The sequence below is a fragment of the Culex pipiens genome, chromosome 3 (genome assembly GCF_016801865.2).
Source record: "Culex pipiens pallens isolate TS chromosome 3, TS_CPP_V2, whole genome shotgun sequence".
Classification (NCBI taxonomy): domain Eukaryota; kingdom Metazoa; phylum Arthropoda; class Insecta; order Diptera; family Culicidae; genus Culex; species Culex pipiens.
Window position 1 is genome coordinate 109809461 of NC_068939.1, and position 144179 is coordinate 109953639.

Sequence of the window (144179 nt, forward strand, 5' to 3'; positions counted from 1 at the left end):
TTTCAAAACAAATTAGAATTCAAATCGTCTTCAGTTATTTCCTACACAAGTGAAAATAAACATATTTTTTTTAAGTAACACTCAATCTCCCTCAACACATTTGAAACAGTGATGTTCATTAGTTCACCAGCTATGTTCTTCATCCGCTCTACCACTTCACCTTTTGAATAATTTTGAAAACAGTTAGTATACTTCACTGAACCTCAAACCATTCGTATGACCAATATGCAATATTAATAAATACATTCTTACGATTTCTCTACACTTCAAGCTATCAAAACATTAAATCACGTTCTATCCCGATTTTTTTAGTCAATGCTCCAATTTCTTCATGAGAATAATTCTGAGAATTTTGAACCCAATATAAGATGTCACACAAGACACACAGATTTATCTGTTTAAGCTGCAATGGATTTAAGTCATCATATTACATATATAACATACCAATGGAATGTGCTAAACATCCTACTTTATTTGAATTGCTTTAAAATAAAATATCTATTTTTTTATCGATCCCGGAGTTAATTCAAAAATTTTACAAAAAAATAAATAAATCATTAATTTATTATCAACACAACAAACCCTGAAAACCATTTTTAAAATTTTACTAGCGCTTTTACCAAAAATTGCTACTAGACTTAGACTGTTCTTTTATTCTTTATCATTTCATAACTACATTGAATTCAACAACTCATATTTTATGTATATTTCATTTGGGCCATGTTTTCATCTTTTCTCTGTTTTGAAATTCTGGTCAATCACTTTGATATGAAATCTCAACATTTATTATCTGAATAAATTTCAAAATCGTACATATTCATACAGTTTGATTATTTTCAGTTCAAATAACTAGCTAGATCACTTTTGTTATCACTCATAAACTTACGACCATTAGATTGAAAATTTAGTCGATAACTCATTCCGTACCGAAGAAGAGAACTTTACTGTTCCGAGCTAAGCAGCGATTATTGTGAAGGCAGACAAAAATCAAAATACGAGCGCAACCTGTCAAAGCCTGTTGCGCCACGGGCTGATGTACACGCTTACGACAAACTACACAATTTTTGTATGGCGCAACAGATTTTTTGCGGAACAGAAGAGATGCGCACTTCGGTTTGGTGGTGCGCGAATAATACTTTGGTTATATCATTTTCGCTAAAATGCAATATCGAAAAAGATTTCATAATCATCATAACATCAGGAGTGATTAGCCTTTTAACAATTATTTTATAAAACTGAGATGATAACTAACTTTTGAACGGTTATTGAAGTTCACCAATCCTTCAATTTTTAACTGTCATAATTCTACGTTTCTCAAAACATAATTCAGTGTACTAATACACTATGCTTTCACATATCACAGAAAAAAAATACAAAACCAACAAGTAACACAAACCACTTGAATAATTAAATATTGAAAACATCATTCATTCAAAGTTCTCTTTTTTTACGCCGAACATTTATTTTTAATCGACTCGTTCAGACAAACATTTAACAACTTCAATTGAAAAATTACAATCCATCGCGTGATCCATCGTTACCTACCATTTTAGCAATTCTGAATCTGGAAAACATTTTGATACTTTGATTCCTAGCTATATCTAATTGTAATAAAACATTTAGATCAGTGACTTAGACTAGGCACAAAACATCAGGAATGTAAAAAAACTCACTAAATCATCTGCATTACAACCTTCGGTGGTCTCTGCTACAAACCTTTAACTCAAATCTGCTATGCACTTCGAACCCATCAACCTGTGGATCACCTTCGGTCTACCTTTGGACTGTTCGTCCAACACTAGCCAACCTCTCATCTCTTTCCTTTTCTTTCATCTGGCTTGCTTTCATGTGTTGCGCCACAATGATAAGAAGAAAAACCTTACTATTGTTTTAAACACCAAACAAAACAAAAGGCACTTTGAAAACTTGAAACAATTATGTTTTGAATGGTTCACAAATATTTCCTGGTGGGAAATTTAACCATAACGATCTTTGTCAAAATGTTTTACATATCCAAACATGAAAGAGTAGAATCATTTTCATCATAGCCTTTTCAAATTCAAACTCCTTTAACCAAATATCATCTAATCAATATTGCAGTAAAGTGATTTAAACTGCAGCATGCGTTTTGTTCTTGTCATATTTCCAACCACATTCGACCACTAGTCTCAAATGTTTAGTCTTCAAGTCTTTGCACATTAAAATTTGATCGTCGTTTGGCTCTCAAACCAAAGCAAACCTTTTCTGCCAAATATATGAAACACTGTCAATGAATTTGACTCGGAAATCTTTCAGTTACATTTTGTCCTCAAACTCCTTCCGTTGCCTCGATTTTACACCTATCGAGAAATCACTTTTACTTTTGAATACTTCAGATTTGACTAGGAAACATCTTTTAAATACAACAACGTACTGGGAATCAATTCGTACAAATTCAATTCCTTTGACTCTTGTCAAACATTTAGCTCTTTTAAATAAATTAAGGTGCCTCTTAACTCGGACAATCAAAAGACATATGACATCTCTGCAAAAGTTGTATTACTGTAGAGCCTTCTAGTTTCTCCACGATATCAAAATTTAGCCCCCAAGCCAAATCACTGATATTTAGATCTCCCAGGATCTAGCAAATCTTTATAGATTGAAACCGCTAGCCAACATTGAGTAATTTAAGAGTCACATCATTGAACTCCAGAGCCCTCTAGCTCATGCAAACTTTCAATCGTTTGGCCCTAGCCAAATCACTCAAATCCAGAGGCCCCTAGCTCTTGCAAACTTATGATCATTTGCCCCCCTAGCACATCATTCTACTCCAGAGTCCCCTAGCTCTAGCAAACTTATGATCATTTGCCCCCCTAGCACATCATTCTACTCCAGAGTCCCCTAGCTCTAGCAAATTCTATATAATTTGGCCCCTAACCAAATCACTCAAATCCAGAGCCCCTTAGCTCTTGCAAACTTTTGATCATTTGGCCCCTCTAGCCATATCATTTGACTCCAGAGCCCCCTATCTCTTGCAAACTTTAAATCATTTGGTCCCCTAGCCAAATCATTCAACTCCAGAGCCCCCTAGCTCTTGCAAACTTTAAATCATTTGGTCCCCTAGCCAAATCATTCAACTCCAGAGCCCCCTAGCTCTTGCAAACTTTAAATCATTTGGCCCCCTAGCCAAATCATTCAACTCCAGAGCCCCCTAGCTCTTGCAAACATTTGATCATTTGGCCCCCTAGCCAAATCATTCAACTCCAGAGCCCCCTAGCTCTTGCAAACTTTAAATCATTTGGCCCCCTAGCCAAATCATTCAACTCCAGAGCCCCCTAGCTCTTGCAAACATTAAATCATTTGGCCCCCTAGCCAAATCATTCAACTCCAGAGCCCCCTAGCTCTTGCAAATTTTGAATCATTTGGCCCCCAAGCCAAAATCATTCAACTCTAGAGCCCCCTAGCTCTTGCAAACATTTGATCATTTGGCTCCCTAGCCAAATTCAATTTTGAGCCCCCTAGCTTTTGCTAAGTTTTTTTTTATCATTTGGCCCCCTAGCCAAATTCATCTCCAGAGCCCGACCAAAATATTCGATCCATGACCCTTCCAGCTCAGCACATCTTCTACTGCAGTAAGGCCCTCTAGCCAAACTGTCAAGAATCAAATCATAAACAACGACAAGCCCTCCGGGAAAACAATCAACCATTTTACTTTGACTTTCGCTTTCGCTTCCACTTTCAATAATTTCTACTATTTTCTTCTCATAAACAATCTTGCGAGAAACCACACTCGCTTCACCACTTCAATACCAGAATCAAATTATCAATTATACAATTACCACACAATCGCTCGTTTATAATTTGACGACACCCGGAACCTGGTCCATTGTCCTCTTCTTTTCCCTCTGATAAAAAAACGGTCCATCCCATCCTCGTCGCCAGATGTAGAGTCGCAACCGGGACTCCTTGAGACACGACGTTCCGGACGCAGCACCATCGCTGCCGATCATTAACCTCCCAACCACCCACTGACCTCATGTCCGCTTCCGTCGTGTCCTGCTCCGGATTCCGCCAACCGGTTCCTGCACAATTGGGTCCTAAAATGAAGCTTAGATTGCTGATATTATTCTTTACAACGATAAAGCTTATTTTTCTGAGTAAAATAACCCTTTGTACGACCACAAAGAGTTTAAAATGAATTTTAAAATCAATTTTGAAAAATTAACCTCGCGGTCCTTCTTGACAGAAAAGGTCCTACTTGACAGCTCGTTCCAAGGGGACCATAGTTGATCCATCGAAAAAATGTTGTCTTGTCAATAACTTTTTTTGCATAAAAATAAAAAAAAAGTGATCAGAAATGGTTTTTAATCGTGTTTTTTACCGTTGTACATAAAAATTTACATAGGGTTTTAGTACCCAATTCAATCACACTCACACTTCCGCGCCAATCGTTCACTCTCCACTGTTCACAGCGTAAACATAAACACGCGCCTCTTTTCATGCGCTGTCAAAAACCAAGTACACGCTTGAGTAAGGGATAGTCTGTTTCGGGTTATTATTACCCGGTCAATATATTTATATTGTTTACATTATTTTGAAGGACGAAAACCCTACACAATGAACAGCACCACGAAAACGTAGTGGCGTAAAATACATGTTAAAGCACTTTTTTATACAAATGTTTCAACAAAAAGAAGAAGAAAGAGAGATATTTTGCGTTATGACAAGTTCTTATACGGGGACATCTCTAAAAAATTACCTGCAAAAGTACACTGTTTTAAATAAATACAATTTATTTGATCTAAAAATTATATAAATAAAAATATACAATGCTTTTTTCATCAAAATAAACTATAGAAATTATACGTTAAAGTTAGTATACAGTTGTAAAATGTTACAAAACGTTTCATAAAATATTGACCTATTTAAATAATGTTATTAACAAGTTTCTGTGCAACGCTTTTTGGCAGTATTATACTTAAAACTGAATTTTCGGAAAACAATTTTGCTACAATTCTTTTAGCCGTATAATAGAGTGTTACATGAAGTAAAGATTCGAGAGCCGATGCTAGCAGAATCCAGGATTCGTGTGCTCGATGACGCATCGTTTGCAGTACTTTTTGACCGCCCGGTAGCCCTCAATCGAGATTTGGCAGTCCTGGATGTTGAGCTGCTGCAGCCCCCGGCAGTAGTACGCGATGGTCTGGATGCCGCGGTCCGTAATCATATCACAATTTCGCAAGCTAAGCTTCTTCAGATTGGGACAGCTTTCGGCGAGCGCGCGCAGGCCGGCATCGCTGACGTCACACTTGCCGATGTCGAGGGCCCGCAACCGGGGACAGGACCGGGCGAGCACGTTGATCGAATCGTCGCTGACCGCCTCGCATCCTCGGGCGTTCAGATAGCGCATTTTGTAGCAGCGCCGTGCGATTACCTTGAGGCCGGCGTCCGATACCTGGTCACACTTGGCCACCGAGAGATAGCGCAGCGTTGCACCCAGCTTGGCCAGCTCGTACAGGCCAAAGTCCGTGATGCTGGTGCAGTCCGATACGCTCAGCTCGCGTAAAGCTATGCAAAAGTTTGGGATAAACTTGAGGCCAGCATCTGGAAAAAGGAGAGTTTGAAATGTACTATGGTCAACTGGTTGAGATGGCGAGTTGGCTTACCACTAATTTGAATGCATCGTCGCAGGTACAGATACACCAGCAGTGGACAATTCCTGGCGATTATCTTGAGTCCCGAGTCTGAAATCGAAGCGCAGTCCGTGAGGTCCAGATATTGCAGAAGTAACCGTCGCGGAGGTTCCAGCCCCGGATTGACGTTGATGCACGTGATTTGGGCACAACCTGAAAGTGGAAAACAACCTAAGCATTTTTTCTGCAATTGTTATTACCGATAAGTATTACCAGTTATGTCGAGATGCTGAAGATTTGTACACTTTGTAACCAAATCGAACAGGGCCTGGTTCGTGACGGTCACGCTGTTCTGCACCTGCAGATGAGTAATTTCCGGACACCGCCGCGACAGCAGCTGGAGACCTTTGTCCGTTAGCCGACAACCGTCGTTCAGCAGCACCCGCTCCACGCCAGGACATGCACCGTTTCGCGTTTGGCCGCAAAGTCGCCTCAGGATGGTTTTGATGGCTCGATCGCCGCTATTGTTTTCCCCTAAGAAAAAGAAATCAAGTAATTACAAATCAGAATCATCAAACTCTATAACTTCAACGTTACCCTTGATCTTGATGACCTTCCACAGGGTCGGACTCCAGATGACCGACTCGAAGCGTTTGCAGACGCGAGCGATATTGCACAGTTCACAGCTATCGAGCCACTCGAAGATCTTGACCATCAGCTCGTCGGACAGCCGATCAAACAGTGGTCCCGCCCGGAACATGGCACCACCGCTGCCATTGAGCAGATCACCGCCGCCGTTGAGCCCAAGTTGGCCGTTGCTGCTGCCGCCATTTAAACTGGTCGCGCCGTTGATCGTGGACGTACTGCTGCTGCTTGGAACGGCCGTGTTCCACGAGGCCGGAATGGATGACTGCTGTTGGCCCGAGGGCGATGGAGACACCAGCGTGTGGTAGCCCTGGTCCAGGCTTGGCGAGAAGCGACCGTACCGGCTGAGACCGTCGCCAAAGTGTTGCGATTTGGAGAGGTGGATCCTGAAAGGAGTAAGATGTCATATTAAATTTTTGGACTTTAGTTATCAAGTTAGTTCTCTAACTTTTGGCAAAATAGTAATTTATGCAACATATCCTGATTTTGCAGTATTTCCAACGTGGTTTATGGATGGTCACAAAAAAGTTGTTTTTTTATCATGTAGCATTAACATAAAACTTAACACAACAAAACAATTTTATACTATTTATACTTTTGGGATTTAGTACATAAAAAAGTTGCATATTGCTTTAATTTCATCGCCAAGAATAACAGAACTGAGAAGTACATTTAGCATCCATTTGAGTGCTGAAAACTTCAACATTTGAGCACTTGCATGGAAAAGTTGTAAATTCATCTTGACGATCAACAACATTCAAGCGGGGAAACAAAAGAAGAAGAAAATCTCAGTCGATATGTATACTAGGGTGTTTCATCCAAACAAAACGTTCTCAGAATAAGGCAAACCGAGGTTCCCCTTGTAGAGGATACCCATAGGGACTCTCATGCCAAATATCAGCCAATTTGGTTGAGAATTGGCCTGTCCCCAGCGGTTCAAAGTTTACATGTAAATTACTATGGGATTTTTATGCTTTTCGTTCAATCGTTCCTACAGGTCTGGGGACAACATGTATTCACTCGGAATAAAGACAGGTGTGTAGGGGATGGTCCAATGAACAAATTCCAGAAGGAATTAGGGTTGTCCATTCTGTCCCCAAGGTGCGCATTGGATCGACGTCCGGTGTCTCCAGAATCAACGATTCATCCTTCAAATGTACTCATTGTCCTTAGTATGCTATGACGGCTAGCTGAAAATTACGACGCCCCATGTCAGACGGTGAACACGTGGCAAAGCATTCACTCAAGTTTTGGCTCAGAAACATACTTTAAAGTAATAAAATTATAATTTTTGATGTTCCTGTAACAATTTGAACTATTCCAAATAACGTAACATGATGATTTTGAAATAATAATGCAATCGATGCTTCTCCACGTGTTCACCGTCTGACATGGGGCGTCGTAATTTTCAGCTAGCCGTCATAGCATACTAAGGACAATGCGTACATTTGAAGGGTGAATCGTTGATTCTGGAGATACCGGACGTCGATCCAATGCGCACCTTGGGGACAGAATGGACAACCCTAATTCCTTCTGGAATTTGTTAATTGGACTATCCCCTACACACCTGTCTTTATTCCGAGTGAATCCATGTTGTCCCCAGACCTGTAGGAACGATTGAACGAAAAGCATAAAAATCCCATAGTAATTTACATGTAAACTTTGAACCGCTGGGGACAGGCCAATTCTCAACCAAATGGGCTGATATTTGGCATGAGAGTCCCTATGGGTATCCTCTACTAGGGGAACCTCGGTTTGCCTAATTCTGAGAACTTTTTTGTTTGGATGAAACACCCTAAACGTAAAGTTCTGTCTAGGTCTGCTCTAGTCTAGTTCTGTATAATTAAGAAGTTAACTTTTCGAGTGATTTTATAGCCTATCCTCAGTAAGGCGAGACTATTTTTCAGTTAATGATCACTTACCTCCCATCGACGAAATCTGTTGCGTTCACCTTCATCTGCTGGGCGAGCCGGGTGTTTCTCCCGTGGTACGCCACCGCCGCCGGCGAGCCCCGTATCCGGTCGATGAGGTACCGATCGGACCCGCTCGTCTCCGGACTGGACGCCCGCCGCAGCAGGTTCGGCGAGCTGGAATCCAGACAGTCGTTGTGGCTGGAGGATGCCTTGGACGAGTTGTGCGAGTTCAGGGCCGCAACGCCGGCCGCCGAGTGGCAAAAGTTGTAGATCGCGTCGATGTTCTCGTTCTCCAGGTAGTACCGCTCGGTGTTGTTGCTACTGCTGGACTGATTCCGCGTTAGACTGGACGGCGTGGTGGCGTTCCGTCGGATGGCACCTTGAATGTAGAGCGAGTCCATTTTCTCTTCGAGGAAGTACCGGTCCGCCTCGGAGAGGGACGCCAGGGGTTGACCGTCAGGTTGGTAGCCCCGCTGGATGTCCATCATGACCGGTGAGAGCCGCTGGTGGTGCTGGTAGCTGTTGGTTAGGAGCGTATCGATCGGGGTGTACGTGCGGGGTCGCAGTGGCCGGTAGTCACCACGCCGGTTAACCGCGGGCGGGGGCGGTTGATGGAGATAGGATGCACTCTGGTCGATCGACGAGGATGAGCTCCTCGATAGAATAGCGCCATTTTCGATTGTTTTATCACTTTTGCACCCATTACTGCTGCCAACGGTCACGAGACTCGTTTCGGCGGTGTAAATGTCCGGGTCGATGCCGAGGATCGGTGACTTGCGGGACATTTGGTACGCCTGGGGATCAAGCGGGCTGGAACTCAGCGGATGATGGTACTGGAGGGCATCCATCGATGGCGTGTTCCTGCCGAGGGACGCTAGGGGACACTCGACTGGCGCACCCCGGCGCTGTGGGTGCGACATCTTGAGTGGAGTGGTGGATTATCTGTAAAAGTTGCGAGAGAATAATAGAACATTAGCTCAATTAGGGATCTATTGAACCATCTCGCACTCGTATCGTCCGACAACTGTTTCCCGTGGGTGTTACAAGTGTACAATAATCCTGAACGGCATGTTCCAACCATCAGGTAGCAATTATTCGATCATATACCGATTATTAATGAGCATGAAACGCGACGAAATACAGTAACCCTGCCCCCTCGGATTCCACCGATCTTGGGGCAGCACCCATTCGTCAGTCATCCAGCCATGATCTTTGCGTTGGATCTACGTTCTCGCGCAAGCACGGTCGCAAAATATCAGATTTGATAGATATTGGTCTTTTTGCATGCTGCAGAGCTCCTGATCGTGTTGTACATCATCGCGCTCTATAACGCCTAGAGTTATGGTAAATTCCAGCACTTGATAAATTATGCGTATCAAGGCTAATAAAATACATTAATCAATGCACCCGAGCAAGACTGGGACTGTCCCAGAGGGAGATTGAAATCAGCCGTGGTCTTAACCATCGGATTGCAAGAAGAAATCACCGTTTCGATACGACGATCTGGCCAGGATTAACGCGTCTAGGGTGGTAGCAAGAAGTTGCTTGCGCCAGCATGGTCACATCAATCAGATTTGGATCCGATGCAAGGGAACGAACGGTATCGCATGTTTTATCAAACCAGATTTATTCGTTTGGGCATCCAGCGTGCTTTGGCCGAGAATTTGCGCCAAGTGTTTGATTGTTTTGATTGGTTGGTCCCCTGTACACCATGTAAAGGTTGTCAAACTTTTGTGCAGCAGCAATTCGAGTTTGATGCTTTGATAGAACGATGTTAATTTTTTTTGTCAAGGAGGCTTCCGATCTCTAACAGATCTACAGTGAGGATGATTAGCTCTCACTACTCATCTGTTGGTTCATTGTATAACTTCAGCTGATCCGTCAATAACGGAGTACCCGGGCAGACGGTAATAACAAAATTAATAATATTTCAATAACAAATCCTGTTAAAATAACAAAAAGTGTTATTATTTTAACCTGAAGTTCAACTTCAAGAAGAAAAAATAATAACAGTTTCTGATAAAATAACAATATTTGGTATTGAAGTGATATTATATTGAAAATGTTTAATAACACGCCAATAAGAGGAAATGTTATACATTTCAAAAACTCTCCTAATAACAAAATTTGTTATTCGTTCGGTATACTGACTTAGAAATAAAATTACCACAAATCGCACAAATGGAAAAGTTTCTAAGTGTCCATAACACAATCTGTTATTATTTTTTCTTTTGTTAAATATGTTTAGAACTTGGGATAATTTTGTCTAATTTCGTCGGGGTCAATATTTTGGCCATGAAATGGGGTCCTTAAGCTAAAATTATTCTAAAAAGTTGAAATTTTGGAAGTTGATTTTTTAAATTATTTGATATACCCCCTAAAGGACTTTGCTAAAATTGGCTAGAACTATTGGATAATTTTGACCAATTTCGTCGGGGTCATTGTTTTGGCCATGAAATGGGATCCTTAAGCTAAAATTATTCTAAAAAGTTGAAATTTTGAAAGTTGATTTTTTTAATTATTTGATATACCCCCTAAGGGATTTTACTAAAATTGGCTAGAACTATGAAATAATTTTGACCAATTTCATCGGGGTCATTATTTCACCATGAAATGGGGTTTCAAGCTAAAATTAATCCGATAAATTAACTTTTGAGAGTTCTTTTTTTTATTTTGTTATATTCCCTAACGGAATTGATTTATTTATTGAGAATTTTTGAAGTGTGAATAACAAAAACTGTTATTATTTTCACAGAGCCAGGAAGTCGGAGCTGACGTTGAAGTTCGAGCTGGAGTGTGACCTCGGAGACTGCATCGGATTCATCTAATTTTCAGCAACTTTTACTTGGAGTCGGAATCTGTGAAGTCGGGTATTTTTGGAGAGCTAAAGTCGTCGTTGACGTCATATCCTGCATCCAGTGTCGGAGTTGTCTTCAAAGTATGGATTCAAAGTCGCTTGGAGGTACCCGACTCTGCAGCCCTGACTAGTACAGAGGAGTTATGGCAACTGCAGGTTTATTTGCAAATTACAAATAAACCAAAACAATAACTTTTTTTTGTTATGGAGACATACCAGTTCAATAACATTTTTTGTTATTATGCTGCTCCACCTCTCCGCACAAAATAACAAATCTTGTTATTCCTTCATGATTCCTTCTGTGTTATTGGTTTGTTATTGCAATAACAACATAATAACAGTTTAAGTTATTCTTCGAACAAATCTTTGTTATTGATTTTTGTTATTTTAACAACTAATCCGATCATCTCAATAACATATTTCGATCTACTCACAATATCAAAAACTGACCTTCCCAAGTTATTTCCGTCTGCTCGGGTAGCAGCTCATTGGCAGTCAACCATGCTCATGCTGAAATAAACCTCCGATCTCTAACAATTTAAAGATTTATCTACTCTATGAAAACTAACTTAATCCACCTACGTGGTTGATGCCTTCCTCACTGCTTACCAAATATGTGCCACACGAATGTTCCGGAAATGATTTTCATTTAGATTCATCTAGTTTAATGCAACATTAGTTGATTTTTAGTTGTTTTGATGCTTATTTGTAAAAATAGAGCAATTCTCGTTTTTTTTTGTATTTTTTAATCCGGCTGAAACTTTTTTGGTACCTTCGGTATCCCAAAGAAGCCATTTTGCATCATTAGTTTGTCCATATAATTTTCCATACAAATTTGGCAGCTGTCCATACAAAAATGATATATGAAAATTCAAAAATCTGTATCTTTTGAAGGAATTTTTTGATCGATTTGGTGTCTTCGGGAAAGTTGTAGGTATGGATAAGGACTACACTGAAAAAAATGTTACACGGTAAAAAATTGTGATTTTTAATTTAACTTTTGTCACTAAAACTTGATTTGCAAAAAAACACTATTTTTAATTTTTTTTTTATATGTTTTAGAAGACATAAAATGCCAACTTTTCAGAAATTTCCAGGTTGTGCAAAAAATCTTTGACCGAGTTATGAATTTTCGAATTAACACTATTTTTTTTTTAAATCGAAATATTGGTCGCAAAATTTTTTTTACTCCATTTTTCGATGTAAAATCAAATTTGCAATCAAAAAGTACTTTAGTGAAATTTTCATAAAGTGCACCGTTTTCAAGTTAAATCCATTTTTAGGTGACTTTTTTGAAAAAAGTCGCAGTTTTTCATTTTTTTAAATTACTGTTGGAAAAAAAATATTTTTGAAAAGGGCGTAATATTAAATGTTTGCCCCTTTTGAAATGTAAGTCTTGATTTAAATTTTTTGAAAATATTGTTTTCGAAAAGATCGGAAAATTTCACGAATGTTTCATGTATTAGGGCTCGTGCATAAACCACGTGGCCTTTTTTTGAGAATTTGTGACCCCCCCTCCCCCCTTATGGTTTTTCGTGGTTTCACGCCAAACCCCCCCCCCCTATATGGCCACGTGGCTTTTTCCTCCCAGGTGAAAAATAAAAAAAACAAAATTAGTTTAAATTTCAAAAATGTTAATCCACAAATGATATACCGTCAGTGGGGGGTGACTTTGGGTCAAAAAACGATATTACTGCTGTTATTTTAACACAATAAAAACCAAATTATATTCAAATAAACAATGTTGGGGAATGTTATTGAATAATTTACCAACATTTTCCCAGAATATGGCTATAATAATAAAGTATAATCACACCGTTCATAAATGTTATCCGTTTTAAAATTGACCCAATCTCACCCCTTAGAGAAGGCGACATTGGGTCAAACAGAACACATTTTAAGTGCTATAAGTGCTATAAGAAAATGTTTGTATGTGCTGTTAAACCATTAAGGTCATTTTAAATAAAAAAAAAAACACAAATTCACTTAAAAGCGTTTGAATATTTTTTACATTACAAAGTTTGCGGTAAACTTTGGTAAATTTAAATGTTTCATGTATTTTATGTGCAATTTGTGTAAACCAATCATTTTAGAATTTTAAAATTAAAAAAAAAATAATAACAGTAGATCAATACTCTACGAAATCTGTATTTTGTTTTTAAATTTAATTTTAGTAATTTTTAATCCGGCTGAAACTTTTTTGGTGCTTTCGGTATGCCCAAAGAAGCCATTTTGCATCATTTGTTTGTCCATATAATTTTTCAAACAAATTTGGCAGCTGTCCATACAAATATGATGTATGAAAATTTAAAAATCTGTATCTTTTGAAAGAATTTTTTGATAGAAGAGATCGGAAAATTTCACTAAAGTTTCACTTTTTAACATTGTAAATCGGACCATTAGTTGCTGAGATATCGACGTTAGAGTATGATGGGTTTTTTGGGTGAGACTTAGAAAACACCTGTAATCTTTTAGGTTACTAAATTAAATGTTGTTTTTTTTGTGCATGTTAGTTTTTAAAGTGTTTTTGCATTAATGTTTAATATCTGTTATTTATTATCTTATCTTCGCATGGTTTATTTATATTAATTATCATTATGTAATAATACATTAATTCAAAAACAAAGTAGTCAACTCGAAGGATGATGGCTTATAAATTTGATCAATTTTTTGAACTGGTATAACGCCACCACTTTTGGGTGTACGCTAAACCCCAACGAACATCACATCCCATCCAGCTTAAAGAGAATGCAGACGGACGATAAGGTCGCGATAATTAAACCAATACAACCACCACTGATAACCGAGGCTGGATATCGAGAGAGGGTGACTTCCCAAGAGAGACAGGTTTCGTGGATAACGATCTCCCCAACTCGGTCTCTTTCCATTTTGGGCGTTGAAGTGCGAAGATCGATCCTATAGGACGATCAGTTTGTAGATATTACAAGTGTTCGAAAACTACAGTGTAGACTTGTGAAACGATTCTAAATCGAGTTTGAACGAATCGTACGCTTCAGGTAAAGTGGGGCACGCCAAGAATTGTAATGGTCGGATGCGTAATTTGTGGAAATGACTACCGTGGAAGTCGTTCCACGTGGGTTGTGGTCACCTGAAGCTTAGTGTGCTTTCACTTACTAGTCTTTCTCTACACGATCAATTCTAGGACCTTTAAGTGTCGAATAGGTGGAATTTCGGACCGATAGCCGGAGTTTCCCGCAAGCACCGATTCCGTGGCATCGCGGTGTCACGAGGTCGCACTTCCGGGTTCCTAGCTAATCGAGGGCCCAAGCTTCTCACCGTGCGCGGTGATCAACGCTAAGGAAGCTACACTCGGATCGTTGTATCCTAACTCGCCAAGGAGTGTTCCCTTCTGCCGGAAGTACCTTGGGTACGGCCGGTTCGACAATCAGAAGAAAGCGCCCAGGGTGTGTTTGCCACATCCGAACCGCTTGCTGAAAGCCGCCATCTTGAGTACCCTATATTGGGGCATCCCGGCCTGGACGGCTCAGCCGACGCTGCTGGACAGCGGCGCGCGTTCCTGTACAAGTTAGATTACCACCCTGTAACCCACTCGGCCGCGCGGCGTCGCGGTCGTGTGTTCTCCAGCTTCACAAGACGGTGAAGAACCCCACGTGGATACTCCTCGTGTCCTGCATGCACCAGCCACCACAATCTTTCATCAACCGCGCGGACGCGGTGTTCCTGTGCCACGTGTCGTCAAGCTGCACGTGCACGAGAATCGAGATCTCGAGTCGGTGTTTACCGGGTAAGACAGTTGTGGAGACGAGTAAGTTCTGATTCCCCAGAGTTGATTTTTAAGTAGTTGTGGGTCAAATAAACCTGTGTCGATAATGATTAAATTGTGTTTACTTTCCTCACTGATCTGTGACTGACATTGCGAATGCCGACCCTTTGATTAGATTCTAGTTTGCTTATACTGAGCTAGGCCGCCGTTCTTGCCTTGTTACACACCAATTTTCCTGTTTCTAAATCTTTGCATGACAATATCTCAGCAACTAAAGGTCGTATCAACTAAGTTCAAAAAAGCAAATATAGAGATTTTTTTTTACCGAAGGCACCAAAAAAGTTTCAGCCAGATTAAAAAATACAAAAAAAAAAAACGAATGCTAAGTAAATTAATTTATTGAAATGGTATAGTAAAGCATATGTATCCAAACAGTAACTTGGTTATAAACTGAAGGCCAAAATTATAAAATTGCAATGCAAAATAAATATTCCTTAGAATTTAAGCTTCTTTGTTATATAAACAGTATTCATGATTTCATTAAAATGCGCGTTTAAATATTTTCATAAAATCAAAATTATTGAATAAAAAAGTAAAAAGTTTTGTTTCAGGATTTTTTTTTAAATATTAAGGAAAATATCTAGTTATCAAAGCTCCTAGTTCATATTTATTTTATTCATGAAAAACTAAACTAAAATAATTTCCATACGAATTCCCCCTTTTTTTCGAGCTTGAGAGTTTAGGTGTTAATTAAGCATGATTGATATCATTGATTCAGCGTGTCCAAAAAAAGTCATACAAAAGTTATGTGAAAATAATCGGAAAAATCGATTTCTTATTTTTGGCATGTTGTAGACAACGCGCTAATAAATCATTCTTTTAGTCATGGACCGCCAAATTGTTTAAATTCACAAAACTGTTACTCTTACTTTAACTTGAATTTGCTATCGAAACGTAGTTTTGATTAATTTAAAAAAAATATTGAGTTAAAATTTGGAAATGATTTACTATTTTTTTTCAACTACTTAAAGAGCTATCTGAAAGATCAAGTAATTATCTACGATTTTTGATTTTTGATCCAACTTCTGGTTGCTGAGGTATTGCCATAAAATGTTGAAAAAAAAAAGAAATATAAGTTATTTTTTCAATAAACGATATCCTTGAAATTATTGACACTGGGACGCCCAACGCATGTCCAACACGGATGCCCAAGCCTCCCTAAAAAGTTGGAACGGTAACTTCAACTCGCAGGTTTTCGGCCTTGTCTCCGCGGAATTTTGGGCGATTTTTTTTAGAAAAGCAAAAGAAAGTTGGAACGACGTTTTTGATCGCTTAAATTACAGATTTGATCAAATCGAGTTCTGCAAAGTTTTAGGATCATCTTGACATCCTTATAACTCACTCAAAAAAAGAAAAAGAAAAAAGAATTGACCCGATTGGTTGAGTTTTATCCGAGAACCGACGAGTTGAAATTAGCGTTTCATTTTTTTAAGGAGTTGCGAGTTTAAATGTTAATTTATTGAACTTTAACGGCATTGTGTTGAAATTTGTATCACAAATTGATATCGACATTTGAAAATCAAGTAACTCTTTACAACTTAAATTATTTTAATTTGTCTATATATTTGAGGTATGAAGTTGAAGATGTTGGACATTTTCTCAGCTAAAAGAAAAATAAATATTTTCAGGAAAGGGCACCTTTGGCCCTTATTTTTTAAATTCTTCAAAATAATTAAGAAACCAAAAACAATGTTTCCTTGAAGTTCGTTTTTTTTCTAAAAATCCTTACAGCAAAATGTTTGCCCATGTATCTCTTTGGCTCAAGAGATGGGCCCTATTAAAGTTAAAAAAATAAAAATGAACCTACAACTTTGCCGAAGATACACGATTACGAGTACTTACATGCACAGCAAATTTTTCCGGATAGTACTACGTGTATTTTATGGAATGTTTTGAAATATAACAATTCGAATTATGTATCCCATGGAGTAAGGAATACCTGTTAGACCAAAATATTCATCCAATTTTTTGGTGAATCTCAAATTAAGTATCGTTCGTTTTTTCGTGACTGGTTATTTTTTAATGTTAGACGTTCCACTTGCAAATGGGTTTTTGAATTTCTTTTTACTAAAACAATCTAGCATGAGAGAGGAGAGACAAGATATCTTGAGTTAGTTTTTAGTGTTAAAAGGAAATCTTTCAGAGAATCTTTTAAAGACACTACATTTACAATACATATTTAGTATTTTGCCTTGTTACGGAAATCTTATATAATTGTCATTTTTAAGCTACACGATCAACATAAAAAGAAAATTTTGTTTGCATTTTGGTACGCATTTTTTGGGAATACACTCAAACCCCGATGGTTTGACACCAACTGTTGTCAAATGAACGGGGTCACTTTTTAGTTTGACACCCCTTTTACACGGAGTTCACAAACACTACCAAATGTTTGTTTTGATAGTGTTCGTGAGCGCTGTGTAAAAAGTGACAGTTCGTCACACAGAAAAAAATAATGTAAATTTGGAAGCTGTAATTTTGGAAGGTTGAATATTACCTCTTTTATGATGTAATTTTACCTCATTTTAGACTGAAAAATTGACATTACATCAGAAAAGTGGTAAAATTACACATTTCCAGAGGTAAAATTACACCTTTTTTCTGACATAAAAGATGTACCCCTTCCCAGATGTAATATTACCACGATTTTTTTTTTCTGTGCACTTTTTAGTTTGACTTTGACCAACTAACGGGGTACAAACTAAAAAAGTGTCAAACGAAAAAGTGACCAACCACCGGGGTTTGAGTGTATTAACTTTAGATACTGTCACTTTATTTTTTAACAGCTTTGAACCGTTTGTAGGAAGGAGTTACACAAGTATTAAAAAGTGATCATTCAATAACAGGTTCAAAGTATTGATATGAATCTGCCGAAAAATAAAAATTAATATTGAATTGGAAAATAATGTGACATTGAAATATAAGTGATAATTCTAACCACAATAATTGTATGGTTTTAAAGTGTAACAAAAAATTTATGCATAAAAGTAAACATAATGAGCGTAATTTTTTGTTTTTTTTTTTAACAAAAGATTATTTTTTTGAAAGGCCACACCCCCCCCCCCCCTCCCCTCCCCATGGCCTTTCATGGTTTTTTTTTCGGTCAGATTTCGGACCCCCTCCCCCCCCCCCTAAGGAGGCCACGTGGTTTATGCACGACCCCATTAACATTGAAAATCGGACCATTAATTGCTGAGATATCGACGTTAGAAAATGGTGGGTTATTTGGGTGTGACTTAGAAAACATAATTTTTTTTTGCTTTTTAAACCTTTGCATGGCAATATCTCAGCAACTAAAGGTTGTATCTTATAACTTAATGGTGGATCCGGACATCACTTTCATCGAAAACACCAATGTATCAGTCTAAATATCGCTTAACCGCAAATTCGATTATTTTGTCAAGTTCAAGTCCCTAAAAAATAGCGTTTTAGCACGAATGATAAATTAGCAGTTTGGTTCTCGGCATCGGCAGCCAAAACCTGTCTTTAGTGAGGGGGGGGGGGGGGGGAGAACAAGGGTAGTTTGGTTTTCCAGAAATATTTATTTAAAATACAATCACATTACATTTTTAGACTTCAGATCCATTCGTCGGGTCAGTGATTTAACAAATTTCCTCAATTTGCTCTCCCGCTTCACGAAAATGTGCGCCTGTTGGTTGTGTCTGCCCGCTGATAAGATATAACTGTGAAGATCCAGGAAGTTGCGAAGGCTATTCTTGACTCCTGCAGAATCCACCCAATACACGCGATAGTTTTTACGGCACGATCGAAGAGAACGTTGCACGATTTCGTCCATCAGTACCTTGCGGGTGCTTTCGCTGAACTCGACTCTGCCGCCCTTGTGAATGATGGTCACTTTAAGAATGCTTGGGTAGGCCATTGTTGATTTACTACGCGCACTGAATACCTTGTGTTGAAACTTGTAACTATTTATATGTTTGACCGTTGATACCTACAGGCAACATATGTACCTAGTGTTATGTAGGTAGTAATCTAGTGCGAGGCAGCTTTTATGGTACCTAGACGGTAACTGGATACCTCAAATGTCATTTTTCTTTGATCAAGCTCAAATTTGAAGGAATTTTTGAAACTACCATCAAAACAAGCAATAATTTCGTGTTATTTGCATGTGGACAATCTTGTTTTAGCTTAACTGTTCCGGCAATAGGCTCCATCTATTGAACACAAAGCACCATGCGCCTACAGGAAAATGTACTGGGAACTCATTTCGATGGAGGCGCATGGTAGTTTGAGTTCAATTGGTATACCGAAATCCGATCTAACAAAAAACACATGTTATAGAATCCTGGTAATGGACATTTACCACTTTCAAATCAGCAAACAAAGTTTTTTGTATCTGTAAGTGTATTCATCTATGTTTTTTAAGTGTCTTTATAACTTTCCACTAGAAGCCAAACTTATCACCCTTCAAAGAGCGACCGTGGCCGACTAGTTACGGGTGTTCGCTTTGTAAGCCAACCAGGGATGGTATATGGAATAATCATAAAAAATTTAATTTTGCTGGTGAACTTCCTTCACCCGCGAAAGAGAGAGTAGGCAAATCACGCAATAGAAAATCGCTCCCAAAATTCTCCAAGAATATCAATATGCTGATGTTTTTGTTGTGAATTTCCTTGTCAGCACTACTTAAACATATTTATTTCACTTTGTTTACACACATTGCCCTTCTACAAAATATGACAGGTATTTTTTCGTAATTTTTCCACATTACACTTGCAAGTGTAGTTGTGTAAAAGATGTTCCGCCGAATAATCAATGTTAAATATTTATTATCGCGGACTTTCTTTAATATAAAACAATGTACACTTGTTCCGTTGTACTTCAACTCTGCTCGTCCAAGGACGAGCTCACCTTTATTAAGTATTTCCATGTCGGTAGATCAACTACCTCCCTAGTATTATAATCGACTACCTATCGCCTTAACTTCATTTTATCTCCTAGATTTAGTCATTGCGTTTACCTGTTGGCGTACATAAGTTTTATTGTCTTATATCGCCAAACAGAGATGGTAAATATGGGAAAAAGGGCGTGTTGTGGTTCAGGCCACAACATCACTATCCCCCTCGGAAAAGGTTTTTCATTATCTAAGAGATCTTTTTTATCTTATCATTTAATGTTGTCAATAGTGCTACAATACTTTGAAACCTATTTATGTGACATTTATAGGTGTGTTGTCTGAATTTGTAGAGGTTTTGTTTTATGTAGATTGTTGTCATTTGTTTCATAAGTTTTCATGATGTTTTTGATTTTTTTCTGAAATACGGTATTGTTTTGTTTGGTACATATGTTTACAAAATTTACTTAAACTAATGTTAGTTGATGGAACCGATAACCCGCGGTTTACTCGGGATTAGTAGGATACAACAGTGATAATTCTTATGGCTAAATAATAATATTTTTATGTTTACTGATTTTGAATGGATTCGTTTCATATTTTTGTTTACTGTGCTATTATTAATTTTACTTTTAATTTAATATGTTTTTTTCTAGACAGCAAAAATAATGTTTTACAATTGAAAGACGCGAAAATTATGCTAGTTACATTGATTACATTTCCTAAAATTTGAAAGATTTCAATAAAATATATTTGAAATGTGAAATGTGCAGGATGACTGTAGGCGTTGAAAATGTGTGAATACACTTTGTGATGATGGTGCTGAAGATGTCTTGATGTTGTTGTTTTGGAACCGTTTCGATTATTATCGGTTTCGTTTTCGTGAATCTTTTGATGACGACCACGATCTCGACGACGATTAGATGAAGATGAAGATGAAGATGGCAAACAAATAGAATTGTTTGATTCTGAAGATTTGAACGTGGGGGTCTCCTTCCCCCTACAAAAATAAGTTTTGTCTTATGCAGATTTTACTTATTTACTTTGTATTTATTTTACTTAACTACAAATGTATTTTATAAAATTTCAAAACTATGTTTAGTGATAATCGAGATGTTTGTTTTTGTGTTTATATGTGTGTTTTAGTGTATGTATTTATTTTATAATTATGTTGTATGTTGAATTGTTTGTATAATGCATGTATTTTTGTAAATAATTATTTTTGAATTTTTTTTTGTAATTCAGTTGGTACATCTATAATGTTTATATTTTCATGGATAATAACTGATTTTTCCCTTTTTATACATTTTTGGCAACGTTATTTTTAAGGGATCTATATATTCATAAGTATCTACGAAATTGTTTGTTGTTCCTTTTTTAATATTATTATTCAAGTCATGTTTATTGAGTATAAAATCGCAATTTGAAATCTCCTTATTTTGTTATGAACTAACTTACAGTAAAATAAGTAAAATAAGAGAAATTGCTATAAAAAATACTTCAAACTAGTTATTATACTAAATGAAGTGAAATTATGATGTTTGTGTTATGACAGCAATTAGTAGACCTATTTGAAAAGATTTCCATGTATATTGTTCGTTTGAAAACATTTTTAACTTTAAGAATATTTCTTGTGTCTGATTTGAAAGTGGAAAATATGAATAAATCTTGTGTGATTTTTTTGATTAGTACATTACATTATTTTGCAGTGTTTTTATTGGAAATTAATTCAAAATATAATGGTTGTCTTTTTATGTTTTAAAATTAATATATGAAATTGATTTTTACAAACCAAATTAAATCAATCAAACTTAAATCATATTTACAATATCGATTGATTAAATTTGAAGTGTTAAAAGGTTGATTTCGATATCTATGATTGCTCGCCTGTTTTTTCGACATACTATGATTTTAAATTAGGAAAATATTTTGCTAGTTTTCGAATTATTTGTAATATTTGTATAATATATATAATAAATTGATTTACTTTTAGCTTTTTGCATTGCATTTTTCTTTGTTCAATCTGTTATATGTTCTGAACCATTTATTTTTATTTTTTACGAATAATTTGTTTTGAAAATGATTTTGTATTCAGCAAAAATATTTGCTTTGGTTCATTGATTTTGTATTTAGCAAAAATATTTGCTTTGGTTCATTGATTTTGTATTTAGCAAAAATATTTGCTTTGGTTCATTTTTGTGTACGCTGAATGCTTTTCTTAGATTTTTGTTAGATAGAATTTTTATTATACTTTCGCTGAACTTATATTTAAATCAGATGTATTCTCCGGAAAAATATACATGATTTAAAATGCTTTGTTCTTACGATCAAGGTAGAGTAAATCTTTAACATTCATTGATAATTGATATTGGCCAGCTATCAACATAGTTGATGGTTAAGATATGTCTATCATGATTGTGTGTGTGTGTTTTTTTTTGTTTATCAGTAAGAATACTGATTACTTAGATCATCTAAGTATTCTATAAATTGTTGGTAGAAGTGATCATTTTTATTTAAGAAAATATTTTTCTCGTTTTCAATGAAATAATTTTTAAATTTGTTTTGTTGGTAATCTAGTTTTTGACATTGTTTTTTTATCTTCATTTTTCATAATTTTAATTTGCTCATTATGTTTTTCGTTAAGCTCGAAAATTTTTGAATTATTTTTGATTTCCCCATAATTTTCATATTCTGCTGTTTTTTGATTTTTATGTAGAATTGGATTTTCAGTATTGTCACAAAGGTTTTCACTGATATTTGGATTGTTGAAATTTTCAGCTTGAATATACGAGATTTCATCATTTGAATTGTTTTTCGCTAAATAATTTTTATTTTTTGGCATACTGTTTTGCCAGTAATGATTATTCTTTGTGCTATAGTTGTGGCAATTATTTGTGTTATTATAACCATTGTTGCGAGAGTTGTTATTTTGAAAATTACCATTTGTCATATTATTATTATTGTTGTTATCGTAATTGTTTATAAAATAAGGTCTTTTGTTTTTAAAAATTGGAACGAAAGTTTTACCCTTATAATTAGGGTTAATTTTTGTATCTTTATAATGAATGTTTTCCCTTTTAGGAACAAAATATTTCCAATTATTTTTACCGTGAAAGTAATTCATGTTATTTTGTTGTCGGATTCTATAAATATTTTCTTGTTTTGCATCATTATTGTTATTGTGCAATGGATTAAAATTGTTACCCTTATACCTGGGATTGAAGTTTTGGGGACCTTTTTTCCCAGAATTTAAACATGGTTGAAAATGGTTTTTGAATTTAAAATATTGAACTCCGTTGTTTTGAGCTGTAGATTGTTCTAAATTTTCTGCTCTGTCAATTAATGGTAGAAATTTACCATACATTTTTTTGTCACATAAATTTAATTTTTCCAAAGTAATTTTGATTTCGTCTAAAGTAGACGCTTGGCCTAAAATAATAATTGTGTCGATGGACAACAAGTCTTTTATTTTCCATACAGCTTTACCCATGGCATGCTGATGGAATAATTCAAATTCGGAGCCACAATTGTTTTTTATTTTTGTCAGAATATAATTAAGTCTAGCAATGAAATCAGTTAAGGTTTCATTTTGCTTGATTGATGATGCATTCATTTCGTCTAATAATTCCAACATCAATTTTAAACTTGGTTTAAATCTATCTTGCAAAAAAGATTTAAGTTGGTCCCAAGTATCAATTTTTTCGTCTTTTAATTCATATTGTACATTTTCCGAAAGTTTACAGTATTTAATCACTGTAAGGAAATGTTTCTCATTTATATTTTTTGTTTTATAGATTTCGTGAAAAAGATCCACAATTTCTATAAAGGATTTTAATTTTTGCACCGAACCGTCAAATAGTTCGATGTGTTCAAATTTCAACCAATTTTCCATGTTTGTTAAAGTATTTTTTATTATATCTTACCAATCGTGTCCGTTTTTACTGCAGGGTTCCTGGCCGTTGATCCTTATGAAAATCACTACACTTCAGCTACATTTTTGACTTCTGACACCAAATGTTAAATATTTATTATCGCGGACTTTCTTTAATATAAAACAATGTACACTTGTTCCGTTGTACTTCAACTCTGCTCGTCCAAGGACGAGCTCACCTTTATTAAGTATTTCCATGTCGGTAGATCAACTACCTCCCTAGTATTATAATTGACTACCTATCGCCTTAACTTCATTTTATCTCCTAGATTTAGTCATTGCGTTTACCTGTTGGCGTACATAAGTTTTATTGTCTTATATCGCCAAACAGAGATGGTAAATATGGGAAAAAGGGCGTGTTGTGGTTCAGGCCACAACATCAAGATGATGATTTTGTTAGACTCCTTTTACCGATCTTTCGTGTGCGAGAGAGGAGAGCCAAGCTCCCTTCGGATTTTGTTTCTCTTGATGAACATCCAAAGATTTTCTTTTGATGATAATTATTTCATCGCTGAAGCGAACGATTCCCATCAGCTCCCAATGAGAAAGTTAAGAACACAGAAATTTGAAATAATGAATATGAAAGACAAATCATGTCGCTAGAGGTGGGGTTCGATCCCCCGTCCTTTGGATTGGTAAGCAAAAATGATAACTTCTAAACCATGGTGACTTGGTGAGCTTGGACTGGAGTTAGGAATACTGTTACAGAGGGCGAGTTGTGGCGCTATGACCACGGCAAATAGTGTCCAGGGCATTCGTGGACATACAATGTCCCATCCCAAAGGTTCCCGGAGTACCAAACCTTTTTAACGTGGTGCTCCCAACGAATAAATCAAATCCCAAACTCAACCCACTTCAACGAATCATGTATCTGCGATACAACTTTACGCAGTAGGCCTGGCCGCTTTAACGTCTATGATGTATTCCGATGCGCACTACAGATGTTAATAAATGACAAAATGAGTGCTAGGCGTAATCTAACCTAAGGCACTCTCCAGGATCCCTTCAAAAGATTGGCTACGCAAGGGCTTGATTAGATGATTAGATTTTAGAAGCCTAACTGTTCACCTTTCTTTTGAATCATGGTTCAGCCTAGCCGTTCAGGAGATATGATTTTATGAAAAATTAATATAATTTTTTGGCGAAAATCGTTAAATAACGCCATTTTATTGACCATCACCACAAAAAACGGGTCTTATTATTTGAGCTAAACCGGCGAACTTTTGATCCGGATCCTGCTCGTGTGACGTGGAATCGCTGAAATCCTACTATGTTTTAAAAAATATGTTGTAAATCCACTACCGAAGATCCGTTCTCCCCAGTCATCCCCAAGCAGGCATTGCATCCCGACATTCCAGGTACTTTCTCCCTTCGCTCTAAAGATGCTCGACCATCCATCGTGAGAGCGCGGTGCAAAGCAAAACATCAGCCCCCAAAGCATTCACTCAAACACAACAACGATTCCGCCGGAGCTGTTAATGACTCGGTATGTCAGTGTGGTCATAAAACTTCTAATTAAATTCAAATTATCTCCCCGAGGGACTTTATCTGGGTTTGTTGCCAGAGACCAAGGTTGATACCGATAGCCCAGTCCAGTCTCTCTCTCTCTCTGCCAACATCCTCCGTATCATAATGCTGGTTGATGCGCGCACACACAATTTGCAGATTTGCTCGCGCCGCACACTAAAGGGGAGTAAAAGGTCGTTTAAGCCAGTTATGGCCTACCGGCGGCGCGGCGCAGATCCCGGTGTGTGAGCGCGATGTAATAAATGATTACAAATTATGTTTTGAGTGAACGTCTTGTCCTGGCTTGACGAGCGCGCGCGCGCACTAAATGGAGTTTGTACAGTTGCAGTTTTTTTTTGTGATGGGGGAATCAATTACGGATCTCCGCGCGCCAAATGGCCACAACATTTGATACGCTACGCTCGGTGAGAGATGTTCTGAATTACGGTTCCACCTCAGCTAACTACCGAAGGGCGTTCCACCACTGCCCGTGAGCGCCTTACATCCCTTTTTAATCTGATAATATGTATATAAATGGTCGGAGGATATACAAATTACAGCGCCATTTGGGTTTGCCATGTTGTGCGCCTGATCCGCGCCTGTCGACAGTGGCGACCACCAGCCCCAGATTACAGCGGGACCTTCTCACGGTAGTAAATCAAGAGCAGGCAGCATCGATCGCTCATAAGACCTAGAAGCCGAGCCGAGGCTGACGGCGGTGATGGCCATCCATCAACTACCGGCAATTGTTTCGAGTCAGATTCCAGATTTTGAATATCTGATATTAATAATAATAATAAAAAAGCGTAGTGCGACGGCAAAAAAGTAGCACCCGGAGTAGTCGGTGGTTGTTTTCGTTCCGCAGCTATACGTTTCGAAAAGGCCCTCCGGCATTTGGGGGGGAAACATTCCACAGTCCAGAAGTTGCGCTCGTTCACCGGCGGTTGGGCTGATCTCCTGGTTCGATAAATCGCATAGAGACTGATATGAGTTAGGCCCCTTTTGCGTAAATGCAGAACTCGGCGGTTAAAGTGTGGTGGCTCATTGCAGTAGATTTATGTAAAATCTATAGATAATGGGCACCAAGTCTACGATACTGTGTGTGAATTAGTTATCAAAGGCCCGCGTGGAATGTGATCGACATTAGCTTTTTCAAATAGCGCTATGTTTTACGCTAAGCCTTGTATTAATGAAAATAACTTACAATTGAAGTTCTTCAATGAAAATGTTGGGTAACGAAATGGTTATTAAAAAACTAGATTTCAACTTCAAGCAAAATCATTAATATTTTGAAGGAAAAAGTTGCAAAATCTAACTTTTTTTTAAACTCTAAACGGGAGCACATTGATACTATTTCAATTTATTTTTCGATATGGTATGGATAGACTTGTCTCAAGATTTATAACGATGACGGTTTTCTGGAATAAACTACTAAAGTCTATTGGTTTTTTTCTGATAGTTTTTTTTCTCCTTAAACTCTAGAAAATTGCAAACGAATTAAAAAAATAAATATCTATTTAGAAAAATACTGATTTGAGCCAAACTGCACCATTAACTCAAAATTTGCACAAATTCCATGTACGATAGGGTTCCCAGAAAAATGACCCCCTATGCCACTAGTGGAGAACGGATTTTGGATTATTTTGTCATCTGTGCCAATTTTGACCGACTTGAACTTGAAATTGGTGAAAAAAGTTTTTCATGCAAAAATGACTTTTTCAAGTCTTCAATAAGTTTTTAGGACCGAATTTCACAGCCTTGGGATTAAAGTGTGCAAAATTGACCATTAGTAAGTTTTTTTATATTAGTAAAGTTGCGAATATAATTACAATGCTTGTATATGTAAATAAATTGGAGATTAAGTTAACAAAGTTGTGTTGTCATTCAAAACCAATTTCGCAGTATGAATTGGAAAATAATACAGTGTTACGGAATATAACTATGAATCTGAATATTGTTGAGTTCTGTTTCGATAGCAATTAAAACTTCTAGAACATTATTCTTAGTGTAAAACTGTTCAAAAAATTCAACAATGCAGTTCGTTTTCCAATTCGAATTAGTTTTCATTGCAAATTTTATTTCAAGTTTTTGCCCCTCCTGCTTTAAAATTTGCCCAAACAATGTTTGAACAAAAAAATATTGAAATTTATTTTTTCATTGAAAAATGGATTGTAGATTTGATTGTAGACAATTTAAAATTTTGGGACTACGATCAAATTTATGCCTAAATTATAAAAATAAGAATACTTTCAAAATTAGTTCCACATTTTCTAATTCTAGACATGTGCAACAATTTACATTTTATCCATGCGGGAAAGATGAGAGGATTGGCATTTTTTTTTATAAATCGGTCCCTTGAAAATAAGACAATTTACGCGGATTTAGCGCTATGTTTCCTTTATATCTTACACTCAACCCATGTTAGTTGGCCACTTTTTCGTTTGCCCATGAATTTGCAGCATCAGCTGGTTTTGCTTACATTTTGAACCACGTGGCGCGATTATTTTGACATAAGCGATCGCGTTTAGACAGCTTTGCACTAAGAAGAATTGAAAGAAACCCGGCTTCACTTTCTTTTTAATACGGGTGACATGTTCGATCTTCCGTGTTAAACATAAACAAGTTTTTGTAATTATATTTTATATTTTTTCAACCTTCTTCCGGTTTTTGAGGAACTTTTCACTCGTGAATTCTACTAGAAGGACACATGATTTTATCACCTTGTTCCTTTTTGCCTTGGATTACATGGGGTATTATTAGATTGTACGAAGCACGTGTCGCACGTCGATACGTAAACACGGTGGTAAACATTACATGTTACAACGAGCAAGGGTGGCAAAGTCACTGTCACAAGCACTGTAAACCACCGCGTGGGGGTCGCTCTCAAGTCAACAGTATTACCATAATTGGTGCAATTCGCGAGCAAAACGGGTAAACACTGAGGCTGCACGTGCTCGTGTGCATTTTGTTACACATGGGGTTACTTTTACATGATTTTACAGCACTCAGTAACATTTTTGCATGGTAATATTTACATGCGGGAATCTCCCGATACGGGAATCGAACCGACGCCCTCTGGACTGTTGATCTCATCGCACATTCCAACGCAGAGATGTATAATATTTAAGTAATTATAATCATATAGCATGTTTTATGTTTCTCCTCCATAAGCGCGGGGCCGAGAATTTATGTAGATGGCCGGCAAGTGATACCGTGGTGGGACCAGCCAGCAGCAAGCAACAGTTGACCGCCGCTGCTGCCGTCGCGGATGCAGATGTTGATGGATTGGAGAAACGACACACACGCACACATGCAAACGACGACACATACACACATACATTACGCCGCCGCCAGGCGTTGCCTGCAACAGAACAAACTTGCGTACGAATACGTTGTTTTGTTTGGTGATCCGATCTTGATCCCTGCCCTTCCAGCCGTCGGAGTGTCCGCGCGGCGGAAGGTAACCCGAACCACTTTTCGAAACGGTTCCCCCCGAGGAGATATATGAACGAGAAGATGATGATGAAAAAGCACAAATTGGTAGCCGTGTGACAGCGGCCAAGTCGTTGCAAAACATTCCGAGTGTGTTTATCGGCACCGTCGTGCTGTCTTGTCGCATGGTTGTTTACGGTTTTGGCCCATTTGATGGCATTTGACTATTTTTGGGCGATAAAAAGCAAACCAAATGTCCATGCATTGAGTCAATGAATCGTTCAAATCAAAAAAATGTTGAAAAGTATAACTTTTCCTAACAAGTGCAGAAAATTTCAACTTTTCAGCATCTATTTCAGTGCTGAAAAGTAGAACTTTTCAGCATTTGTTTTGAAAAGGGTTAGTATTCGATTCTGTTATTTTTGGTACAGAAAAGTAGGCTGTTTCGTCGTTCAAGAATTACTGGAAAAGTAAGTAGTTTCACGACGGAATAGAGGAAAAAATCGTGACGTCAGAAATGAACTCAACTCACTCAAAGTTCATTTTGTGAGTGACTTTATCACTTTGGCCAAGTTTGACAGCTACATTGTCCTCAGTTTTCTGTGGGAGAGAAAAGGAGGCGAATACTTTATGAAAACCATACCTGTCAAAATTCCTAGCCTCAAAATGTTGTCGCGAGTTGATTTTCTCCTCTATTGCAAAAAGATATTTTTCAGCAATTGTCAAAACACCACGTGTGACAACACAGCAGAACGGTGACTTTTCCGGGGAGCATAAACATCACAAAACGGTTGATGGATGAATTAAGCTCTCTTTGCACGTCGCTCGATTTCGCAGCTTTGTGGTCCCACTTTCTGTGCGTGGAAGATGGCGATGCTGGCTGCAGCATCCCGATCCCGGGCCTCATCAACGCCACCGCACATCAACGCCGGATGGTCATAATTTCTGTCCAAGTATTTGTGATAAGAATCTGGACGTAGTTGTTTGAGAGTTTTTTTGAGTTTTTTTTTTCGTGGGTTGCGTTATGTGAACAGGGTAGAACTGCCAATGGTTATGTGGTGGTTTGTGAATTTTTAAAGATTTGATTTTGAAAATAAGGTTTGATTCTTTTTAATTAAAATTTGTAACGAAAGTTAAAGTCATGAAGTTCAATCTGAAACCAAATTTTGGAGTATTCAAGATGTTGTGGACATTCAAATTGAGTTCAAGGTACCTTAACATGGTCCCAAAACAGAGTCAGGATGACTATCGTCGTCGGTACGGACCCCTTTTTTGCCGAGGAACTCACCTCGGTCGAATCCGTCCATTTATCTCACGTTGCGTTGATCCCTCGAAGAGATTCGTGAGTTTGGGCTGGTTTGTGGCAAGTGCAGTCGTGGTGTCCTCGTTATGATGGATTGTGCGAAAAGGAAATTACCGGGTAGTACGGAACTGGCTGCTGGTACCAACGGCCACGACGGTTTATGACAGTCTGCCTAATGACTTTCCATTGGCCGCCAACGGCATCTCCGTCGCAAGTGATGCTGCGCAGAGATTAGTCCTACAACTGCAGCAAAGAGTTGAAAGAATTTAGATGGCCTGGGGGCGAGCAATTGCTCGCAAAGTTAGGAGAGCCATAAAAAATAATTGCCGTGCAAAAGTTTGTTTTTTCACCGTTTTGGTTTCGGTTAGTGTGTTTCTAGTTCAATCGAGATCTAACGATGGCGGCCAGCTCGCCTGGCACACACCGTCATATTTCTCCGTCCAGAATGCTTGCAGCCAACAAGCCGCAAACATTGAAAGGCCGCGCGGGATGGAGATGTATGTTGAACGATAAATTCATTATTCGTTTGCATTTCCGAGTATTGCACAGTGGTGATCTAGGCAGGATTTAATACAATTATAGAATCTAAGAGAAAACTGAAGTTTAAATTTTATTTTTTGAATTACAAATTTCGATTTTCACTCCACAACATTTTACATAAAAAATATAGCATCTCTTCAAAATAACAAAAACAAAGTGATCGATTCTTCGGCCCTTTTTAACAAAATGTTAAGTTTTATTCAGCGTTCTGGCTGTAGCAGCAAAATAAAAAAGAAACCCTCCAATGTTTTTACATATTTGGAAAGATTATTGAGAATATTTTTGGAAAGATAATTTAGATATTTTAGAAGTCACCAAGACAATCGCTACAGTTTTGCCAGCTTATTTTTTTTACTTTTGCTCTTCTACACATTATCACAAATTGAAATACGAATCTTATGCTTCTCGAACTGAACGAATTGGTTGAAATGTGAGTTTTTGCCAGCCATTTCTTCGCGTGACAGGACAACGAAAGGAGCAGATTTATGAAAAAACTTTTCTCCCATTCATTGGCTTGCAGACCTTATTTGGTCAATATTTTTGGTTTTTAAGTAAAGAAATAGTAGTTTATGCAACAAGTTGCAAAAAGAAGATTTTTTCAGCACGTGTCGTACATTTATCCAACGAGGTTCACCGAGTTGGATAAATACGACAAGTGCTGAAAAATCAAGGTTTGCAACGAGTTCCATACAACTTTTTTTTGCATTTCTTAAAAACACCCATTGAGTGAAATTATATGTCGAATGTTCATGTATTTTGTCAATAAATCGTTTAGATCAAAAAAATGTTGAAAAGTATTACTTTTCAAAACTAGTGCTGAAAAGTTCAACTTTTCAACATCCATTTCAGTGCTGAAAAGTAGAACTTTTCAGCATTTGTTTTGAAATGTGTTTCTATTCGATTCCGTTATTTTTAGTAGATAAAAGTAGGCTGTTTCGTCACGCAAAAATGACAGGAAAAGTAGGAAGTTTCAAGACGGAATAGCAAGAATACATTTAAAGAACAATGCAATATTCAAATCATAATAATATGAAATTTTACATTTAAAAAATCGTATTGAAAATTGAAAAAAGTGACTTTTTGTTGTAGCTTCGCTAACAGTCGGTCAAGTGAAGCGATTTGAATATGTTTATTTGAATTTATTTTCAATGCCTTGAAATTATTTATTTAAAAAAAAAATCGTTAATGTTGTAAATTGTGTAGTTGACAGTAAGTAGATCAAGTTGAATAAAAAAAAAATCGATAGTCCCCAGTTTTTGCCGGGACCCGTGGTGTAGGGGTAAGCATGGTTGCCTCTCACCCAGTCGGCCTGGATTTGATCCCAGAAGGTCCCGGTGGCACATTTTGAGACGAGATTTGTCTGATCACGCCTTCCGTCGGATAGGGAAGTAAATGTTGGCCCCGGTCTAACCTAGAGGTTAGGTCGTTAGCTCAATCCAGGTGTAGGAGTCGTCTCCCTGGGTCCTCCTGCCTCGGTGGAGTCGCTGGTAGGCAGTTGGACTCACAATCCAAAGGTCGTCAGTTCGAATCCCGGGGTGGATGGAAGCTTAGGTGTAAAAAGAGGTTTGCAATTGCCTCAGACACCTGATTTTGAGTAGGAATCTAGCAATCGAGAACGCCAAGGCAATGCTGTAGAGCGAATAACTTATTTATTATTTATTTAGTTCCCAGCATTGAACACTGTTAAACTGTGCCCATCCTGGAGCCAACTGTGCCAGCAAGTGCATATTGCACACTATGAGCGACAAAATGAGTAATCTGTGGGCAAATCTCATAATTTGCAAGCAAATACTCTGCCGGGTCCATCGTTTGCGAGACTTTGTACGATTCTGATGCTTAGAGCTTGGCCGCGGCTTTATTGGCAAAGAGTTCGTGAATCTTGCGAGTGATTTGTTGAGCTGACTTTATTTGTGCGACTATGACACTGGGTGATTTAGAGATTTCAATTATGATTGAGATTTTCAGTTTGTGTAGTTTGTGTTGGCAAAGCGCGTACTAAAATAAGGCGGTTCGCGTATCATTATGGCCAGCAATCGATCAGTCTGGGAAAGTCCTCGGCGCGCAATGCAACAATTTGCCTAACCCAGGTCGAGCGACCTCAACAGCCCCGAGATGGAACCCAGTTTCCACGGGTGACCACGGCAGGGCAAGCAATATCCATAGTTGCGTGACAAAAATGAAGTTGAAAATATGCGCATAATTATCTGCTTCTCGCGCTCCCCGGGAGAAGTTACATAAATAGGCTTAAAACCTTAAGAGCCGGTTACTTTCGCGGCTTGCCCCAGCCATTCACACCGCCGCGAGTCGAGTCGAGTCGATTGGCAGAAATGTCCACACCATTACGTGGCCGGGGACAGAATTCCGATAAGAGACACCAAACTAGGCGACAATTCTGCCGCAATCACGGGGTGAGTTTGCTCCAGGTTCTCCAGATAGACGTGAGTTTCTCTTCGATGGCTTTCTGTTGGCAAAAAGGGGTACCCCTCCCTTAAACTGTGCGTAATCACAGCTTGTGCATAGCGAGTTGAGCGTCAACGGCAGCGACGTGCTTGGTGGAGAAATGGTGCACCAGAGACAATGGGATGATTTGTTATGTTTTATTTTCTTGAGTTTCGGTAATTGTAGAATATCACACCACATGTAATCTAAGAAAAATAATGATTCGTGTAATAATTTGTCCGCTCTAGAATTTCCGTGATTTTTTTTCCCAAAACTGGGCAGCGCTTGTCCGAGAGAATAGTGGTACAATTTACTGACACAGAGAACAAAGCTCGAGATGGACGAGAGAATAATTCCCTCGAGGTTCATCTGGAAAAAAAGTTCATCCTACGGGAATCAAACCAGAGACTTTTGACAGACTAACCCAATGACTTAACTGCCTCGGCCAATACAGCTTGGTGACCAAGGAGTAATCAGAAGCCAATATCTGACACTTGTTGGAGATTTAAAGTTTTAATTTACGAATGAACACATTTGTTTTGATAAATTGGAGCCTAACATTTCAAAAGGGCACATAACTTTTGTAAACAATAGTGTATCCCTTTCACTCAAATGACAGTTTACATAACGTGTGAAAGGGACACACTCTTGTTTAAAAAAGTTATGTGCCCTAATGAAATGGCAAGCAAGAATTTTGTGGGAACGATTTTCTCGAATCTGAATTGTGGGTACAGTAACTTCAGATATGTTGTTGTAGGTCAACTAAAAACAAAGCCAGGCAAATAATATCTATTATATTGATTTTTTTTATTATAGCATACGAACATTTAAACAGTTGCATTTTTATGTGTTTAATGTGAATGACAAATTTTATTCGGATCTACGATTTGAAAAATATTGAAAATCCGGCCAATTTGTTGCTGCTAAGGAAAGGCTAAACCGACCCATTTTTAGGAGCATAACATTAAACTCATAGTCGAAAACTGAACTGAAACCGTTTTTCGATTCAGCTAGAAATTGAGAAATTTAAAGCTCAAAAAAGCAAAATAAAAAAACAGTATTTTCGAGGTCGGGTATTTTTTTCTGGGAACCCTTATTTGAGACTAAGTTTTCACTGCACTCGGTTGCATTCGTTTGGATTTAGCGTTGCTATTAAATTTAATAAATATCTGGCCACCCTATCGCAAGTTATGGACAACCAAAAAAGAATCTATGCAGCGGTTAAACATGAAAATCGGACAAATTTATTACTTTTGGTACCGTCAGTAAGGGGGACATTGGGTCTGGGGGTGAGATTGGGTCAAAGTGATTTTTTTGCGGATTTTACCATTTCTCAGATTCTTCTCAATGAAACTGAATTCTTTTAAAAGGGTTGTGTAGGGAACATCTTAAGATGACTTCGCTGAAAAAAAAAAACTCGTTCCTAGAACAAATTCTGTTATTTTGGCAATAATATTTTTGTTGAAATATGTAGCTCCAAAACTACCCGAATGTTTTAAAATCTCCACTTCAAACATTGTAGCATGTCAATATGATTCCCTCGAACAAGAAACATTGTTGCATGACTTGTTCTACCATATCGTTGTATTTTAGCCTCATTTAACCCAATGTCACCCCATCTAAGGGGTGAGATTGGGTCAATTTTCAAACTATTGGCATTTAAGGTAGTATTCATCAAAATCCCCCATATTTTGGGAAAATTTTAGTGTATGTAGTTTATGAGTTTACATTTGCATATTTACCAAGTGTGCCTGTCTGTCTGCTTCAGAATATACATTTTCGAATGCCCAAAATTTAAGACATCTGATTGAAAGTAGACTGAGTTATGGCATTTACTTTTCTTTTCTTTGGCTGAAATATATTTTATTGAATTTTTCATTCAATAATTACATTAGATTTTCATAATAAGTAGTCAGCTATTTGATCTTCATCTCCAATTTACTTTTCGTAAATTTAACACCTACAGATTCGGTTCACTTGTCTAGGAAGTATCGCCTGCTAGTCCTAAACCAACATTCTTGCCCTGCCACAACTCTCTCACTGTTAGAGTTGGACGTGGTCGTGGCAAAAGGGAAAACAAAATTCGCAAATTCCAGCACGAATACCTGACACAGAATCACACAGGGAGAGCCAACTAGCTTGGATGCAGTAGAGAGGTTCAGGCGTCCAGCATCGTACTGTTGGTTCCCCGATCCCGTGCTGCAGTTTTGTCGCCTCAAGTGCCTCCTCATACAAACTTGTAACAACAACGCATCAACGTTCGCCATGCAGCCGATAGTGGTGTGCATTTCACAGTGACGGGACAGGGGACAACGCATGACTCTCCGGACTTGCCTGGGCCAAGTGAGCGCCATTCACCGCTGCATCAGGGTATCGATAGATATTTAGCGGTACATTTCTTTACGGCCCTTGCCCACGTCCACCGCCTGTGGTACCTTCGCGGAAGGGTACTAATCTCGCGTTCAGCGAATTAAGCGCGAACCATAATTCTGGCCAAGAGTTACGCATCATCTCGCAGAGTATCGCGCGCGCTCGTCCCGTCCTGCTTAGCCTTAATTATCGCACACAAGGCGCTCCGGGCCAATAGGAAATGGATGTCGGTAACCTCTCGTGGAGCAACAGACCGATAATTGATATGAAATTATTGTTTTACTCTCGGGGAGCAGCAGCAGCATTACACAGGTAAACACGCAGAATGATGGCAAAGCGGTCCACATAAAGCTGGCGATGCATTCTTCGCAAGAATATCCCACTAAGCCAACCATAGTTTGTGGTGTAAATTTGTGTAAAATGGTTTCAGTTTGTGAAATTTTCATTAATTTTAAAAAGCAAAATTTTCAATATGTCTTTCATCAATAATTTCTGAAATTGGTAATTAGTAACGTGCTTAGTAATATGCTGAACCTTCATTAAAAGCACATGTCATGTTTGATGAAATATTAGTGTACAGCAATTCCCCACGAAAACAGTATGATTCAAAAAAAAGGTTAACGATGACCTATACATGTCTGGGTACCAAAAGTTGCGTCATGGTACCGTTACATGTATAGGTCATCGCTGAAATTTTCAAGTTATCGCAGTTTTAGTGAAAAAAGCCGTTTTTTCCCGTTTCCGTCATTTTCCCATTTTTTGCGCGTGGCTCGGTGAAAAACCCAGTTCCTATTTTCAAAAATCGTATCTCAGAGTATTGAAAACATAACTTCACCTTTTTGCCTTTCTTACTAAAGAAAGGTATAGGTTTTACTTTAAGCCAGGACGTCATTTTCATCTTCGTAAATATGTCGATTCAGCATGAATTTTAATCGGAAAAATCGTCAAAAAATCACACTGCATCGATTTTTGACGCTTTGTCGCCAAGTCGACAAGTTGTCAAGTTGAGCTTCGAATACTGGCGCGAGAATGCTGGCGCATATATTTTGTGGCTAGACTTATACTCATTTTGTAGTAGCTTGTCTACCGATGTTTCCTTCAATATGTAAGATATCGTAGCTTTTCGGTTTTTTTTGCCCTGTCCGTTTTTGCATAACTGTCCAATGTTTATGCAAAAACCTTTGTGACATAGGATATTCATCCGGCTACAACTATTTTGTTTCCCGTGCGCTCCTAAAATCGCCTAAATGTAGACTTAATTTTTTCCGTGATTTCGTAAGTTTATTTAACAGGGTTCATTGGATTCCAATAGGAGCTTTCTAAGCTTTTCATCGTTTATATCGTTTTCAAAGTGTTCAATGCTGGCGACTCCAATGGCTTTCTTCCAGCCCTCTGTCACTGCCGCCATGTTTATGAAACCAAAATATTCGATAACGAACATGAAGACAACAAAGAAGAAAACCACGGTGTCTACTGTCAGATTTTGAAAAATAAACAAAGTGCAGAGACGTTTTTTAAATTATGTTCTTTTTCACACGTGACAACTTGCTTGCATGTCCAGGACTCTTTAAAGAATGTTACTTACGAGTGGAAATTTGCGATCCCGGTCCTAGATTTTCCCGGTCGAATCGGATTTTTGCTTTAAATTGGTTAAAACTACTCCTGCTTATCCGGCTGCTCATCCCGCCATTCGATTCAAGAGCTCCTTTGACTCCGGCCTCATACACACACATAATATGTCCGGAAATCTGTCCTAGATATACAGGAAAACTCGCGTGACCACTTCAACCGAATTTTGTATTTACACCAAAATATTATTTTTGGTTGACCTCTTTCGCGTTCGCCATTTCCCTATTTTGATGTAAACAATCAGAATACACCAATATTACTTCATCCAAAGCTTTGTTGATGGTGGGCTCTTCACACATACTAATGCGTGGGCTCTTCGAGGTTTTGGTGATTGTCAAACGTTCTAGACGTTTACAGTGGTGCCAGAGGGCTGCTTTCTTCCTAAGGTTCTCGCGATTGAGTGTGTAGTGGTGCGGTTGTTAAAAATTGCTATCTCTGACTCTGTCACTTTCGTAGAAGTTGAATGGCTAGCTTCCATGCACCGTGCGGCACACGCGGTTCACTTGTACCTCGGGTTTGCTTGTCTTGGTGCGCTGGTACGATGAATCAAAACACCAACACAGTCACACAACAGGGCTCGTACCGAAACTAGAAAACCAAAACCGCGGTGTGCGTTGTTGGGAAGCTTGCTATGATCGCGTTTGTCATAAACGCTTGTTTGATTACAAACGTACAAACATATTGTACGATTAAAAATATTCTTTTGGTGAATATTGCGTTTTTTTATTTCTTTTCGAAATCATTTCATTCATAATACTCATAATATCATCATAATACTTTGCTTTCATCATAAGACTTGCTTTTGTGCTGATGTTATAAATAAACAAAGTCGATGTTATTAATTGAAAGAAGTTCTACCATTGTTATATTCTTTAGTAAGAAAGGCTCTTTCTCACCCCAGGTGGGATTAAATCGGGTTTTTTTTGACATGTCATGTGTAATTTTCCGAGGAATCAGATAAAAATATTTTCAGGCATAGGCTCTTCGGTCCCGAGACCTTCAAAACAGCATTTTATGTTTTCATACGACCTTTTCGAATGTTAGGCTAGATTTTTGAAACTTCTTACTATTTTTCCCAAGTAGCCAATCTAAGACAGATAAAATCGGTTGGTTTTTGCGAAATTCGACGAAAATTTCCATTTTTCGGACCACCCTGACACGACGTAGGTCATCCTAATGGCTTAACAAAAAAATACGGATGTAATTATTTCGGCCAAAGAACCTCCAGAAAAATTTTGAGCCCGACCGGAGAACTTTTTTTCGATTTTTTTTGATTTTTTTTTATCAACATCTAAACTGATTTGATTCAGTTTTAAAACCTACTGGTTTAGTGAAAATCTTCTCTGTTTGTTGGATCAGCTTCGCTAGAATTAGCGATGTTTTTTAGATGGACCGGGAAGAGCTGTACTGCCCATGTTCGCATAAATGTCCCATATGAAAAAAACAACATGCTGAGAAAAACGCGTTTGAAGTTTGTCCCACAAATAAGGCTACGTGATAAGTTTTCACGAAAAAACTGGATTTCTTCCTGATTTCTAGAACAAAGAACTGGATGTTATAGGCTTTTCTGAAAGAGCACACGATTTTGAACCAGACTGCATAATTAACTCAAAAACAACGAAAATGCATATGGGACATTCATGCGATCATGGCAGGACTCCAAAATCAGCATGGGAATTTTTCTGCAACATCGCAGAATGACACTTTCGTCGCAGTTCTTCGTCATCCGTAAAAAAGAAAAAAACCTCTTCTAACCGATCCAAACTTGAAAACACATACAATTTTCCAACAAAATATATCAAAAACTAGCCAACATGAAACACAAACAACTGATTATAAAACAGCTCATTTAACAGTCCCGCCCGTGTGGATCAATCGGAACGCACACTGAACTCACAATCCAGAGGTCGCCGGTTCGAATGCCGCGGCGGGCGCTATTTATTTGTGTAAATATGGATATTCGGCGCCGTCGCTCCGTGCGATACTTTCATACACTTAGGAGCCCAGGGCGGCGTAGTCCTTGTAGATAAAAAGGATAACACTAGTGGTTGGTACTAGCAATGGTGGCCGAGAGCTATAAAGTCAACTTCGTTCATTCAACAGTAAGAAAAAAGTCATGCTTGTGCTTGAACAGCTTCCTAATTTGTAGATGTAAACAAAGTGGGATCATTCGAAAATCACGTTATGCATTTGCTCTATTCTTACCCCAGGGCCTTTATACAGTAGTTGTTCGGAACGGAAAATAACGAGGGGACCACCGATGCATAATATTTTCCAGATGAAATATAAAAATAAAAGATACTCAAATTTATGAACAATGTTTACTTTTCATATTTCTTTAATTGTAACTTGAAATTGAACAAAAGTTTGAAAAAAGTTTATTTATTTATTGAATATGATTTTTGCATCCATTTTGGTTTGTTTTGGTTTTTTGACGTTTGTCTGCTTTTTAACTGAGCTACGGCCTAGTTATCGAGCGCCCAGTTAAAAAGCAGCCCAGTTACCGAACAACTACTGTATCGTTAAATAATTTTTCAGTAAAAATAGTATACTCGTAACTAATTGACTTGAACATTGAATTCTTTGGTAGTAGAGAAAGTACCCACCAAGTGCAATCCCGACAAAAAATAAAGAAAAACATTGTTGAATTTCTCGAAGTATTATTATAACATGAGATTAACCGCACGGATTCCATTCCAACTGATATTATTTTAAAGGCGTACATTTCTTTCATCCAAACCTCCAACCACGACGTTCCCAAATAGCGATCCCCGGCGCACCAAATCGATCTTTATCCCAACAAAATGCCTGCTGCACGTGAGTCTCCGCCGCGGCGTCGGCGTCGGTTAAGTACACCGCAAATATGTTTTAATAACGGTTCCCCGAAGTGATCCCTTAATTGATGGCAGCCATTTGGAATTGATGGGTTCTCCCAGCAGCAGCGGCAATTTGGCGCAGCAAAACACGTGAGGGGCTCCCAAAAATGGGACTGGAAAACCTTCCGGAACGGTTGACGATGCGACCAAAAAAACTCATTTACTGCGAATTAATTAAAACAACTATGGCCGGGGTACGATCGGCGTATACATATCGTCGCCATCGTGCTAACTTGTCGTACGTGCATTTTGGGCCAAATTGAGATAAGAACGCCATTTTGTGCAGCTCACAATGCCTCACCTTTTGACCTTCACAGATCCCCAAAATTCGATTTCTATCCTGAGATATTCAACAAAAACCGAAAAAACTCCGTGCATTTTTGTCACTTTATATATGAAAGTAGTTTCAATCTTGTCGTGCTATCTTGTCACTCCATGAAAATTGATGTAAGTGCGACAAAAGGCCAAAGGGATTTCAGGCCAGGAAAGTCAGGATGCGTTTGTCGCACGTACAAGCTAGACTACCGTAAACATTTGTAATTATAACTCGGGACTCCAGCAACCAACTTCAACCAAACTTTGGGACAATGCACAGAATGGTGAGCCAAACAAAACATGTTTGTTATTGTTTACATTGCGTGCTCTCGTTTTTGTTTATTCAAGGTCAAACATTAAAACGCGTTTTTCTCGGAACGTCAAAATGGCGGGTGCGACAAGATAGCACGACGACGTCGATATGTCTTTTTGCAGCAGGACGATTGGACGGGACTTTCATCAGGATCTCCCGTATTCCGGGCCCGTCCAGAGCACGCAGGGCTGCACGTCCAAAGTCGACCCCTCGAAAGTTTCGAATTTTCCGAGCATCTTTCGCAAATGAGAAGCTGCGATGAGGCTACGTTTGGTGGGGGAAAATGAAGGGAATGCATTTTCAGAACTCAAGTGGAGATGACTTTTTGACAAATAAGACAAGGGTAAATTAAAACAACTTAATTAGCTCTAAGAATGTCGGTTGGGAGAAAATCTTCGCCGAGTCGACGGAATTCCGGTGTGCCTCGTTTGTCAAACGTGGCATCCGGGCAGGAATGCAGACCGGGTCGCAGATTTCACCGGTCCGGATTAAAGCCACCGGGAGCAACCAGGTTTCACACATTTCGTCAAAGTCAAATTCTAAGAAATGAGTTTGCGCCAGTCGTAACTCGCCGCTATCGGATCAGCACCGAGTTGAAATCCCATTCCCACGAGGCGATTCGATTCCTTCGCTGGACGGTTGTTGGCCGGCACCTTAAAATTGTGAGCTGCACTCGTCGCAGGCCCAAGAGGGGGACCGCGACGCGCGTAAACGGCCATATCCACAGCCACCGCATAACTACATATCGAACCAAAAACGACTCAATCATTCAAATATCACAGGTTACCTTCTTTACCACCTTTCACTTCACTCCCCGCTCCCTCCGAGGTACGATGTGTTTGGTTCCACTTCCACCATCTTCTCCCTGTTTTGTGAGTCGTCGAATCCCCTTACGAAACCGCGAGACTTAAATCGCCGATCTGGTTCCCCCCTCCCTTCTCTTCGCGCTTTTGCTTTCCACGATGGCGTATACTGTGAGTTGGGGTAAAGATTCAATTAATAGAATTTTTATGAAACTCAATAGTGGATAAAAATATCAATATCTATTTTGCAATTCCACTGTGGATATCAACTTTTCCTGTTCCCCGGGGCAAAAGATGTTGCATAGTACTCGTTGCAAAATTCGATTTTTTCAGCACTTGTCGTATTTGTTCAACTTGGCAGACTTTCATGTTGAAATCTTTCATCTTTCATTTAGATATTTGGGAGCAATAACAAAACTTAATAATTTAAACTTTGAAAAATATTAGCAACGGTCTTTCAGTTAAAAAGTTTAAAACCTGAAATGGAAGTTTTAAAGTAAATGTTAGTACATTTTTTACAAACACACCATTCTGGTCGAATATCCCTCCAAAAACCCCAACCTCCCAAAATCCACTCGTTCCGTGGCTGGCCATTCTTCGCAATACACATACTTCCTTCGTCACCCGGGACGGACACCCCCCCGGCCCCAGGCAGAGCGGTCGCAGGTCGACAATCAATTACTAGAATGTGAAGTAAGCAACCAATTTTAAGCAAAGAAGAAAAAACAATCTGTAACATAATCTGACAGATTGACAACCGCATTTTCCAAAATGGGAGCACACATGGCCGTTAGGCTCCGTCCGAATTGGCCGCGGCGGGTGAGCCACTTCGCACTCTCTGTTTTCGTTTTGCCTTTTGGGGAACCCGTCCGTCCGTCCGTCCGACCGCCCGTCCCGCGGAATCCCCCCCACCCCCCACCCGGCTCACCCTACTGAAGGGGACACCCTCCCGCGAGTGTTTAATAAATCCGAAAATAAAAGTATCTGAAATATTTTAATTCTCGTTAATTCTCGTTTCCATGAATAATTATAAACGTTTTGTTCCACTTGTACCACTTTGGCTACCGGGGGCTGCTGGCGCGGCGGGATCTCTCGTCTTGGACCGGTGCCGCCTCCGACGGACGGCTGGCAGGGTCGAAGCAGTGTGATGTGTGTCTTGACTCTGATTTGGGGTTCCCATAATATGTAATAAACATATACGGTTTTTTTGCGAAAGGCAATTTCGACTGGAGTTTTTGGCTTAAACTAAGTTGAAGAATGAAGAGTATGAATCATGACTTGAAAGTAACGATTGTCGAGATTTTGAAAATCCCAGGAATCGAGAGAAGCATTCTGGAGAAAAATATGATGTTAATTTACAAAAAATAGTTTTGATGATCAGAGTTAAGGCAAATGAACTTAAAACATATTTGCAAATCCGGAGAATCGAGATTGGCGAACATCATGAACTTCTGTATTTTTTCAAATGAAACACAACTTGACATTTTTTAAGCTGATGTTAGTAAACACTTCAGTTTCGTCAAGGTATGATAGATTTGGGTATAGCATATTAGTTAATTAGATAATTCACTAAGATTCAATTCTGTCGATTAGAGTGTGTTCAGAAAGTTCAAATCTGGAGTTTTTTTTTTAAAAGGTCCAATAAACAAAATTTCTAGTTTTTGCTTTTTGAGTGTTTTAAAACCGCCTTAAGTCAGGGGTATTATAAAACACCCAAAAAGCAAAAACTGAAAATTTGGTTTATTGGACCTTTTTAAAAAAACTCCAGAAATCTGTTATAACTTGACGAGACACGGGCATTCAAAATTATAATTTTGTTCCGGTTGTTCACCTACACGGCCAGGAACACGAAAACGGCCAGAAGCACGGGCAGGAGTCCGAACAAGGACACGACCTAGAGCACGGCCACGGGAACGACCAGGAACAGGCAACTACGTGGTCAGGTGCACGTACACGAACACGGCCAGAAGCACGGACAAGCACACGGGCACTAATACGGAAAAAACTCGTGTTATGACGTTTCGCGCAATCGAAAGCAAATTTAACAAATGTCCCGATCTGACACCTGTCAAACCACTCAAATGGCACTCACTAAATGAATACTGAGTTCTTTGAGTTCATTTGCTACGTCACGGTTTTCTTGCCTATAATAGAGGAAAAAATCGTGACGTCAGAAATGAACTCAAATCACTCACTCAAAACTCATTTTGTGAGTGACTTTAACATTTTGACCTAGTTTGACAGCTACCTCGTTCCCAGGTTTTCTGTGGGAGAGAAAAGGAGGCGAATACTTTATGAAAATCATACCTGTCAAAATTCCTAGCTTCAAAATTTTGTCGCGAGTTGCTTTTCTCCTCTATATGGGAAACAAAACCCGGGTTATGACGTCCCGATTTGACACCAGTCAAATCGAGCCAAACATTTCATTAGGGCACAAAACCAAAAAGTAAACATTCGGGATTATTCCACTATTCCATTCATTAGTACACTCCCTACATGCCCTCCAAGAATCTGATTGATAACAAACAATCTCCTATTGAAAAAATCAAAAACACAAAAGGGCACATAACCATTTTCACTGCAAACCAAAAAAAAGTTCAAATGTGCCCTTTTATTTTTTGTTAGGTTCTCGTACTTGAGGAACTTTTTGTGTTATAATGTGAACTTTTCATACATTCCTAACACTAATTCACTTCAAAAAAAGTTTGGTTTACTTTTCCCCAAGGATTTCTGCAGAGAAAAACTTCGTCAAAAAACAATATTTAAAATGGTCCCGCGGCTGCTGTTCAGTAAACTTTTGAAGAATTTTTATGTTTCACATACATTATCTACACCATTCAATCACAAAACTTCACCAATAATCAAAATTTCTACTGAATTACTCATTATTTCTAACTAAACAAAAGGGCCCGTAAACATCATTCAAAACAACAATCCGGTGACAGCGCTTTAGTGCCCTTTCAGCTCTCTTCGAAATTGCATTTAGAAAGGGCCCATTTTGAACAACAGTTGGAAAGTTAAAAGGGCCCAATAACGAAATTTTTTTAAATTGTGCTAAAAACAACAAAAATTAAAAAGCATTTAAGCAGAGTTGAGGATAATGATGTGTTTTATCATATCATCAGTAAAAATACCATCAGTCAAGCTTCTTTTTTAAATAGGATTTGAAACAAGTTGTCCACTTTTTGCAAGCGATTTTCTCGAATCGCGGTTTTTGGTTTTGTGCCCTAATGAAATGTTTGGCTCGAAATCACTCAAATGGCACTCACAAAATGAAAACTGAGTTCTTTGAGTTCATTTGCTACGTTACGGTTTTCTTGCCTACAGAGGAGAAAATCGTGACGTCAGAAATGAACTCAAATCACTCACAGTTCATTTTGTGAGTGACTTTAACATTTTGGCCTAGTTTGACAGCATCATTGTTCCCAGTTTGCGTTGGGAAAGAAAAGGAGGCGAATACTTTATGAAAATCATACCTGTCAAAATTCCTAGCCTCAAAATTTTGTCGCGAGTTGCTTTTCTCCTCTATTACAGGCAGAGTTAAAAAAAAAACAAAAACAAAGTTAAACTAGCACAACACACACTGTGCGCCTCATCATACGGTCGTTACTGTAATTATCAAATTGTATAATTGATTGGCCTGTAATCACCTTGGGCCACCAAGTGGCGCGTATTTTTGGCTAGCTCTTGTGAAAACGGGCAAAACCAACAACTGGCTCTGGCCAAACAACCGTTGAGCCGAGAAGCGGAAATCAGAAATAACGTTTAATCGGCGCTGGCGATTATAATATTTTGTTTTGGCAATGAGCCACACGATTCTCGCCGAGTGTGCGAGTGAATTTGGTATTTTTTCTTCGATTCCACAACTTTGTTTTGTACTTTACAAAACATTTGGCGTGCTAAGTTTGTGGAAAATATGTTTTTCGTATCCGTTTCGCGATACGAAGTCACGATGTCAACAAGTTAATCGGATTAAACTCAAAGCTGATAGACACTGGTAGACACGTATTTATTCAACTGTCACAAACATGACATAGGGGAAATATACCCTCTCTAATCAAACACCTATCTTTGTCATATGGAGAGTTTGATGCTCGATTAAAGCTTATTCTATTTAGGCTTTAAACTTACCAGCAACGGCACCGCCTCGAGTAAGCACGCAAATTTATGCCATTTACTGGCCAAAATGATCAAATTAAATTCAATTTTGATCATAATTTCTAACGAAAGTCGCCATCAATATCTTTTCACTTGTGCTAACGATTTCAAAGCGCTTAAGATATAAAATTGCTTCCAACTACCGGCAACATGTTATTTTGCACATTAGTTTGTCACTCACTTGAAAAATAATCCCGAAAAATGTAAATAATTAGCAAGCACCATCAAAAAAACAAACGCGCTAAGTCTTCTGACGTTTGAATTTTGAATACCCATTCCAATCGAAGGCTGAAGAAAACCGAGCAAGAAGCGAAGGCAAATAAAGAACAAACTTGTTCAACAAAGGGTGGCCACCAACACAACCAACATGCTGGAGCAGCGCCTGCTGGAGTGAGCAAGTGCTGCCAGGAAACTTTCTCTATAAATGATACTTTTCGTGAGTGTTCGCGTAAAATTTCATCAATTTTTGCAGCACTAAGCAGACCCAAAAGAGCGCTGGAAGAAAAGAGAACTAAGGTGAAAATAGAAAAATGGGCGTGGCCCAATGCTCTCGACTGATTAGAATGCATTTTTAAAATATTTTTTTAAATGCTTGTAAAAGGAATAGCATAACTTTTAATTAAAGTGAAAATAAACAGAAATGTTCACACAAAGTTGCTCTACTCGTTGGTGTACTTGGTTTTAGTGACATTCAAGGAACAATCCAGATTATCCAGCATCACTCAAACACAACCGCTTATTAGGCTTAAAATGGGCATATTTCCCCTATGAACTTTTCATCATGTTCTGAGAAAATGCTGGGTATCCATATGTTTCTACGGTAGTATCACAAGGTTTAAAATTATTGAAGAGCCGCAGCAACAATCGCAATTTGCTCCGTTTTCTGCATTCTTTTTAATTTTTGTCCTGATTGCTTAAAATCCTCCGCTTCACTCGTGAAAATAAATCAACCGCAACACCAACTTGCTCTTTTCTGATTATTGTTTTTAATGTGCAAAGGTATTCTTTATATTTCATTTTTTTTTTCAAACTATTTCTCAGAACTGCTTAGATTTTCATGACATTTGAATTTTCAAGATATTCCAATTAAAAATTTGTCCTCCTTTTAAATTCCTGCAGTTGCCATTATAGTTTAAAATTATTGTTAGTCTCTTTATCTGGCCTGAACGCAGTCAAATTGGTTAAATTGGTCTGCCCAAAATCGTTTACATTCATTTACTCTAAACATTGTGACATGTCATTTCGGTGTGACCCAAATACTTCTAAAAACGGCGTTTTTTGTTCGGCAGCCAGTTGCGTGTACGTTCAGCCGAGTGCAATTTTCTATTATTTTATTCAATTATAGCTGAATTTAATCAATTTTCTTTTCGCCAGTTGTCCAAGTCTATCAGGTTGCTGTTTTTTACCCCATCTAACTTATGTTCGTCACTTTGAACCAATCGGTCTACGGTGCAGACACGTGAACTTTGCGTTTAACGCGCCCGCTTGAGCAGAAAAAAATGGCGCTCAGCCACTGATCCTATTTTCTCATTGTTTCCATACCAACCCAACACACTCACACTATCGCGAGCGTTGCTGTTGTTTCAGGCTATTTTCACAACGAAAATCACTTAATCTCTCGGTTCACCTTTTTTCGCTACCTGAACCTGAACTCCACGTGCAACGGCACCGCTCACCGTGGCTTGAAAAACGAACGGACGAAGGCTTTGTTCGAGCACATTGTTAGCAAACAAATTATAACGTCGATTATTGAATTTATTGCCATCTGGTGGCCGCCGCGTCGCTTCGTTCGTGGGTTCGTGCTCAAGTTGGCAATCTTGGGGCGAAAGTGAAATTGTTTGGTGTTTTTTTTCGCTTCTCTTAGTCTGCGCTCGATACTGCCGAGTACAAGTCCAGTGGTGGGTTTTGCATCGCGTGTGACCGCTGGGATTTAAACTTTTAGTGGCCTCGATTCTGTAAAGTGGCTCAAAATTAACAAAGATGGGATGTTTTTGTAAGGGACTATCCATATTTGAAGTATGTATTTTAAAAGATTTATAATAGTCCTTACTTCTCTTGTTAAATGATTTTCTTGTTTCATTTTATGTTTTTTCGTATTGGCATTTGTGTTGTTTTTTGGTGGTACAGAGAAACCGTTTTTTACGCGGTGGCGTTACGCTTTTTGTTTCGTAGATTTCTCGTAAACCATGCAATATTTTTGCAAGCTTCAAAAAGCGTGTTGAAGATCTCTAGAGTTTTTTTAAAGGCCTTATTATTATTTTGTTTTAGAACATATTAAAAAAATGCTTTTAAAAGATTGCAAAAATGTTGCGTCGTTCCAGAGAAATCGACAAATTAGAAAAAAACGCAACGCATCGCGTAAAAAGAGACCTTGATATTTGGCCTTTTATTGTACCTTAAATAAAATTAAATAACAAGCTATACACTCAATATTTGAATGAAAAAAGTGTTTTGAAATGCATTTTAGACTAGTTCAGTTATTGACAAAAACTTTAAAAAATATTTGTACCAGCCTAATAGGATTCCAATACACGATTTTTTTGAAAATAAAAAAATGGGGTCTACGACACGCCGGATGCAAACACGAGAAAATTACAAAAACGGGAAAAAAAACGTTTTTTTTTGTTTTTATTAAAACTTTATTTACTATAATACTTGATCGACGGCTACTAAAATTTTCGTAATTTTCGTCTAACTTGATAATGAAAAGAAAAGTTTTTAGCAAAAATTTGACTTTACCAGCATCGGATATCTATGGGTTAATTAAATTGTACCAAAATAGCTAAAAACAGTTTTTAACCTGTGGAGTAGAGGATTCTTTTTTTCTGAGCACCTAGTACACATTTTGATGCCTCTGTGATCTCTTATGCTAACTGGAAAGAAAAACCAGCTAGCTTAGTACATGAGAGAACAGAGGCAACGATTTGTTAAGAATTTTGATGCTTCTAATGCATATAAAACTGAAACTATTATTAAATTATGTTTCAATAACGCTTTTAACTTTTGATTTGAAACTAATTTTATCTGTTATTGGGGCGTCCAATTTTACATAAAAGTCCCATTGACACCAAATTTCCAAACCATCATCATTTCAGGCTGAATGAAAGGGTCGCACCACCACTCCGTCACGAGATATCGAAAAATGGAGCTCGGATTCGTGATCAGGGACAAAAGTTACCACTTTGGACAAAGTTTCACGCAAATCGAAAAGGGTTCGGGGCAACTCTTCCCGTTTTCGTGTGAGTTGGTAGAGAATTACCCAAATGCCTTTCGTTTTTTGATTCGAACTCATTTTCTTTGAGAAAATCTTAGCACTTCAAGAGTATTAAAATTAATTTATTAATTACGTTTTGTTTTATTCAAAATTTTCCACAGGTAGGGTGGGGGATGTAGGGGGTTGAAAAAAGAGTCCACACGGTTTATAGATGGGCCCTTGGCATGACAGACTCAATGGTTCTCGGGCATTACTCAACCAATCAAGCTGATTCATTTTTCCAGTGAATTGTTAGGGTGCCTAGATGATTCTGGAACTTTGCAGAACGTAATTTTTGCGATCAAAAACATCGTTCCAACTTTTTCTTTCGCGTGTTAAAAAAAATCGCCAAAAATTCCCCGGATGCAGTCGTTTTAAAAAAGGTGGAACGATGTTTACGGTCGCAGACATTAAAGATTTGTTCAAATCAAGTTCTGCAAAATTTTAAGATCATCTGGAGATTCTTACAAATCCCTACAAACAAGAATCGTTCCGATTGGTTGAGTAATGCCCGAGAACCAGCAAGTTAGAGTTCCCGTTCCATCTTTTTTGGGAGACTTGGGCGTCCGTGTAAGTTGGACATGCGTTGAGCGTTCCAGTGTTAAAAACCTTAACTTATGGACAGGCCATGTAAGTACACACAGAAAAATATTTTGTAGAATCAGCCTGTACGAGATTTGATTCAACAAAATTTTTGTTGAATATAATCAACGCTGTTTTTGCGTTGAAACAAACCTTGATTTTCTCAATTCCACAAAAATCTTTTGTTGTTTTGAAAAAAGTTGCTTTGACGTTTAGCGTTGATGCAACAAAAAATTTGATTTTCAAATCAACAAAACGTTTTGTTGATTCAAATATGCCTTATTTTTCTGCGTGTAGATAAATCGCAATGCACTCCTCACACAGCCTTACGATGCAGCAAATCTTTGGCTGATTTTGGCAGTAAGTACACGTATGTATTAGGGTGGTCCAAATCCGGGCTTTTTTGGGGATACCCCTTTAAATCATAGATTGACCCATCATTAGGCTAAATTCAAAATTTGAGCTCATTCTGACCACGGGAACCTATCCCTGTAATAGATTGAAGTTTTTATGGGCAAAATCGTCAAAATGTATGGAGAAAAGCAGACATGCATCGGCACTATGAGCTCTTTTTAACGGCACTCAGCTTGTTATAGATGGCATTTTCGTTTAAAGCAATGTTTTGCTTGTTGCTAGGTAAAAATCTCTTGATTTTGGCTTGAATAATGTGTAGAAAACATTGGTTCATTGGAAAACCCGATTTTAGCTATATGTTCATGTAAGTGTTCTCTTAAGCTCTCAAGAAGAACTTCTTAAAAGCTCTTTGAGTGCAATTAAGAGTTCTTAACCTATATCTCGGTTGGGTTTCAAAATAATCTCTCAGGGTCTTCAGGAGCCTAAAAGACAAGCGTAATTAGCGTATTCTAATCACTGGCACAACATGCTGGGTATCTTCTACGTGAAATGACAAACAAGTTCTTCTAAAAGAGGAGTTAGAGCGGATGCATGTCTGGAGAAAAGCAACTGTTTTACTTTCTTACCTGTGAGCAGTTCTCTAGGATTTCGGTCATTCGATTTTTTTTGTATTTTTTAATCCGACTGAAACTTTTTTGGTGCCTTCGGTATGCCCAAAGAAGCCATTTTGCATCATTAGTTTGTCCATATAATTTTCCATACAAATTTGGCAGCTGTCCATACAAAAATGATGTATGAAAATTCAAAAATCTGTATCTTTTGAAGGAATTTTTTGATCGATTTGGTGTCTTCGGCAAAGTTGTAGGTATGGATACGGACTACACTAGAAAAAAATAATACACGGTAAAAAAAATTTGGTGATTTTTTTATTTAACTTTTTGTCACTAAAACTTGATTTACAAAAAAACACTATTTTTAATTTTTTTTTATTTTTTGATATGTTTTAGAGGACATAAAATGCCAACTTTTCAGAAATTTCCAGGTTGTGCAAAAAATCATTGACCGAGTTATGAATTTTTTAATCAATACTGATTTTTTCAAAAAATCGAAATTTTGGTCGTAAAAATTTTTCAACTTCATTTTTCGATGTAAAATTAAATTTTCAATCAAAAAGTACTTTAGTGAAATTTTGATAAAGTGCACCGTTTTCAAGTTATAGCCATATTTAAGTGACTTTTTTGAAAATAGTCGCAGTTTTTCATTTTTTAAAATTAGTGCACATGTTTGCCCAGTTTTGAAAAAAATATTTTTGAAAAGCTGAGAAAATTCTCTATATTTTGCTTATTCGGACTTTGTTGATACGACCTTTAGTTGCTGAGATATTGCAATGCAAAGGTTTAAAAACAGGAAAATTGATGATTTCTAAGTCTCACCCAAACAACCCACCATTTTCTATCGTCAATATCTTAGCAACTAATGGTCCGATTTTCAATGTTAATATATGAAACATTTGTGAAATTTTCCGATCTTTTCGAAAAAAATATTTTCAAAATTTTCAAATCAAGACTAACATTTCAAAAAGGCCAAACATTCAATATTACGCCCTTTTAAAATGTTAGTCTTGATTTGAAAATTTTGAAAATATTTTTTTCGAAAAGATCGGAAAATTTCACAATTGTTTCATATATTAACATTGAAAATCGGACCATTAGTTGCTGAGATATTGACGATAGAAAATGGTGGGTTGTTTGGGTGAAACTTAGAAAACATCAATTTTCCTGTTTTTAAACCTTTGCATTGCAATATCTCAGCAACTAAAGGTCGTATCAACAAAGTCCGAATAAGCAAAATATAGAGAATTTTCTCAGCTTTTCAAAAATATTTTTTTCAAAACTGGGCAAACATGTGCACTAATTTTAAAAAATAAAAAACTGCGACTATTTTCAAAAAAGTCACTTAAATATGGCTATAACTTGAAAACGGTGCACTTTATCAAAATTTCACTAAAGTACTTTTTAATTGCAAATTTGATTTTACATCGAAAAATGAAGTTGAAAAATTTTACGACCAAAATTTCGATTTTTTGAAAAAATCAGTATTGATTAAAAAATTCATAACTCGGTCAATGATTTTTTGCACAACCTGGAAATTTCTGAAAAGTTGGCATTTTATGTCCTCTAAAACATATCAAAAAATAAAAAAAAATAAAAATAGTGTTTTTTTGTAAATCAAGTTTTAGTGATAAAAAGTTAAATAAAAAAATCACCAAATTTTTTTTACCGTGTATTATTTTTTTCCAGTGTAGTCCGTATCCATACCTACAACTTTGCCGAAGACACCAAATCGATCAAAAAATTCCTTCAAAAGATACAGATTTTTGAATTTTCATACATCATTTTTGTATGGACAGCTGCCAAATTTGTATGGAAAATTATATGGACAAACTAATGATGCAAAATGGCTTCTTTGGGCATACCGAAGGCACCAAAAAAGTTTCAGTCGGATTAAAAAATACAAAAATTAAAATTGAAGAAAAAAGACCGATTTCGTAGAGAATTGCTCCTGTGGAAGGTGCCATAGATATCCGATTCTTACCATTTCTCAGATGCAGGACTTTCATTAAATTTTGAACAACTTTCCAGAAGACTCCATATTTTTAGGATTTTTTGCTGAAAAGTTATTAGCTTCCAAAAAGGACCCTTTTTGTGCAGACGGTTCTAAGGGGTTACCTAGAAACAATAATTTGTAAAAGTACGGGCGTGCGTGCTTGTCTGCCTGCCTGCCTGGCAGTGCGCCTGTTATGTTGCCCTTTCGAGCAGGCCGCGTGAAACCTGTCCTTTTTGGAAGCTAATAACTTTTCAGCAAAAAAACCTAAAATTATGGTGTCTTTGGGAAAGTTGTTCAAAATTTAATGAAGGTTCTACATCTGAGAATTGATAAAAATTGGACGACTATTACGCCCTCCAAAGGTAAAAAAACTGAAACATTTACTTTTCTCCATACATTTTCACGATTTTTTCCATACAAACTTCAAGCGACTAGAGAAAGGGTTTCCCGTGTTCAGAATGAGCTCAAATTTAGCCCCAAAAGCCCGGATTTGGACCACCCTAGTAGGTATGCGTCGAGCTTTCATGCCTTCTCGAAAAACACGCCATAATTTCTAAACAGAGCTGTTGGTGTGTTTACATTACGAGCGAAATTGAAGTGCTAAATCGTGCATCGTGGGAAACCAGCAACAACAAGAAGCCTTTATGAGCGTATAATTACCGGATTTGGCTACCGATTTTTGCGCTCATCAGTGGCCTAAGCTCGACCAGTCAACCACCCTTGTATGGGTATGAGATGTTACGCGACGCGGTGGCGGGATTGCTGAACCCTAAGAGGACAGTGTCCGTACCGGGGTTCAGAGCGCAGGCCAACTCGACTTGACGTTGATCGATTGAGAGAGACAAAGAGAGAAGGATGCAAATTGACGCATGTGCGAGCCAAAATTATGAACAATTACTGAGAAACAGTTTGTGTCGCTATGATATACGTAACATTTTTGAAATCCAGCATCGAAGAAAGTCAACCGATAATTACCGAGCCCCTAAAGCTGGAAACTCCATGATGCCAGTGGATGTCTGAAAAAAGAGAGAAAAAGAAAAGGGTTAGTTTAAACTGCAATAGAAATAGTAAATCAATCGTCTCTATCAAAATAAAAGAAGAAAGTTAGTATTAGATATTAAAAAACAAACATGACTTTATACTTATCGATGCTTGTGTGCTCTCTTATACTAACTGACATTTTGGTGGTTACGAGAAAATCGATTTTTTAACTTTGAATAACTGTTTCTGGGAAACTAGTCGACAAACAATTGTCCTAATAATTTTAAAGTATGCTCCTGACATATCTTAAAGACATGGTAAAATATGAAAAGTTTTGAAATGCAAAAAAAAAATTGGCAGAGAAATTACGAAAAAAAATCATGCTTGCAATTAGCACAAGTGTGTCTTGAACAGTGATTTGTATGAGTTAGCACAAACGTGCACAGGGCGAATTTTGCAGTTGAGCTAAAATGCTTCTTCGATGGCAGAGTCGTGTATACTTCCAACGTGGCACTTGGTACAAAAGTGCGCAGAGTCATTTTATTGTAAAAATAGTTGTTATGTGTTGTTTCAATGTTTTTTGCGTATTAAAATTGAATTGTTGTTAGTTAAGGAACATTTTTCTCAACAATACTTTTTTAATAGACTTGTTTATCATTAAATTTATTGTGAAAATTGTAGTTTTTGAGAGCAACTACCGTTAAAGTTAAAACTTGAATTTTATGAAGAAAAACTCAGTAAAGTGTGAGGTTTCATAAATATAAGTATGATAATCCATGAAATAGCTTCAATAAGACCAACTATGACGAAAACCGAATAGTTCTACGCTTACAAACAGAAGAAATTGATTTTGTAAAAACTTTGAGCCAGTTTATTTTATTTCCATCATGTCATACGACCTTTTCAGAAATGCAAGATATCCAGGACACAAACCATGGAACTGTTATGGTAGATTGCAGTTAGAACAAGTGTGTCTCTTGCAATGAATTCTTAGTTTGTATCGAATAGAACAAAAGTGCTAAAAAAATCAATACTTAGTCTTTGAACATGGACGACCCCTACAGTTGTGCTAAGTGTGCACAACTACGTGAATGATGTTGTTACGTAGTTTTTTTGGATTGGACGATCCCTGCAGTTGTGCTAAATGTGCACAACTTCTTGAAGGATGTTTGAGTTGGATATTTGGGTTAGACTAAGTGTGAGATTGATTAATGGATGTTATTGTTACGTAGTTTTTTTTTGGATTGAACGATCCCTGCAGTTGTGCTAAATGTGCACAACTTCTTGAAGGGTGTTTGAGTTGGATATTTTGGTTAGGCTAAGTGTGAGATTGGTTAATGGAAGTTATTGTTACGTAGTTTTTTTTTTTGGATTGGTCTATCTCTGCAGTTGTGCTAAATGTGCACAACTTCTTGAAGGGTGTTTGAGTTGGATATTTGGGTTAGGTTAAGTGTGTATGTTGTTGTTACGTAGTTTTTTTGTTTGGACGACCCCTGCAATTGTGCTAAGTGTGCACAACAAGAGTTCTCAAATGAACCGGTTAGGCTAGGTTCACCTATTGGTTCGGCTTAAACCTCCCTTTGTGGTTCAATCCTGGTTCAGTGAACCATGAACCATTCGTTACACCGCAACATTCGTTACACCGCAACATTCGTTACACCGTAGTATGGATACACCGTAACATTCTTTACACCGCATCATTCGTTACACCGTAACATTCGTTACACCGTAGCATTCTTTACACCGTAGCATTCTTTACACCGTAACATTCGTTACACCGTAACATTCGTTACACCGTAACATTCGTTACACCGTAACATTCGTTACACCGTAACATTCGTTACACCGTAACATTCGTTACACCGTAACATTCGTTACACCGTAACATTCATTTCACCGTAACATTCGTTACGCCGTAACATTCGTTACACCGCATCATCCGTTACATCGTAGCATTCGTTACACCGTAACATTCGTTACACCGCAACATACGTTTCACCGTAAAATTAATTAAACCGTAACTTTCGTTAAACCGTAAAATTCCTTACACCGTAACATTCGATACACCGTAACATTCGTTACACCGTAACATTCGATACACCGTAACATTCGTTACACCGTAACATTCTTTACACCGCATCATTAGTTACACCGTAGTATGATTACACCATAACATTCGTTACACCGCATCATTCGTTACATCGTAAAATACGTTACACCGTAACATTCGTTACACCGTAACATTCGATACACCATAACATTCGTTACACCGCAGTATAGTTACACGGTGGTATAGTTACACCGTAACATTGTTATACCGCAACATTCGTTGCATTGTAGCATTCTTGACACCGTGACATTCGTTACACCGTAAAACATCGCAATTAAAACATTTTTAAGTCGTTGTGCACACTTAGCACAACTGCAGAGGTCGTCCAATCCAAAAAACTACGTAACAACACCATCCACTAACCAGTCTCACACTCTGCCTAACCCACTTAGCACAACTTCAGGGGTCGTTCATTAAAAAAGAACTACGTAACAATAACAACCACTTAATCTCACACTTATCCTAACCCAAATATCCAATTTAAAACATTTTTAAGTCGTTGTGCACACTTAGCACAATTGCAGGGGTCATCCAATCCAAAAAAAAACTACGTAACAACATCACCCACTAACTGATCTTACACTTAGCCTATCCGAAATATCCAATTTAAAACATTTTTTGAATCGTTGTGCACACTTAACACAACTGCAGTGGTCGTCCAATAAAAAAAACTACGTAACAACATCATCCATTCTCCAATATCACACTTAGTTTAACTCAGGGGTCATCCAATTAAAATAAAACTCTGCCACTAAATAATTATTTGACACACTTCGTCTAACTTACAACTTCTTCACGTATCCAAATGTGCACACTTGTGCTAATTGCCTTCCAAAATAGTGCTCCATAATATTGCTCAAACTAGTAAGGCCACCTGGCAATTTACCATAATATTATAGTACAGTCGTATTTTTATGGATTTGCGTGTTTTCAAAAGGTCAAACCATGATGAAAAATAAGAGAGCACATCCATGATGCGTTCGAAAATGTCAGTTAGTACAAGTGGTTGCAGGGCGATATCTCCGCGTAGGAAACGAATTTTTCAGATCTCTTAGAAGCGTTTTGTAGGGAATTTAATTAGCTAGAAGATATCATCATTAACTCATTTTGGCCCAAAAGTCATTTAGTACATCAGAGCACAGAGGCATCGTTATGTGTACACAGCAAAAAATAGTTGATTTTTGGAATGTTGGAAATTTGGTTGGTTGAACATTACCTTTTTGTTGAGTAATATTACTCAAAAAATGTGTAAAATGTGAACCTGATGAATATTCATCAGAAACTGATGAAAATAATAATATATTACACATTTTTGACACAAAATCTGTCACCGTTTTTTGATGAATATTACCATCATTTTTTGTCTGTGTAGAAAAAATGCTCAGTTCATACTGATGACACTATACAATCGGAAATGTTTGAAGTTCAAAACTAATGTTGAGCACTGTAAAAAACGAAACCGTTGAAAATTGCACCTGAAGTTCACATTTAAATACCAATCAAAAAAAGATCCCCTCGATCGAACTTACCCTCCAAATTTAACCAATAACAAAGCACCCAAAAAATCCCGCCAAGAGATGTAGATAAAACGCCAAATTTGCATACGCTCAACGCACGAGCATTCCGTCTTAATCCGGTAGCGCATTGCGGACTTTCGACGATCGACCTGATCCGCTGAAAAAGGTTTACCTTTCCATCCATCCAGTGGCCCTTCGCGGCCGGGGTCTCGGCTCGGATGTGGTCACGATTTGCGGACGATTTTGGCGTGCATAAAAAGCACATTTTCCAAAGTCCGAAAAGGCTTGATGGGTGTGCGCACTCAGCACACAATAAGCCCCGACACTTTAGTAAAGGGAAGAAGCGAGTGTGTGTGTGTGCATTCAGCTTTCAGAACCATTTGTCAGTTTGTCAGTTTGATAGGATAATTTACGTTGCACCATGTGACCGTGGCCAAAAGGGGGAGGAGAAGGACAAGCCCTTTATCTGGAGTCGTTCCAATAATTACTGTCGTTTCTTGCTGTCATTTGCTGCACATTTGGGACGAATCGTTCGACGACTAGTAGCTCTCGGTTCCGCGGATTTCCGGAGCGGTCATCGGGAGGCAGAATTCAATTTTCTACTTGTCGAAACCAATTGATTTGGCGAAGTTTCTCTTCGTTGCGGAAAGGGCGTAACCAATATTGTCAGCAAACTAAGAGTGAATTTTTATTTAATTTTGAAGATGCTTACATTTCAAATAGAGCAGTTGAAATTTGTCTACATTGATAAAACTAGGCCAATTAAATGAATATTGAATATTTTTGTTTCCCATGTCCTCAACAATTTCCCAAAAAATGTTTAAATAACTAAAAATATAAATTTTCACTTAAAAAAGATGGGTAATTCTCTACCAACTCACACGAAATCGGGAAAAGTTGCCCCGACCCCTCTTCGATTTGCGTGAAACTTTGTCCTAAGGGGTAACTTTTGTCCCTGATCACGAATTCGAGGTCCGTTTTTTGATATCTCGTGACGGAGGGGCGGTACGACCCCTTCCATTTTTGAACATGCGAAAAAAGAGGTGTTTTTCAATAATTTGCAGCCTGAAACGGTGATGAGATAGAAATTTGGTGTCAAAGGGACTTTTATGTAAAATTAGACGCCCGATTTGATGGCGTACTCAGAATTCCGAAAAAACGTATTTTTCATCGAAAAAAACACTAAAAAAGTTTTAAAAATTCTCCCATTTTCCGTTACTCGACTGTAAAAAATTTTGGAACATGTCATTTTATGGGAAATTTAATGTACTTTTCGAATCTACATTGTCCCAGAAGGGTCATTTTTTCATTTAGAACAAAATTTTTTATTTTAAAATTTCGTGTTTTTTCTAACTTTGCAGGGTTGTTTTTTAGAGTGTAACAATGTTGTACAAAGTTGTAGAGCAGACAATTACAAAAATTTTGATATATAGACATAAGGGGTTTGCTTATAAACATCACAAGTTATCGCGATTTTACGAAAAAAAGTTTTGAAAAAGTTACTTTTTGCGTTTCTCTTTGTTTCGTCGTCCGTGTCTGTCGCGGGTGACCATGAACGGCCATGATCGATGACGACCAACTTTTTTAAAACTTTTTTTCGTAAAATCGTGATAACTTGTGATGTTTATAAGCAAACCCCTTATGTATATATATCAAAAATTTTGTAATTGTCTGCTCTACAACTTTGTAGAACATTGTTACACTCTAAAAAATAACCCTGCAAAGTTAGAAAAAACACGAAATTTTAAAATGAAAAATTTTGTTCTAAATGAAAAAATGACCCTTCTGGGACAATGTAGATTCGAAAAGTACATTAAATTTCCCATAAAATGACATGTTCCAAATTTTTTACAGTCAAGTAACGGAAAATTGGAGAATTTTTAAAACTTTTTTAGTGTTTTTTTCGATGAAAAATACGTTTTTTTCGGAATTCTGAGTACGCCATCAAATCGGGCGTCTAATTTTACATAAAAGTCCCTTTGACACCAAATTTCTATCTCATCACCGTTTCAGGCTGCAAATTATTGAAAAACACCTCTTTTTTCGCATGTTCAAAAATGGAAGGGGTCGTACCGCCCCTCCGTCACGAGATATCAAAAAACGGACCTCGGATTCGTGATCAGGGACAAAAGTTACCCCTTAGGACAAAGTTTCACGCAAATCGAAGAGGGGTCGGGGCAACTGCTGTGTGAGTTGGCGGAGAATTACCCAGATGTAACAGTTTAAAAAAATAAAATTAATAGTTTTTTTTTTCATTTTAAACCAAGCATTGTAAATAACCTCTAACGCTCAATTTTTTTTAGAGGATTTTTAATTTTCCCGTATTCTGGAGGTAATTTTGAGCAAGTTTTCTACGAAAAACATTACTTCTCTTTTATGTTTTATTTTTTTTAATTTTTTTTAAATATAGTATTTTTATTTGCATTTAACATGTTATGTTTATGTTTGTTTTTAATTCTACCATCTCCTATCATTACCTTTTGCCTTTTTTAGTTTTTAATACGTTTTTTGCTTGTCTAAGTCAAACTTTCAACCCTAAAATATTCGAAATTATTATTTTAAAACAGAATATGACCAAAAAACGACTTGAATCAAGTGGGATTCAAGGCAGACAACGACCTCGAAATTGCACCAAAAGAAGCTTTGTCATTGTGAAATGGGACGTTGGAAATAGCGTTAGGGATAACACCTCCCGAGACGGAGCTAAGCTGTATTAGCATAATCCAAGACTGAAACAGACCATACTTTTCCATAATTTCACTGCCGGCTAGCGGGAATTGGTTTGGCAGCATACACATACACAAATTTTGCAAACCTATTTGTAATATTTCAAAGAATTTGTTATGATAATTTAAACCTGTCCAACATTTTAAACCTACAAATATATCTATAAACTTTTATCCATACAATAACGGAAATAAATGGTACACAGCAAAATAAAAGTAGAATTTTGGAATGTTGAAATTTGGTAGGTTGAATTTTACCTTTTTTTGAGGAATATTACCTGAAAAAGTGTAAAAATGTGAACCTGAAGAATATTCAGCACAAACTGATGAAAATTCATCATTTTCTGATGTAATATTACACATTTTTTTACGCAAAATCTGTCACAATTTCCTGATGAATAGTATCATATTTTTGTTTTCTGTGTAAAAAACACATTTTAAACGTTATTTTTTAAAGTTTAAAAAAAAAAAATAACCTATTGAGCAATTATCTACAAAATCGGTATTTTTTCTTTTAATTTTAATTTTTGTATTTTTTAATCCGACTGAATTTTTTTGGTGCATTTGGTACACAGAAAAAAAAGTTGAATTTTGGAATGTTGAAAATTTGGTAGGTTGAATGATTCTATGACAATTTCCGGAATTCCATTTCCCGGAATGGACGTTTTCCGGAATGGACATTATCCGGAATGGACGTTTTCCGGAATGGACGTTATCCGGAATGAAATTTCCCGGAATGGACGTTTCCCGGAATGGACATTTCCCGGAAAATTAGTTTTTTTTTATATTACCTGATATGAGAATGAATGGAATCTTGCCTACTCGCTTACTTGTGGTTAAGAATTATTTAGTTTGTACCCCGTTGGTTTGACCTAGTCACATTGAAGGAACTCGATATTTTGACAACAATATGAATGCTAAATACATAAATGATAAAAAGAAAGTGAAATGTTCGGACACTAACAATAGATGCTAGCGTTGACTATTGAAACAATACTTTATCAACAACCACGAGATGTAACAATGTAGATCGATAGATATTAGACAAACACTAGATGTTTTTAACATTCTTTCAATGTGTTGTTATGTAAGACTTTTTCCTTCTTTTGTTAGTCAGTTGACTTTTGTGAATAAATTCTACCAATTTTTAGTTGGTATTCAAAGAAGGGCAAACCTCAAGAAAATAAAAAGCTTTTCAGAAATTCAATGTATAATGTGCACTTTTTTGAAGTTTTCCCTTCTTTAAAAATACGCGATCTTTCATCAAAGTAATGGGATTTTATATAAGAATTATCCCTTCTCTTGTTAATTCAACCTACCTAGTTTTTCATTAAAGGCTTCTGCACTATAAAGGAGAGTCCGAGAACCGTGGTGTAGGGGCAATCGAAGTTGCCTCTCACCCATTCGGCCTGGGTTCGATTCTAGACGGTCCCGGTGGTGGCATTTTTCGAGACGAGATTTGTCTGATCATGCCTTCCGTCGGACGGGGAAGTAAATGTTTGCCCCGGTCTAACCTAGAGGTTAGATCGATAGCTCAGTCCAGGTGTAAGAGTCGTCTCTCTGGGTCCTGTCTCGGTTTAGTCGCTGGTAGGCAGTTGAACTCACAATCCAAAAGTCGTCAGTTCGAATCCCGGGGTGGATGGAAGCTCAGGTGTAAAACGAGGTTTGCAATTGCCTCAACAATCTAGCCTTCGTACACCTAGTTTCAAGGCAATGCTGTAGAGCGAACATTTTTTTTAAATTTTTATTTACTTTAAAGCAGAATGTTTATTTTCAAAAAACGGAAAACCTCTAGAAAATGAAAAACTTTTCAGAAAATCAATGCATAATGTGTATTTTCTTGAGGTTTACCTTTCTTTAAAAATACACGATCTTTTATCAATGTGATGGGATTTCACATAAGAGATTTCCCTTCTTGTGTTAATCAGTTAACTATTGTGATTAAGTTCAACCAAATTTTACTATAAAGCAAGATGATTATTTATAAAGAAGGGAAAACCTCAAGAAAATACATAGCTTGAGTGGATTTTTAAAGAATGAAAAACCTCAAGGAAGTACACATTATACATTGATTTTCTGGAAAGCTGTTTATTTTCTAGAAGTTCTCCCTTCTTTGAAAATAAACATTCTGCTTTATAATAAAATTTGGTAGAATTTAGTCACAAAAGTCAACTGATTAACACAAGAAGGGAAATCTCTAACACGAAATTCAACAATTGAAATATTGTTAGCAAAAACATTTCCACTGCATTTTTCGATGTAAAATAAATTTGCAATTAAAAAGTACTTCAGTGAAATTTTGATAAAGTTCACGATTTTCAAGTTATAGCCATTTTCAGATAACTTTTTTGAAAGTATGAGCAGTTATTCATTTTTTAAAATTAGTGTCCATGTTTGCCCACTCTTGAAAAAAATATTTTGAATGGCTGAGAAAATTCTCCATATTTCACCATTTTTTTGTGAATGAGAATCATATTTTTTCAGTGCAGTCCTAATCCATACCTACAACTTTTCCCTAGTCACCAAATCGATCAAAAAATTCCTTCGTTCGTCACTTTTTAGTTTGACTTTTTCAAACCAACGGGGTACAAACTAAAAAGTGTCAAACGAAAAAGTGACCAACCACCGAGTTCCCGAAATCGGGTTAGATCATCTTGAAGTGTTTGTTAAGTACCGTCAGTAGGGGTGAGATTGGGTCAAAGTGATTTTTTACGGATTTTACCATTTCTCAGATTCTTCTCAATGAAACTGAATTCTTTTAAAAGGATTGTGTAGGGGACATCTTAAGATAACTTCGCTGAAAAAATCTCGTTCCTAGAACAAATCCTGTTATTTTGGCAGCTGTCTAAAGTTGGGTTACGTTTTTGGCCAAAAATGAAAAAAAAAATAATTTTTCTAATATTTTTATTAGAATTGCTCGAAAACTACCCAAATGTTTGAAAATCTCCACTTCAAACATTGTAGCGTGTCAATACGATTCCCTCGAACAAGAAACACTGTTGAATGACTTGTTTTTACCATATCGTTGTATTTGAGCATCATTTTAGTTTCATTTGACCCAATGTCACCCCCTCTAAGGGGTGAGATTGGGTCATTTTGAAACAGTTGACATTTAAGGTAGTGTTCATCAAAATCCACCATATTTTGGGAAAATATTAGTAAACTATCTAAGAATAAATCTACGTCGAAAGATTTTCGATGTTATTTAAATTGTTTTTGTTATTAAGAAAATACGATAGGTGTATCGTTTTTTGACCCATAGTCACCCCCACTGACGGTATAGGAAAACGTCATCATTAACTCATTTTCGACCAAGATAGCACACAGCAGACGAATTGGAGCTTTCTGGATAAAGAAGTGGGATAGTAACTTAGTAAATAGTTGCCGTCTAATGGGTAAATTTACATTGGTGTTGCTCTGTTGGGACAAAGATGTGTCGATTGAAAAGAAATTGTAAATTTTGGTTAGTTTGTTTGTTTTTAATCCGTTTGAGTATATTTTTACAATTATAACATAAAAATATGTTTAATAAAATAAAAATGTGCAAAGATCCTCCCTACTGTCGACTAGCCTTTCCTCAATTACACGTGTTGGGCCGGATCCAGGAAGGGAAAAGAGGGACCGCCGGACGGCGAGATTTATTCTTTGCAGTAGCCTTTTGCGGTGACACTTATCGCATACCGGCCGTTTCAAAATGGGACATAAATTGCTTGATATTTCCCCTTATTCTGCTAGAAAATAGTCAACCGCGCGCGTAAGGGCGGCTGTCACATGGCGGCGTTTTGCAAGCTTTTACAAAATGGTTTTGTTGGGAAAGATTTCTCCAGCTGAATTCCTTCCATTAATTACGAACTAGGTTGCAATCAGGTTACATTTGACGGTGGAAGCTTGAGTGAAAAAATCGTCGAAATATGCATTTTTAAGTGCGATCGCGGTTGCCTTAATCTCGCTTCTGCCACTTTTAAAATGCAACTTTTTCCCTTCCAAGTGTCTTTATTTTGCTTGCATTTATAATTACCCATTTATAGCCGACGCAAATTTTGCTTTCGAGCGGCTATAAACCAAATCTTTTCACACTGGCCGAAAACGGGCTGTGAATTTGCCGGCTGGTCGGCCGGTGGTCACGACGTCGGGAGCTTTTATTTTGCTCATTCTCACTGTTTTTGGTAACGTTCACTTATCGCTTGGAGTTTGCAGTTTCACAAAGTAAAACCTTAGATAAACATCATCACGCGGTGGCTCTGGGGTTGAGTTGGGTGTTTTCGGGGTCGTAAAGTTGGCAATATTTTACGAACTAAGTGTTGCTTGCATTGTTTGAGTGGTTCACAGACTCACTTTTTTCGAAATTTTAAGCAAAAAATGCAGCGAGCATTTCGATTTAATTTAAAGTTTTTGGACAAATTTTGCAATAGCATAATTGTTGTAATGTCTGCAGGATTCTTTTTCCTTTAATCTTTTGAAAATCATGTTTCAATTCACTTGTCATTAAGTAATTCGTCCAACATAATGAAATACTTCAATTAACTGATTTAAGCAAAAATACTTAAAGCTGCAAAACCAAATCTTGCCTTTCGCAGATCACTTCTTCGCGCTTCAAACTAATTACGTAGCTTATGGATGGTGCCTACCGTGCTTTTGAAATTAATAGCCACTAAACTGTAGACTGGAGCAATTATGGGGCTACCTTTCAAAACAAAACAAAAAAAACCGTATCATATCACACTCAATTGGCTAGACCGTGTCCAGGGAGGGAAAGCGGAAATTTATGTCTGGGAAAATCCGAGAAAAAGTGCCTCTCCGTCTGGAATTACCATTTCTGTGGATCTGCACACTTTATTAAGTGAAACAAATTTTCCCATTTCGCTTTCAGAAGTAATTTCAAGTGTGAAAGCCGAACTTTGGATTCCGGTGGCAACCATGTTTTATGTCCATGAAAATGGATTGTGACTGCTATCAGGATGTTCTGAGCTCATGTTTAAATAATATAAATTTGTCTTTGGATGTACTTCCATGATATGCTTCACAGTTTCCTGTCATCTGCGAACGACTTATCTGCTGAACCATTTCACGGCACATTACACACGTTAAAGGTGCCGTGGAATATTGTCAACTCTCTCTTTCACTTCTGGTGCAATTGATGATATCACCATAGACAAACAGATCCTCTAATGTTTGGGCAAAACTGAGACAGTCATTTATCTAACTCTCATTTGAATTTGCATTCTGAATATTTATACAAACTCATCAAGTTTAGTATTTAACTGTAAAGATTATTCACAGTTCAATCTGTTGATCTGTGGCACAAATCAAGCACAAACCTCTTCAACCTCCCTCGCATTTTGCTACACGGAAAGTTAAAAAACAATCACCGGCTGCAACCAAAACAATCAATTCTGCATAAAAAATTGATTACATTAAGAAGAACTTTTTCCCAACACCACCGCCAACGACAACATTACACGTTGTATTCGCTGCTATAGGAGGGTGCAACCACCTGTTGGATTGGGTGCAATTGCAGTGGGTGCATAATGGGGGCGGAAACAGGTCACACCGCCAAGTTCGACCGACCGACCACCACAAAGGGGAAATGACATGGCAGGGTGAGCTTCCAAGACATTGAAGCATATTAGGAATGTAGGTTAGAAAGATGGAGTGTAGTGTGCAAGCTGAGTTGAGTTTGGGATGAGATGGGATGCAAAATGTGTGTGGCCTGAGGTGAAATTATATTGGTAAGATGAAAGAATTGATTTCCGTCTCGCTACAGAGGATGAGTTATTTAAAATTAGGGAAATCCTCGTATGTTTGGCAGCTTAAGGACTCGGTTCTAATTCTGTCAAATTTACAAATTCTCACTCATTAAGCTATTTATTGCTTGATATTGATTGACAACGCTTTTTAAAAGCTCTAATCGATCGCCAAAGCACTGATATGTCAACATTAGGTACACAATCGAAACACATACCGTTCACCTAAATGTCCAATGAAAAAGACACAAAATCCACAAAATGTTTTGCTCGAATCCAGGCTGCGAGGAAATTTTTCCAGCCAAGAATTAGCTTTACTATGATCTTGCTTATTGCCGCCATAAACCGTTTTACATGAACGACAATTGCATTTCTCATTCCGTGACAGCGTTTGAGTCTACTTTGAGTGCTAATAAAACAAATTAAATAAAACAATTATTTGCACTCCCATTACCTGCTGCTCTGCTTTGTTCGCTGTTCTTTTTTTATTCTCCCAGTGACAAGACTTGAATTACGTTTCTCATGACATTATGAACTGTTGCAGCATGTAGCGTGCAAAAATTGAGTTTCTGCCTTAGCCATTCCGCCACATAATAATCGTTGCAAATGTTTACCCGGAGAGAACATGCCTCAGAACCACCGAACTTCTGAGTTGGGGCCGAGCAACTTTTTTTTGCTTTGGCTGCATGAAATGTTAATTACCCTCCAAGAATGCACTTCCAAAATACAGTTTCCTGTGCCGGGCGATTCAAGCGAAGAATGATCTTGTCGTGTCGCTGTTGAACTATATGCCACAGGGAGCCTGTTTGAACGACGACAAGTTGACTTCTCGGATATATGGGTTAAGGTCTACACCATCGGAGACAGAGAGACAGTTTGACGGCCACGAGCTCTCACTCTCGGTCCTGGACGTCGTCGTTCATATGCCATTTCGAGCTGCATGCTGGGAAGAGATTCTCGGAGACATTCACTTTGCTAAATTCAAATGTGGTTGAGGTAAAGGTCGAGCTTAGTCTATTGCATACTGGAAGTGCAACTAGTTTCTTCATTATAATGCGATAAACGATCATGAGCAATATTGAATCATTTGCCCTATTTGAGATTAGCCACTTACACTCTACGAATAAGCATTTAGCATAATGGGCATAGGGTAGAGGACCCAGAAATCGCCCACTTTATAGTGGCAATCTAGGAAATTTGATGAGTATTTAATGACAATTTATGGTATTTGGTTCTATATGTTGTAGAACGTTGATAAACTATTTGATTTTAAGTTTCCACAAAGTTTTCATCATTTACATGTTCATTTTTGATAAAATTTTGCGTTTTAATAAAGTGCTCTGAAGAGCCTATTTTCGCCCCTCAAATCCAATTTTCGCCCATCCTTGGAACCAGTTTTCGCCCACGACAAAAATCAAGATACCATATGAAGTTATGACACAAAGCTAAGCAAATATGGTCTTCTATTGATACACAACATGTTCCCGAAGCTCAATTTCATTGATTTGCACATATTTTGTCGTAAAATAAATTGAAGTTCAAAAAACCCTAGGAGCTTTCTATACAGATGTCCTACTATTTTTTAGGTTCTTTGTATATTCTAACTAAAACCAAAACATGTTCTCACTCTCACTAAAAAAATATGACTAAATCAAAATTTGTGATAGAACTCATGTGTCCCTATTCACCCTAGATAAGAGCACACAGTTACAATTAGCTCCATGTTGTTGTTGATTTTGTTAGGGGAGCTTTAACCCTATGGGGCATTCGCTCCCGAATTGACTCAATATAAAACTTCGAGTACCTCTTAATAAAAATATTAAAGCACATGTGTAACTACTTTCCCATCCTCTGCTTAATTTGTTTTCCTCTGTACCAGTAAACTTTTACTACATTTGAACTAGGTGTCCCATATCTTCAAAAAAAAAAAAAAAAGGTAAACGAAAACTGGTTCTAGATAATATCTGAAAACACAATAATAGATTTCGCCCTGGACGAAAATTGGATCGCATGTTTTTTCATGACCCCAGAAATCGCCCACTTTATTTTATTGATATAACCTTTGGAAAACGTTTAAAACAGGTAAATCACTAGATTTTCATGAAATTCACACATACAGTGAACTAATGAATTATTCATTTACATAATTTTCGGACAAAATGAGTTGTTTTCCCTCATTAACATTATTACCCGCTGTAGTCTAAATTGACAAAAATATGGCGGCTGCAGTAAGGCTTTTTTTTGAAAAGCTTATAAAAACTTAATAAACAATAGAAATTCAAAAGAAAAGTTTCAATTAGTACTAGAAATGAATGAATATGTAAACCTGCATAGTAAATTCAACCAAAAAATGGTATAAGTTGGCTAAATACAGATTAAATCCAGTAGGTGGGCGAAAACTGGAGCAGGGCGAAAACTGGGTCCTCTACCCAATTTTACGGGCATATGTAGTTATTGAGCATAACAAAAATATACCTTAAAATTATTTAATTAGTTAGGGTGTATAAAGTAGTCTCTTATTTTTTCTCAGCTCAATAATCAATAGCTTCCTCGGTGGAGTCGCTGGTAGGCAGTTGGACTAAACATGCAAAGGTCGTCAGTTCGAATCCCGGGGAGGATGGAAGCTTAGGTGTAAAAAGAGGTTTGCAATTGCCTCAACAATCAAGCCTTCGGACACCTAGTTTCGAGTAGGAATCTCGCAGTCGAGAACACCAAGGCAATGCTGTAGAGCGAATAATTTATGTTAAGGACGTCTTTTAGTGCATATTGTAATGCCCAATTTTGACCTCCACTGATCCCCAAATCTCGATTTCAACAAAACCGTAAAAACTCAATGCAATGTTGTCACTCTTCGTATTAATTGTACCGTTAGTGGGGGTGACAATGGGTCGAAAAACGATACTCCTCTCGTTATTTTCTTTATAGCACAAACAATTTAAATAACATATTACATTTTTCAACTTTCTTAGATACTTTATTAACATCTTCCCAAAATATGGAATTTGATGAACTCTAGGTTAAATTCCAATCGTTTGAAAATTTACCCAATCTCACCCCTTAGAGGGCATTTTTTCATGGCAAATTGCTACTTGCCCATTAAGTACAAAATTTTCACCACTTTTGTTTACCGCTTCTTGACACTCAGCATCACGGCATTCATCGTTTAGCACACAAATGAGAGCCGTCCCCGAGTCTCCATCCACCGGCAATGTGTTTGCACAATCCCGTTGCGAAAACAAACACAAAATTGCCACTAAATCAATCAAATAACTGATTAAAGTTACTTCGTCCATCTAGGAGAGCATGGATAAATTTACGGTTCATTTAACAATTCTACAAACTGTGACAGTGTGTGTGTGCGCTTTTCACATGTTACAGGTTGTCTCATATACTACGGGCATTTTGTTTGGCAACAAATGTTTAATTATGTTTAAACTCATATATGAATGATATAAATGATGTCCATGCTAATTATGCACGTAATGCGAATGAAATCAATCATTCTAATGTTAATTTGTGGCTTGAAACATCACAATAATTTAGCATGTTTGTCGACCGAATTTGTGCGGCTGTACTGTACGAGCTGGGGCAGAACCGTGCGTCAAAAAAGTCGTGCTTCGAAATTTCAAGTAATAGAAGGTAGGCCGAAAATATGTACAAAGAAGGTTGTATCCTAGGAGCATCCCCAAAATAGGAACAGAAAATGATTTAGTTTCTAGGGCTTATACAGCGATGTAAAGTATTTTTTATCAAAACTGTAATTAATTACGAGCATTAGTATTAAAAATCAACTTATTTATGCAAGCCTGCCTAAAGCAGCTTTCGAGAATACATTAGATTAAAAAAAGGACTCGGCTTAGTAGGCCCAAAATAGGTAAAAATACCCTACAAAGATATGAGGGCTTTTGTTAATTTGATTTGGTTAATCGCGGTGGATTTTCTTGAAATAATTCGAACTGTCAAAAATCCACCAAAGCATCTACCGGTGGATACTTTTCTACCACAGATTTTTGTGCGATCAATGTGGTAGATGCTTTGGTGGATTTTTGACAGTTCGAATTATTTCAAGAAAATCCACCGCGGTTAACCAAATCAAATTAACAAAAGCCCTAAGCTGTCAACTTCGGCACCAGAACAAAAGGGAGCTGTCAATTACGGCGCCAGCACAAAAGAACAGCTGTTCGTAACGGAACCAAAACAAAGCTACTGCGCACTGTAAAAAAAAGTACAAAAACTGCAGAATAAAGCAAATGCAAATAAAGTAATTATTGTTTTTATGTAAAATTTTACCGCAATGTACGTTTAAAAGTTAGTTTATGTTTTTAATGTGATTTTTATCAATTTATTTGCAAAATAGGCTAATAAAGTTGGGATATTAAGCACACATCGGGCCGATGATCCATTTAAAGTTGTACTTTTATCACATGAAACGTTTAACTTAACTATTGTGTAATTTGACTTTTACTACAGCAATTCTTATAACAAAATTATTATCAAAAAAAATTTTTTTTTGTTTTCACTGTGCACCACTAGCGTGCACAGGGTGGGGCAACATGGGGCAGTTGCCCCACCATCCTAAAAAAATTGTTCTAAAATTGCTAAGGGGGTGTCCATAAAAGACGAAATTTTCAAAACGCTCATATTGTTGCCCCACCTGCCTTGAAGATCTGGGCACGCTAGTGGTGCACAGTTTGCGCGCGTTATCAATCTCAATCACCTAAGATGGCGGCCTTTAGCATCCCCTTGGGTAAAACCAAGTAATCCAACAGTAGGGGAAATATACCTATTTCAAGCCTAATTGCTTGCCCGATTGCTTCAAAAAGTTTGGCTCTATCATTCATAGTTTTGAAATTATTTACCAACAAACTTTAAAAATCGATTTTCTCGAAAAGTACTAAATGGTCGTTGTCACAAGATAGCACACAGCTGACGATATGACGAAGATGTTTGATTAAAAAGAGCATATTTCCCCTATTTCTTGTTCGAGGGAATCATATTGACATGCTACAATGTTTGTGGTAGAGATGATGTACAAACGATGTGGTAGTACTTTTCGAGCAATTCGCACCAAAATAAAAAAAGCAAAGCAATCCACTTTAACGACCCCCGGGTCTTTTGTGGGCTCTGTTGCAAGTTTCTGCTCATTTCTAGGCGTCCGAAGGTTATGTGTGGTGAGTCACCCAAAACCTCTTTTACGCAAATGGACCGACGTTTTACTTCCCCATCCGATAGAAGGCCAGGAGGATAAGGCGGGAATCGAACTCCCGCCCTACAGCAACTTAGGGATCGGCAGCCGAAGCCGCTAACCACCGCGCCACGAGGCCCTCCCTGTAATTATAAGTTGATTTTTCGAGAGGCCAAAACGTACCTCAACATTAGACATCTCACCCTCAGGCCCAATGTCACCCCTACTGACGGTAGTTCCGATTAAATCGTGCAAATCTTGACACTCCCTGCATTTGCGACATATTTCCTTACGGAGCTTTAGTCAGAGGTCGTTTTCTCACTTTTACACAATTTTCAAAACAATATATATTTTACGAGTTTACTATGCAGATAGAACCTTTTGATAATTTAATCTAGTGCTTACATTTTAAATTGAAACTCGGGGTTCAAATTTTTAAGAATCTGATGAACATAAAATGCACGTATGTCAACATACTACCTAACATTGCGGTTGCATGATCAAAGTGCATCGAAAGACGCAGATAAGATTGGTATCTAAATGATTTTCATCCAGCTTGCTTGCACTTGGATCCATCCAAATGATGTGAGACTACCATCGTTAGAAGATTTGCACCCAAACCCAGAAAACCTTATCATGGTGACTGTGCCAATGAAGTGAAATTTGTCACCGACACCACCGGATAAAAAAACAGCAAAACATTTCCGCAAGGTACATTGCTTTGCTCATCTGTCACGATTCGCCAGGAATGCGGTGAATCGCAAAAAGTAGCATCACCAGCGAAGCACTACTCTATGGTCTTTTGGCGCTTCTGCGTGACATCAGTGTGTGAGAAGACAAAGCTGGTCGAGCACACAAACAAAAAAAAAGTTTTATTGACATGACTTAGATGAATCTCACGTGTGACTGATGGGAATGTGAACGCGCGAGTTGTTAATCTTTCTTATCGGAAGCTTTCGATCGATGAAGTCGGAATGAAAATCAAAACCGTTTGATTTGATCTGAAATGTGAAATGGGCGAAAAGTTCACCGTGAATGGTATTGATTAAAGGTTTAACCAATTACAGCATTTAAACAAAGGTTGTGTCATTTAACGAAAGTTGCGTATTCAGATTAGTATCAAAATGTTAAAAATAAGCTTTGATGATGAAATGATGCAAGAGATTTCAATGATTTAGACAATCCTGGTGGTAAAAGTGCCAAAACTGTAAAGTCCAGAATCATTCAATGATAGAAAAACAAAAACAGTCACCAGCTTGGTAGGTGTTATTCGATACGTCGTTATCCGCAGCTTTGAATGCTTTGCGACGTTGATCCGGGGTGTCACGCGGCGGCGTGTTGAGTCTTGTGGCAACACTTGCGTCTGATGTGTTGTCCCCGGATTTGCAAAGTGGCTGGACTTTCGGCCTGGACGTTGACTTGTGAACACCGTTTGTACATCATATTTCCCCACCGCGTTCTCAGCTCCGTCGAAGAGCTGGAGAAGTTTTCGGGCGAGGTTAGAAATAGAGGAGAGTGAACAAACGAGACGAAAGCTCAACTTAACGGATTATTTATGGGATTTTTTATTGCTTATTATAGGTTTTACTCGTTTCATTTGACAACTAAATAAATTGATGCCTGGTGGTGGCTGGACCGTCACTAGACTTGAAACCACCGGGACCCGATTTGAAAGACAAATAGCATTTCGGGAAGCTTCTTTGGGCTGAGTGAGGTGTTTTGACTCTGGGGTTGTTGTGCTAGCATGTGTGAATTATTTCAAGAATTGAGTAATTTACTATAAGGCTTTCCATAAATACAGATTTTTAGTACAGGCCGAAAACACAAACTACTTAATTTTTACAGTAAAAATAAATGTGAGCAGTTTGTTTAAAATTATTGATCAAAGAGATAACAAATAACATCTATTGACACGTTTGTTTTTTGTTAAAAATGTTTTTCTTCACTTATACTGCGATTTTGGTCTGTGTCGAATCCCAAGCTATAAAGCACTTTTTTGGTTTAAATTCTTACTGTTGAGTTAATTTACCTTTATTTAAGCTGATTTCAAATTAAGCTTTAAAGGTTGTTGTTTTTTTTTAATTCTGGTGTAGAGCGTCCAATTTATTTATGGTATAGTTTTTGTTACATGGTATTCAGCCTAATCAATGACTTAGGATAAAAGAACTTTCATTGTGCGAAAAGTGGTTTAAATTAAACGGTACATGTTTTTCATATTTAACCCTCGTACGCCCTTGGTAGCTCCAGTGCTTCATACATTTTTAACTTCAAACTGTAAATTCTCTAATACTATTAAATAAATTCTTCTTGCATAACCATTTTTAAATAATTTATTGCTATCAATTTAATTTTCATCAAATTTGGTCACAGTAAATGAAAACATTTAAAAATCTCAATTTTGTTCTTGGCCGGAAGTGGTTAATAACTTATTTTCAAATGATTTGACAATAATTTTCGTTAAAAAAGGTTAACAAAGTTTTCACAGTGTAAGAAGTTTTAGCGTAATAAGCTTGAATTTATTTTTCAAAAATAATGAAATACTTCTAGTTATTCTTCAGTTAAAAAATGTATATCAGGAAGTTATTAATGTTGAAGAGTTGATGTCAATTTAACTAAAGAATAAAATTTTATTTTGATTATCGGGATGAAACTGCAGGCCAAGGATTGATACCTAAGAGCATGCAATGGCACTGACCTTGTTGCGTGCTCTTCGGTTGACGTCCACGTAAGGAACATCCTGGAAGGAGCGTAACTAACTACATCCGTAGTTCTGTTAGATCATCCGAATTATCTTGATCAGAACAGTATAGCTCTGGTTCCTTGCGAGTGTCCTATTTTCTTACCTCCACGTTGGCTTGGTTTTCATGATGACCTAGCTGGTGGCCTGTGGAAACGGATCGTAAACCTTTGACCACCGCGGGTCAGAGTCGAGACGGCTAAAAGAAAGGGGCGCAACAATGTGGGAAAGGGAAGTAATTTGTGATTGTAGACGGTATTGTTTTGATTCGCAGTATGTTGAGTCAACTGCTGTGGATGTACCTGAAACATAGCACAACGGGGTTTCTCTTCTCTTCATTCTCAGCTACCAACTATCTCCTATTTTTATTTTGCTCTTCTGATTCCCAATTCTTCACTGATTCTTCTATTTAATATCCAACAATTGATTTTAATTTTACTAACTTTTGATTCGCTTATCTCTCAAAGCTTTTCCACTCTTTTCTATCAATTGATACTGCTGTAACAAACTTTTTTTTTCCTTAAAAATATACTTTTCCTTAATGTACTAGTAATATCAAGTCTATTTATCATTCGCCTAATCTTTTTTGATTTTATTGCGAATTTATTTATTTGAATAATTCTTTATCTGTCCTATAAATTAACATTATTATAATCTAAGCTTGTTTTGTATCTCTATTTGTTAACTATTGTCTAATAAATCCCAAGTAGAAGTAGTTTTCCGGCACACGCGGGGGTGTGGATATCGTATAGAACCCACCCTTGGTAGAAGCCTGTGCTAACTAACATTCCCGTCCCATCCCCTCGAGATCTACAAACTGACATGGCGGGCGCCGTTGGTGGCCAACGACTGTTTCCTTTCTGCAGCAGTTCTAGTTTTGATGATCTTGATGTTTTATCTTTTCAGCGCATTCATGCATGCTGTTGATAAGAGAAACATCACCAGATCGTTGAAGCGTATGATCGGTTGTGCTGACAGGTTATTACGGTCCTGTTCAGCAACGGAGATGGACAACCATGGGTGGTCTGCTCTATTTGTTAACTATTGTCTAATTTTTACATCTAATACATCTAGCTTCTCATTTTTATTCTTCAAAATACGCTCATCATTCTCTTACTATTGATACTTGATTTTTATAAAATAAATTCTCTTTTACTGTCTATTGTTTTAAATCTTCACCCTTTTTTCAAACAAGTCAGGTTTGAGCCCTTACTCAATTTATGGAATGGTTAAAGAGCAATTCTCTACGAAATCGGTCTTTTTTCTTCAATTTTAATTTTTGTGTTTTTTAATCCGACTGAAACTTTTTTGGTGCCTTCGGTATGCCCAAAGAAGCCATTTTGCATCATTAGTTTGTCCATATAATTTTCCATACAAATTTGGCAGCTGTCCATACAAAAATGATGTATGAAAATTCAAAAATCTGTATCTTTTGAAGGAATTTTTTGATCGATTTGGTGTCTTCGCCAAAGTTGTAGGTATGGATATGGACTACACTGGAAAAAATGATACACGGTAAAAAAATTTGGTGATTTTTTTTATTTAACTTTTTATCACTAGAACTTGATTTGCAAAAAAACACTATTTTTATTTTTTTTTATTTTTTGATATGTTTTAGAGGACATAAAATGCCATCTTTTCAGAAATTTCCAGGTTGTGCATAAAATCATTGACCGAGTTATGAATTTTTTAATCAATACTGATTTTTTCAAAAAATCGAATGTTTGGTCGCAAAAAATTTTCAACTTTATTTTTCGATGCAAAATTGAATTTGCAATCAAAAAGTACTTTAGTGAAATTTTGATAAAGTGCACCGTTTTCAAGTTACATCCATTTTTATGTAACTTTTTTCAAAATAGTCGCAGTTTTTCATTTTTTTAAATTAGTGCACATGTTTGCCCACCTTTAAAAAAATATTTTTGAAAAGCTGAGAAAATTCTCTATATTTTGCTTTTTTGAACTTTGTTGATACGACCCTTAGTTGCTGAGATATTGCCATGCAAAGGTTTAAAAACAGGAAAATTGATGTTTTCTAAGTCTCACCCAAACAGCCCACAATTTTTCAATGTCTATATCTCAGCAACTAATCGTCTGATTTTCAATGTCAAAATATGAAACATTTGTGAAATTTTCCGATCTTTTCGAAAACAATATTTTCAAAATTTTCAAATCAAGACTAACATTTTAAAAGGGCGTAATATTGAATGTTTGGCCCTTTTGAAATGTTAGTCTTGATTGGAAAATTTTGAAAATATTGTTTTCGAAAAGATCGGAAAATTTCACAAATGTTTCATATTTTGACATTGAAAATCGGACCATTAGCTGCTGAGATATCGACATTAGAAAATGGTGGGTTGTTTGGGTGAGACTTAGAAAACGTCAATTTTCCTGTTTTTAAACCTTTGCATGGCAATATCTCAGCAACTAAGGGTCGTATCAACAATGTTCAAGAATAAAAAATATAGAGAATTTTCTCAGCTTTTCAAAAATATTTTTTTTAAAACTGGACAAACATGTGCACTAATTTAAAAAAATGAAAAACTGCGACTATTTTGAAAAAAGTTACATAAAAATGGCTTTAACTTGAAAACGGTGCACTTTATCAAAATTTCAGTAAAGTACTTTTTGATTGCAAATTCAATTTGACATCGAAAAAAAAAGTTGAAAAATTTTTGCGACCAAAATTTCGTTTTTTTGAAAAAATCAGTATTGATTAAAAAATAATAACTCGGTCAATGATTTTTTGCACAACCTGCAAATTTCTGAAAAGATGGCATTTTATGTCCTCTAAAACATATCAAAAAATAAAAAAAATAAAAATAGTGTTTTTTTGCAAATCAAGTTTTAGTGATAAAAAGTTTTAAATAAAAAAATCACCAAATTTTTTTACCGTGTATTATTTTTTTCCAGTGTAGTCCGTATCCATACCTACAACTTTGCCGAAGACATCAAATCGATCAAAAAATTCCTTCAAAGGATACAGATTTTTGAATTTTAATACATCATTTTTGTATGGACAGCTGCCAAATTTGTATGGAAAATTATAGGGACAAACTAATGATGCAAAATGGCTTCTTTGGGCATACCGAAGGCACCAAAAAAGTTTCAGTCGGATTAAAAAATACAAAAAAAAAAATCGAATGACCGAAATCCTAGAGAACTGCTCTAAAGGATTAACACAAATATTACTATTTTATTTTTGGTAAACTTTTATAACATGTTTAGGACCAAAAATTGTAACAAAACACCGCGACAAAAGAAATAGCAACAGATAAACAGATTCAACAATAGGGAAGATTTCAGGAGAAAACAATACGCAGTAAATAACAATTAGTTTTTGAATTCAAACTAAAAATAAAACAGTTTTTGCTTTAATGAAAGTTGATAGGCACAATTTGAATGGTTAGGCGCTTATACTTACATCAAACCCTACGTAATGTACCACCCCCGGCCGAGTTAAAATGCGTAACCGGAAAAGAAGGTGTGCATGCCTGGCACGAACACTCAAAGCGTGTTCTAGCGTGCTGCTCGTACTGACTCAGAGCAAGGGTGAGATGTAGGTGTAAGGGCAGTGCGTGTTCGTCGGGAACCTAGTGCATAAGATCGGTCAAGGCCCGTTCTTACACTGAAAATTGCGAATTATCGGGATGAAACTGTGTATGAATGAAAACTGCTTACAGACGGTGAATTTTGCCCCGTTGTGGCATTGAAAAGCTGCAAAAACATTGCCTCGATACTCATTTTGGCCCAAAATGCTCGTGCGTCAAGATAGCAAGATCACGACGAATTGATAACGACGATCACAAATGAAGAAAAGTGAGCCCACCGTACGTTTATGAATGAATCGAAAGACAGTTCCCGCTTAACTGGCCAATTGCTGAACGAACACTCATCTCTTCTGGACCACTCCACGTGCCCGCTTTCATCTGCGCACTTGTCTACCATCATCATCTTCACCATCATCATCATTGCTGCTACTGCTGTTTTCTGCCACTGCCAGGTTCGATCGGAAATGGCTAATTGGAAGCTGCTCCGAAGAACAGTATGGTCGTAACAGTAATATTTCTCCTCTCTTTGGCCACAGTTTAGCTCCGGACCAAACATATGTTCCGGCGGTGGTGGCCCCAACTGCAAAAGCAAAACCCGTGTAGATCTCTAACCCCTCATCAGATCCCAGTCCCGCGATGATACACATTGAACGGCTTGTAGAGCGTGGTGTTGAACCACGAGGCTGAGGGATAGTACACCTCTCTACGAGACCAACCATTTCTTTCCGGGCCCTATTAAAACCAGTTCGATACTTGCAAGGGGCGATATCGCGCAATCAATGCCGCGCAACGAGAAGCCAATCGATGACATACATGGCACGGACACCAGTTTACATGCAACACATGTTCAATCTTCTCGTTGCGACTGTTGTACGTACGTATGGTGCAGGGTATGCGGAACGGACATTAGTTCGTGGCGATGGCGTAGGATGGCGCAACATGATCATCCAGGCTTGTGATAGGGGAATCCATCACAAGTCGCACTCATGTAGGGGCCCTTGGGGTACTATCGTATAAGAGCAATTCTCTACGAAATCGGTCTTTTATCTTCAATTTTAATTTTTGTATTTTTTAATCCGGCTGAAACTTTTTTGGTGCCTTCGGTATGCCCAAAGAAGCCATTTTGCATCATTAGTTTGTCCATATAATTTTCCATACAAATTCGGCAGCTGTCCATACAAAAATGATGTATGAAAATTCAAAAATCTGTATCTTTTGAAGGAATTTTTTGATCGATTTGGTGTCTTCGGCAAAGTTGTAGGTATGGATACGGACTACACTGGAAAAAATAATACACGGTAAAAAAAAATTTGGTGATTTTTTTATTTAATTTTTTATCACTAAAACTTGATTTACAAAAAAACACTATTTTTATTTTTTTTATTTTTTGATATGTTTTAGAAGACATAAAATGCCAACTTTTCAGAAATTTCCAGGTTGTGCAAAAAATCACTGACCGAGTTATGAATTTTTTAATCAATACTGATTTTTTCAAAAAATCGAAATTTTGGTCGTAAAAATTTTTCAACTTCATTTTTCGATGTAAAATCAAATTTGCAATCAAAAAGTACTTTAGTGAAATTTTGATAAAGTGCACCGTTTTCAAGTTATAGCCATATTTAAGTGACTTTTTTGAAAATAGTCGCAGTTTTTCATTTTTTTAAATTAGTGCACATGTTTGCCCAGTTTTGAAAAAAAATATTTTTGAAAAGCTGAGAAAATTCTCTATATTTTGCTTATTCGGACTATGTTGATACGACCTTTAGTTGCTGAGATATTGCAATGCAAAGGTTTAAAAACAGGAAAATTGATGTTTTCTAAGTTTCACCCAAACAACCCACCATTTTCTATCGTCAATATCTCAGCAACTAATGGTCCGATTTTCAATGTTAATATATGAAACAATTGTGAAATTTTCCGATCTTTTCGAAAAAAATATTTTTGGAATTTTCAAATCAAGACAAACATTTTAAAAGGGCGTAATATTGAATGTTTGGCCTTTGTGAAATGTTAGTCTTGTTTTGAAAATTCCAAAAATATTTTTTTCGAAGAGATCGGAAAATTTCACAAATGTTTCATATATTAACATTGAAAATCGGACCATTAGTTGCTGAGATATTGACGATAGAAAATGGTGGGTTGTTTGGGTGAAACTTAGAAAACATCAATTTTCCTGTTTTTAAACCTTTGCATTGCAATATCTCAGCAACTAAAGGTCGTATCAACAAAGTCCAAATAAGCAAAATATAGAGAATTTTCTCAGCTTTTCAAAAATATTTTTTTCAAAACTGGGCAAACATGTGCACTAATTTAAAAAAATGAAAAACTGCGACTATTTTCAAAAAAGTCACTTAAATATGGCTATAACTTGAAAACGGTGCACTTTATCAAAATTTCAGTAAAGTACTTTTTGATTGCAAATTTGATTTTACATCGAAAAATGAAGTTGAAAAATTTTTACGACCAAAATTTCGATTTTTTGAAAAAATCAGTATTGATTAAAAAATTCATAACTCGGTCAGTGATTTTTTGCACAACCTGGAAATTTCTGAAAAGTTGGCATTTTATGCCTTCTAAAACATATCAAAAAATAAAAAAAATTAAAAATAGTGTTTTTTTGTAAATCAAGTTTTAGTGATAAAAAGTTAAATAAAAAAATCACCAAATTTTTTTTACCGTGTATTATTTTTTTCCAGTGTAGTCCGTATCCATACCTACAACTTTGCCGAAGACACCAAATCGATCAAAAAATTCCTTCAAAAGATACTGATTTTTGAATTTTCATACATCATTTTTGTATGGACAGCTGCCGAATTTGTATGGAAAATTATATGGACAAACTAATGATGCAAAATGGCTTCTTTGGGCATACCGAAGGCACCAAAAAAGTTTCAGTCGGATTAAAAAATACAAAAAAAATCGAATGACCGAAATCCTAGAGAACTGCTCATAAGTGAAGTTTCTAACATTTTTTTTATCAGGATTTGAACCATTTTTAGTTGCACATTCTGTAAAAATGACGTTAGTGTGAACCGTTTTATTCCAAATAAGTTTACATTCCAACATTCTAAAGTAAACTTTAAAAAACAATTGAACAACTTTGAAAAACTATTTCAGGCCGTCTACTATAATTTATGTCGGTGGAGTTTAACGTCCCTTTTTGTTTGGAAAACTAAACAAATCAAATATTGTGATTTTTAATGGTTTTTCATTTCATCAGATAAAAACCTAATTTCGTTTTAAGTGATGTGTTGGAGACATCTTAAGGAAACCTGCTTAAAACAAATCACGTTCTTAAAACAAATCCTATCATGCTGTTTTAAGTTGGGGTACGTTTTTAGTCTCAACTTACGAATAACATCAGTGGTCACTACTGGAGACAAGTTTATTAGATCGGAGTAAGGCCGTTTGGAGGTTCTTCATTAGACTTTCTTACACGGAGAAAAAATAGTTCCCAAAATCGTGAACAAGCGTTCAAATTTCATGGTACGTTTTTCAAAACCGTACCATGGGATTTGAACACTTTGTTCGAGGTTCCCATTTTCATGAACGCTTGTTTACGATTTTGGGAACTCTTTTTTCTCCGTGTAGACTCAGTTTATATACAGATGAATGAGATCCGGCTATGACAAATACATCAATATCACATAAATGGTGATTACTTCAGACAGGGTCGCCAGTTTTTCTAGCTTTTGCCTTCCTAATCTTACTGAGAAAGGCTATAAAATTACTCGAAAAATGAACTTCTTAATTTGACATCCCAGGCCCACCTTCACGAATACATATTAGGGTGGGTACGTTTTTCAAAAAGTTCTCGGATCAGGATTTAGTATGGTTCCTCTTGTAGGGCATGCCCATAGGGACTTTCATGCCAAATATCAGCTCATTTGGTTGTAAACTGGCTGCGCGCATCAGGGTTAAAGTTCACATGGGAATTACTATGGGAAATTGGAACTTTTTGTTCAAACGCTCCTACAGGTCTGGGAAAATCACGCGCCAACTTCTGGTATGGTCAGGCCTATGGGGAATGGTCTGGAGAACACTTTTCCCGAAGAGAGCACACGGATTCGTTGTCCCTAGACCTGGCGCATCGGCAAACAATCCGATGTCTCCGGAATCAACGGTTTTCCCTCAAAAAGCATCAAATTTTCCTTAGCATGCTATGAAAGCTTGATGAACACCGCGACGCCATACGTCAGGCAGCTACCACGTGGGTGAGAAACGGCTGGAATATTTAATTGCAAATCTTCTTTTAAGTAGAAAATGATCATTTCGAGTAATCCTGATATTATTTAGTCGAATTTAAAATCTTTGCATAGCAAATTTGTATTTTTTTGCAAATATTTCAACCACGTGGTAGCTGCCTGACGTATGGCGTCGCGGTGTTCATCAAGCTTTCATAGCATGCTAAGGAAAATTTGATGCTTTTTGAGGGAAAACCGTTGATTCCGGAGACATCGGATTGTTTGCCGATGCGCCAGGTCTAGGGACAACGAATCCGTGTGCTCTCTTCGGGAAAAGTGTTCTCCAGACCATTCCCCATAGGCCTGACCATACCAGAAGTTGGCGCGTGATTTTCCCAGACCTGTAGGAGCGTTTGAACAAAAAGTTCCAATTTCCCATAGTAATTCCCATGTAAACTTTAACCCTGATGCGCGCAGCCAGTTTACAACCAAATGAGCTGATATTTGGCATGAAAGTCCCTATGGGCATGCCCTACAAGGGGAACCATACTAAAACTTGATCCGAGAACTTTTTGAAAAACGTACCCACCCTAATACATATCCACTCAGGATCAAAATCTGAGCAAACGTGTGTCGTGGTATGTTGGTCAAAAAATTTCACCGTTTTGGTCTCATTCGATCTGTTTTGGGGCCTCATAAGTCACCATTGAAAATTATAAAGTTTAATTGAGTACTTCACAAGTTATGCTAGTAAAACGATTTTGACTAAATTCCGGAATTTAGTCAAAATCGTTTTATTAGCGTAATTTTGTTATACATTTCTAGAAAGGTATTGAAAAGACATTTCCAACTTAAGTGTCACTTTTGAGGCCGGATAATATTTTGATGAACGACGTTGTCCGGATCTATCATATCGTTCGTTGGGTATTCAAAAGACTTTTTCAACGAGCCTAAAAAGTTTAAGATCTGACAACCCTTACTAAAGTTATGATTACTTAAGTGTTAGCTACACAATTCTTGTAGGCGGATTTCAAACATTTTGATGAAAATGATGACCGTTGGATGCATAATCAAAAGAACTCAACTAGCACAAAAGATTGAAAATCTTACAACCCTGTCAAACCTATATTAGTGTGAGGAAGGCACCAACCACCTTAAGTTGGATTAAGTAACGTTTTATGATAAGTTCATTATTTTTGGAGCAGGATTATTTCTGAAATTACAGAATTACAGACATTCATTTTAAAGCAGGGTTATAGCCTTAGGAAAGCAAAATAGAATAAAATTGAACAGAACAGGGTTTAAATATGGTTATGTGCATAACGTAAATTTTTTATAAGGACATTTTTAAGAGAGAGCTAAAACGAAAATGTCTGGAACTTGAACAAGACTACCAGAAACATGATTCCACATCGAATACTTTCCATTTAGGGATTAGATGGCTTTATCAGCCAGCGCATTCTTGACTTGTGAATTCTCCCGAGGAAGATTGATTTACTCCACCAAGGACAGAATTTATGTTTGTTAGTCCTGGGCAGGCAACGCACACCGGGCGCGCTCTGTGACATAAAATAAATTCCGCAGATGATTGAATAGATAAAAATTAAATCAATCACGAATGCTCGCATGAGCGCGAAACACCCAAAGAAGATAAAAAAGGAGAAACTTTGATGATCGCGATAGAGAAGATAAGTCAGCCAGGGTCCGTGCGCCACATCTCTGCGCTGGTGGCGTCGGTAATGAGTCACCTTTTTGGGGTCACCACTAGGTATTGGATTGCTGATCGACCATCTCCGTCAAACAACGCGGGTCATCGAGCGCCACCTACATCGACGATTCGGGGTTGAGTAGTCCCCCGCACGCCTTCAAAGGTTCCCGCCGCCGCCGACCTCGTGGATCTCGCTGAAATTAGCTAATCTCGGCAAAGTTATTAGCTTATATCAAAGCTATTAGTCGGGACATAAATCTCCAGTGTAGAAATTATGATTTGATCATTGGGAAATGTCGAGAGCCTGTCAAAAATTGAGAAGTATTCGCCGGTGCCTTCCGAGGCGCGCACTTCATTTCGTGGGCACACATAAAGCCATTAATATCTGAACAATCCCGTGGTCGTGAAATTAATGCCTTTCTCACGCGGGGCCACGCCGCGTCCATCTCTCCCCGCGAGAGGAAAATCAAATTTAAATTTGAAATCCCAACCATCATTGATCACTTTTTATTCTTCTATCGTAATCCGAATATATTCCACACACACACACTCACTATCTTTTCTATCTTTGCGCTTATAATTTGAATAATTTTTATTATCGACAATATATTTTGTTTACGACGACGGAGCCCGCGCTCGGTTTGCCATTTGGGTTCGGGCGCGGCGGGGCTCGAAACTTTTAGGTTAGGTTGGGTGTCATCCGTGTGCGATCCGGAATCTGGACAAACCGCAAGCCGCAGGCTGACCGGGCAAGTCAGCGACGATCGCGACGACGGGTTGCGGTCCAACAGGGTGACATAAAAAGCCAATGATCTTCATTGGAGCGTTATGGGTTTGAGGGGTTGTTGACACAATTCGATGAAAGCAAATAATTATTTCTTTTTTAAACTTTAAAGTTAATACAACATATGAAATTGAATCACAAAGGTTTCTACAGGTCATGATAAATGTAGGTTTGACTTATATTTAAATTTTTCAAGTTTGCGAAAAAGTGTTTTGTAATAATTATATCGCTAAATTTGAAGAGAGACCTAGCACACAAATCTAGGCTAATCTAACGTTAGCGCAGCAATCCTTCGGAAGCATCCTGGAGAATGTTGAGGCGGCCAGGCCAACTGCGTTAACCAAAAAGATGATTTGTTAAAAATTGGATTGAGTTTGATCATGCATCATGAACCATTGTTGATAATAAACAAATATTTGCACACAAAGAAAGAAAAATCCAGTTTTAAGCAACACATATTTTGATTTGGTAGCTTTCCCATAAAGAATCCAGTAAAAATCGAATTACAGTAGTAAATCGGAGGCTTCCAGATTCTTCATCAGATTCTTATAAACGCGTAACCATATTTTACGGTCGTTGAAAATCACACAACAAAGATGCACTTTATTTATAACACGCACACAATTCCTAATCCAGAACTCATAAAACTCAAAATCACCCAACAGTGTGATCTTCGGGAAAGCATTTCTGCGTACAACTCGAAGGACAATAAACGTGTTATTTGCTCGCCCGAAATTTACGACATTCCTAGCACAGAGCCCGTGTATCGCCGGGATGGCGCGGCCATAAACACGGCGGCGACGACGACGACGACACATTCCTAATAAGATGCTTCACTGTGTCGCAGCAAAATAAGGAGTAAAAAAAAACACCGACATAGGGCCTTCTGCATGGGACATAAGTCATGCTGCAGGACTTGACGCGCGCGCTGCATGATGGCATTGCAACATTGTAAGGGTCAAAATCATTAATGCCGAGAAAAGCTGTAACTTGAGAAAAGGCGAAGGCAAAAGGTTTGCTCCCTCGTATATGTAAAATTTGTGCAAGCATACACACAAGCACAGCTTCCAATGCACAGACGTGAAGGTGCATGTGCAGGGTATAACTTACTGGCAGATCTGTTTTTGTACTGTAGGAATTGTGGGGTAAAATGAATTTAATGTTGCTTCATTCCTCTGAGTAGGGGTAAGCGTGATTGCCTCTCACCCAGTCGGCCTGGGTTCGATCCCAGAAGGTCCCGGTGTAATTTTTCGAGATGAGATTTGTCGGATCACGCCTTCCGTCGGACAGGGAAGTAAATGTTAGTCCCGGTCTAACCTAAAGGGTTAGGTCGTTAGCTCAGTCCAGGTGTAGTCGCTGGTAGGCAGTTGGACTAACAATCCAAAGGTCGTCAGTTCGAATCCCGGGGTGGATGGAAGCATAGGTGTAAAAAGAGGTTTGCAATCACCTCAACAATCAAGCCTTCGAACACCTAGTTTCGAGTAGGAATCTCGCAATCGAGAACGCCAAGGCAATGTTGTAGAGCGAATAATTTGATTTTTTGATTCATTCCTCTGTTAGAGTAGATTTCAGCATAATTGTTATACTTTCAGCAGTGTTACCAGATTTCCAGAAAAACACAGAATAAAAATCATGGTACAGACATGCCTCGGTTTAGCACCGCTTATGGGGGATGCAAAACCGAAGCATGCATAACCGAGGCACAGAGCTTATGGGAAAAAAATATTATAGTGTTTTGGAATCGGGATGATGTCAGCTATCCATTAAAATTATAATTTCATGAAAATTTTCACAAAAATACGTATTTTTCCTGTATTTTGAAAATGCAATTTTTTTCTCTAAAGAAATCAAAAATATATTGTTATTGCTATATGGGTATCAAATGATCAGGATTTTTTCCTACATTTTTATTGTAATAACAACATTTTTTCAAATCAAAAGTTGATAAAAAAAATTGCACTGGATTATCTCGGCACTGGCTGAACTGATTTGGACCGTTTGGGTCTCATTCGATCCGTCTTGGGGTCCTATTACAGATTGTCGAGGGAGACAGATTGGCCGATGCAAAATAAATCGGCACTGGCAACGTATGTTTTGCGCTTGCAACACTGCCAGTTTTGCTGGGCGTAAAGGGCGGTTGGTGTCCAGCACGTTTGGTGTCCAGAAACATTGGCCAATCTGTTTGCCTTGACAATCTGTAGGTCCTATAAGTCGCTATTGAAAATTACAGAGTTTAGTTAAGTACTTCAAAAGTTATGCTAAAAAAAAAACGATTTTAGCAAAAGTCCGGAAGATTTAAAAAGGGAGGTTTTTGTAGAAAACCCCGTCATGATATACATTTTTAGAAAGGTAAGACCTTTTCAACGAGTTCAAAATATTGCAGATCTGACAACCCTATCAAAAGTTATAGGCACATAAGTGTTATTGATGAACTTTTTAGAAGCCGTATCTTAGATAGTTTGATGAAAACGCTATCATGCCTTTTGTATCTATTTTGGATAGCATTTCCCTCTAAATGTGAGGAAGGCACCAACTAACTAAGGGTTAGATTCCATTTTAACTTCAAAGTCAAAGCGCCAGGTCCAGTCGCAACCAATCAAACTCATATTTGGAATTCGGGCTCAGTACACCTAAGAAATTGACCCATTTTTTTACAGCTTAGTTTGTATTCCAGGAACTCTCTAACCAATAATTGAATTAATATAAGTTTGAATTGTGCTGTTCTCAGGAGGAATTGATGTAAAGTAAGTTTTTTTTTCTTGTAAAAAAGTCTGTATGATTCGACAAAAATCCTGAAAATGTTTAACCTTATTTAAAAAAATCCACATTCAGTTAGAAAAGCATGAGCCTTTTAAAATTATTTTCAGCAATTAAATTATTTTTGTTTCGCATGTACTGCCGCTCGAAGCTAGTCCGTCCCATATGTTATTTCGTCAATTTTGAGGTAATAATGCAGTTTGGTTCAAAATCATGTAAACTATCAGAAAAACCAATAAAATGTAGTACTTTGTTCTAGAAATCCGGAGAAAATCCACTTTTTCGTGAAATTTTAACACGTAGCCTTATGGGCGGGACAACTTTGACACGCGTTTTTCTCGGCTTGCTGGGACGGACACGATTAGAGCGGCAGTGTACTGGTTTACTGAACCCCACTTGACCAATTACATGACTTCATCTTTTCCATCAAGCTGCATTGGTTGTTTCTGATGGTGTATTTTCCTCCTCCCGTGACTTGATCTTTCTCCCAGGTTGCTGGAAATTGTTGCACATACATGTTCAACAACGCGCACGAATACTAATCGTGCAAAAGGGCGCACACACATACACACACACATACGAGCGCACGCATTACATGGATCGCATGCATACCATTGCCGCGGTCGTTGTAGGTTGATGTTGTTCCGTGGACCAGCCAGCAAGTATTTGCCCCCGGGTGTTATCAGTTCCTACACCTTTGGTCCGTTCGTTCGGTCGTTGGAACATCTCGGTGGATGCGTTTGGCCTCCGACGGCCAAGAGAACGGTTCGTTCTAGAAGGGGTTAAAGTTTGGGGTACTTTTAAGAACAACCGTTTTTTAAAAGAAAACTTTTTTCATAGATCCGAACTAAAAAGTAAGCTGCCAAATTTGCACAATCGAAATAAATCGAACAAAAAAAAAAAAAAAAAACAAATCAATAACCGGACACACCATTTGAACTACTTTCTGAAAATTTATTGACTGCAATCCTTACCCGACAAACTTCGTTCTGCCTTTTTTTTCGTTTGTTGACGTTTTTAACTTTTTGCTTATTCAGCCTCCTGTTTTCAAAATTAGATTTTAAGTAACTTTTCCCATACAATCTGCAGATTTTCCGGAATCGGTTCCAGAGTGGCCAAAGTTGTAAATTTTTGGCGTAAGAACCTTCCTTGTACGAACCCAACGCAACTAAGAGCACCTCGATCCGACTCTCCGTATTGAACTGATTCGCGTTCGAACAAAACCGTCGAAATTTTTTATATAGGGGAGTTGGGGGTAAGACGGCCACCCCACTGTTTTAATAAGTATACTAATGAATATTACTAAAATGTTTAGCAATACTGTTCCTCATGCTAAATAATGCATAAGGAGTCACCTTTACCAAACATATTGTTTGAAATAGTATAAAAATAGCTCAAAATAAACAAATAATTTTTAACTTGAAACTGAATGTAATTTTTATTACAACTTAGGCATTTTTGTTAGATAACAATATGTTTTCCTGTCTTCAAATATTTTTTCATAATTAATTGATGTTTTCCCTAGATTATATCCCTCGGAAAAGTTTAAAAAATTCGATGAGCTATTTGCAAAAAATGTTTTATAAAATAAGTTATTTGGGGGCAATAGGGCCACCTCCTCCGGGGGTTAGACGGCCACCCATAATTTGTAAATGTTATTTGATATAGGTTATATTTTTGACGGTTTTTTCACTATTAAGACATATTTGAAGATAAGGAAAAGCATTTTCAATAAAACTATCAATTTTTAATCAAAATGCTGTTAACTACCGTTTCGACAACACTTTTACTGTGATATAGCAAAACGCATTGAACAGTATGAAATCCTATCAAATTTTTCATCAAAATCGCTAATTTTGTATTGTTTACATAATTTTGATTAACGTATTCTATTCGAAAGACACAAACTAATTATTTTGCATCAAATTGTGTTTATTTTGTAGTAAAAATTCACAGTTTTTCATAAAATGTGGTCGCAATAGTATGAAATTCACTGAGCCAATAAATTAAATTTTTAAACAGCATTTTTCTTCACATTTGAAACTTAATTTTTTCAACAAAAAAAGTTATGACGTTCAGAGAAGTCTGTTCAACCAACCATGTAGGCATTTGGGTGAATTTAGCAAAGTTATTAAGTTAATTTATAGCACTGACCGTCTTACCACAAATAGGTGGCCGTCTTACCCCGCGTATTTCATTTGCTGAAAAGTATTGAAAATGGGGTTTTAGACCAACTAATTTATGTCATTTCTATAAAGGGCTACTAGTAGAACAATATGCACATAATAATCTGTTGTGTAAATTTTATGAGAGATTTCCCTTAGGGTGACCGTCTTACCCCCATCTCCCCTATATAGACTATTTCCACTTGAATAATGGTAATATTGTAAAACTGATAATGGTCCAACCTCACTTAGTTGCATGAATTATAACAATTCTCATTTTAAGAGTCTTTTATTATAAGTTTTTTTTTTAAATTTTGGATTGCAACAGAACATTTTATACATAAATGACTACAATCTGTCCAAAAATCTAATGTGTATTGTGGTCAAGTACTGAAAAGTCTACATATCACTAATAGGTTAAAATATTCTAACCATTTTCTGCCAAAACAGAAATAAGTTAACGTATATTGTAAAAGAAAAAGTGTTCGTTGGTATGTTGGACTAATACCTGAGATTCAAATCACTTTGTTTCACGCTACGTGAACGAAAACTGCAAATCCCAACGCATTCGTTAGGGCAATAATCAGTCATGCAGTGCGGCAATTGTACAAACCGAGAGGTTCGTCGCCTGGAGATACCTCAATCGTGTTGAAATCTCCTGCCAAAGCGCCGAGGATCACTATCGCAGAGGCCCTTTCGACTGCATTGTGCCCAGCCAGCAGCAGCAGTCGATTGACAGAAAGAGAAATTTGCAAGCGAAATCGAAACTTGATCGCCAATTTTGCGCTGTTTTTATTTTCGTACCTTTGCTCTTGCAACGACGGAGGCCTAACTAACCTTAACGAAGGGGGGTAGTGATCGTGCAACGGTTGCGACTCGGAGTAATAATAACGAGTTTGTTCCCTTAATTAGAATGGCTTTTAATTAAGCTCATATTTGGCGTTTTTTTTTGTGTGCAGCCTGCAGCGTCACGTGAAGCTAGTCTGCCTTGGGAGTGGAATATGAAGACAAATTTTGTGGTTCTCCATTTACTGTATTCTTTGGTCAGGTAAAACTTAAACAGATAAAAATCAAGCGATTCAATTTTACAAAGATATGTAACTTTTAAAATACTGTAAAATAAAAACTATTTGTGCAATATTCAATTAACACCCTGCTAGGTGAATCGAACCAAACTTCACTCCCACATTCTGCCCCACTACGGACTAGTCTGGTGAAGGCAAATCCATGTAAAAAAGTTAGCTGACGACGATGTGTTTATTTGGGACCAAACTAGACCCTCCCGTTGTGTTGTGATCCGTCGTGATCAATGTTGAAATAACAGTATTTTTTCGAACCTCGGCGGCTAGTTGCAACAATAGTGATTGTGGCTATAATATTTCCCTGTTGTTGAAATATTTTTTTCGCCTTGCTGATTGGTGCTCTCTGCTGATCACGTTTCGGTTGCATAAGAGGGAACAATTAGGTTGCAATAGCCATCATTAACAGGCTGATGATGAGACTTTGGACAATTTGCATGCTGAACCCTTCATTTAGATACATTTTTAAAGCCACAGCCCTAATTCCACACACTTTTTCGCTGATGTCCCGCTGACCTCATCCCTGTGCGTTCATACATCCATATTCAGGCACAACACATTTCACACTCGACTAGGCTCGGCGTTTAATGTTTATATTTCCCCAGTTCAGTTCACTCCTAGTCGCCGGCCGTCCCAGGCATCTCATCACCACCATCGCCATCTCGTATGCAAATAAATAAATAAAAAATACGAGCGTTCAGATAAAAACAATATTTTTATTACACCACAATTATTTCCAATCTGTCTCACAGCAGCCAACACGCTGCTGGTTGAGGCTTGATCGGCGTTGGCTCTTGTGTGCGTTGAGTGCAAAAATGTAGTTTAAAACACGCTCGCACAAACACCACGCCGTACTTGTGGTAATTTACACATGAAGCCATAAAATAATTTTAATGGAATCTAGTTAATGAAAGAGCCGAGCCTGGCCGGCAGTTGATACTTCCTCGTCCCTCTCGTGTCCATGGCGTCAATCGTCAGCCTTTGGTCAGTCCAGCCGATATGCTTTTGTGAAATTGATGCAGCGCCACCACTCGTTGAGTTGATGGAATTGTAACAAAACGGAAGTGCTACCTGTAAAACGATATCCAATAACCTACTCTCTTTCACTGACGAGTTTTAAAGTGATTCCATAAGAGCAGAAAAGGCGCAATTATTCCAGAGAGTGTTGGGTACAATACGCAGTGTTTTGCACACGCAACATTCGACGAGGCTCCTAATTAAAAACCGGATGGGCACATGTCACTGACGACGATAGGCCACATGTTGGTTGACTTGGTTCGACGGGGCCGAAACGTATAATTTTGGACCTTCTGTCTACGTCGGCGAACCGTGTGCCAACGAAGCAGGACTGCTGAACTGCAATGATGCAACAATTTAGCAGGAACTGGGCTCACTTTGCATATGTCGCATCTAAATTGAACCCTGCGTTGAGCCTCAAATATTGAGCGGAAAAGGGCTCAACTCGTCGTTACTGAGAACGCGCTAGTTTCATTTTGCATTGAAATTTTCTAAACTGCGATCCAAATTTGATTAGTTTTGCGAGACAACATCGTTGAAAGCTTCAATTGGTACACCCAAATAAAAAGTTATTGCGATTAAGTGTGGGTCTGCTACTACAATCATTTGCAATTCATTGGTAAAGCGACGATCTCTTACGCAAAGAGTTCTAGTTCCAATATCAATGTAATGCCAACCTCAGAGCTCCTCTCAAAACTGTCAGAGGATTTGGCTGCTCCCGTTTGAGTGTGTAAAAAAAAATAACGATTGAAACTTATTTCTGTTTTTAAATGTAAATGTGGAAAGATAACACGGCTACAACCATCTATCGATTGTTGGTCAACTCATGTTAGGATGACTGCATTCTGAAAGGTTGCAAAATGGAATGCATTTATAGTTGACCTGTCATCAAATCAATTGCATTACATTCACTGGAATTGTTTTTGATGATACGATATATGCGTAAACACACATTAGAAATGATGCATAAATATATAAATTTATACAGTATGTAAAAAAAGTATTTACACCCCTTGGGCACTATGCACAATTTGTGATGAAACATGTAAAAAAATAAAGTTTGACAGAAACCTAGTACTACGTTTTGTTCAGAAACTCTTGCCAAACATTTTGCTACAAAAAGCTCATGAAAAGATGATTTCTATAAAAAGTTATATAACAAATACTATTACGAAAATAAAAAAGGTGAAAAAAAAGTTTGTACACCTTTCGAAAAATTAACATAAATAATGTTATTTGTTGACAAATCACCATAAATCCAGTCTCTCAACTCCAAATAGGCATCCTTGACTGATTAAAAATAAAATGGATTGAATATAAAGTTTACTAACTACTTAGTATAAAAGTTTATATAACTCTGGAAATTCTATATAAAACTTATCTAAACTTAATTTTGCAAACTTTTAATTCAACTAAATGCCAATATATTACCATAGAATTGCTAAATAAACATTTTGGAGTGGGTATAACACCGTTTTGGGGGTATTTGTATCGATAGAATAGATTTTTCGTTGGAATTTCGTACCAACCCGGAATTACGTCGTAGGAAAATCCGCCGGCATCCGAACCGGTCCACGATTCTCAAGTCAACCTATGTGGAATCGGAAAGGGCATAAAATTTCCGATCTTTTGATACCCATACATCCAGGTTTTCTATAAAACCCACGTTTTTAAATACCTAAGCAAAATCGTTGTTATGGTTTCGTTTGAGCAACCTGCCAAAAATGTATGGAATTTCGTAATTTTTGTTCTCGTGGATCAAACTTACTTTTTGCCCAGGTATTTAAAAACGTAGGTTTTAAAGAAAACCTAGATGTATGGGTATCAAAAGATCGGAAATTTTATGCCCTTTCTGATTCCACATAGGTTGACTTGAGAATCGTGGACCGGTTCGGATGCCGGCGGATTTTCCTACGACGTAATTCCGGGTTGGTACGAAATTCCAACGAAAAATCTATTCTATCGATACAAATACCCCCAAAACGGTTTTATACCCACTCCAAAATGTTTATTTAGCAATTCTATGGTAATATATTGTCATTTAGTTGAATTAAAAGTTTGCAAAATTAAGTTTAGATAAGTTTTACATAGAATTTCCAGAGTTATATAAACTTTTATACTAAGTAGTTATTAAACTTTATATTCAATCCAAATTATTTTTTTAATCAGTCAAGGATGCCTATTTGGAGTTGGGAGACTGGATTTATGGTGATTTGTCAACAAATAACATTATTTATGTTAATTTTTCGAAAGGTGTACAAACTTTTTTTGCACCTTTTGCCTTCCTCACTGAGGTAAGGCTATAATCCTGTGTGTGTGTGTGTGTGTGTGTGTGTGTGTGTGTGGTCCAATCCAATACCCGCTAACCGGTAGCGATATTATGGGAAAGTATAGTTTGTATCAGACTTTTGTATATGCCGAATGCTGGTACAACTTATCTCAGTCCCGGGTATTAGGTGGTGATAGCCCTCGCGCTGCTTCCAACGACCCATTTCAGAATAGGGGGATGGCGTCGCTATTTTTAGACCACGTTTTCCACTTTTCCTCATCGAAACCGACTACTTTATCGACTTCATTTTGCTGGGCGAGATAGGACGCCGTCTATTTTTAGACGATGACTCAGCACTTTTCCACTCTTGCGCTTAAAAAAACCAGGTGGCAGCACGATGTAACGCCACGTCCCTATGACAGAGCTCCTTGCAGTCCAATTCCGAGGTCGCTGGGCATTGTTCGGCCCCGCCTGAACATAGAAGCAAGCATCTGAAGGAAACTCGATCTATATTTAGACTTCCAATCCCATCAGGCAAATCAGGGATCAGCGCGTATTTAATATGAGAAGATAACATGTTTCAACACTACGGATCATTTCACTGCTAGAGTGTAAACCTTCTGATGGCCGACTGCTTAGCGTCCCAGACCACCAATCCAAAGGCGTGAGTTCGAATCCCGCCTAATTCATTTTCGTTTTTTGTTCATATTCAAAGTTCAAATTCATGATTCCAAATTTCAAAGGAACCGACCGGGATTTGATCCCTGAACCATCTGCTTGTGAGGCAGAAGCTGTAACCAATAAGCCACGGAGCCGGTTACTGAGGTAAGGCTATAATCCTGCTCTAAAAATGAACTTCGTATAAAAACGTCGTAGACCCACCTTCATGTATACATATCGACTCAGAATCGAAAACTGAACAAATGTCTGTGTGTATGTGTGTGTATGTGTGTGTGTATGTATGTATGTGACCAACAAACTAGCTCATGTTTCTGGGCACTGGCTGAACCGATATGACCCGAACTTGTTGCATTCGACTTGGTTTAGGGTCCCATAGATCGAGTTTTATACAGATTGAAGTTTCGATAAGTAGTTCAAAAGTTATGTCTAAAAATGTGTTTTCACATATATTTGGATCTCACTTAACTGTATGTAAACTATGTCCGGGTCCATCATCCGACACATCGTTGGTTAGGTTATCAAAAGACCTTTCCAACGAGTCCAAAACATTGAAGATCTGGCAACCCTGTCTCGAGATATGGCCACTTAAGTGATATTGATGTACTTTTTTGAAGCCGGATCTCACTTAAATGTATGTAAACTATGTCCGGCTCCACTATCCGACCCGACGTTGGTTAGGTTATCAAAATACCTTTCCAACGAGTCTAAAACATTGAAAATCTGGCAACCCTGTCTCGAGATATGGCCACTTAAGTGATATTGATGTACTTTTTTGAAGCCGGATCTCACTTAAATGTATGTAAACTATGTCCGGATCCACCATCCGACCCATTGTTGGTTAGGTTATCAAAAGACCTTTCCAACGAGTGCAAAACATTGAAGATCTGGCAACCCTGTCTCGAGATATGGCCACTTAAGTGATATTGATGTACTTTTTTGAAGCCGGATCTCACTTAAATGTATGTAAACTATGTCCGGGTCCATCATCCGACCCAACGTTGGTAAGGTTATCAAAAGACCTTTCCAACGAGTCCAAAACATTGAAGATCTGGCAACCCTGTCTCGAGATATGGCCACTTAAGTGATATTGATGTACTTTTTTGAAACCGGATCTCACTTAAATGTATGTGTACTATGTCCGGATCCACCATCCGACCCATTGTTGGTTAGGTTATCAAAAGACCTTTCCAACGAGTGCAAAACATTGAAGATCTGGCAACCCTGTCTCGAGATATGGCCACTTAAGTGATATTGATGTACTTTTTGAAGCCGGATCTCACTTAAATGTATGTAAACTATGTCCGGCTCCACTATCCGACCCGACGTTGGTTAGGTTATCAAAATACCTTTCCAACGAGTCTAAAACATTGAAAATCTGGCAACCCTGTCTCGAGATATGGCCACTTAAGTGATATTGATGTACTTTTTTGAAGCCGGATCTCACTTAAATGTATGTAAACTATGTCCGGATCCACCATCCGACCCATTGTTGGTTAGGTTATCAAAAGACCTTTCCAACGAGTGCAAAACATTGAAGATCTGGTTACCCTGTCTCGAGATATGGCCTCTTAAGTGATATTGATGTACTTTTTTGAAGCCGGATCTCACTTAAATGTATGTAAACTATGTCCGGATCCATCATCCGACCCATCGTTGGTTAGGTTATCAAAAGACCTTTCTAACGAGTCCAAAACATTGAAGATCTGGCAACCCTGTCTCGAGATATGGCCACTTAAGTGATATTGATGTACTTTTTTGAAGCCGGATCTCACTTAAATGTATGTAAACTATGTCCGGATCCATCATCCGACCCATCGTTGGTTAGTTTATCAAAAGACCTTTCCAATGAGTCCAAAACATTGAAGATCTGGCAACCCTGTCTCGAGATATGGCCACTTAAGTGATATTGATATACTTTTTTGAAGCCGGATCTCACTTAAATGTATGTAAACTATGTCCGGGTCCATCATCCGACCCATTGTTGATAAGATTATCAAAAGACCTTTCCAACGAGTCTAAAACATTGAAGATCTGGCAACCCTGTCTCGAGATATGGTCCCTTAAGTGATATGATGTACTTTTTTGAAGCCGGATCTCACTTAAATGTATGTAAACTATGTCCGGATCCACCATCCGACCCATTGTTGGTTAGGTTATCAAAAGACCTTTCCAACGAGTGCAAAACATTGAAGATCTGGCAACCCTGTCTCGAGATATGGCCACTTAAGTGATATCGATGTACTTTTTGGAAGCCGGATCTAAAAAATAGATGAAACTTGTGTACAGCCATTTTTATGAGGAAGGCTCCAACCACATAGGTGGATTAAGTTAGTTTTTTTATTTTCGTAATAGTATTTGTTATATAACTTTTTATAGAAATCATCTTTTCATGAGCTTTTTGTAGCAAAATGTTTGGCATGAGTTTCTGAACAAAACGTAGTACTAGGTTCCTGTCTGACTTTAATTTTTTTACATGTTTCATCACAAAATGTGCATAGTGCCCAAGGGGTGTAAATACTTTTTTTACAAACTGTATATAACAAGCTAAACCCGACAAACTTCATCTTGTCTTTTATTCGTTTCTTGACGTTTTTAGCTTGTTTGCTTATTCAGCCTCCTGTGATCAAAATTTGATTTTACGTAACTTTTCCGATACATTCTGCAGATTTTCCGGATTCGGTCGGTACCAGAGTGGCCAAAGTTGTCACTTTTTGGCGTAAGAAACTTCCTCGATCCGACACTCCTTATTGAACTGTATGCGTTCGAACAAAACCGTCGATTTTTTATATATAGAAGAATTTATTGCATATTATTATATTCATAAATGTTATAAATGATGAAAGTTCTTTGCAGAGACATTAAACGCACTTCGGTTTTGGGCAAACATAAGTTAAAGTCACCACTATGCCACCACTATTGAGAGTTACGTCAATCACTAAGCAGTAAAGCAAGAATGCTTCAATACAGACATCATTTAAATTAAATTCACTACTTTCAAAAGCACATAAATATCAATTGGGGGCTAAACTTTGAGGGCTCCTAATTGAAAAAAAAACAACCAATCAAGCTCAAATTGGGAACTCAGGTTCAGTACACCTAGAGGATCATACCCTGAAATGGCCGCAAAATCGACCAGTTTTGATACATCTAATAAAGGCAAGGTGAACGGACACAGAGGATAAATCCCGAGATTGGCGAGGGCGTTATTGTCCTTTTCTCTCGAAGGTGCACGCCGCGCGGCATTTCAGAATGTGCCGTAGTCATTGTTGCAAGCGATTTTCTGTACTTTTAGTGCATTAGGAAACGTACCTGGCAACAGTGCCGAGCGGTTTGAAGAAGAAGAACATCAAAAACAAAACGCGCACTATGGGATTTGACAGCGGGGGTTTGTTTTCAAAATAGTTCACCTATGAAAAATAGAGCTGACATCGAGAATCGAACCCAAGACCATTTACATATCGAATCCACAAATCTGCCGTTTCAGGCAGCAAAATGGTCAGCAAGAGATATCAATATACATCAGTCACTCAATGGGATGTTTCAATGAACGAATGAACACTAGTTCGTAGTGGTCCACTCGCGAGAGATTTATTCTATCAGTAGATTTTGGTAAAGCCATTCTCTTGGCTTTCTTTTGTAGGTATGGGCATAGTCTGAGGCAGGGTTTCCAGATCTGCAAAGTTCTTGACTCCTCTGAAAGTTCTTCCAAAATATGAAAGAGGAGGGCATAAAGGTGAGAGCTTAAAATTCTCAAGTAAAAAACAAATCCTAAACAATCTGTTTTTTCAACATTGCAATTCAGTGTTAGGTTTTAGAGAAACATAGTTTTCAGAGCTCGTCTTTGTTTGCAGTGAAAATTAAAAACGAATCCCAAAAGGCCGAAACCACCGACTACGCCAGTACAAAAGGGCGCCAAAATCCAATCTTCGTTGCAATTACAAAAATCAGCAACCCTTTCAGCGTGCCACTCGTTTTCACCTGAACATCGCACCTCTCGGTCTTACTTTTTAATTGGAACAATATCCGGTTCTCCACGGCGCGTCGCACAGCACAAGGAGTGGATCCTTGTTGCACACGACCATCAGCGGCGACACCCTCCAATGTCAACGTGATTGCTGGTTGTGGCATGACACCATGAACATGGCGCGCTGTGCTTTACTGGGCACAGTACGGCGGCCAAGGACTTCAACCGGCTCGAATCCGTGCAAGTGTGAAGATAAATTTAATTCTCGCACTTCTCTTTCGCATTTCTCGAACTGTCTGACTATTCTTCTGCTTGTTGTTTTCCTCTTCTTCTTCCTTATTTACTGGTATTTTTGTATACGTTTCATTAATTCAATGCAATCTGATTGTGTGCACAATAATGCAGCTTACCTCGAAGTTCTGGGGTCTGGTCTGGGCTGTTGTTGTTGGCTGTTGTGGTGGCAATGAGGGCCCCCGGAATCTGCTATAGAGCAGAGAAATACCAAAGATGAGGACAAAATGCGATGAAGTTCCTCTACTCTCTACCAACCGATCGTCGTCATCAAATGTAGCAAATCGGGAAGAAAACTAGACAACAGCGTTCTGGTGACAAGAGACGCACCTTCAGGCCGCAAGGCAAACAAGTGGTTTTGGTTAACCACCAGCAGGCAGTGGTGGGAAGAAAGGGTGGATCTTTGCTTCGAATCAAGCTTTGCTGCGACCTGCAATCAACCGGGGAAGATTGGTTTGTCCGTAAACGCAACAATGTTGCATAAAGAAACTATGATTAAGGTATGTACAATTACAGGATTTTAAAGAACAAGTTGTTTGTGGATTTCATCAAAATCAGGTTTTGTCATAAAATATTGTGTAAAACGTGAATGAATATTAGGATGTAGTAAAATTAGTAAAATTTATTGTGAACATTTCAGGGCTTAATTCCTAGGTGTGCTGAAGTCGAATTCTAAATATGAGCTTGATTAGTAACGACAAAAGCTGGGTCTTCAATTTTGAAGTATGAACGGGATTAAACCCTTGAAATCGGTGCTTATGGATTTTATCGAATCAGTATTTGTTGATTTTGCTCGGTTTGATTCGGGCAAATTCCCGGGAAATTTGAAATTAAACAAAAATTATTCTGATCCTGTTTCTGATTCAAATTTTGAGACAAAATTGTATAGAACAGCAACTTTAATAGTCAAAATGAGCGTGAGGATCAATTAATGGCGAATGCTTGCAAAAAATCATGCAACTTTGAGAAAATATTATAAATTTTCTTATTTTGTATGCTGTCTTTCAAATCGTACAAAATCAAAAAAAAATAATGGTATTTTTGTTGAGAAATTTTTTTAATCAAAGTGTTTGGAAAATTTATGCTCCACAACAATAATATTGCTTTGAAATTTGTCTCAGTGACCATAAAGTTGAAATGAAAAACAAAAACATGCAGAAATAATGTTTTTCATGGCAAATTACTTATTTCAGAACAAGTATTTTCAACTTGTAAACATATAGATAATCATTGAATTTGGCATTTAAAATCTTATTTCTAGCACTATTTAACATGAAACACTATTTCATGAGATCACAACTCAAAGTTTTACAATATTTGAAGCGAATATTTGAAATATGGTTGCATTCTTTGGATAAATTTCATATGGTACGAAGTTGTTCTTACAAAAGAACCAAACATTGAGTATTACACCCATTTAAAATGCTAGTCTTGATTTATTTTTTTTCAAAACATTTTTTTCGAAAAGATCGGAAAATTTCACAAATGTTTCATGTTTTAACATTGAAATAGGACCACTAGTTGCTGAGATATCGACATTAGAAAATGGTGGGTTGTTTAGGTGAAACTTAGAAATTTACAATTTTAGTGTTTCTTTTCCTTAAAGTGGCTGTATCTCAGCAACCAGAGGTCCAATCATTCATTTTCAATTTTAGAAATGGTCACTCATGATCACTATTTTTTAAAATCGAAAAACTGCAAATATTTCGCTAAAATTAAACTTTCGGTGGCTTTATCTTGAAAACTGAGCCCTATATAAAAAAATCTGTAGAGTACTTTTCAATTGGAATTTCAATTTTACATTAAAAAATTACGACAAATTTGTTTTTGCATGAAATTTCGATTTTTTCCCGCCTGGAGCCCGGTGATTTTTTTTGGAGCGGCCGTGGCTGACTGGTTACGGTGTTCGCTTTGTAAGCGAATGGTTCTGGGTTCGATTCCCATCTGCTCCCAACGAGAAAGTTAAGTATACAGAATTTGAAATGATGAATATGAACGAAAAATCAAAGTCGCTCGAGGCGGGGTTCGATCCCCCGTCCTTTGGGTTGGTAAGCAAAAATGCTAACCACTAGGCCATGACGACTTGGTGAGCGTGGACTGGAATTAGGAATACTGTTACAGAGAGCGAATTGTAGCGCTATAACTACGGCAAATAGTGTCCAGGGCATTCGTGGAAATACAATGTCCCATCCCAGAGGGTCCCGGAGTACCAAACCTTCTTAGCATGGTGCTCCCAACGAATACAACCAAATCTCGGAGCGTATGGTGGTGTGTCCCCACGCTTCTTCCTCCCCTGTCGATTCAGAATTGTGTTGTTGTTCGAACACTCAGTGCTCAAACTCAACCCAATTACGAGTCATCTCTGCGATACGGCTTTACGCAGTAGGCCTGGCCGCTTTAACGCTTGTGATGTTTCCATGCATTCCGGTGCAATGGCGCACTACAAATGTTAATAAATGACAAGAAGAGTGCTAGGCGTCATCTAACCTAAGGCACTCTCCAGGATCCCTTCGAAAGATTGGCTGCGCTAGGGTCTGATTAGATTAGATTAGATTAGAAATTTCGATTTTTTCCAAAAATCACTATTATTTCAAAAAATCATAACTCTGCGGCAGATTTTTGACCATGTTTCTCTATAGCTCAAAAGTTGCGGATTTTATAAAAAAAAATCTCGAAAATCAAAAAATACGTATTTTGGGAAATTGAGTTTTAGTTAAAAAAAGTTGATTAAAAAATCTGCAAATTTTTATTCCGTGTACCTATTTTTTCTCAAAAGTCCTCAACAATACCTGCAACATTGCCAAAGACACCAAATTGATCAGAAAATTCACTCAAAAGTTACATCTTGACATGAAATATACAGACAAGCTGATTTATTTAATATCTGGCGTTTTTTTGTAAAGGTCCAAAAACCATATTTTTAGTTTTTGCATTTTGGGTGTTTTTAATAACCCTGACTCAAGGCGGTTTCAAACAGCAAAAACTGGAAATTTGGTTTATTAAGCCTTTAAAAAACTCCAGATATGAACAGTAGATTGAAATAAATTCAGGTTCTCTAATTATTACTTTTTGTAAATTAAAAAAAACATAACATTGGTGCCAAAAAGGTAGGAAAATGTATACTTCCGCTTGTATTTCGGGAATTTCCGGGAAATTTACAAATTTTCCGGGAAACGGAAAATATTTATTTCCCGGAAATCCAGGGAATTCCCGGGACGGGAAATTGGACGTCCTAGATGAAACTTTCAACATTTCAGCAAATATGAGCACTTTCCAGCCAATGGAAGTGGGGTAAAACGGACATTGAAGTTTGAGTTTTAGAAACGCCTTGAAAAAGGAGAATTCATTAACACCAAAAAAGAAAAAAAAACGAATTATATGCACATAAAATACTCCAGACATTATCAAAAAATTACAAAATGTCATTAAAATAAAAATACTACAAAAATGTATAACAATGCTTTGCAAAGACATTGATGATCGGGTCAATTGTTGCTGAAAGAATAGCAAACAGGACAAAATTAGGTTTTCTCTACATAACCAGAATGGAAAGATTTTTTTTGACGACAATTCGACAACTTTGCGTCTGATTTTAAATATCAAAAAATTAAACAGTCGTAAAATGTCCGATCATTCGAATAAATATATTTTTAAAACTGTAAAAACAACCCTTACACAATAACTTCTGATGGCCGACGGGTGAGCATCCCAGACCAAAAATCCCAAGTTGTGAGACAGAATCCCATATCATTCCATCGGGCATGTTTGGACATCATGTTAGTTATGTTAGTCACAAAACAATTCCAAACGTTAGTAAACTGTCAACAACTCGCTGGCGTTGACGATTGATTACACACAGTTAGCGCAACTTTTTTCAAGTTTTTGCAGAGGGGAATGCAACCAGAACTTCCCACTCCTCACTAACCAGAGTGTGTGCAATGACGAAAAGTGCGCGCTCGCGCGACTTAAAGCCTAAATAAACAACATAAATCATTCGATTCATACCTTGTTATGACCTTATTGTTATGCATCGCTTATAAACACACGTTTTCATATTCCGGACGATTTCCAGGTTCCAGCAACTCCTTCAACAGCAAACAACCACAATTCGCTCAAAGTGGTGTAATATGCAAAAAAAAATGATTTTCTTCGCGCAGAAACGTCAGCGTGGCAGCACACACACACACACACACCTCTATAACGTTGAAACTCCGCGGAGTTTCTCTCGGTGGGGTACTGTCCAGCAGGCAAGCAGAAGAAGGTCGTCGGACGGGGACAGAACCGGGGCAGGACGGCCGGCAACGGGGTTCACTGGACCCGTCGTCGTCTGAATGATGTTGAATGGTTACAATGGGGCTGCGTACCAATACAGAAGCACACACGCACTCACACACTCACACACAGTTTTATGCGTCAACTACTTTTTTTTCTTTCGATTTTGCTCTTGTGGTTTGCGCACATCATTTGTGAGTGTGTGTGAAATTGTGCGTGCGCGTGCGGTTATTTCGTCTCACATACGGTACCACAATTTTCCTTACTTTTATTGTGCACGAAGAATACAGCAAAAAAAACTCGGAATTTTGATCTCTTCGGCCAAATATTGGACCCCTGGCACTTTTAATTCACAAACACTTGCTCACACTTTTTTGCTTGGCTCTCTCAGCTTGCGCAGCATCCAACCCGATTTTCGCTTTCCACCAGATGTCAACTTCACTTGGCCCCACCACACTACTGTTTCGGCGAACTTTCCGCAAAACCACCTTTGGAGACACTTTGCTTCTTGCCGAGTTTACGCCCAAGTGTCCATTAAACAGCTGCAACTCTTTTTCCTTTGCGTGTGAGTGTCCGCTCGGACAAGTGAAACTTCATCCCATTTTAGTGTCCACCATTGAGATCCGCGAGCCTAAGTGGACCCCTTTTCCAGGTGTGGTTGTTAAGGGTGGTCCAGGTTTTTGCCAAGTTTCGTTCGCACTTCGGCAAACTTATTCGTCCCCAAGTTTAGTCAATGTGGCAAACTGGGGTTGCGTAAAATATTTGGAACGCAGATAAAAAAAACAAAAACATTAAGATCATACAGAAATTTTTCAGTACAATGGCCTGCGGAATGACATGTCCTCACAAATACAGCGGCACAGCCCAGCCTATCGCATGGTACTTGAAATGATTCTTATAATAATCTTTCACTTTATGAACTCCAAACCAGTCCGACACTCGGGGATCGCACTCGCTCACTCACAAGCGCGGCTTCCCGACGCCCGAAAGAGACACAGGATCCAAAGCAAACGACACCACCAATACACGCACACTCCACAACAGCGAAAAAATGTTGTGTGCCCGCGGCACGAAACTTCCTTCAACCGACGACGACGATCGCGAGCGAGTTCGTGGACGATCGCGCAGATCGACCTCCTGTGCAGAACTGAGCTGGCCGGAGCAGGAGAAGAAAACTTGGAGCCTTCGAGTGGGATCGGTACGGAACGAGAGAGAGAGAGAGAGAGGCGAGTTTTCGCTCAACATAAAGTGGGAGCTTTCGGGTTCGTCGTTTGCGCTCTCGGGGGTGAGATCGCTGCACAAGTCTTTTGCGGTTAAGTTGTTCGATCCTGGTTCCCTAGTGTGAGGAGATACTCGGCATAAAATTTGAAAAATATTTGCAACGGCTTTCCGTAAAAACATTAAGATGTTTGATTTATTGGCTATTTAAAACTTTGCACAATACAGTCCGAAGGCCTAAGAAAAATGTCACTTCGGATAAAAGAATCTTTGGATAATCGAATCCAGAAAATATAGTAGTTTATGCAACAAGTTGCAAAAAGAGGATTTTTTCACCACGAGTAGTACATTTACCCACCGAGGTTTACCGAGTTGGATAAATACGATGAGTGATGATTTAATTCAATTCTGTTTATTTCTTTAGTTATCGTTCAACAATAGTATTTTTTCTAGGTGCAGTACAGAGTTTTGGGGGATCCTTACAGCTGTGACTAATACATTTATCTCAATGGATGGAAATAAAGTTTGTTGAAAAACGAAACGGTAAACAGGAGAACACTCGCAAAAAACCTGATGCTTTCGACGAGTGATAAATAAATCAAATTTTGCATCAAGTTTTTTTTTACAATTCCGAAAAACACAATTTGAACAGAATTGTAGGACAAATATCCATGCATTGAGTCAACGAATCGTTTACAGTCATGCCTCGGTTTTGCACGCCTCGGTTTTGCACTGCCCCGGTTTTGCACCGTTCAGCTGCCTCGGTTAAGCACGGCCCAGTGCTTAACTGTAGCACAGAGCTTATGGGAGACATTTTCACCGAACTACGTTTTTTCGAAAAAAATACTCAAAATTACAATTTTTACAATGTGGGTATCAAACGATCGGGATTTTTTCATACATTTCGAATGTAATAATAACATTTTTAGAAAATACTCAAAATTTTCACAAAACTACGTATTTTCGAATAAAATACTCAAAATTTCAATTTTAACAATATGGGTATTAAACGATCGGGATTTTTTCATACATTTCGAATGTAATAACAACATTTTTAGAAAATACTCTAATTTTTCACAAAACTACGTATTTTCGAATAAAATACTCAAAATTTCCGTTTTTACAATGTGGGTATCAAACGATCGGGATTTTTTCATACATTTCGAATGCAATAACAATATTTTTTTGAAAATACTTAAAATTTTCACAAAACTACGTATTTTTGTAAAACTTTTCAAAGTTTCAGTTTGTACAATATGGGTATAAAATAATCCAATAAATTTCTTTTCAAAAATACGTAGTTTTGTGAAAATTTTGAGTATTTTCATTTTTTTAATAACTTTCGAAATGTATGAAAAAATCCCGATCGTTTGATACCCACATTGTAAAAACGGAAATTTTTAGTATTTTTTTTTTCAAAAATACGTAGTTTTTTGAAATTTTTTATTTTATTTTCAAAAAATATTGTTATTACATTCGAAATATATGAAAAAATCCCAATCGTTCGACACCCACATCGTAAAAACGAAAATTTTGAGATTTTTTTTTAAAAATACGTAGTATTGTGAAAATTTTGAGTATTTTCAAAAAAAAAACATGTTATTACATTCGAAATGTATGAAAAAATCCCGATCGTTTGATACCAACATTGTAAAAACGGAAATTTTGAGTATTTTTTTCGGAAATACGTAGTTTTGTGAAAATTTGGAGTATTTTCAAAAAATATTGTTATTACATTCGAAATGTATGAAAAAATCCCGATCGTTCGATACCCACATTGTAAAAACGGAAATTTTGAGTATTTTATTCGAAAATACGTAGTTTTGTGAAAAATTAGAGTATTTTCTAAAAATGTTGTTATTACATTCGAAATGTATGAAAAAATCCCGATCGTTTAATACCCATATTGTAAAAATTGAAATTTTGAGTAAAAAAGCAAAGCAATCCACTTTAACGACCCCCGGGTCTTTTGTGGGCTCTGTTGCAAGTTTCTGCTCATTTCTAGGCATCCGAAGGTTATGTGTGGTGAGTCACCCAAAACCTCTTTTACGCAAATGGACCGACGTTTTACTTCCTCATCCGATAGAAGGCCAGGAGAATAAGGCGGGAATCGAACCCGCGCCCCACAGCAACTTAGGGATCGGCAGCCGAAGCCGCTAATCACCGCGCCACGAGGCCCTCCAAATTTTGAGTATTTTATTCGAAAATACGTAGTTTTGTAAAAATTTTGAGCATTTTCTAAAAATGTTGTTATTACATTCGGAATGTGTGAAAAAATCCCGATCGTTTGATACCCATATTGTAAAAATTGAAATTTGGAGTTTTTTTTCAAAAAAACGTAGTTTTGTGAAAATTTTGAGTATTTTCTAAAAATGTTGGTATTACATCTAAAATGTATGAAAAAAATCTGATCATTTGATACCCATATTGCAATAACAATATATTTTTGGTTTCTTTAGAGAAAAAAATGCATTTTCTAAATACAGGAAAAATACGTATTTTTGTGAAAATTTTGATGAAATAATAATTTTTAGGGATTGCTGGCATCATCCCAATTTTAAAACACTATAATTTTTTTATGTTTGCATGATTTTTCGTACGATTAAAGCCAATGTCTCCCATATAGCCAAAAACCCATAAGCTCTGTGCCTCGGTTATGCACGCCTCGGTTTTGCATCCCCCATATGCGGTGCTAAACCGAGACATGACTGTAAATTAATTTTTTTTTTTGAAAAGTTACTATTCGATTCTATTATTTCTAGTCGAGAAAAGTAGGCTGTTTCGTCGTTCGTGAATAACAGGAATACTTTTCCTGTAGTTTCACGACGGAATTGCGAAAAATATCTTTTTTTCAATTCCGTCGTGAAACTATCAAGTATTCCTGTCATTCTAGAGCGCCGAAACGGCCTACTTTTCTCTACCAAACATAACAGAATGGAAAATTAATACCTTTCAATACCAGAAATAAACATTTTTCAATGTTGTTTTATATTGAACGGTGATTGTACTTAATACATGAATGTTTTACATAAAATTTCATTCAAAAATCGTTTTTCAGAATTGCAAAAAATGTTGTAAGCAACTCATTGCAAAACTTGTCGTAATTATCCAGCTCGGTTAACCTCGTTGGATAAATGTACGACTCGTGCTGAAATCATCTTCTTTTTGCATCTTGTTGCATAAACTACTATTTTCGTTGTCGAATAGTTGAAGAGGCCAGTTTTATGAAAAAGTTAAATAAGCTTGAGAATTAGTAAAACAGTTAAAACTGTCAAAAAAGCTTATCCGCTTTTTTTCGTTCTGCTCCAGACTCAATAATATTCTGAAAATATTTAAGGTTTTAAAACAGATTTATTTTGCCTGGTCCTGTGATGTAGTGGTAAGCGTGGCTGTCCTCAACACAGTTGGCCTAGGTTCGATCCCAGTTGGATGGGGAAGTAATTGTTGGTCCCGTCCGAATCCATATGTTAAATCGCTGGCTCAATCCAGGTGTGGGAGTCGTCTCTCTTAGAAAAAGTCTGCCTTGGTAGAGTCGTTGCAAGACTATTGGACTCACAATCCAAAGTTTGAATACCGGGGTGAATGGGAGATTAGGTGTAAAAAGAGGCTTGGATTGCCTCAACGTTTTAAGTACATCACCTAGTTACGACAAGGAATCTCTCAAAAGAGAACGCAAAAATAATGTTGTTGAGCGAACTTTTGTTTTGAATATGATTTTGCAATTGTCAATATCTTTTTTTTGAAATTTTTTCCATTGAATATCTGGAACTCAAATGAAACAATTTGTTCTTCATAGCGGCGCTGAAGAAAAAAATGTTCATATTTCATAGTTGTAGTTCACTCGGGAACATTCGGGACCCGATCAAACTCTTGCTCTTTTCAATTCGATCTCACCTGAGAAAAAGCACTCTCCCCTCTCTCTCCCAAAAAATAGTTCAAGTCATATTGATCTATCTCTCTCCAATGTCTTTAAATACCTTTCTCGCACATTCGATCCAACCCACACAGGGGCCCGCAATGCAAAGCCGAAAGCTCAAAGTAGTTTATAAACCTTTTCGCATAGCTGTAGATATGTCTCGCGGCGACATAGCACAACAACGCACAGCTCTGATCTGCTCGCATACCTGGCTTTTCTCTCTGGCGCTCGACGAGACCCAAATACCAAAGATCTCTCATCTGCTACTCCGTCCAACTCTCCATGTCTCTCCTTTATCGGCCAGTTTGTTGTGTTCCATCCGTTCAACTCCTTTACGCTACTTCTTCGCCAACACTTGACGAGCGCTAACTGTCTTTCTTCGACACTTTCGTTGCACACTCTCCAACGTGTTGACCGTACGATCGCTTTCTTCTTCGTCCGTTTGAGTTGCAGATCGTACTCCTTACGCTACTTCTTCCTGAAATTCCTTTGAGAAGTTTTGCGTTAGGAGCTCGCTTTCTGTCATAATTTTACTGATCCTTTAAATTTGATCAATGAAGATTGCACAAGAAAGTTCAAACTTCTTACGCAACTTTTTCTTATCTGTTTGCGACTTGGCCCAAACATCATTCTCTTATTGGCACGATATCGACCAGAATGAGATTTTTTCTTGTTGTTGTTTGCTCTTATGGCATTCCACTCCCGTTGGATAAATTTGCCTATAAATTATGCACTCTGTGTGTGAGCTGGGCTGAGCTGGAAATGTAAAATGTGAGTAACCGTTGCATTACCTTGTGGGGTTCTGGAACGGCCAGAATCAATTATTAGAGCAGGATCAGTAAGGCCGTCGGCATTTGTTACACATTATCAAATGTGGATTCAATGTTTATAATTTTTGTTTGAAATCAAACTTGAAAAATTGCTTGATTATGAGAAACGTACAAAGAAAAATAATCAAAACTTACGCAATAACATACGTGTCAATATTCCAAGAAAAAAAATTGAATTAAAAATTTGTAAATCTTCTCTGATTACATTACAGTCACATGGTACAGTAAAAAGTTTATCGTTCGGAAGTTCTGATGCCACAGACCGCAATATGTACATCAGAATATATTAAAACTTCGGAAATGGTTGTGATGCATGAAACGCGGTGTTAGAAAAAGTTCATTTTTCCTTAACCCAGCTATGATTTCCCTAGTGGCTGAAGCTTGAGGTGATGTGTATGGTTTGAAATTACTTTTTATCGAGTGTGATTGTAATTTATTTTTAAAAAGGTTCACACAAATACTCAATTTTGAATTTTTGTTTTTTTATTGACCTGCTCCACGGCTTTTCCCAACTCCGCTTCTAGGGATCGTTGAAGTGGCTTGTTTGGGAGCGTTCTTTTATTAAGTAACGGAGGAGGTTCGAAGCCATTATTACGCTCTATTGAACATTTTTAAAATGTGTATTGTTATTTTGTTTGAGGGGGAAGGGAAAGAGGGAGTCTCATATCTCAAGTTTTGCGTTACGTAATAAAATAACTCTTTCTTTTGTTTTGTACCAATCTATAGTAGAAAATGTTGAAAAAAAGCAAAAAATTTTTAAAAGGCACAAAAAACATTTAAAAGGATAAAGACAATAATAGGAGGAGTTGGAATAAGGCAAATGCTATCAGAAACAGACTTAATCCAAACCAAATAAACGAAAATAAAATACTAAGGGAAATTAAAAAAAATAAACAGGGAAAGTAAAGTTTTCGTAGGACAAGTGTTGTTCAAAATAACTTCCTAAACACGGACACAATACATAATTCTAAAGAAAAATTTGGGCATTAGACCTTTGATGGTTACGTTTTAGATTTAGATTCAGGGATTAAATCCTTGACATTGAAGTAAATACCTGATTTGTTTATTGGAATTGATTTTTTTTTCTGGACCCCATTTTTTATGTCAAACCTTCAAGCTTGTGCAGAGCACAAACAGCTTTTAACTTCAATGTTTTATTACAAAAACATACGAAAAAAAACGAAGTTGACTTTATAGCTTTCGGCCACCATTACTAGTACCAACAACTAGTGTCTTCCTTTTATCTACAAGGACTTCGCCGCCCTGGGCTCCTAAGTGTATGAAAGTATGGCACGGAGCGACGGCGTCGAATACCCATATTTACACAAAGAATTTTAGAGCGCCCGCCGCGGGATTCGAACCGGCGACCTCTGGATGAGTCCAGTGCGCAGTCCGATTTATCCACACGGGCGGGACAAAACATACACAGTAAACAAAATCATGGTAATATTACATCTGGGAAGGTGTACATCTTTTATGTCAGAAAAAAAATGTGTAATTCTACCTCTAAAAATGTTGAATTTTACCTCTTTTCTGGTTTAATGTCAATTTTTCAGACTAAATTAAGGTAAAATTACATCATAAAAGAGATAATATTCAACCTTCCAAAATTACACCTTCCAATTTTACACAATTTTTGCTGTTTAGAAATCGTTACAATAACCATTTCTAATCTAATTTAAATAGTAACAATAACCATTTCTCTAAAAAACTGATTTTTTCTAAACATACGCAATCCTTCACGAAAATAAAAAAAAAACTTCGGATTAAATTTGACTCAAACTTCGAGTGAGTGTTTTTGTATAACCAAAGGAGTCACCTGTCTTCAATGCACTGAGGTATGACTGGATTCTCACCTAAAATTTTATTCTGAAGATATTATAAAGTTCCTCAGATGCCAAACATCGATAAACTATGTCGTTCTTAGCGTGATATGATAGACATTGAATCCGTAGGTAGATGAATTGCCACTGGAACCATAAGGTCCGGTGAAAGATTGGTCAGGGAGTTACATGTCAAACAACACGATTCTAACAAAGTAACCGGGGATGAATCAGGGCTATAGTCTTAGTAGAGACAGCGACTTAAAGCACATGTCATGTGTTTGTTCTAATCGAAATCGATACAAACTTTCAAACAATTATGCATAACTATGACTAATACCACTGTCCAGATGACGGTACAGTCCAGACTCGATTATCCGAAGTTCGATTATCTAAAGGTGTGTATGGGACTTCGGATAATCGAATCACGAACAAAAAATGTTTTTTTTTCATTTTTTTCTTGTTTTAAACATCAAATTTGATTTCTGCGACCCCATTTTAGTCAAATTTGACTAGTTGATTGCTTATGAAATAATAAAATGCATTTTTCGGCCAGTGGCCGTCTCCGCGGGTCGCGGTTTTTTCAATAATTCGTCACCGCCATCTTGGATTACATTCGGATAATCGAGTCTGGACTGTACTTAATAACTTCGAATGACTCTGTCTGTAGGTCAGGTCAGATCGATCTCATATTTTGGTCAATGTTAGAACACTTTTATAAAAAGCATTACAACACAAAGGTCATTATAAAATGCAGATCAAAGAAATTACAAAAAATCATTGAAAGTTTAAAAAATGTCTCATTGATGACTACTCTATCCTATCCTTACTCGTAATCCCCTTTCCTAAGTGTTGGCGATAACTAAAAATAAAAAAATGTTTTTATTTCTATTTGTTTATGTGTTTTTAAACCAATTTTTGCCAAAAATGTGATGGAGTTTTTACTTGCTCAAATTCTATTTTGCTATCAATTAATCGATTTCAGTATAAAACGCAATTAATTGATCTTTAAAGTACTGATAAGGCAACATAATGTGCTCGATGGAATGACGTGCTGTTCCCTTAAATTGGGAACCAGCTCAATTGAGCAGCGAATGACCGCACAGGTTAAAGCTGCCAGAAATAAAAAATAACAACAACAACAGCTCGTTACTTCAACATTGCCTACTTTAAGGCGATTCAGGTCGCTCAACTGGAACACATTTAACAAACTGCTGAAGCACTTTGAAAGCACGAATGAAATTCAAACGAAAGGTTTCCATATGGGGCCGCTTGGTTTTTTTTACCAAAAGCCAAATATTCCTATAAATCATAATTTTCTAAGGATTCTGACACCTCTTGTTGTTTCAATACCCGAGTTGTCTGAAAATAGAAAGCATTGCTCGCTATGGCTTGATTGGCTGAAATGACAAATTCGAACAGCACGGATCGTTGGAAATCTGAGAATTGTGAATCAATAGCTGATTCATCCTGTAATCCGCATAATCCTCAAAGCATAAAGAGAAAAATAGATAGCAAATTGCCTTCAAACTGCACACGCTCGGTATTGAGTTCATTATAGTCACCGCGATTTGCAATAAGGAAAATGAGGCAACATATTAAAAAATATATAACAAAATTTACATTTCTTAATCACCACATTCCACATTCCATGAAATATTTTGATTTCGTAAGCAATAATTTATCATACCCTCATTTCCCCTAAATAATAACAAAATTCAATTTGATACCGTTTGATTTGACGGTGAGCAGGTGAATTCGAATTGCGTTATCCGGTGCGTGGGCGGGTCACGTTCAATCGGGGAAAATGTGACCGTCAGGCACCGTCGTCGTACATCTCAATGGCCTTGTGTTTCAGCAGCAGCATCCATTTGATTTATTCTCAGATATATTCAACCTGGGGTTCGCATGCAGCTGAATGACGATAAACATCGAATCGGGCAATTGTAAATATTTAATTATCCGCGCGAGCTCTTGTTTTCATCCCGCGCAATCCAAACTAGTCCTCGCGGAGGAAACGAATTGGTAAACAAACAAAATAAAGCCGCCGTTCATTTGAGAGACAGAGCAGAATCGAAATATTTTTGACATTCTGCAAAACACCTGTTCAGACAGAAGAAGCTCAAAGTTGTAGGTATCAACGTGTTTATCGCAGACAACTGCACTGGCCCCGGTTTCTTATCATGTTTTTTTTCGAGTCTGATTTCGTTCAAGTAGCATTCTGTGTAGCAATGTGAGTGAGTTTGGTGACTCCGCGTGATAACCAAACTCGGAGTAAGTTGTCTCGTTGCTGTGCGAGTGACTGTAATACAAGACGTGGTTGTTCATTTCTTGATTTTGGAAATTGGCTCCGAATTGAAGATTGACTTTCAATGAATATAATAAAAGTTAGCGAGCAACTTCTTTTCGAAATAGTTGCTTATTGTACTAAGTAAAGCATTAATTGAAATCGAAAATTTCTATTTTTGAACATTGTTTTTGCTTAAGCTCAAGATTGTTAAGCTGCGATCAACTCTACCGCTGTTTTCCTCAATTATTCTCGAATCGATAGTGTTTACATCGTTCCACTAATTACCGATTCGTGCTTTGGTTTGATTGACCGAAATGTGGGATAAATAAATTGGGATTATGGTATTTTGCAAAAAAAATGCTTCCAGGAAACAACAACTGTGTGGAGTTCGTGTTTGCTCATTTGAAATTACGATCAAATATTCGTATTCATTTTTAATTCAAATTTATTATTACTATTAAAACATATTCCCAAACATTTGTGTGTAGATGCGTACCAAACCATCACCATCATTTTATTTGCCAACTATTTAGTTGACTTAGGAAACAACAAAACAAACATACAAATCCAAAGACCTAAAATTACTGTAATCAAAATAATGTTTTTCAAATAAAAATATAACGACGTAATTGGTAAAATTAATATTTGAAAAATATATTTTTAACAATGATTGATATTTCAATTTTCAAAGCAAGATTTTTATCAGATTTTTATTAGTCATAAATATTTTAAGATTTACGCATTTGAAACCAGCAGTTATTTTTTTTCTTTGTTTGAGGTGCACAAAAGCTTCCTTGAGCTGTGTCTGATATTGTTCAAGACACTTTCTCAAAAAGGCACAAAACCAGCTGATCTTATCACATCAACAAGTACACAAAACTCAAAAGATACAACACGGGGTCACTCTTAAAACTACCTCAATTAATTAACATGAATATCACAGCTTCTCAAATCTACGTGTGTATCGTCAGGTAAGGGATGGGATTTTATGTAATTTAAGAAGCGTATTTTGATTGTGTCACGGAAAAAGTCAATGTCAAAATGATCTGAGCACAAGTTAAAAACACGACAGCAGTTCTTAAAGCTATCTGCCATCCTTTCCTGGAATTGTTTACCAAGGCATCGATAAAAGGGACAACCTTTATGAAAAAATAATGCGGAAGAGAACCAGTCTTGCTAGCCCACGGCGTCATGTGCTTATGGATTCTTTCTTTTTTTTGTTATAATATTGATTGAAATCCTATTAATGTTACTGACGATAGAGATGACGTTATCTATTTGAATGTCATCCGTGCATGAAAACAGATCAAGAACAGAAACTATATAAAAATATATATATCTAGAATTATTTTTGGGACCCGTGGTGTAGAGGTAAGCGTGATTGCCTCTCACCCAGTCGGCCTGGGTTCGATCCCAGACGGTCCCGGTGGCATTTTTCGAGACGAGATTTGTCTGATCACGCCTTCCGTCGGACGGGAAGTAAATGTTGGCCCCGCACTAACCTAAAAAGGTTAGGTCGTTAGCTCAGTCCAGGTATAGGAGTCGTCTCCCTGGGTCCTGCCTCGGTGGAGCCGCTGGTAGGCAGTTGGACTAACAATCCAAAGGTCGTCAGTTCGAATCCCGGGGTGGATGGAAGCTAAGGTGTAAAAAGAGGTTTGCAATTGCCTCAACAATCAAGCCTTCGGACACTTACTTTCGAGTAGGAATCTCGTAATCGAGAACGCCAAGGCAATGCTGTAGAGCGAATAATTTGATTTGATTTAGAATTATTTTTAAAAGCATTATATTCTTTAAAAAACAAATACTATGTCCACTCTTTGTAAGGACTCGCGTAAAGGAGGCCAAAATACGCTACCGTCAGTGGGGGTGACTATGGGTCAAAAAACGATACACCTCTCGTAATTTCTTAATAACAAAAACAATTTAAAAAGCATCGAAAATCTATCAACGTAGATTTATTCTTAGATAGTTTACTAGCATTTTCCCTAAATATGATGGATTTTGATGAACACTACCTTAAATTCCAATAGTTTGAAAATTGACCCAATCTCACCCCTTAGAGCGGGTGACATTGGGTCAAATGAAACTAAAATGATGCTCAAATACATCGATATGGTAAAAACAAGTCATCCAACAGTGTTTCTTGTTCGAGGGAATCGTATTGACACGATAAAATGTTTGATGTGGAGATTTTCAAACATTTGAGTAGTTTTCGAGCAATTCTAACAAAAATATTAGAAAAATGATTTTTCGAGAGGTCATTTTTGGACAAAACGGTACCTCAACTTTAGACAGCTGTCAAAATGACAGAATTTGTTCTAGGAACTAGTTTTTCTCAGCTAAGTCATCTTAAGATGTCCCCTACACAACCCTTTTAACAGAATTGAGTTTTATTGAGAAGAACCTGAGAAATGGTAAAATCCGTAAAAAATCACTTTGACCCAATCTCTGCCCCCAGACCCAATGTCACCCCCACTGACGGTACTTCTAGAAGGTTAACGACCAAAAACAATTAATAAGTTACAGATTTTTCAGGAATAATTTTAAAAATATCTTTCAATTTGCATTTTCAGTAAAAGGTATTTGTGATGTTTTTTTATCAATTTCAAAATACATATAGGGGAAATATACCCTTTCTAATCAAGCACCTATCTTTGTCATATGAAGAGTTTGATGCTTGATTAAAGCTCCAAAAATACAATAAACTTACCAGCAACAGCAGCGCCTCAAGTCAGTAAGCAAATTTATGCCATTTACTGGTCAAAAAGATCAAATTTAATTCACTTTTGACCATCATTTCTATTTTGCGGGCCATTTCTCATCATTTTGGTTGCAAACACATCCACAAGCAAGATGAGAGGTTAACTTCTTAACGAAAGTCGCCATCAATATCTTTCCACTTGCGCTAACGATTTCAAAACGCTGAAGATATAAAATTGCTTCCAACTACCGGCAAAATGTTCTTTTCTGGAGTTTTTTTTGAAAAGGTCCAATAAACCAAATTTTCAGTTTTTGGTTTTTGGGTGTTTTTTAATACCCCTGACTCCAGGCGGTTGTAAAAACACCCAAAAAGCAAAAACTGGAAATTTGGTTTATTGGACCTTTTCAAAAAAAACTCCAGTTTTGCACATTAGTTAGTCACTCACTTGAAAAATAATCCCGAAACATGTAAATAATTAGTAAGCGCTTGTAAGGCTTAAAATGGGCAGTAGCGTGCCCAGCTCCTTGAGGAAAGTAGGGCAATAATATGGACATTTCGAATATTACGTCGCTTATGGACATCCCCTGATCAAATTTAGAACAAACTTCTGAGGATGGTGGGGCATTTGCGGTTGGCTAGTGAAAATGGGTATATTTCCCCTACCTAAAAAATCAAATTATTCGCTCTACAGTATTGCCTTGGCGTTCTCGGTTACGAGATTCCTACTCGAAACTAGGTGTCCGAAGGCGAGATGGTTGAGGCAATCCGTCGTGCTAACTTGTCGCATGTGCATTTTGGGCCAAATTGAGTAAAGAACGCCATTTTGTGCAGCTAACAATGTCTCTTTTGACCTCTACAGATCCCCAAAATTCAATTTCAATCCTGAGATATTCAACGAAATCCGAAAAAACTCCGTGCATTTTTTTCACTTTACATATGAAAGTAGTTTCAATCTTGGCGTGCTATCTTGTCACTCCCTGAAAATTGATGTAAGTGTGACAACTGGCCAAAGGGATTTCAGATCAGAACGCGTTTGACGCACGTACAAGTTATACTACCGCAAACATTTGTAATTATAACCCGGGACTCCAGCAACCAACTTCAACCAAACTTCGAGACAATGCAACTAATGGTCAGCAAAACAAAACGTGTTTGTTATTGTTTACATTGCGTGCTTTCGTTTTTGTTTATTCAAGGTCAAACATTAAAACGCGTTTTCCTCGGAACGTCGAAATGGCGGGTGCGACAAGATAGCACGACGACGTCGAATTGCAAACCGGCAAATTTTCCGGCGTTGTATGTCATTTCTAGCATGTATTTTGAAATTTTGTTCAATTTTCGTCAATACTTCGATGTTTTGAAAACTTATGATTGCAAAAACTTTTAGTCTGTCGTATAATGCATTTAAAAAACCTTTTTTTTATTTTCATTCATATGTTGGCTTGTTATTTCAATTTAAAAAAAAAAAAAAACATTCGGGAGTGATTGAGAATAATGTATTAATCAGTTACACAAAAGGTGCTTTACAACTTTTTACTATGCGAGTCCGGTTTTGAAAACGCATGAAACGTGAATTTTATAAATATCAAATTCCAAAAAATGGGTTTCCCCATACAAATTCCCATAGAACAATGATTCGATTTGCGCAAAGTGGGGACTAAACTAATCATTCCCAAACTTTGGGGAGCTGTTTAGGATCCCAAAAGGAACTGAAAATTGCTGTGCTCATTTAATTACACCGTAATGGTCATTCGTCATCGGAATTCAGAAATATTTAACCTCCTATGGTCGCTTATAACTTCCCTTCAGCCACGGTTTCCTTACCGAAACTGTCTCTCAACTCTACCGCAATCAAAACTCCCATAAGAAACATGCAAAGAATACAAACTCATAATTGCCTTTTCCAAACGCATAACACATTCCAATTTTCCCGGCCACCCACCACCAAACATCAGCAGCAGCACGCTCTCCGTTCTCATTATGCGATGCTGTGCACGAGTCGCCGGGTTCAGTCGTGAAAGATGAGATGAGAAGAAACAAGCTCGCGTGAGCGGATGAGAGAACGACGACGACGTCATCACCTCACGGGGAGCATCGCGCCCTCGCCTCACTCACCGTCACGCCGTATCACATCGCTGCTGGTGTTGTTGTTGTTGTTGCCTGTTCCTGAACGATTCTTTTGACCAAGTTCGTCGGCTTGTCCCATTCAGTACTTCGTCTACTACGGCGGCGGTCGGTTCGGGATTTCGGTCGTTCAGTTCTCCGTTGGGGTTTGGCGCGGGAATTCTTGAGTGAGAAGATGAATTTTTGGAGAAAATTTTACGACTAGCGACTTTTCTCGCAGTGATTCTCAGTGATAAGTGGCTGGTTTCGAGGAAGGGGATCACTTGAGAGTTTTTTTTTACTGGTCATCACTCACGTGTGAAACGGCGGAAACGTGGTTGTGAATTGGAGGTTGTGGAATTATGCTGCGAAACCCTTCAGATGATTTATGAGCTGTTATTGTGTGCGTCCAAACAGCCGTCAATGGTGGAGTACAAAAAATATTTGGAGGTTGCATGATGAGCGTTTAACGTCAGCTTCTGGGGTAAAACGATTGGAACTCCGCGGTGCCGGTCATCGTGGGCTGTCTTGACAGCAAAAGTGTCTTACGTGTGGTGACGTTCAAGCTGCCCGTTTGTTTGTATTACAAAATTTCGCGTATCGCTGCAATGATAACGAGCAGGATCAAGTTCGCGCGTTTTTCGGCCACTTTGTTGGTGCGACTCAAGTGTGCGAAATGTTAGTGATAATGAGTGATCAATGGTTCGAGCAGCAACAGAAGAGATTGCCGCTTTGAAGTGTGCGTCAGCGCAACTGGTCGAATTAGTTCGGGTGTTCGGTGAACCCTTCACGTGTGACCTTCCCCCCAAAAGTGAGCATAAATAGACGAGTCATATAGTATGGTGAAGGTCAAACCGGTTCCGGTTGTGTGATTTCAACCCTGAGGTGCAGTTCGATTGTTGATGCTGGTTCACGCTGAATGTGATTGTAAGTTTTAGTGGACTATTGTTATGATTTGTTTAGTTTTTGGGTTTCTGAAATGAGCAGAAGCATACATAACCAATTCTTAGGTTCTCTTTAAAAAACTTATTTGTTTTATTCTGCGTTTAGGCTATAGTGGCACAATTAAAGAAGAAACCATATTTTTTTCCATGTTTGGGAAGATAGTTGATTTTGCTTCAAAGCACAGCCTAGCAAATGGAACAATATTGTACCTGTAAATCCCGCGAAATGAAAATGTGGCATGACTAGACATTATCGTAAAGCCAAAAGCACACACAATAATCGCTACAGTTTAGCCTGTTCAATTTTTTGTACAATTATGCTCTTTGAAACTGAAATCTAGCGTAACAAATTCAATAGTGGCCATAGTTTTGGATTTAGAGCTTTGGTGTCTTCGGAGCAAATGATTAAGATTGATAGGGGCATCTTTTGGTATGGATGAGATTAGGGAGGGCCAATTTTTTGATGTTTTGCAACTTCCATCCAATTTTGAAAAAAAATACTTTTAACATTCAAATTTAACAAAAAAAACTATTTATTTTAAAACGATCTTAAATATTTATGCTAAATATAATTACATCAACCAACAAAATTTCTGCGCAGGCTCAACTCGAAGGGAAGCATGAAGTTTGGGGTCCCCAGAACTACGAAAACTTTGAATTTTTCAAAAATATTTAGACAGGGCCGAATGGTTTTTCCCCAAGGTTGTATGGAGAGTCAGTGATATTCGCTACTCCCGCATGTTGCATGCAATTTTTACGTGTATGCAACAGCGTTGAACCTCCCTAATTCTTCATACAAACAATGGGGGAAAACTATTCGGCCCTGTCTAAAGAGTTTTAAAACAATCGAATTGCTTGTGTTTCTGGGGACCCCAAACTGCATGCTTCCCTTAGAGTTGAGCCTGTGCTGTCATTTTTGTCATTTTTGGTAGGTCAGCGTTATCAACGCAGGAAAATGCATTCAAAGTTCTAGATTTTTTTTGTTTTGAAGAGGTCCTATAACAGGCCTGCCCAACGTCCGGCCCGTGAAGCCAGTTCATCCGGCCCGCGACTGCTTTTTAAAATATTTCTATGACCGGCCCTTGATGCTGTTCATGAAGTATTAAATAAATAAAATTATTGTATGAATTAAAAAAATAAGCTGGATACCATTTTTTTACATATTATAAGAACATTCTTCATGTTTGAATTTAATTCTTATAATTTTTATATTGATATTTTTTAACTAACTTTTAAATTGTGCAGGAAAACAAAATAATCCATTTCGTAAAATTGTGAAATTTATGAAAAAACTTGGATTGTTCTCTTAAAATTTACAAAAAGAGACTAAATGTTTTTTCTTTCAGTTTTAACTGTGTTTACTTCAATTTGAAGTTTTTTTTTTCTATTTTCTTTTTTTTGAATAAATAAGTAAGCAAAACTTAGGTATTTTTCCAGAACAACTTTTCAGTGATAAAGTTTTTTTCAAAAAGTTTAAAAATCAAATTATTCATACTGATAATAGATCGCTGGAAATATTTTTAAAATATTAAAAAATGTATCAAAAACTTCAAAAAATTGCAACGATCATTGAAATTCGGATGTGATATTTGATTGCAATCGTCAAAAACAATATCTATACAATTTTAAACAAACAACAATTAAAATAAGTCAAATAAACACATTTTTGAATGTAATGTCTATTATTCATTTTTAAAATCAAGATGTATGAATCATATTTGCAACACTAGTTTTTTTATGTATTTGCTTTTAAAGAACCCAATCATATGAAAATTGAAAATTAGGCCTGGCCCGCAGGGCCAAAAGGTTAGGCACCCCTGTCCTATAAGGTATAGTCCCGAGCACGGCTAAATAACATGAGAATACCAAATTTTGGAATTACTTGGGCAAATAACAGGGACCAAAATGTGCCCTTGGTTGCCCAGTAATAGATGATAAAATACCATGAAATCATACCAAAGTCTAGTATGTGGAATGGCACAACAATACCAAACCATTTATTCCAAGGGTAAAATAATACCTCAAAATAAAACATTGAACATTGCTTGAATACCAAAACTTGGCATTGCCATGGTTTTATTTTTAGGTATTCCCGCGCCCCTGGAAAATCAGATTTTGGTATGGTGGTCTTCCACATACATGATTTTGGTATGATTTCATGGTATTTTACCATCTATTATTGGGCAACCAAGACCACATTTTGGTCGCTGGTATTTGCACGAGTAATACCAAAATTTGGTATTTTCATACCATTTTTAGTGCAACAGTTGCAGTTAGTGTAAAAACGGAAATGATCCATATGCAACAGCCAAATCTACTCACCTGATGATTCCATGTTGTTCTTAGTGATATTCTTCACCTCATCGAATGCATTTGCTTGAAGTTCTTGAAGATTCTGAAAAATAACAAGATTGAAAAATAAGTGTTATTAAAATGAAACTGGATTGAAATTCACCAAAATTCAATAATCTGTCGATTAACTCGTTTTTCGAAGTATTTGGTTATCCCAACTTAGAGAAGTTTCAACGTTTTAAAAAAAAAATCTTAGTGGGTATATTTAAAAAAAAATGAAAATCAGCTTTAACATTTCTAGGTTTCAAGTCATTTTAGCGCAAAATTAATTTTCTCATCAAAATTTATAAAAAAAAATTCCATAGTTTCAGAGGAATTTGATGAAACCTTTCAATACCAAAATAATACCAAAATGTGCCATCCTGACTTAGAAAATTTTCCACAATTTCAAGTCATTTCTTTAGGGGGTATATCAAAAATGTTTAAAGGGGAGCGGCCGTGGCTGACTGGTCACGGTGTTCGCTTTGTAAGCGAATGGTCCTGGGTTCGATTCCCATCTGCTCCCAACGAGAAAGTATAGGAAATATAAATCTTGAAACTCTGAACATGAACGAAAAATTAAAGTCGCTCGAGTCGGGGTTCGATCCCCCATCCTTTGGATTGGTAAGCAAAAATGCTAACCACTATGCCTTCGCGACTTGGTGAGCTATGACTGGAATTAGGAATACTGTTACTATCAACTATATACGCGCTGGGTCCTTGTCCATTTGACAAGGGTTCGGAAGTTCTAAATAACGTTTGAATCCGATTGGTCCAAACGTTCTTCAGGGCGGGGCTTGTCGATAAAGCAGAAATACCTCGCGCTCGGCTAGCCAGCGTAGAAATGGGTCACCGAAGCTCGACAGAGCTAACACTTTCCAAATGCCTATGCGAGTTATTTGCATGTATAGAATGTAGATTGAAAAATACATGGAAACAACTCAATTTGTAAGAAGCGACCGCGTGGTCCCGTTTGGTTGGTTGCACACACACACACACACACACACACACATATATCAAAAATGTTTAAAATCAAGTTTGAAATTTCCGGTTTTCAATGAAAGCATTCGCTTTGAGACATCATTTTAGCGCAAAATTAATTATTTTGTCAAAATTGGTCAAAATTTTCTCATAGTTTCAGAGGAATTTGATAAAACACTTTAATACCAAAAGAATACCAAAATGTGGTGTTCGACCATTGACAAATTCTGCAATACCTTACCTTAACTTGGTATGATAGCACATTTAGCATAATCCTTAAGACAAATTTTAAAGGGTCCAGGAATACCAAAATTTGGTATTGATACCTGATAAAGGTATTATTACGCATTTCCCTTGTTATTTACCCATGCTCGGGTTCGATTCCCGCCTTATCCTCCTGGCCTTCTATCGGATGGGGAAGTAAAACGTCGGTCCATTTGCGTAAAAGAGGTTTTGGGTGACCCACCACACATAACCTTCGGACGCAGAAACTTGCAACAGAGCCTACAAAAGACCCGGGGGTCGTTAAAGTGGATTGCATTGCTTTGCTTACTGTTCATACTTCTTTATTTGTGACTAGAAATCAAAAATAAGTTTGAAAAAAACCCCTCGGTCATTTCGGTTTGTTTTGATTTTTTGACGTTTGTCTGCTTTTTAAATGGGCTACGGAACGGAACGAGAGCCCAGTTAAAAGGCAGCCCAGTTATACAACTACTGTAATGTGTCTCATATGTTTATAGGACTTATTCGAAAAAAAAACCTCTAGAGTTGTTTCCGGTTGATTATACAGTCCAGACTCGATTATCTGTTTTTTTTAAATTTCTTTATTGCCTTCCTAACCTGACTGAGGAAAGGCTATAACATCACTTCAAAAGTGAACTTCCTTATAAGACCTTAGACCTAGATTGCCACCTGATTATCTCTGGACTGGATGAACGGTTTTGACCGTATTGGTCTCATTCGATCCACCGTGGGGTCTCATAAGTCTCTATTTCAAATGAGTGATTTTAGTCAAGTCCCTCTCCGATTTCAATGAAACTTTATAGACATGTTATCCTAGGCCTATATAAACCATTTTTGTGTATGTGGAGCCAATTTTACTCGAAAATAACATTTGAGAATGGTGTAAGTTATTCAATTTTTTTTTTGTATTTGGCCAAATTACTGTATCTCGAAGCCGTTGCAAAAAGTGGTCAAAGGAAAAGAAATTTGACGGGCTTTCTGAAAAAAATATACTTAAATAATACTACACGCCGATTCAATATATTTTTTTTAAGTTTAAAAGTCAAATTTTAAGGCGATGTCACGTTTTTTTTGTTTTTTTTTAGGAAATAGGCTTAGATATTACAAAAAGACTGACAAAAATTACTTGCCACGTTTTCATTGTTTTAAAAAGAATTGTACTTCAGGAACCGCTCAATTTCGTACAAAAACAAAGTTCTGGGAAACAAAAATTACTGACCTGTGCATCGAAATTTCACAAAACTTCAAAATATATTTTAACTGTTCAATCATGCTCAAAGTGACAGATTGAAAAAGACGATTACGTCAAATCTCATGTCACCATCAACAAAGTTTACACGTCATGTATAATTCCTGTGTCAAGCCCTTTCAAAAGAAATGAATAAAGAAACTCAATTTGTGAAACGTATTAGGGGGGAAACTCACTTTTGCTGCTTAATTTTTTCAGCAATCAATCTTGATTGTCTTGGAAGCAAATGTTCTGATTTCTGATCCATTCGATTTTTTTAAAAAATCATGTCAAAAGGATTTTGTATTCTTAAATTTATTTTCTTTTTATTCCGTATTTTTGGAGAGAGAAAAATACCATTAGCAAATCACGCTTATCATGCCTACATGCCTACCTGCGGTAGTTTGTTTGTTACATCACATGTTTCAAATTTGACCTTGATCTTAAATTTGAACACACATTAAATCCGTACGCAACATTTATTTTTTTGAGAGGCAAACACTTTGGGTAGCAAAATAATTTATCGTTGGTGTCCATTATTGAAAGTGAGTGGTTCAGATTCTAATTTCGTACCCAATGAACTTTTTTTTAATTCATAACTCAAAAGTTAATCCCAAGCGAAACCGGCGAATCATAAGTTCAATGTCAACCGATAGCGGCAGCGAGGAAGAGAAATTTCAGCTCATTTTTAGACAATCTCGTATTTTTTTACCGGCACGGCGCCGCCGTTTAGTGTTTGTTTCTTTTTGAACTTTGAGAGTGCAAAGTGTGCGCTGCTACTGCTTCTGCTGCCCCACACACAGTTCGAATCTATGCCCTCCCTCGAAAGAACATCAACAAGTGAGTGAGCGTTTTGCGCGCGCAGCCTCATCGCACATGGTTCAAGCGGTGAGGAAAAAAAATACGCGATCTGTCAGTGAGGGAGAAAAAAGTTAAAAAAGAGTGACGGCGACGCGTTTGCGGTGATGAAGATGTGTGCGTTGCGTTTTCAGTAGAACCAAGATAAACAGTGATGTTTTGTAAATATTACGTTGGTTTATTCGTTGAAAACTCAAAAAAAGAATGGTTCATTCTTTTGAACCCACCTCGAGTGAAGAGAGCAGTCAGATGCGATGGCCTTGGAAATTGGTTGGTGCGGTTTGAAATCTAGAGCCGTGCTAGATGAATGGACTGAACTGGGTTAGGAAGACGATTTAAAATATTTTGTATGACATGATGACTTTGTGGAACAATCAAAATACTTCAGGAAATTGTTTTTAAACGTGATTTTGATGATTATTTATGTTTTCTACTTACACCATAGTTTCATTTTTTTTGTAATTTTAGTCTCCATACAGAACAAAAAATGTGTAAATTTACAAGACACAGATAATGTAATTTACACCTAAACGGCTAAACCTCTATTTTTTATTTGAAAAGGACCCAAAATTCAGCGTCGCGAGTATCGATCCCCCAAAATTTATTGAGAAATCAGCGTAAAAATCGAAAGAATAATGCTACCAATTCACACCATGAAAACAAATGTGTTCAGTCATTGATTGAAACAATAAATTTCACATCGACTTTTGATTTCTCGGTCACTAAGCTGTGGTGGCCCACTTTTGTTGTGCGAATGAACTTTTTTTTTGCAAATGAACCTCGAGGGGATAATTCTCTCGACCATCTCGAGCTGTGTTCTCTGTGTCCATAAATGGAACCACTATTCTCTCAACTTGAGGTCATTATTCTCTCGGCCTCATAGAAAAACAAATTCTGTCGATATTTAGCCACGTGAGACTCTTACTGAACCCGCCGGAACAATAATTCAGGGGAAAATCCGAACATATCTCGGTTCCCAATTGTCCGTCCTCCATGTCATTTACATAAGAAAAAATCTGATTAGACTTGGGAACCAAAGTGGAGATGAAAGATACCAGCAATTAGCTAGGGCGTTAAAAATTCGAACACTTCGGTCCTCTTTGTACATACAGATCCCCAAACAACTATGTCACATCTATTTGAAAATGTTTCCCAATCAATACTTTATTGAAAAAAAGCTTTCTTTCCTCACAAAACTCTAGCAAACTAAAAATCAACGCCGTTTAAATCAATGCCTCCGTTGACGTTGACGATTAAATCAACGATGGCTCCGCTTACGATTACGATTATATCAACAATCAACGACAGCGATGACGTTGATTCAACGAATAACAGAATTGCAAAACACGGAAAAAGCGATGCAAGAAGAAAATCGTGTAACAGGCAAGTTTTTGATGAATCAACCTCCCTGTGTCTGAATCTGGTTTATTTAATATATTTAAGATGGCATAAAAATGGCGGCTAGATGAAAAACCAAACAACGCTAAAGGATATCTCCAAACAGCTTTAAATTTGGAAACCGTTGGACTAATTTTTTATTGTGTCTCTCTGATTCTAACCAAAATCAATCAAACATATCAAATATTTTGCAAAAACATGGCTAAAACCGCTGTCCCAATTCACCCTATGTGTCCCGATTCACTTCAGATGACGGTACACTAACTGGGCACCTGAACGAGCAAGTGGTCTGAGTCAATCAAACCTTGTTTCTTGAAAATAAATTTCTCTCATAAAAATTAAACTGCTATTAAGAGAAGATGCCCCTCCTTCGCCATCTGCTGATTTGAAAATCGGTGGTTATTTTCAGTATCGATAGTAAAGATGGAATCGGTTTTCTTCGTGTACCAAGCAGACTCAATATTGATTGAGTCGAACTGGAGCGAAATCCACTTGATGGCTTAAGAGGGTGTTTTACTTTTTCAACACTCTAACAATACAATGTGGGTGTGTGCACCGGAGTGTGAGTCCTTCAATGGGTTGTAAAAACCTAAACATCATGAAAAAAAAATCCACCATCATCACAAACAGAGCTCAAACTGTGATGTGGAGGAAATAAAAAAGACAGATAAGTAAATTGCAAGTGGCCACCTCGGTGGGGGGAACGATACCAACATGTGTGTGTGTGTGTGTGTGTGTGTGTGTGTGTGTGTACTTAAGGTCCGTCTATCTATCGATAACACATCGACTGACTAACGATTCCCCGTTACACACATACACACTCGTACTACTACTGTGTACTAACTGCCATGAAACGTGCCATGTTTCCCATAAATGTCAAGTGGATTCTGTTTGATTTTCCCATTCCTTGGATCTACTTCCGGTGACAGTAGCTATAAAAGATGAAGTGCAACCAAAATGTTTTGCAGGAAAGGAGGTATTTACTTTTCTTGAAATATTGCAGAATTAGACATTAGGTAGCCTTTGAATAGAATAAATAATTCATACAAACTGATTATAACGTATTTTGATAAAGACGATAAATAAATTCGGATTTCTTAAATTGTAATTGAATAAAACGCCATACACTTCAAGTATTTCTATGAAGCAGTTTGAATCTTAATCGAATCATCTAGACATTTCTTAGAAAGCAAAAAAAACGGAACTTGATACTTTCCCTCCACAAACAGAAGTTTAGCCGTAAATTGCATCCGACACTAATTACCACCACAATCAATCATTGGACCACAAATCGAATGATGTTAACAGATTCTGTTTTCACGTTGTTCGATTGGTTTGAATCGAATGTGGTTTTTCCAATATCTACTGTTCTTCTCAACAGAAGGATGAACCGATTGTACGAAAAACTTGTACGTGAGAGTTTGTGCTGGAATACGTGCAGCTACTTTTCGTTTACTCTCTACATCTCAACCCGAATCTCAGTTTTGTGGCAGTACCGTTTGAAACTTATATATCAATGTATTATCTAATGTCATGGAAATGAAACCGTGACCCAAATGTTAGCTACACCCAAAATTCAGAGTCGAGATAATCGTTCTCTCAAAATTTATTGAGGGCTCAGTGCCAAAATCGATAGAATAATTGTACCAACTCACACCATCATAACAAATGAGTTCATTCGTTAGTTGAATCAATAAATCTCCAACAAGTGTCATACATCGACTTCTGACTTCTCCTTGGTCACCAAGCTGTGGTGGCCGAGGCAGCTAAGTCATTGGATTGATTTGTCAAAGGTCTCTGGTTCGATTCCCATTGTCGACACTTTTGGTTTTTTGTTTGACGGATGAACTTTTTTTGCAAATGAACCTCGTGAGAATAGTTCTATCGCCCATCTCGAGCTGTGTTCTCTGCGTCCGTGAATGGTACCACTATTCTCTCGACTCGAGACCATCATTCTCTCGGACTAGCGCTGCCAGTTTTGGGTGTATTATAATCAATAATCTGAATAACACGCTAGGTGCTTAGCTTTCCAAAATTTAATTTCCATTTCAATTTGTATAATTCCATTTCTGCAGTTTTTTTAATAGGTCTAAACTAATTTTTCAGTTTTTTTTTCTTTTTGGGTGTTTTTTAATACCCCTGACTAAAGGTGGTTTCAAAAACACTCAAAAAGCAAAAACTGGAAATTTGGTTTATTGGACCTTTTCATAAAAAAAACTCCAGATTTGTAGAGAACATAAACTAAAAAACGTTACTTAATCCACCTTTAGGTGGTTGGTGCCTTCCTCACATTCATAAAGTCAATAGATTCAGTAAAAATAGCAGCATTCCCCCTTAACATGTTTAACAAATCAACTTTATTACTCATTTTTGATAGGGTTCGCAGACCTTCAATATTTCTGGCTCATCGGCAAGGTCTGATAAAAAAAACCTATCCAACGATAGTTCGCATGGAAGATTCAGACAATATTTCTATCACAGTATCTGAGATACGGCCTCCAAAAAGTGTATAAATAACACTTAAGTTCTAATAACTTTTGATAGGGTTGTCAGATCCTCGGTGTTTCAAGCTCATTGTAAAGGACTTTGCGTCCCATAGGTCTCTATTTAAAATCAGCAAGTTTAGTTAAGTACTTCAAAAGTTATGCTAAAAAAACGATTTTGGCGTATGTCCGGAAGATTGTAAAAAGGGTGGTTTTTGCAAGAAAACCTATCCCAAAGACTGAAAATGTATAACATGATAGGTTTTCTTGCAAAAACCACCCTTTTTACAATCTTCCGGACATACGCCAAAATCGTTTTTTTAGCATAACTTTTGAAGTACTTAACTAAACTTGCTGATTTTAAATAGAGACCTATGGGACGCAAAGACGGATCGAATGAGACTAATACGGTCAAAATCCGTTCATCCAGTCCGGAGATAATCGAGTGACAATTTTTTTGTCCACCCACCTACACACATCCAAACAGACATTTGCTCAGAACATGATTCTGAGTCGATATGTATACGTGAAGGTGGGTCTGCGAGGTCAAATTAATAAGTTCATTTTTTGAGTGATTTTATAGCCTTTCCTCAGTAAGGTGAGGAAGGCAAAAAAATCCGATCGAGCTCAACATTATTCTGGGGGTTCATTGGCCAAAAAAATTAGACCGGTATTATGTAAGATTAGAGATTGAAGAGATTAGAGCAAACAATTGAACCTATACCTTTTTTGGTTTTCTCATTAGGGTGATCTACGCCGTGATAGGGTGGACTCAATGGAAATTTTTGTATTTATTCTCAAAAACTAAATTTTTCAAAAAACATAACACTCACCTTGGCCGCATAACTCCCCCTCCTTAGGCCTCGGCCCATGACTTTCATGTGATATAAACTTTGAAAAATAATGCAACGGTCTAAGGATTTTTTTTTAGTTCAGTTAAAAATTGTATTGAGTGTCCACTCACAATCGGTGATTTTTCAACTCAGTTTTAAATAATAGAAACTTTCATTTATTCATGAAATATTGTAGCTTTCGCTATTCACTGATTTCAAATAGTCGCCGTCGTGCTAACTTGTCATACGTGCATTTTGGGCCAAATTGAGTTAAGAACGCCATTTTGTGCAGCTCACAATTCCTCACATTTTGACCTTCACAGATCCCCAAAATTCGATTTCAATCCTGAGATATTCAATAAAAACCAAAAAGGCTCCGCGGATTTTTGTCACTTTTCATATGAAAGAAGTTTCAATCTTGTCGTGCTATCTTGTCACTCCCTAAAAATTTAAACAAGTGCGACAATTGGCCAAAGGGATTTCAATTTCAGGTCAGAACGTGTTTGACGCACGTACAAGTTAGACTACCGTAAACATTTGTAATTATAAATCGAGACTCCGGCAACCAAATACAACCAAACATGGGGGCAATGCACAGAATAGTCAACCAAACAAAACGTGTTTTTTATTGTTTACATTGCGTGCTTTCGTTTTTGTTTATTCAAGGTCAAACATTAAAACGCGTTTTTCTCGGAACGTCAAAATGGCGGGTGCGACATGATAGCACGACGACGTCGATATGTAGAAGGTTCTACATTTACAAAAGGGAAAAGGGATACGTTAAAACTAACTTATAAACTATATGAAGAGCGGAGCAACGGTCTTAGGTTGGAATATATTTAACTTAGCTACAATAAAAACTGCTTCACTATTCAAAAAAAAAACTGACTTGATCCACCTAAGTGGCTGGTGCCTCCCTCACTGCTTAACTAATATGGGCAACGTTTGCAAGGACTTTCGATTACCTATCCATCAATAGGTCGGATGATGGATCTGGACATAGTTTTCGTACAGATAAGTGTACGGCTTCAGAAAAGTACGTAAATAACACTTAAATGATCATAACTTGAGACAGGCTTGCCAGATCTTCGATCTTTGGACTCGTTTGACATTAGATTTCTGATAGATTAGAATGTCCATTTTTAGAGCAAGATTATAACTTTACCTCAGTGAGGAAGGCAAAATCCTTCACTTCAAAAAAAATAATATGAAAAAGACAAGCAAATATTTTCAAATTTCGGCAGTTTGCATCAGCCATAAAGAAACTCACATTTTTGTTCTAGAGCACAAAAATAAGATTGTTTGTCAAACATTTCTGGATTCCATTTGCTGTCAGATCTGTAAATATTGCCAATATAAGATGTGGGTTTATGCTAATAAAATTATTCAAACTGAAGCCAAACAAACTGTGGTTTCGCCGTGTGATGATCACTTAATGTTTGAAGAGAAGATCATCTGTTTTAATGGGTACTTCCATATTCAGACACTGAGTACGCACTTGTTTTCGGTTTTTTCTTCTTGTCGACGACTTCGTTTAAGAAGGAGTACTTATTCGATTCTAGATGTTTGAGATTATTTGGGCAAGTGAACGAGTTTTGCTTGAATTGCGTTAAGATTTTCGTCTGGTTTCTGTCTGGTCTCATTCTGTTTCTGCCTCTTAAAAATGTTCCAATGGTACAACATCTTATCAACATCGATTTGTCCTCCAGCACAGGCACAGTGAAATTGATACATTTCTACGTGACAAAGTCGATGCATTTGACACGAAATATTCCAGCTGGTGCTTTCAAGTTCAATCAAACACAAGCGGACGCGGTTTCGGATTCTATTTATAGATGGCTCACTTTTTTCAGATAAGTATTGGTAGGAGTTTTTTATCTTTGTTTGCCCGGCACATACACGATTACAAACTGATGAACATTGTTAAGTGATGAGGAAGCATCGACTAATTACGGCTCGTCGCCAGTGAAGTTGTTTATGTTTCATATCATGGTTAAACATAAGATTTTTTTTTTCAATTTAAATGTAAACAACTGTTTATTAAATCTGATATGTTATTTTGATAGCAGAATACTTTCAAATAAAATCCTAATAATTTTATTTATTTCAAGAATGAATACAAGCACTTGTATGGAAAAGTAATACTTTCAAATATTGTTTTGATTTGAACATTAAACACATGGACATTTGACTCCAAATTTCATTCAATAGGGGTGTTTTTCAAAAACCGCAACAAATTACTATGCAACTCGTTGCAAAACTTGATTTTTTCAGCAATTGTCGTATTCAACCAACTCAGTAAACCTCAATAAATCTAGAGTTCTTTTTAACACTTGTAGAACATATAATTTATGACTGTTCAAAAAAATTCCCGGGATCCCGGGAATTCGCGGGATTTGAAAATTATTTTTCCCGTTTCCCGGGAAATTCAAAACCCGGGAAAATTGGAAATGAAAACAATGTTTTTCAAGCTTACAATCATAGAATTTGCTAAATACACAGCAAAAAATCCGATTGTAAAATCGCATGCAAAAGCATGCACATCACCTTCGTCAAAATAAACACTTAATATTACACACTGCATGTACAATTTTTGCAAACACAAAAAAAAGTTGCAACCGACGGGATTCAAACCCAGCACCAACAGTGAGGACTGGCGCCTTAGCCCACTCGGCCATCAGACCGATGTAAAGTTGGAAGGATAAACGCATATATTTGCTTGACATTTCGGTCAAGTAGGTTTCCCATACTGATGGGCTACATATTTCAGGGTGTAAAATCACATAAAATTGCATAAAATAATGCAATATTTATTTTACACCCAGGCCTTTTACACGCAGCTGGATTACTACTTTTTTAGCTGTGTATACTGTTAATTGGTGATAATCTTTACTTCAATATATACCAAAACAGCAATTTTTAGTTAGTTCAAAAAATATTTAAAAAACAGTTTTTTGTTTTTTGTTATGCTTGATGAATCGTAATTTTTAATCCACAGTGAGAAACTGTGAAAAAAAAACAAGAAACTAAAACAAAAAAGTCAAAGTAGTTATGTCACAGACATAACCGGAATGGCGTAGACTTACGTAAAATTTAGATATGTGGACATGTGGGTTTTCCATATATTAATTTGAAAAATTAGCTATATTCTTTAAATAGATTTACGGAATATGATCATGAATGGGAGATGGAATTCAGCTAAGGGCGTTATTTCGGGGTGGTAGTGTTTGGTGGGAATGATGAACAAGAAGAACTCTTTCGTGAGAAAATTGGTGGCCCTAAAAAGGACCGATTAGAGTTGGATGGTGGCGTTGGTCGCAAGGCTGCAGCCGGGAGATGTTCTTGTGGACGCGGAAAGTGGTCAAATTCAGCAAAAAAAGTGAACAGTTCTTAAGTCTTTTAAGCCAACAGGAACCTAATTTTTCATGATGATTGATGCCCCATCCGGATGCAGCCGGGCGTTGTGTTGCTGTGTTTGTTTACCTTTTATTTTTAGATTTCCAAACCGACTGGTTTGGTTCTGGAAGGCAGTTTTGACGTAGGGCTACGTTGACAATCTGAATGAATTACAAAATTTTAATGAAAAAAATAATTGTTCTAAATTCGATGCAGATACTTGGTTCCGAGAGTTCAGCTTAAAACTTCATGAAGGAGAGAAGAATTTTCTTAACTCTGAGGAGTTGTTGCATTTTCTGAGGAATTTGCAAAGTAGTTTATGTTTGCTGTTACAAAACTCTGAGGAGTTGGGGCATTTACTGCGGATATTCTGTGTTCTCTGAGGAGTAATTCAATCTTCAAAACAAACCGAGGTTTGTTGTTACAGAATTCTGAGAGGCATTTTCTGAGGAATTTGTCAAGAAATCTATTTTGCTGTTACACAACTCTGCGGAGTTAGAGCATTTTCTGAGGATATAGGATAAGTTCTATGAGGAGTGGTAAAAGTTAAGCTGAAAAGTGATTGGAAGTTATTTGACAGACGCTCCGGTTGGAGCTCGGCGTAGGAAGTATACGGTTCATCATCGGGTGGCATCGGAAAGGTTTTTATTTCGCAGAGGTTCGGTGACCTTTCGTGGAGTACGGCTGCCAGGTTATTGTTTTCAAGATCCTTACAGAAGTAAACATACAGTGTTTCTACTAATACAGTCTCACTTTGGCACGTGCAAGCAAAACAAACTCACGCATACTTCCCTATTGCAATGGCGATGAATGTTGCAGTACTAGAATTTCATTTGTCGTAGGACTATTTTTTGTAAAAAAAAATATATATATATTTTTTCAAAGAAAACAGGTTAATAAATTAAAAGATTCATGAGAGCATAGTCTGAGGAATTTGCAAAACAATGAATGTTACTCGAATTCTCAGAACAAATCGAGATTTGTTGTTGAAGGAAGCAATTCTGAGGAATTGAATTCATATAAAACTCTGAGGAGTTGATTCATTACAAGTTGTTCCAAGGAATTTATTTAAAACAAACTCTGAGGAGTTAAATGAGATGAAACTCTGAGGAGTTGATTTGGTACAGACAATTCTGAGGAATTGACTTCATACAAACTTTGAGGAGTTGGTTCATTACAAATGATTCTGAGGAATTGATTTCATACAAACTCTGAGGAGTTGGTTCATTACAAATGATTCTGAGGAATTGATTTCATACAAACTCTGAGGAGTTGGTTCATTACAAATGATTCTGAGGAATTGACTTCATACAAACTCTGAGGAGTTGATTCAGTATAATAAATTGATTTCTTACAAATCTGACAAGTGAATTGAAATAAAAACTCTGAGGAGTTGCTACAAGCTCTGAGGAGAGGTGATTCTGAGGAAACCATTTCATACAAACTCGTCAATCTCTGAGGAGTTGATTCGGTACATGTTCTGAGGAGTACAAAAAAAAGCTATAATTTACTGTGAATCAAACTTTTAGGATTGTGATATGCTGTTCACTGATGAGTTGCCGTTAAAGAATGTAGTAAATGTGAAAGACGAGTGATATATCAACAGTTGTTCTTTATGTTTCGATGATTTCAAGAATGAAAATGTACATGGAGACGGTGAGAATCAGAGAGATTTATTAGCTGATTATTTTGTGATGAATCAGGAAAATACTAAGTTATGAGATGTTGTTATATAATTGAGTGGAGTAAAATTCAAAGAAATTGATTGAGAAGGAATTTGTAGTATACGGATGGGCATAAATTGAACAAATGAACTCCGAGAAGTAATCTAGGGATGAAGCTCTGTGGAGCTAATTCAAATGCAGCTCTGAGGAGAAAACTGAATACAAACTCTGAGGAGTGAGTTCAAATTTGGAGAACCAATTTCATAAAATTTAAAGAACCAGGCTCTGAAACTCACAAAGTTAGCATAATGAAATTCTGATGACAACTGTAACAACTTTATGTTCTTTTAATGTGTTTTCGATGAGATTGATATTTGATTATAATTCTGATTAGTATTTGTAATGACGTTCCGACTTAATTCGGCTTACATTATTTAGAAATTTACTTCATTTCTTTGATTCATTGGTGATCACTAACAATGAAGGAATTCTGAGGAGTTTACTGAGCATTGACATGTACTATGAGTGATGACGAGATGTGTAGATTTCTAAGTTCAAACTATACGGAGTAATGCAAGATACCACCTGGTAGGAGAAAAATAGTTGTATTCGCCTTTGGTGAGAAATGTGTTACAAAAGATAAATACAAACTCTGATGACTGATTCTGATTCTGATAAGTTGAACGTAGAAAGGAAGTATTTTTTTGAAGTAGCCAAATAATTCAATGTGATATATATTGACATCGTTACATTTGAACGACAGTTATCTAGTGGTGCATTCTAGAGAAGTGTTGAAGATAATGAATTAGTTTTTAGCCCATAACAAAAAAAAAAAGAAAAAAAAGGGAAAGATTCGGAATGACGGGCATTTTCATAAATTGCCTATACAAAATGTTACTACTATTGAGATGAAATCAAATGAAGAATTTACATAACTGCAAAACATGTTTGAGTGCTTTCTTCAAACGCCTGAGGTAAATAAAAGGTTTTCCAGTAAAGGCGGCAAAGCGCTGTGGGTTGCGGTGCTGATAATTCGATTGTTATATTGATGATTACAAATGAATATAAATAAATTCAGAAGTTTCTTGATATAGTTCAAAGATCTGTGAAACTTTAGGGGGGATGTAGAGATGTCGGTGAGCATCTCTCTGCATTTCCCAATATTTGTGTTACCTTTCATTAGAATGATCTTGTACTTATATTCGTGTTACCTGAGGATTGAGGAATCGTGAGAGGAAGTGACAGATCAGAAAAACGTGTGTGACATGTACGGAGCGGAGCGGATCTCTACGGAATCCGAACGGGACAAGCTGCAACCGGACCGTGGTCAGTGGGCGGTCGGGAGGTTGGCTACTGCAGCCGTCGTGCTGCGTTCGGAAGCAGGTCGTCCCTACAATATACACAACAACAAACAATGTTTGAATCCCATTTTCTGAAACTTTTGTGGCACAAATATCCCCAAACGAATCAGCCTCGAGTAAAATTGGATCATGTTCCTCACTTAACTGCTCAAGATCGTGAGGCATGGCCGTCGAAGAAGACGAACGAACGGCAAAGAGAGGAAAGAAAGAGACGAAGGAATTTTAGCGAGCCGAATGGGGGGAGGGGGAGAGGGGGCATAGGGGTTGGGGGCGAGAGCAGCCTCAGAAAGCTGTGCAATCCGTCGCCCCCGAAGACCAAAATTTGTTCCTGAAATTTAAATTCAAATTAGCTCGCTGCCTCGTCCCGGGTGGAATGAGGGCAACTCTTTCAACACTAGAATTTGATGAGACGTAAAGCTTTCAGAAGCGCTCGCCGCGAATGCGACGAGCTAGTTGGATGTCCCGATTGTTTAACAACCAAGGCTTGACCCACGAGAGGCTTTTCGGCGGAAGGCAGCAGGCGCGCGCCTCCCGGGTGGGACGAGGGATGGGGATTGAAGCACCTCCGAACCACAGCAACCACGAAAGATCCTAACGGTCCGGCCATCGAGAGGCAACTGGCTGACGGTGACGACGAGAAGGCGATGCGCACTTCTTTTCCAGTTCTGGTCCCTCTCTCCTGCTGCTGCTGCTCTGGTCTCTCTCCTGCTGCTGCTGCTCTGGGCTGAGCTTTCCTGCTGCTACTGCTGCTGCTGCCGGTCCGACGTCTGAGACGTGAATGAAGGAATGGGCTCTGGCGCGCGTTCTTATGTATGATTTCGGCCCGCTACTTCCCCTCCTTTTTCGCGTTGCTCGGATGTTTTTCCCCTCAAAATAGGTACTTGACATTCCCGTCCGTGAGTGGGAAGCGCTCATTTTGCTTGCAAAATCTCTGCATTTTGAAAACATTTTAAAACATTCAATTGTTTCAATAGTTAAACTATTTTGCCAACAATGAAAGTTTTATAGCAAATTGCTGAATAATTTTCGAATCGAATGGCACATAAATCGTGTCGATTCGATTAGAGGGAAGGAAGATATAAGCGTTTGACGGATGACGCAGTAATCCATTTTTTGGAATGACACCCCAGTACCTTCGACAAAGACGTAAGTCTACGTCAATAAAATGAAACCAAAAAAGCAAAGCAATCCACTTTAACGACCCCGGGTCTTTTGTGGGCTCTGTTGCAAGTTTCTGCTCATTTCTAGGCGTCCGAAGGTTATGTGTGGTGAGTCACCCAAAACCTCTTTTACGCAAATGGACCGACGTTTTACTTCCCCATCCGATAGAAGGCCATCCAATGTAAAATTTTAGAAAAGTTTAGAATTTCATGTTTTATATAAAACATATTTTACAAACTATATTTTAGTCACTATCGCCAACTGGGAGAAATCGGGACTGCAGTCTGAATAGGTACAGGATATTTTAGAGCAATAAATTTGAAAATTGGTGTACTAATTGTATTGTTAATTAAAATTATTGAAACATTATGCTGTCTTAATTCGTTACTATTGTCCTAATTTGCTCCAGATGCCAATGTTTGATGAAAAAAAAAAAATTAAATATGATTTTTTTCAAGTTTAAAATAAATATTAAAATAAAACGTCAATATTTAAAAAATAAATAAAATTTTAAGAAAAATATTTTAAGTGCTAGGCATTTTGCGGATCCGTAAACTAAAATTTTAATAATTTTCCCTTATAAGCCATATAAATTTTGATGTATGCCGAATACAAATTTGCTAATGCTTTAAAACCAAATCTGAGTTTCCAGACCAAAAAATATTTTTTTTCAATTTCGGGAATTCCCGGTTTAGGGAAAATCCCAGGATTTTTGTCCCAGGAATTCCCGAGATGGACGCACTAAAATAATGCAACAAATTTTGGTAATTGACTCTAATAGATGCTTTAAATAGTATAGAGCCGTTAGGTACCCTTTAGAGCCATCGACACAGGTATTAAGTTATTGATTTATTTTGACAGAATCATTCAAGATGATAACCCAAATGGCATTTTTCATAGGTTTGTACGACCTTTAAAAAAACTCTAGAAATAAGTCGTACAGTTTGTGCGGGTTATGCAACAAGTTGCATAAAGAAATTTTTTTTAGTACTAGTCGTACATTTATCCGTCGAGGTTTATTTTTGTTTATTTATTTATTCCAAGAACTTAAGACATCTGTATTTTCTGTTCACGCCATTAATGTTAAAGAAGTGCGCTTATCAGATACTAAACAAAAATTAACGTATACTAAAAGTAACTTCACTACATACTTTTCTGATTTTATTCTAAACTATTGAATTATTTACCGAGTAATATTAAACATTTTCTCTGACCTAATAATTGTACTCATTCCCAGATATTATATTATCATGTTTACCATTACCATGTGCAAGTTATTTCGCTAAAATTCATGGCATTTTGTCACAAAATAAACCAAGGACATTTTGGTATGAAATCACATTTAATTTCAATTGAAGATAATTAGAAAAAATAAATTCATTTAAAACAGTAAGTATAATATAAAAAAATTTATGGAGATTATAATGAACGATGAAATGATTGCTGGTTACGCAACATGCAATAAACCATCCATCATCTTTTCAACTAATTTTGCTCGATTCGTTATACGAAGAGAGTAGACATTAATATAATTTACTTTGTTTATTATTCATTACATTTCACAGCATATTATTAACCTTGTGCCACGCATGTTAGTCCCTTTTGTATTCGCCAACATTTATTTACATTCAGTTTTCCGATGCACTTTGCACCATATTTAAATACCGACCACCTTAAATATGTATGCAATCGATTATGGCATGTAAAACGCGTAACTTTTACGTGCTTCCCCCCAACTTGTTGGAGACTCCTTTTCGATTTGCTCAAGAACGCTCCGGCCAGCCAGCGTGGGTGGTGTTTTATTTGCAATTAAAATTGTCTGTTTTCTTTCAACGACTTGTTTGTTTTTTACTTTTTTTCATTTCAGGAATTGCACTACTTTTTGTGAGAGATTGCGGCTTCACGGACTCTTTCACCATGTGGTCAGCAGAACGTGAGAGATAGTGGAAGGTTGAAACGAAAATAAAAATAAAAGTTTAAGTGTGGAAAAATGAAACAAGTTAGTGGAGCAGCAGAACAGGGCAGTGATAATGTTTCACGGCGATTAACTGCGAGAAGCAGCCGCAGTAATTTGTGTGATGTCGATAATGTTGAATCCGAGCGGGTACAAAAATAGAAATTCCTCCCAAGAAGTGGCCAAGTGAAGTGTGTTTACAAACGGTTGATACCGTAATGTGTGAACGGATTCCGATCCAGCAGCAGCTCATCAGCTGTCACTGGGAGCGGAAGTGGAAATTCGTGGAAAATCTGGTCGCGTGGCGGCTGGTGGTGGCGTGTATCATGCTGGTGGTGATCCTTCACCATCCTTCACCGGTCAGCGCCACGTGTCGAAAGCAAGATGTAAACTCGTGCGAAGCGATATGCGTTCCCATCAGTGGTGGGGCAACCTGGGGTGAAAACATCACGACCACTGTTGACACCCCCCTGGAATGGCGGTGTGAGTTGCGGATCATCGTGATCATGCCCACCAACACCAGCATCGAGGCATCCCTGCCGCGGGTTCATCCGGTGCTGATGAAAGCCGAAGAGGAGATCCGGGCGCGGCAAATAATTCCACCCTCGGTGGCCATCCGGTGGGTCTTCTACGACGACCAGTGTGACCAGGCACGGGCTACCGTATCGGCAATGGATGGTACCGGACGGGACTGTGGTCACGTCATTCTCGGTCCCACGTGTGATTATGCGTTAGGTAAGTGTGGAGTCCTGCATTGGATCCTGCCCTGGGGGGAAGGGTAGGTGATAATTCAATTACAACATCAAACTCAATTATCGTTATTCGTTCACACTTTGAGTATCCGTTTCAAACTAGCATTGAAAGGGGGATAATTTCATCTTGTTTTATTCTACTATGCACGTGGGAGTTATGAATGAAAACAGAAATTTGCTATGCAGTTGGATCTTCGCATGAATAAATTTAACAAACAACAATTAGGTATCTTGCGAATGATATCTGAATACATATGTGGGTAATTCTATCTCAACTGAGTACAGTTTTTGACTCGACCTTCGACCTTCGACAACCCTATCAAAAGTAATGGGCATTTAAGTGTTGATTTAACACTTTTCAGAGGCTAGATCTCAGATATTTTGATGAAAATGTTGGCCGGACCTATTGTCCGACTTCTCCAACCCACAAAAATTTAAAGATCGAACAACCCTATTAAATAAAATATATAACTATATCATTGTGAGAAGGTCCCATACAACTTGGGAGCGATTGGTAAGGCCCATGATTGTCGCAAAGCTAATTAAATTTGTACAGAAATTATCATGGGTAAATTCTTGGCGATTTGAGGTTTAAGATTTGTGTCGCAAAATGAAGAGTACAAATTATATTCGAACGGAATGGAATTATACTGACCGTGGTAGAGAAGTGTTCAAAGTACCTCAAGAACAATTTTCATAAATTTTAGAAATGTTTCAAAAGTCAGTGAACTATAATAAAGAAAATGTTGATAAATAGCATTGTTTTAATCTTTTCACAGTGTCATGATTGTCTTAATGAGCATGACAAGTTTCCACAAAGAGAAGGTAAACTAAGTTTGTAAATAATAAATATTATGTGTTTTGCTTCCTCACATCAATGAGGAAAGGCTATAAAATCACTCAAAAAATGAACTTCTTTATTCGACCTCGTAGACCCACCTTCACGTATACCTATCGATTCAGGATCAAATTCTGAATAAATGTCTGTGCGTGTGCCTGGATGTGAGTCCGTGCACCGAAAAATATGCACTCGATTATCTCCGGACTGGCTGAACCTATTTGGATCGTTTTGGTCTCGATCCGTCTTAGGGTCCCACAAGACCCTAGTTAGTATTATGAAGTTTAGAAAAGTACTTCAAAAGTTATGCTAAAAAAACGATTTTAGCTAAACTTCGGAAGATTGTAAAAAAGGTGGTTTTTGTAAGAAAACCCGTCATGCTATACATTTTTGGAAAGATATTTGTAAGAACTTTCTAACGCGTTGAAAAGATTGAAGATCCGACACCCCATCAAAAGTTAGTGTTATTTACACACCTTTTCGAGGCCGGATCTCCAATATTTTGATGAATTGTCCGGATCTATCATGCGACCCATTGTTGGATAGGTAATTAAAATACCTTTCCAACGAGCCCAAAAGATTGATGATCTGACAACCTTATCAAAAGTTATAAGTACTCTAGTGTTTTTAATACACATTTTTTTAGGCCGTATCTCAGATATTTTGAGAAAAATAAGAGATATTTATACACTTTCTTGAGGCTGTGTAATATTGAATGTTTGGCCCTTTTGAAATGTTTGTCTTGATTTAAATTTTTTGAAATTTTTTTTTTCGAAAGGATCGGAAAATTTCACGAATGTTTTATATTTTAACATTGTAAATCGCACCATTAGTTGCTGAGATATCGACATTTGAAAATGGTGGGTTGTTTGGGTGAGATTTAGAAAATATCAATTTTCCTGTTTTTAAACACTTGCATGGCAATATCTCAGCAACTAAGGGTCGTATCAACAAAGTTCAAAAAAGCAAAATATAGAGAATTTTCTCAGCTTTTCAAAAATATTTTTTTCAATAGTGGGCAAACATGTGCACTAATTTTAAAAATTTAAAAACTGCGACTATTTTCAAAAAAGTCATCTAAATATGGATTTAACTTGAAAACGGTGCACTTTATCAAAATTTCACTAAAGTACTTTTTGATTGCAAATTCAATTTAACATCAAAAAATGAAATTAAATATTTCGATTTTTTCGATCATACATACATACATAAATACTTACATCATTGCATTGGGAAGGAAAAGTAGTGATTTTTTATTGCTATTTTTTCGGCCAAATGATGTTTGGAATAGGAAATAGGAAAAAACAAGAAATTTTGTAGGGGCCACATTTTTATTGTATTTTTTATCTGTTTCTACAGAGCAGACCTTAAATTGGTCATTTTAAATTGAAAAAAATAAACAAAAACAGAAAATCGTGTCTTCAGCAAAATCACCTCAATGGCGTATACATCATATCGCCGTAAAACGGCAGTTTTGTGAAAATAGCTTGACTTTTTTTTAAACCAATGATGGCATTCGATTCAGCAGTACACATTTTATTTAAATTTTTTGTCACTTTTTGGTGTGTTTAAAACGTGTTTTACTCGAAAAGCAAGTCGAAATGACATAAAGAGACATGTGACGCGCGTATTCCTGGAGAGCCAAAAATAACTTCGTTATAACATCATAATTCTAAATCCGCACACAGTATCATATCATTTTTGTTATAGCTGGCACAAAACATGTAATAAGTTGGAAATGTAGAAAAATAATCAGAATGCAGTATAAACAGTCAGATTTTGAAGAATGCATGCAAAATATATCTATTTTAAACATTATACATCAGAATTTACTTATTGTGCTTCGAATCCCGGACACTGATAAAAGCTGATTCAAAATCCGGACACTTTTGATTTGAACTCCAGACACTCGTTTTTGCTTATGAATCGCACCAATTTTGACTAAATGTTAGTGATTTTCATTCTTAAGGTCTCAAATAATAAGAGGGACTTCTAACGATGCTTCGGACACAGGGTTTGATATTTTAACATGTTTCGTTTTGAAGATATAAGGTAAATTTTGTACCAAAAATACATCCATTATTGTAGCCCACCAATACCCAATTTTGGCGAACTGCGCAAAACTATCATGAAAATATCTTCAAAACATACCAAACTAACACCATGATACATAACAAAATCAGTTTGTTAAATACATTTACGAATGGAACAATTTTTCGGTGAAAATTTTTTTTATGGGCCATACTTTATTGTTAAAAGTTTGCTAGAATTTAGGTAAATCAGAACAATATTTTTTTCGAACGCTTACGAAATATTTCAGTATAATGTTTCACATTTATGTTAAACTTTTTATTTTATTGCTTTGGCATTGACTACAGCGTCCAAACAAATTTGAAATTTAAGTTGATGTTAGAATTCATCAAATAACACAGTTTTGACAATTATTATACGACCTTATATCCAAATAATTGTTAAAACAAGCTAAGGTGTCCGGGTTTTGAAACGTCCGGGAATTCGAAGCATGACGGTACTTGTCCACCTGATAATTTGTTATTTTGTTTTGTTTCGCCTTTGCTAGAACAACAACTGTTCGAAGAGATTGAACTTCCTAATGGCCTATGCCACACACTTTTATTGACACAATTATCATTAAAATTAATTAACAATTCAAAAAATCCATCTACAAATTATGGATTCGATTGACTTCTGTCTACGCCCAGCCCCCGTATCTGAAGAATTAACTATTGACTCGTTTTATGGCAGCTGCAGATTGACAGCAAACCAACACACAACTCCATAGCCGAACAAATAAAATCATAGCTTTGGCACAGCAAATCATCATGATAAAAATATTTATCGTTATCGCAGTTGCAATTAACTCTTCCAAAATATTTTATGGATGTGAATGATGCGAGGCCGCTACCGACATGAACGAGCAGCTCCCCACGTTCGCAAAGCGCCAGTAGATGCGCATTTCGACACTCTCCTTTTTCAGTTTTTTAAACGCTGCTAAAGATGGAATGTGAAGAATTTGAAGTATGCTTGAAATATTTCCGCTCGTAAAAGATTGATTGTTGTGTAAACAAATGTCTCAAAATGACATTTATACCCTTTTCATGATTTTAAATTATTTGAATCTTCCAAACCAATTGAATACTTCTAGTTGCATTTTTTTTATTCTGTTCTATAAATAAATGTCAACTGTTGTTTAATATTAAGTTTTTTGTTGTTTTCTTCAAATTTCTATGAATATGATAATTTATATTGTTATTAAATACAACATTCTGAAACAAAATTAAAACCTTCTTCAGCCCACAGTACCTTTCCATAATTTCCACAAAAATCACCCGCCAAAGCTTCACCTCGCCATAAAGTCTTGCGTGTCTTGCGCCTGCAAGTCTGCGACTGAAGCATTCGCTATGAGCTTTCAACTTATCGTTCGTTTCGTTTTTCTCTCCCTCTCTCGATGATTTTATAGCACCTGTGGCGCGCATCGGTCGGTTCATCTACAACGACGGAATACCTGTGATAACTGGCGCCGGCTACACGTTCGACTTTGTGCAGAACAAAACCCGCTGCGAGGACGAGTTCTTCATGCTGATTCGGACCGGCTGGCTGAGCTTTAAGCGTATCGCTTACTTCATGATAGATCTGCTGAAACAGTGAGTATATTTTATGTTTTTGAAGCTTTGGAATTTTCTGGAGCATTTGTTAAAATCATAAATTTTAATGGAGTTGCTATGTTTAGAAAAGTGGTTATTTATCTAAAAAAACTCATTTATAAATTTAATAGGAATTCATAAATTCGTGAAAAATCATTTTTGTAAATTGTATTAAAATGATATACATTACTGTTTGCATTTTTTTCTCAAGTCAAAACATACAAAATTACAATTGAATGTTTTGTTTTTAAGAGATGCATATAAAAAGTTGCTAGTATTTGCTGCAAACAATGTTCTAGATCGTCGTGGTTTGGTTACACCGGCCCACTAAATTTCTGAACAGGATTAACTCTAGGGAAAGCATGAAAATTTCAGATGTGGTTCAGTTTGAACATTCCCTTTGGCATAAAGGGGAAATTCTCGTATGTTTGGCAGGTACTCGCTCCTAACTCCGTCCAATCTGCTGATTTTCACTATTTTGTAAAACTCGTCAGCTGTGAGCTATCTTGTGACAACGACCGTTTAGTACTTTTCGAGAAAATCGATTTTTAAAGTTTGATGATAAATATTTTCAAAACTATGAATGGTAGAGCCAAACTTTTTGAAGCAATCGGTCCGTATACTATCGCTTAACAAACTCTCAAAGTTTCAACTAATTTGGTTACACCAGTTAAAATATACAGTAAATTATGTAATCAAAAATCCGAAAAGCACGTGTCACAAGTATGTTTCAAAAGTAAAATTGTACTACGTGTCACAAGTGTGCACAGAATTTCCATACAAACTAAAATATATTTAAATCAATAGTTTAACCGACTTAATCAGTATATTTTCAAAAACAAAAGATTGCATTGCCTTCAGAAAATATGTATGAACATAAATTTTTGAAAAACAAGAAAAAAAAATCCACATTTTCCAACAACGTGTAGACGTGTCACAAGTGTGCACGATCATTTTGATGATAAATTGGTCTATGTCACAAGTGTGTAATGCGATATCCGGGAAACGGAAGCGAGTTTCCGAAATCGGGTTAAAGCATCTTGTAGTGTTTTATAAGTATAGCAAAACGTCATCATTAACTCATTTTCGGCCAAAATGGTCTATGTCACAAGATAGCACACAGCTGACGAACTATTGATAGGAGCTTGCTTGCTCACATCCTGTTGAGCAATTTAAGTAAGTGCCGTAGTTCAGAAGATGGCAATTTTGGACATCTAAGGCTTCAGGCCGATGCAAACATTTTTTATAGTTTTTTCCCCTCGGCCATGGTCAAGGTCGAGGGTTGAAATAACAAGTCCAAATGTCATCATTTCAATGCAAAAAGTAATGGAAAATGCATTATTCAGCAGCACATTCGATTTGCAATCATCATTCTTACACTTTTGAAAAAAAGG

General features: G+C 37.3%; 2 protein-coding genes across 6 annotated transcripts in view; one reads left to right on the plus strand and one right to left on the minus strand.

Annotated features, from left to right (window-relative positions):
* Positions 1 to 4759: 4759 nt before the first annotated feature.
* LOC120427440 (F-box/LRR-repeat protein 7-like) lies at positions 4760 to 102960 on the minus strand. 5 transcript variants are annotated; one of them, XM_039592298.2, is made up of 8 exons: positions 102084 to 102960; positions 101551 to 101872; positions 53074 to 53114; positions 8180 to 9112; positions 6210 to 6643; positions 5886 to 6146; positions 5646 to 5825; positions 4760 to 5583 (listed from the first exon to the last, which is right to left on the minus strand). In XM_039592298.2, the coding sequence occupies exons 4-8, from the start codon at positions 9088 to 9090 to the stop codon at positions 5048 to 5050; spliced, it is 2322 nt and encodes a 773-aa protein (XP_039448232.1). In that variant the 5' UTR covers positions 9091 to 9112; positions 53074 to 53114; positions 101551 to 101872; positions 102084 to 102960; the 3' UTR covers positions 4760 to 5047. The 5 variants fall into 5 exon arrangements, with proteins under 5 accessions (XP_039448232.1, XP_039448231.1, XP_039448234.1 ...); XM_039592297.2 differs by having other exon boundaries at positions 101551 to 102960; XM_039592300.2 differs by lacking the exons at positions 53074 to 53114; positions 101551 to 101872; positions 102084 to 102960 and adding an exon at positions 42980 to 43178.
* A 13842-nt stretch (positions 102961 to 116802) lies between these two features.
* The window catches only part of LOC120422359 (atrial natriuretic peptide receptor 1-like), a 258080-nt gene continuing 230703 nt past the window's right edge, over positions 116803 to 144179 (plus strand). Inside the window, exons 1-3 of the mRNA XM_052710917.1 lie at positions 116803 to 117625; positions 137447 to 138268; positions 142602 to 142785. Coding sequence (XP_052566877.1) covers positions 137752 to 138268; positions 142602 to 142785 — 701 coding nt within the window. The 5' untranslated portion in view covers positions 116803 to 117625; positions 137447 to 137751. The remainder of the gene's footprint in view (positions 117626 to 137446; positions 138269 to 142601; positions 142786 to 144179) is intronic.

Excerpts from the sequence above, each read along its gene's own strand:
- LOC120427440 (XM_039592298.2), bottom strand. The coding sequence starts at position 9,090 with ATGTCGCACCCACAGCGCCGGGGTGCGCCAGTCGAGTGTCCCCTAGCG. Across the intron at positions 6,644-8,179 it reads ACAGATTTCGTCGATGGGAG|GATCCACCTCTCCAAATCGC; the intron begins GTAAGTGATCAT and ends TACTCCTTTCAG. Across the intron at positions 5,584-5,645 it reads ACGATGCATTCAAATTAGTG|ATGCTGGCCTCAAGTTTATC; the intron begins GTAAGCCAACTC and ends TCCTTTTTCCAG.